The 104,601-nt window shown below is 34.3% G+C and overlaps 5 protein-coding genes across 13 annotated transcripts; 2 read left to right on the forward strand and 3 right to left on the reverse strand.

Moving 5' to 3' along the window:
* Window positions 1-5,485: 5,485 nt before the first annotated feature.
* Window positions 5,486-10,835, reverse strand: LOC122295636 (DNA polymerase epsilon subunit B). Of its 3 annotated transcripts, none has more exons than XM_043104714.1 (13): window positions 10,597-10,830; window positions 10,232-10,424; window positions 9,923-10,076; window positions 9,671-9,802; window positions 9,028-9,105; window positions 7,753-7,857; window positions 7,556-7,636; window positions 7,350-7,480; window positions 7,166-7,260; window positions 6,948-7,077; window positions 6,606-6,720; window positions 6,386-6,496; window positions 5,486-5,939 (listed from the first exon to the last, which is right to left on the reverse strand). In XM_043104714.1, the coding sequence occupies exons 1-13, from the start codon at window positions 10,760-10,762 to the stop codon at window positions 5,799-5,801; spliced, it is 1,632 nt and encodes a 543-aa protein (XP_042960648.1). In that variant the 5' UTR covers window positions 10,763-10,830; the 3' UTR covers window positions 5,486-5,798. The 3 variants fall into 3 exon arrangements, 2 of the variants coding, with proteins under 2 accessions (XP_042960648.1, XP_042960649.1); XM_043104715.1 differs by having other exon boundaries at window positions 6,978-7,077; window positions 10,597-10,825; XR_006238193.1 differs by lacking the exon at window positions 5,486-5,939 and having other exon boundaries at window positions 6,953-7,077; window positions 10,597-10,835.
* An 880-nt stretch (window positions 10,836-11,715) lies between these two features.
* LOC122296552 (glutamate decarboxylase-like) lies at window positions 11,716-16,239 on the reverse strand. Its single transcript, XM_043106334.1, has 6 exons — window positions 16,058-16,239; window positions 15,678-15,882; window positions 14,360-14,560; window positions 13,473-13,941; window positions 12,853-12,905; window positions 11,716-12,453 (listed from the first exon to the last, which is right to left on the reverse strand). The coding sequence occupies exons 1-6, from the start codon at window positions 16,141-16,143 to the stop codon at window positions 11,959-11,961; spliced, it is 1,509 nt and encodes a 502-aa protein (XP_042962268.1). The 5' UTR covers window positions 16,144-16,239; the 3' UTR covers window positions 11,716-11,958.
* A 27,705-nt stretch (window positions 16,240-43,944) lies between these two features.
* LOC122297233 lies at window positions 43,945-59,187 on the reverse strand. Of its 3 annotated transcripts, XM_043107222.1 has the most exons (9): window positions 58,994-59,181; window positions 56,859-57,428; window positions 56,320-56,770; window positions 50,266-50,326; window positions 49,037-49,158; window positions 48,196-48,286; window positions 44,794-44,841; window positions 44,276-44,350; window positions 43,945-44,183 (listed from the first exon to the last, which is right to left on the reverse strand). In XM_043107222.1, the coding sequence occupies exons 2-8, from the start codon at window positions 57,340-57,342 to the stop codon at window positions 44,300-44,302; spliced, it is 1,308 nt and encodes a 435-aa protein (XP_042963156.1). In that variant the 5' UTR covers window positions 57,343-57,428; window positions 58,994-59,181; the 3' UTR covers window positions 43,945-44,183; window positions 44,276-44,299. The 3 variants fall into 3 exon arrangements, with proteins under 3 accessions (XP_042963156.1, XP_042963158.1, XP_042963157.1); XM_043107224.1 differs by lacking the exons at window positions 43,945-44,183; window positions 44,276-44,350; window positions 44,794-44,841; window positions 48,196-48,286 and adding an exon at window positions 50,034-50,122 and having other exon boundaries at window positions 58,994-59,185; XM_043107223.1 differs by lacking the exons at window positions 43,945-44,183; window positions 44,276-44,350; window positions 44,794-44,841; window positions 48,196-48,286; window positions 49,037-49,158 and adding exons at window positions 49,232-49,784; window positions 50,034-50,122 and having other exon boundaries at window positions 58,994-59,187.
* A 20,138-nt stretch (window positions 59,188-79,325) lies between these two features.
* Window positions 79,326-94,400, forward strand: LOC122297455 (lysine-specific demethylase JMJ25-like). Of its 4 annotated transcripts, XR_006238786.1 has the most exons (14): window positions 79,328-80,650; window positions 80,741-80,856; window positions 81,448-81,547; window positions 81,656-81,797; window positions 82,378-82,441; window positions 82,525-83,251; window positions 83,573-83,902; window positions 84,854-85,375; window positions 86,066-86,138; window positions 86,259-86,344; window positions 90,977-91,096; window positions 92,108-92,169; window positions 94,034-94,095; window positions 94,232-94,400. XR_006238786.1 is itself a non-coding variant. In XM_043107508.1 (13 exons), exons 1-13 carry the CDS (start codon window positions 79,715-79,717, stop codon window positions 94,233-94,235), a joined length of 3,267 nt encoding a protein of 1,088 aa, XP_042963442.1. In that variant the 5' UTR covers window positions 79,327-79,714; the 3' UTR covers window positions 94,236-94,400. The 4 variants fall into 4 exon arrangements, 2 of the variants coding, with proteins under 2 accessions (XP_042963442.1, XP_042963441.1); XR_006238787.1 differs by lacking the exons at window positions 94,034-94,095; window positions 94,232-94,400 and adding an exon at window positions 87,467-89,064 and having other exon boundaries at window positions 79,326-80,650; window positions 92,108-92,150; XM_043107508.1 differs by lacking the exon at window positions 94,034-94,095 and having other exon boundaries at window positions 79,327-80,650; window positions 86,259-86,329.
* A 2,146-nt stretch (window positions 94,401-96,546) lies between these two features.
* Window positions 96,547-103,477, forward strand: LOC122297456 (cell division control protein 2 homolog). 2 transcript variants are annotated; one of them, XM_043107510.1, is made up of 9 exons: window positions 96,547-96,752; window positions 97,813-97,880; window positions 97,976-98,160; window positions 99,248-99,368; window positions 99,943-100,116; window positions 100,953-101,116; window positions 102,021-102,108; window positions 102,239-102,292; window positions 103,035-103,477. In XM_043107510.1, the coding sequence occupies exons 2-9, from the start codon at window positions 97,872-97,874 to the stop codon at window positions 103,110-103,112; spliced, it is 873 nt and encodes a 290-aa protein (XP_042963444.1). In that variant the 5' UTR covers window positions 96,547-96,752; window positions 97,813-97,871; the 3' UTR covers window positions 103,113-103,477. The 2 variants fall into 2 exon arrangements, with proteins under 2 accessions (XP_042963444.1, XP_042963443.1); XM_043107509.1 differs by having other exon boundaries at window positions 96,548-96,752; window positions 97,835-97,880.
* The last annotated feature ends 1,124 nt before the right edge of the window (window positions 103,478-104,601 follow it).

Consider the following 104,601-nt stretch of genomic DNA (forward strand, 5'->3'; position numbering starts at 1 on the left):
ACCTAAAACTGTTTAAACAAATTAAGTAAAACCATTTTAACATTGATACAAAACATTCGAATGTAATCATTATTAAACGTTCAAACAATACTTGAAAGCATTCGAACGATAACATCGAATATGAATTAAACGTTCGAACAGCATCTCATAACAAATTGTTTGATCGTATCATGGTCCGATCAAACGTTTTACTCAATACGTTCAAACATATTTTACCATTCGATCATCAAATTGTTTGTTTGAACGTTATCTCATGCCTATTTGGTCGAACAGACTGGTATCGATCAATTACTTATGAAGGACGCGTTCAACGTTCAAACATCACATTTGTATCGTTTGAACATGATTCTAGGACGAAATTCAATCATCCCAAAATAATGTTATGTTCAAATGCAATCGAACGGTTTTGTTCAAGTTCGTCCTAAAATATATTTTTTTTTGGACGAAATTGATATTTTCGTCTTAAAATACCTTTTGGGACACTATTATTGGAACAACCTTGGAATGATTTTTTTTCATTCTAAGTAATATTATGGGATGAAATCACAGTTTTTTGAGAAAAAATTTCATCCCAAAAAACCACTTCTTTTATAGTGATATATGCATGATTTGTGGAGAATAAAACATATTTGGACTTAAAAAATTCTCATCTAATACTTTTTTATTACAAAAATTTCTTCATTCCTTTTTCGGTAGGTTAAGAGTCTGTAAATGTATTTGGAGAAAATTATTTTAAGTTTTTTTTATTAAAAAGTGTTGAAATTTGTAAAAAATTGAAAACAAAGAGAGAAAAATAACGGCTTCCACTACTTGACCTCTTTAAATTTTCATAAAGAGGAAATATTTTAATGGGCTTATAGCTTTAGTACTACAGGATTGCTATTAAGTCTGAAGCTAATGTCTCATGATATATTATAAACCTTTTTTAAAAAAAAATTTAAATAACTTTTGAATAAATTAATAAAAAAATGTCAAAATTTAGGGGTTGCCCTCCCTTAAATATAAGAGTTTTGCTATATACAAGCAAAGTCGCGTACTAATTTGCGTACCAACACTGATTCATTCATACTTAAAATTTAAATTAACACTGTTTTCAATAAAATTTACTTTTTGACCAATCACATCAAATTGGTGTACAGATTAGTACATCATTATACTTGCAACTATATTTTTCCTAAATATAATGATCGAGACATACCAAAATACCAAAATGTAATTTGTCAGTTTTATCCTTTTATTTAAATATACATATTTACATATCAATATATATGTGTGTTTAAATAGAAGAAAAAAATAATAAATTATATATTAATATGTGGTGTAAATGATGATAACTAGAATTTCTCGTAAATAGTACTGTCTCGTGTGAACATGTCATGGAAGAACTTCCGCATAGGATAAAGTAATGGCCAATAGCAGTAAATTGGTGGGTCAAGATAGTGACAACTTCAAACAAATTGAAGCAAAGATCGTTTTGATTTATAGATCTTAATTGAGGCAACACCTTTCGAATGGGCGGCATCAGTCATGATAGTGATTATATATGCAATATTCTAAGTATGAAATGGAAAATTAACCCATCATCCAAACGTCCCCAAAGAAGAAGACAGTTTTTTTCAATATTCAGTGGGGGACATGAGTCTTCATTTGACCGTTGGCCTAACAAGTCTGCAAGTAGGAGAAATTGCTTGCTAAAAAAGTGAGAGAAGCCCCAACAGATCCCATCTCTCACCAACCATATGTCTTAAGGAAAAGCAGTACTGCCAAAGAGATTGCTAACTTCCAGTACTGCTAACTCAGCTGTTTGATTTCTTCATCTTTAAAAATGTCTCTCTCCAAACTTCTGACATTTGAGAGAAAGATCAACAATTGGCATATATCCTCTCATGACATTAGATCTACATCTGTGAACAGAAATTATCTTCTTTTCTATGCTTTTGGATAAATTCACACCAAGTCTATATCCTGGATTCTTGATCTCTAAAGTGATTTATATGGCATCACTAATGCATATACATATATATTCATATGAAGGTATACATAAACAACCTTTTTCCAGGTTATTGGTTCTAGTACAATAGTTTTGGTGATGTTTTACAAATCTGACCATTAAGATAGCAAAAAATAAGTGATGTAGCACAATCCTGACCGTCTAATGATCTAATTGGGGCGGCTATTTGACAGTTTGAAGGTATTTGGTGAGTGTAATGTGTCGAGTTTGATAGTTTAGGTTGTAAAACACAGTGAAATGTGTATTTTACAAAATCTTTTTTCTATTTTCAGAACATGATGGTGTAAGTAGCTGCAGGCCAGCCTGAGGAAGCCAAGCATGATCAGCAGTCATGTTGGTGGCCTTTCCAAAAATGTAAAGGCCATCACATTTGATACACGCATGTTCCTTAACTATAGATTATTATTTATTGCTTAACTGCATAATTTACAGAGTTCTTTCTTGACTGTTCACCAGCTTTACCTACTTTTCTGGCTATTAGATATTAATATTATATCTACCACAAGAGTACCTAGTTGTGTTAGTACAGGGAACCTAAGTTCTCTCACATTTCCATGTTTATATAAGAATATAGAATTATAGTATCCCTATGAAACCGTCTCAGCGGCCAACAAGGAAAACAAATTTCACAAACAGAACCAGCAAATTTAACCCAATAATAGGCAAGGAAAATGGTGAAGATTCAGCCCAAGTATCCTTGCCAGTAGATCACCAAAACACTCCCTATAATTGGAGTTTTACTCCATTTTGTTATAAATTTAGCAGGCGGGTTGTGAAGATAGATACATATTATTTGTGTATATGCAGTTGGAGAAAATGATGTTATGAACATCTACTGGTGGGAAGCTTGAATGCGCACAATCATGCCACCAGTAGAAATATTAAGTATATTACACTTGCACCTTACAAAATGAGCAGAGTTATCAAGCATATGTACACAGAGACAGACATATACTCAGAAGATTCCTGGCAACATTGATTAACCTATGACCAACAAGATAATTAAACTACATTAGCATACAAATGGCAGATATTTTCCACAAAGCCTGTGATTTTCTACTTTAAGTAGTGGCCAAATTCTGTTTTATGCCCTTATCAGTTCATGTCATCTGATTTGACTCATAATCACCTCACTTGGGATAAAACTTTTAAGGTTCCACTAATTCTAAACTTCTCAACTAGAACCACCGAAAGCCAACTTGTGAACCAGTTGAAAGAATTAGTACTTTTGATTCTGAGCCTGACCCAAAATGAGTATGCCTGCCTACCTACCAATGCATTAGTACTACAATCACCCTTCCTCTACTTTCCTCCTACCTACCAATGCATTTGTACTACAATCACCCTTCCTCTACTTTCCTACTTTTGTACACCTTATTTCAGTTGAATTTTCACTGCTTATTGTACTCAAATTGTCAAGGCCATCTCTTTCTTTCACCACCGATTTGACTCTTTCAGAATATAAAGTAAAAGTAAGTAAAATAAGAAACAGAATGAAACATGCTCATTGAGTGCAATTCACTTTTGGGCTTGCTGGTATTAGGTAGAAGACAGGGATGTAAGTGTCAATGTTTGGCAAGGATACATTCCTTTAAATGGATTTTTGTACTAACCTTGATGGAATATAGCACCTTTATATTGTGTTATAAAAACAGGGATGCCTTTGTAATGCATTCAGGATCCATCTCTTTCGCTTTAAACAGGGTAAAACTGAAATTAGCTGATAATGTTTTCGTAACTATATGTCACCATTAAGTTTGTGTTATATAAAGTACACTTGAGGGTGATGTCTAAGATGAGCTACTGCTGCTGTCATTATGTTAATGTTTTGATTGAACATAGGGCTCCCACTACCGTATTGGACGTGTAACTGAAGAAAACTTCAGCTTTATAGTATAATAAGTAGGATTTTCTATCAATAGCATGAGGAACAAATGCACTCAAAACCATTTCTTTCGGCCCAAGTGTAGATTGTTGCACTTAGCTCACAAAGTCTAAAATGATTGCAACATTTTGGCGTGTCCAAATTTGACTGATGGAGAGCTTATATCTTTATAACAACCCAATCTAGAGGGAATCATGGAGGAAAAGCATCAGGAATCTTAAACATTACTCAAGAATGCAGTAGCATTCATAAAAAGACCACTAAGATGATGACATAATCAACATCCAATTGCAGACTTACACGAGGAGCACAAAATTGTCGAATTCCACGCCACGGTGAATTCCACGAAGGTAGAAATTATTACACAACGCTGCGTGTAGATGAAGAAATACCTGCAAGTCAACTGTTTTGCCATCTCCATTTTTGTTTACATCAGTCAAACATCAATGATACTGAAAACAAAAAAGTGAGTGCTACCACTCACACGGGAGATTCCTTTTGCAATTGCTTGATGTAAAGATTGATACCTATAAAAATCCTAGCATGTTCTGCTTACAAGAAAATTGTGTAATTTCAAAACCATAGACACTGATGTTAATACATTTATTTGGCTTCTCCATCTATATGCATTTAACACGAGCTGTACTCAATTTCCTGCTAGGTTGTTAACACAAAGGAACCATCCTGATGTGTAAATAATGATAAAGAAGACTGAGTTTTTGTTTTACTTGCAACTCCGCCGATGAATTGTGCAGGCATATGGTTAAAATAATAATCAAAAGGCAAGTAGAATATCTAAAAGATCGGTATATTTTCAAACGTGACGTATAGTGAGACAGCAAAGCTACAGTAGTTGAAAAGAATTGAAAAATACACTTAACCAACTACAATGACAGATTCGAGAAAACTTTGTCGAAAGGTGCTGTACACACACAACAAACGCCGGTATATAATTAATTATATACGGAAATTTTGTTAATCTACTGAATACCTTAAAAGGGATAGGTAGGACCATATATGTCTGTGCCTGTCACCATTCATGCATCTCATTCAAGCACATCCCTCAAAAACAAAATGAAATAGGAAAAAAATAGCCATATGAGGAAGAAGGTTGTATTGAATACTGTTTCAAGTTCCCCCCTTTAGGCCTGAAGTAAAGAATTCAGTTAAAACTAGATAAATATATTATTAAAAGACTACAGGTGGCTTCTTTTCATTAGTGTAAAACCTTCAAGATGATAAACACTGTAATTGCAAGATGGTCATCCTCAATTTGATTTAAGATAAGGCATTCCGACAAGTGAAAACGAAAACAAAAGCAACACAGCATAAAGGCAAGCAGTTAAAAGATTCAATCATAGGTGACTGCATGAGATTTATTAATCTACTCAATAAATAAAGGAAAAATAGAGGGAAAACACTGCATAACAATACTGAACAAACAGGTTTTGAATTAAGTTAGTCAATCACCATGTTATCATCGTTTGAACCATTTTGTTAGTGATATATTAGATTATAGACATGCTTTTCTTTGGAACCATGTTGAGGGCATTATCTTTGGAGAGGAGACATAATGAATGCACAAAGAATGAATCATTTTGACAAACAGCATTTTACATAGCAACAATATTCTCTACACCAAAGTAAAATGTGCTTCCACTTTAAATTATCAATTGCCTACTCATCTGTACACCACAAATTTGTTGTGATTGATGGGCTAGTTTATAATTAAATATTAGAACAATTGAAGAATTGTAATCCTATTCCACCTAACACCGCATTGAACAGGGCAGTATTTCCAGCTTATTTCCAGCCTCATGCATTGAATCGAATTGGCCTGCTGAAGAATACTGTAGATTCAGATTCTTTCAAGGCTGACAACTAAGCAGTATTACCAAATGCCTATAGGGCTGACAATTCAACTTCCTGAGTGGAAGGACGATATGCCACAAAGGTGTAGTCATTTGAGAAGGAACCGGGATTAAAACAAGTGATTCCTGTGTATTTGAATGCCTTTTGCTCACTCCTGTCCCCTAAAATGATCTGTGTGAGAAGTCAAAAGAGTGAAACAAAGGTCAGATCTTTCCTGTCAAGACCTACATCTATGCAGTTCTGACAGCATCAGCCAGCAAGTTTGATGTCTCTCAAATTACTCAGTTTTACATACGAAGAATCAGTTTAAAAAGAACTCTGTTTTCATTCTTCCATATATTCTGACCATGTAATGAGTTTGAGTCAAGCAAACTGCCTCCAAGATCATAATTTGAAACTGTGAAATAGTTAGAAAATATCAGAAACCTAATCGACCGATTCCACCACTAGAATCAACTAGTTGTATTTCGTTTTAGCTGCATGATCTCCTCTTTAACATGTGACAATTTCTATTTGTTGTTCCAATAATGGGTAAAGGAATAATTCCCAACATCTATTAAGCATAGCAATAATAGACAAGGTACAAAACAACATTTGATATTAATTTTGAGTAGTACCGCATGAGGAGTCGGATAAAGATAAAGACAGTGGTCGTAGTTCCAGAGAATAGGTTGTACAGTAAGAGGGAGCGGACAGAGATGACTTTGATGAGTTATGGTAGCAACAAGCTGCAGCAGAAATTTATAAACCATCAGCATATTCAGCTACTATCAACTAGCATTTAAATCGGTAAACAATTATATGAAAGACATAAAGATATACAGCAGAAGAGATTACATGCTGAAAAGGATCGGTGGTTTCTTCCGTAGAAGGGGCCATTAGACATGAGCGACGCATTCTATACAGCAGATCCTGGCGGAAAAATACAATTTCTTGGGTATAGAATTTGATTCTGCACTCACACATGATAAATGAAGAGTCGTGAGGAACATTAAACAAGATATCAGTTGCTACATATCAAGAAAGAATGACAGACTTCAAATCCCAAGCAGCAATTATGATCTCATAATTAAGTTGTCTTGTTTCCATCATCAGATGGTCCTTGAATCAAAGAAAACAAATTACAATTATCATTGAATGCTGCATACATCAAGAGGATGTCTATAGGAGAATACTAACTCAACTTCATCAGTGATCAGGAAGGTTAACCTGCAAGGATTGCTAGAAAATATTGCATTTGGAATGTGCTTCTGAAGCTCTTCAGTTAAATACTTGGGTAAAGCACACCTGGGTAGAACTGTTGATGGACCTGAAAATGTCAAAAAGTTAGAATTTCCTCAAGCATGCCACTCATTGTAAGGGAAATTATGGGGTATGTGATGGTGAGTTTTGTACACCTGCATCATCAGGGCCTGGAATAAACAGAAACCGACTATGTTCTTTCAGCCGTGGATGAGCTCCAATCAATTGCCCTAGCTTGGCGAACTGTGATCTGCACGTCCAGGTTGCTCATTATTGATTTAACTCGCAATATTAATCAATTTTTATTTTTATTATCTATAGCAGTAAGCAATTCCTCACCTGAGACTTGAGAAAGAATGGAAGGAAAGGTTGCATGGGTGAGAACAAAAATTGCCCATGAATACAAATAAGGAAGGAACCACCTCCACACTCTCAAAACCGTCAAGGACAATCTCTAGTTTTCCCATAACCTTCTCCATAAAGAAATCATTATTGAGATTATGCCAAGCTAATCAGTAAAAGACAACTAAAAAAATAGGAATTACCTCTTCATTGTCAAGCCAAATGTCAGACAGAATGACAAACATGTCATTAATTGCTCTCTTTTCCAACTCTGCAAGTCTGAGCTATTGAAACTGTATAGGAAATGTTATGAACTAATAAATGTTGTCTGCTGGAGGAACTTCAAATTTTTGAATGTATTTTCAATTCTTATTTAAAGCTAAGGCATGATATAGGATACAGTCTCCTCTTTTGTTAGTATTCCACCGCCAAAGAAGTCATGTCCTGCAAGTAATTTGGACGACTTATCTCGGTCCTCCAATGGAGGAAATCCACACGTAATGACCTGACAATAGAGCCATTTTTAGTACATCTCAAGAACTCAAGACAATAGATACTTCTGGAGCTTTCAAAAATTAGCAAAATCAGTGGCTTACAGCAAGTCAGAAAATAAAAACCACACACTCGAGTTATGTTTGACAGCTGGAGGACAAGCTAGGAAATATGCTATGGAAAATGGGACTAAGGTCCAGGGAGACTTGGAGATCTCATGTTAGCAAGTCATTTGTGGGCCATCGAGGCCCCAAAGCAGAAAGTGGTTTTCAAAAAGAAGATTCACAGAAGAAATTTAAAAAGTAGCAAGTCTCTTCTCAGCAATTAGTTTTACAAACCTTGAGATAGCTAGATAATTTTGCACTATGGGATCATAATGTATCCCCTTAAGCTTATTACATGGGTAAATTTCATTTATCCTATAATTTCAGAGTTTGGCTAAACATTAGCAAGAGGAAAACAACTTTAGAGCATATAATAACCTTAAACTTGATTGATGAGTTGATTTATCCTATTAAAAAAACAAAAATAAAAACAAAATTCCAGGGATGAGGAATGACAAATTGGGGCATACAGTGTAGTGTTACCGTGTTTTAGATTATCTAAAGAGGACCAATAGTAGGACTCCCTCAGTCAGAACCTGATGAATTTCAGATGATCACTCTTGATTGCAGCCTGTTGAGCATGATTCGAAGATTCTAATCATGATAATCATTTTTCAGTCTGCTTTAGACATTCATTTATATTACTATGCCTGGAATCTTTAACATCATAGTAATAATGCTACATGATATAACATAGTTTTCTCATGTATTTCACACCGTAGTTTCCTTCATTAAATTTTTTTCAATATTATGAAGGCTCCAAATACCAGTCCAAAGCTTTGTCCACTGAACATGAGAATTTTTTAATTGAAGTTACAACATCATTCAATCACAAACTTTTCATTCTGCAAAATTCAAATGTGCCAATGGGCTGCTCCAAATGGTCATGGATGCAACAAAAGTATCTCTACAAAGGTGGTTGCCATAATACCAGTCGCTAATGAACAAATATTTGCAGAATAATATTTCAAATACTAGACAAAATCACAGGCATATACAAACCGAGAACTCCCAGTAGATGATACAAAATCTAAATATAATAAGGCAGGTCTCAAGCTGATGAATATTATCACACAAACCTGAAATACGCCCTCTAAGACCATCTCACCTTCTGCTACAACTATGGTATTCTCCAAGAAAAAACCTGTAGTTATCTTGTAGACATTGTCAAAGAAAAATGTTATATATTTCCATTTAGGCATAAGCTAACTCGTATATACAGTAAAGAAGTTGGAAAAAATCAATTCTTTCTATCAAATTCAACATGCATGATCTATGCCCTATGTCGTCTATGCCTCTGCACAAGATCAGCAAGATGATTCCATTCCTCAACTCTCAAGTAATTCAAGACTAATTACAAGAAAACCGCTACATGATTAGGAAAACAATCAGAACTACACTTTGTGCAAAAAGGATTTTCTGAAGTTCACTACATATGATCACGTATATTGACTAAAATTCTATTCGCGTCTTCTCCATGATTACAGTAGGCGGAACCAATATGGAACCAGACTAAAGAATTCACATAAGGATGATCTAACTGGAAGGCTCGTAAAATAAGACAGAGATATTGAGTTAAATCAACATTCAACAGAGACAATACAGAATTATCATCTGTATCCTATTACCTAGAAGTAGAACTCAATATTAATATAGAGCAGTAGACCAGTGAGCCCAGAAAAGTAAGTTAAAAGTACATGTTTCAAATCAAATCAAGGATATTGCATTAGATAAATTGATTTCGACGGAAGCAGTTAGGTCTTCCAAGTAAAAATGGCCATCCTCCAACTGCGATATGACACCCATGACCCATCTTCTCCCCGTTTGGCCAACTAGAGACTGAATTGGTGATATCTGTCAAAAAATTTATGCAGAAAGAGATGTCCTCTGTTAAAACAAAAACATCACGCGGAGACGAAAACTTGAATTCCAATTCTATACATTTTCAAGAAGTGGACCCAATAAAAACAGTACCTCACAGCTTCCAAAATGTGACATTTCCGTATCAAATGCGGGTTTGGAGAAATGCTGGTCGCGAGCAATCCTCTGGAACAGCAAGAGGAACCTGTCCTTGTACAACGCCGCCTTAGCAGAGGCCTCTCCATGTATAGGTAGGCCCCCCGTATGCCTGAGATCGGAACAACAGCAACCAAACAATAAAGTACGTAAATCGCCAAACCTACCATAACCCAATTCACCAAATTTCCCTTTTTTCCTTCCATTTTTTTTATCCCAAAAGAATTTTGAGCAAAAAAATTTGTAAATGAGTGACGGGTGACGAACTCGTAGAAAGTCTTCTTGATGGGATCGTATCGGAATTTGGGGACCAAGAAGGCATCAATTACGCGTATAGATGACGCCGAAGATCCACCGGTAACGCCGTCAATATCTGGACCGTCCTCTGCAGCGGCTTCAGCCTCCAGCAGAAGGCTAACCACTCGGTGAACCGGGTCCTTATCTATTATAGAAGATTTCACTGTTTTCGCCACATACCATTTATGGACGGAAAGAGTGTAAGAAGCAGAGAATGAACAATAATAGCTGAGAGAGAGAGAGAGAGAGAGAGAGAGAGAGAGAGAGAGAGAGAGAGAGAGAGAGAAGAAGAAGAAGAAGAAGAAGAAGAAGAAGATAAAAAATGAAGGAATTACGAGATTCGTGCTCAAGCTGGTCGAGGAGAAGGTCGAGGGCGTCGTCCTGGGCGCCTTGGAAACGGTTGACGAAGGAAAGGATCTCATCCAGAGCCTCCACTTTCAGAGTGTACCCCCTTATCTTGCATTTCCTCTCCACCTTCTTCCTTATCGTCGAACTGTTCATCTCTCTCTCTCTCTCTCTCTCTCTCTATCTGTGACTGTGAGATCAATGAGAAATTTGGCGGGATGCATGACTTTCTGGATGTTAAAAAATGGCGGGAAAAAGGATTGAACGCTTGCGGCTTTGACTGAAACATCAAATGTCAAAACCCTAACCAATACATAAAGCCCCGTTTAATTATAGATGAGATAAGATATTTTAAATAATAATAAATAAAATATTATTATAATATAATTTTTTAATATTAATTTTATATTGAGATTTAAAAGAATTAGATTGTTTATTATATTTTATATTAAAATTTAAAAAATATATAATAATGAATTAAGATGAGATGAGATTTTTAATTTTGACTAACCAAATAAGGCGAAAGTTTCACTTCTTCTTTTTCTTTTTTTTCTTCTTTTTCCATTTTATAAATAAAATAAAACATGATTCTTCTTTTTCTTTTTTTTCTTCTTTTTCCATTTTATAAATAAAATAAAACATGATTCTTCTTTTTCTTTTTTTTCTTCTTTTTCCATTTTATAAATAAAATAAAACATGATGTTGGGTGTGGTGTTGGGATAGTAAATTTTTATTTTTTATTTTTTTAAGTCGGAAATATTTGAAGGCAAGAATTTTCAAATCTATTCATTCATGTAGAATAAATCTCAATCCCGTGCACCGAACTCTTGAAATGTTTAGTGGCAAATTTTAAAATCCTACTTTATATATATATATATTATATATATATATATATAATATAATAAAAATAATTTTACAATTTGATATTATTTTATAAATTTATTTTTATAAAATTATTTTATGATTAAAATATTTCTCTTTTAATGATGTGGTATTAAAAGCTAACAATTTTTTTTCAATCCCAAAGAACCACTCAACTCTAAACACTAATCTTTGAAGAAAAGCCTTAGATGAGATTGAACTTTGCCTCCTCATCTTAGTAGTTCCAGTTCAAGAACATTTCAAACCAATCAAATATAAGTTATTAGTAGTTACAGTTCAAGAACCAGTCTGTATTTACATGAGCTGTGTATGAACATATTTCATTTGTGGAAACCATAGTGGCTCAAGAAGTAAAACAAAGTCGTGGACAAACCCAAATAAGAGATTATACATGTATATATCCTGTGCTTACTAAGAAAGCTAATGTGATGAATATTAGGAAGTAGCAGAAGAGATAGAGCTTCTGATGACTAACAAACTCCAGTCCTCTTGCCCTCCACTAGTCGCCGCCAGCAGGTGACTGTCTCCTCCTCAATCTCTGTCTCACTCTTTTTAATTCGTTTGGCGACTCCATCAGAGTCCCGTGTCTCGTCAACAATAGCTGTGATATGACCATCTTTGGTGGATTCAGTGCTGGGGAGTGTGTCAATCTTCCTCACAACTCTCTCAAGGTCTGCAACAAGTCTCTCAGCCAGGCTCCGGCTAAACTCTTCTCTAACCACTACACGAAGGACAGCAATGTGTTGGGCATCAGGGGCCATTGTGTAAGCTGGAACGATCCACCCATACCTTCTCAAATTCTCTGATATCTGAAACACGGTGTATTTGCTGCTGTCTTTCAGGGAGAAGGCTACCAGGGGAACTCCAACATCCTTGGAGACAATCTTGAATCGCCCCATTTTCTCTATTCCTTGTTTCAGCACTCTGGCATTCTCCATGCAGTTTTCCATAATGTTCTTGTAACCCTTTTAGAGAAGATCAAGGAAACAAAAAAAAAAAAAAAAACTTTAGGATGAGACATGGCACCTTATGATTCCTGACACAAAATATTTCCTGACCAAGTTCAAAGCAATCCAAACCATTTCCACACAACCTATTTCAAATATAGCATCGCATATCAGTTTACATCTAGAACAAGGAAAAATGGCTACCATAACTATATAACATACAAGTTATATACCAATAATGCTGAACTACTATTGCCATACATTATCTATAAAGTAGAATCTGTCTATTTATATAACAGATCATATGGCGTCCCACAAATTAGGAGAAAATGGAAAAGAAACCTCCAGCATGCTGAAACGAGACAAGAAAGATTTTTCAATCCTACAGTCTGAAATTTGAGAATGAGAGAAGATTACCTCAAAGCCCAACCGTATCAGCTGGTAATATTGACCGATTATTTGACTAGAGCCTGGCAGAATTGGAAATGTTAGAAAAGAAATCTTAATATGAAAAAATGAAAGAGGCCGAATGGTATACGGACTATCAATTCATTAGACCTGGTAGTGAAAATCACAAATCTATCAATCCTTTTCAATACAATGAATTTATTCAATTTCAATGGGATATTTAGTCCATTATTGTATACAAGCAACAGCTTAGATGGTTATTATGAATTTGTGCCGAGTTGGAACGCTGTCATCAACCTCTTTGGTGGCATTATAAGGCGGAGGGACTGGATGTATCCAAGTGTCAAAAACCAAAGAGCCATAATCACATCATCAACACCTAAAAATAATAAAAAAATGAAATCTACTGGTACTCTTGGTTTAACATTTGGGATCAAACCCATATAAGCAAGTGGTTTGATCTAACTACTTTTAGGATGTCCTTAAAATATTTGATAGATGTAATCCAGCATCCAAATTGATTGAAACACAAGTTTGATGAGCATATTTAATCAAAGGACTGGCCTATGCAGGCTACGCTTATGCACATCCATACAGATACTTGTATGCACCATGTGCATTGAGATTACCTTTGGAGAAGTTGAGGGTGAATGTGGGTTGATCAGATCCAAGATAGTTGATGTGAAAGATGAGCTCATCAGGTAAGTCCTCTTTACTCCTCCAAACAACCCAGCCAACACCAGGATAGACAAGGCCATACTTGTGACCGCTAACATTTATGCTCTTCACTAAAGGCAAACGAAAATCCCACTCAAGATCAGGGTAAAGGAATGGAGCTATAAACCCTCCGCTGGCAGCATCAACATGAATTGGGGTGTCCCACCCCGTGTCCTTGTTCTTTTTGGTAAGTAGTTCGTTGAGGAGTTTCACATTCTCGAACTCTCCCGTCAAGGTTGAACCTAGAATTGCTGCAACACATATGGTGTTCTCATCTACCATCTCAACTGCTTTCAGAGGATCCATCACATAATATCCCTCTGACAGTTTTACCTCCTTCAGCTCAACCTCAAAGTACCTAGCAAACTTCTCCCAGCAAACCTGTGGACCATATTTTGATGCAAATTAGGCATTGATGAAATAAAATCATCATTTTAGTGTTAGTAGCAGCAGTCTCATAAAGTTATCTCAGAAACATCTTGTTTCATTGCAAACATAGTTAACAATATAGCCATACGTAGCATGTAAATGTTAGAACATAGGCATGTAAGTAAAGTTCCACATCTTGAACCGCTGCAATCTGGCCAGTATGCTGCTAAATTACAATTTGACAAAGCTTGTATCTCAATACCGAGGACTCCAAGTGTATTTGGACCATGATCCAAAGCTCAGTCTTACATTCATGATAGAGATAGATTTAGATAAGAACAATGTACTTTGCTAAATAACAAGATCAGTAGAGACTGCATTTTAAATATATTAGATGCATGAAGTACTAAAACCACAATGAGATACCTACCTGCACATTAGCTCCAGTGACTATGTTGGGCCTATCATATGGCTTGCCCTCCAATTTTCTCTTCGCCTGCCACTTCCTTTTAAAAGCTAGACCCGCCAGCATCATTGCCTCTGATGACCCTACGGTAGCCACACCAACAGCAGTTTCAGTTGCCCCAACAGGAGCATTAAACAGGTGGGCTATCATATTTACGCACCGATTCTGCAGAGTGAGTTCATAGTCATCAGTGTTATGTACTTAACAGGAGCATGTATGGTAAAATGTATAGACCTCAAATTTTCAGAGTATAGAAGCTGTGGATTTCAAAAAGAGCTGGCATGTCCAACAAAGCACTCTACAATTCTTAAAACCAATGAAAAATCCAGTATATAAAACTCACAAAGAAAACATGCACATGCAATAGCTGTCATCTAAGATGATATTTGCCACAAATAAGTTATATTTTACAGCCCTCATGCGACGAGTCTGTCCAAGTTTATTAAAAAAAAAAATGGAGAAGCCCGTGTTAAATAAAAGAACACAATGCAAAACAACTATGTTGTATTGAAAAATATTAATTTTAAAATCAATTATTAGATAATATACAAAATTCATGACGTACAGGTAGCTCCCTAACTTGGGGAGCTTACTACATATAGGCCCTACAAAAGCCCCGGGCCTCATATAGACCCGGTCCAGGTAAGAATGATTACACAGTACGCATTTTGAAGCCAGGTCCATAAAACAATAAAAAGGGGAAGAAGACTAATAAAGAAACAGAAAATATTATAGATAAAGATTTAAGCTTATTCCTCTTAAAAGGAATTATGAGTAGGTATGATGTATCACTGCACTAGGAAAGATCTATGCTTATCTAACCAGATGGCTTAATTTTACCATGCTACCTTATAGATTAGATGAGATAATGACTTTCCTAAGTCATATTTAAGCTTATCCCTCCGATTGAAAAAGAGTGGGTCACTATTAAATAATTAATTTTTTAGATTTTATATTTACTCATTTTTCGTAATACGAGTAAGCGGGGCTTGTGAGCTCTATGTCAGTAAATATAAAAATATTTCTCCATTTTCAGAGATGATTTTTGGGATTCAGCAGTAATGGGAAACAGGATCCAGCTTAATTAGGAGTCAACCAGTAGTCATGCACTGAGATATTGATGAATGGAGATTCTTCTACTTGATAGGTAAACCAATTTTGAAAGATTCAAAGAATTAAACAAACAAAACAAAACAAAATCTAAGCAGAATAGTCCCTACACCATCTTAGTAATTCTCGTAGGGGATCTATTTTTGTTTATACAGAAAGCGAAGGAGAAAACCTGTAGCTCGGTGGTAACAGGGTACTCATCCATGTCAACGTAGTTCTTGTTAATGGAGGCCATGATTAGCTTATCACACTCAGGCTCCATCCAAGTGGTCACAAACGACGCCAAGTTCAGCTTCGGCGTCCCATCCAGCGCCAACTCGTCGTTTATGATCTGGTATGCCGCTTCGCTGGGTATGGACTTCTCTGGCATCTTGAACCTGCAACCACAACAACAAAAGATAACAAAAAGGAAAAATAATAAAAGGGTATACAGTTCTTCAGAAACCCATATTCCCGTTACTGGCACTAAATAAACAAACACACCGCCCTAGAAATTTTCGTTTCCTCCTAATAAATTCCCGACAAGCAAACAGAAAGAGCAGAGCAACTTACTTGGGAATGGGTGCACGCGCATATCTGGAAGCAAAAGTAGAGTGCAACTGCTCTTCGGCATCCGGGTTGGTGGTCGTGATCACCATTTCTTCACTTTCACAGACAGACAGACAGACACAGAGAGAGAGAGAGAGAGAGAGAGATTAATGCAGAAGACGAGGAGCGAGGGAATTCTTATATAGTAGTGGGGAATGGCTTCGGCTTTTGCTTGGCTTTGGCATTGGCATTTTATTGTAGTGGGTCGCGTGCACTGGATATTTTTGGGGCTGTACAGCTACGCAACGCTATCACTGTTATTCCATAGTGATTTTTGTATTTTCTTTCCGTATTTTATTGATGTAATATATAATTAATTATATCAATAAAATATATAAAAGAGTATATAAAAATAAATATATATAAAAATTTTATATTTTATATCTCTATATTTTCTTAATAAAAAATAATAAATAAAAAAATAAATCTAATCATTCAAACACTAATGTATCGAAATTTTTGAAAACTTTATAATTAAGAGTGATTGAACGAGAGTATCATTAAGATCAATTAAGCATGCTTAAACGAGAATAATACTAAAATTAAATTGCATAAAATTAATAATTATATGAGTGAATTTTTTATATAATATTTAATATGAATAATTCTATTTAACATCTCTACATATTCTAATTTTTGAGTTTTATTATATATAAATAAAATCGTATACTAATCTGTGTATCAATACTGATTCTTTTATATTTAAAATTTAAATTAATATTATCTTTGATAAAATTTATTTTTTGACCAACGTATTAGATTAATATATATATTAATACGTAGTTGTGCTTGTAATTAGATTTTTTCTAATTTATTTCTTCTTTTTCGTAATAAGTATATGATATATGAATAATAAGTAGAATAATTTAATTAGTTTAGAAAAAATAAAATTTAAAAAAAATTAAAATATATGTGAAATGTAATATGGGATGAAAAATAGGATTACTCGATTGTATATTTTATTTTTCTTTAATAAAATACTACAAAATGCACTTTTATGTCTCTTTTATACTATATTTATGGATACATGACATTTTTGCTTATAAGCTTCAGCTAGCGGTTGCTTGAAGGTTCAAGGATTGTTGATACTCTACCTATAATCTCTTTTCTATTCAATTTTAGTTCTTTTTTACTCAAAATATGTTAGTTTCAATTCACTCCTAAAAGATAATAGATATTATAGTCTTGAAACTACTCACTTTTTTAAAATAAATAAATAAATTTAAAATTCATATAAAAATATATTTTTTAAAATAATGATCCTATTTTTTTAAAAGAAAATAGAAAAAAAATACACATAACAAAAACTCTAAATAACATTACCCCTAAAAAAACCATAATATAAATGGGTAATTTTTATTTTTTTAAAAATTTTATATACACGAGATAATTAATTATATTATTTTTTTAATATAAAATAATTATTTTAATTAATTATATCAATAAAATATTTAAAAATTACATAAAAATAATTATATATCGCATAACTCTCTCTTTGTAGCAAGCTGGCAAGCACTTCTCACTTCTCACCGTATGGAGAGGGTTACAGAAACAATACCCAGCCACCTGTATCTCATTTGATTCGACACTTGTCCATGTTTTCCTATCACTCTGACAACCTTGAACACGTGTGCTTGAAAATTCACTATAATATGAATCATGCTAGAGCCACCACTGGTGGCCCCAGCGCACGCTAGGCTTAAAAGATTATTATTTTTTAATCATTTTTTTAAATTTTTTAATATTTTAAAAAATATAAAAATTTTATAATAATATTAAATATTTTTTTCTTAATCATTAAAGAAAAAAAAAATAAGAAGCCCAACAGTGACCCAGCGCGGTGGCTTAAGCATTTCCGTTATAATATAGCAATATAATTCTTTAATACAACAGTTGGCAATTAGATGACGCAAGAAAGGTCGTTTAGTTCTGTTTTAACAGAGTGTTTTCTCTTTTAATTGTTGTCAGGAGAAAAGGTGTAGAAATTTAGACAATATCTGTCACAAAGAAATTTATTGACAAAAAAGTTTCTGAACAGTTGCGTTAGTTGACTTATAGTCTGATTCTCCTGTATTAATAAGTCACAGTTATAACTTCGTTTATGAATAAATGTAATGAAACATTTCCTATCAAAAAAAAAAAGATGACGCAAGCATTTCTTAATAAGAAAATTGAGGTAACAAAGCTTATAGACAAATAAAATAGATTTATAATTATTTAAATAAATATAATATTAAATAATTAATAAATATTATGAAACTTATTTTATATATAAACATATTTTCACCTTTAAAATCCGGACACATTTTGTTCCAATTAGAATAAATTTATTCATATTTAAGTTGCGTTTAGATGTTAAGTTAAATTGAGTTGAGTTATGAATAATAATATTTAATAAATTCATTAAAATGAATTTAATTTTTTTATGAGAAGTTGAAAAGGAAATAAATCCTATCAATAATTAATTTGAAATGAATTAAATTAGATTCATCATCCAAACACCCCCTAATCTACCAGATGAGAGATGGATGTATAATGCTCTCTTTTAAAATTCAATCACTGAAAGGTATTAAAAATCTATCACAACCTAAATATGCATAATGACCCATAATCTAATTAAATAGGCTTTGCCTCTTAAAAAATATCATATCAATCTTCCCTTCAAAATATTTTTTCATTATATGGACTTTTTAAAACACACATGGAGTTATTAACATGTCATTAAAACTAATTTCATAATTATTATTCATAATGATATTACGTCTAGTGATTAAATAGGAGCACCAATTAAATGTATATAATCAGGGATTATCAAAAGAAAAAAAAAATTAATAGATAAGAAGAATAAGGACTTGTTTGGAAATATAAGTATTCTCAATATTTTCAAATCTTTTATTCCTAAATATCATTAAAATACAAAATATTTTTTAATTTCAAATCTTAACTTTTTCATCTAATCATTACATAATCATTACAATTTTCTCTAAATCTCAATTAAAATATAAAAATTTTAAATCATTTTAAAATGAGATAATTTGAGTTAAATATTTATTGAGTTTTGAAAAATGAGAGATAAAACGTTGAATAAAAAATATTATAACGTTAAAATAATGTTAAAATATAATTTTTTAATATAATTTTTATTTTAAAATGTAAAAATGTTGAATTATTTTTTATGTTTTATTTAGAAGTTTAAGAAAATTGTAATGATTAGTTTGAAAATGTTTGTGTTTGAACGATCTTTAAGAAAGAAATGAAATGATATGAGATAAAAATTATTTTTAAATAATTCCTAAGGAATCTTTTGGATTAAATTATACCAAATAATCTGTAAATAATAGTTAAATAATTTAGAAAAATTAATAATTAATAATTTATAAATATTAATAGAATTTTTATAAATAATAATAAAATAATTTGAGAGCATAGATCCTATCCCCTCATTTTTATTTTTTTTAACTATTAATATATTAAGCGGAGTGGGCTACACTACCACCTTAGTAGTACCACTTCTAATATCGCTAGTTACTTTTTTTTATTTTTTTATTTTTTAATATATTTAAATATTTTAAAAAATAAAAAATATATATTAATATATTTAAAAACATTTATTTAATTATTAAATAAATAATAATAATAATTTTTTCAAACGGTACATTTCTTGAAAGGTAAAGTAGCTTTTCCCGTATTAAACATAAAACACTGTTGATATAATGACCATTTTAATATTGGATTGGATGCTCTCCATGTCTTCTAGTCGCTTCAGAAGACGGGGAAAATATTGAGAATCACGTAAAGTTTGGACACGTTGACAATGATGTCTAACGGGTCCCATGCTTTTGATTGCTTCTTTTTTCTACCCACCCAGTTACGACCATTTTGACAATATTGTACAGGGAGAAGTTGCACGCCGACGCCGGTGACCGGTCCGATGTTTATCTCATTTTTATGTCTTTTTAATGATGCGCTGCCACGTACGTAAGAAATGCAGAAAATTCTATTATACACTTGCATACATGAAAAAAAAAATATTCACCCCTAGTCACGCGCTCTCTCTCTCTCTCTCTCTAAAATACTCTCTCCCTCTCTAAGAATATACCCATAGACTTCATTCGGGATGTATTTTCTTTTGGATAAAATACATCAGAAATAATTTATTTATTTGATTCTCCATCTTAACAAAACATGAAGATGTTCTTTTCAGTAAAATGACAAGCAGCGGCTTCGTGCCCTGAAACATCATGCAGCAGTAGTGATCGACAAGTCTCAGCTCATTAAATATTCATCAATAGTAATTATAAACATAAAAAGAAAAGCATTTTCTATTGAGATAAAAGCTTACAAAAGTGGATTCAAGAAAATAAAGAAGTTTGGTATAAAAATGAAAAATGAAAAATTGTAGGTGCTAGGTTATAGAGAGAGCTTGAGAGAGAGAGAGAGAGAGAAGGGGGGGGCTTGAGGAGAGAGACAACTTGAGACCAAGCGAGAATTTCAAATTCAATATGTTGATGTCATGTTTCGCGGCCCGAGCAACTCTACGGAGGCCCAAGTGTTTGATACTTAAAAGGAGAGAGAAGAGTGGGCTTCGACGGAGTCTGAAAACTCTTCGATGCTGAAATCAGTTGGGAGCTCTTTGAACTAAGGAGTATGTAGAAGGGATTAGAAAATCAAACATTTTCTCATGGGTGAGATCGGGATATTTATACTCAGATTGGGCTCTGTTGTTGAGAAAGGTCATGGGGCGTCAGGTCGTGTCCAGGTTAGATCTGCCACCTCCCTACCACTATGGTGTAGTGCAAGCTGAGTTCGTGTTGTCCCAAGGCTACGATGTTGCGTATCTGTGTCTCCTGACACGCATTAAATGTGGCAGCTGAGTGCACCCACAACCGAGCATACATAGCCGCCAGTATTCTGCACAGTCACATGTTTGTATACCCTTTTGTCAAGCATTGGTTCCCTACTAGGCCTTGGGTAATCATGGCCTACAATAGGCTTCTCGACCACCTTAGGCCCCAACCCGAGGGCCTTTTTGAAGGGCGAGCACGTTCTGGGGTGGGTCGAGTCCCTTCCACCGAGAGCCCCAGTGCCTTCCATCGAGCGGATCTTAACCTTGGGCTACCATAGGTCCCCCAATGTACTTTGGTCTGGGGTTACTAAAGGATTCTAGATTGGGCCACTGGGCGTGGGCCATTTTACCCTTACACGATCAATCTGTAATGTAGATTTTTGCTCTCTAAATTTTTGGCTTGCAAAATTATATACATATGTACTAACCTCTTGATGTAACTCAGTTGAAACTTATTGTAGTTTCTGATTGCAATTCTACAAGTAATATTTCGCTAATTGCTTCTGGTTTGAATATTTCTCATATTTTTCTGCTTACAAGAAGCATCAAAATAATTTTTATCAAAATGTTTCACATCTTATTGCAAGGGCATTGGGGAGAGAAAGAAATGAAGAAGAGGAGAGGAAATGGCTTCTTGGGTGAGGAAATCGATGCTGGGGAAAGAGAGAAAGGGAGGGAAATGGCTGCTGAGGAGATGAAATGGATACTGGGGATAGGAGTAAGGAGAAGGAATACTATGCAACAGAGAAGGGAGATAGATGAAATTTTTTTAGAGTTTTGTTACTCATAACCCTCACACACCACATACCTCACTTTTTTTTATTTTTTTATTTTTTTTTTTAAATTTTTTTGAATTTATTTTTTTAAACTAATTCAAATTTACTATTTATTATTCATATATCAAACATTTGATAACAGAAAAAAAAATTAAAAAAATTGAAAAAATAGTTGGTGTGTGACGTGTGGGCTTATAAATAGAATATTTCATTTTTTTTATCGTGCATGCAGGTTTAGATGAAGTTTCCTATACCTCCTACGTGGCAGCACGTCATTGGCAGGTGTAAAAATTGAGAGTTGCTGTCCGACCTTGAATTTTTTCCTTTTGTATATAAAATAATGTTTTAAATAAGGATATTTTTATAAAATAATATTAATTATATATCTCATTTAAAATATAGCTGTGTAAAGGAGAGCCACTAAAGGCCAAATGTGTTGTAAAATTAGAATTTACACCCTCTAATGAGATAGAGCCATGTCAGTTGTTATGATAGAAGTAACTATATATATAGGAATTAATCTATCCATCCCCCGGTTTTTAAAACGCACGCCGCACTCCTGACGTGGCAAACCCGGTCCGGAGGCAACATCACGGTTTAATCCGGGTGGGACGAAATTGAAACTCTCAGACGCATCGGGTGGGACGAAATTCATTCCAACTCTCAGACCTCACTCTTCCCTCCCTCTCACAATTCTCCCTCTTCCCTCTTCAGGACTCTCACGACGCCGGAGTGAAGAAAAAACCCTCAGACCCATAAAAGGAATACGGCCTCTCACGTCCGTCCTCCTCCCTCTTCCCTTTCAGGACTCTCACGACGCCGGAGTGACCAAAATCCTCAAACCCATAAACGGAAATTGGCCTCTCACGTTCGTCCTCCTCCCTCTTATCCTTCCCTCTGCCCTCTCACGACTCTCACGACGTCGGAGTGACCAAAACGCCGTTTCCCTCCCCCATCCGTCCTGCTCCCTCTCACTCGACTCTCCTTCTTCTCTCTCAACGAAAATAAATTGCAGACCCATCAACGAAAATAAATTGCAGACCCTTACTTTCTTACCCTTGCAATACAACAGCCGGTGGGTCTGGGAAGCAACCGAATACCACCGGATGATTGTGCGGCGAAAATAAATTGAAAGTTTTTTTCGTCGTACGGACAGAAACGCGCCGAGAGAGGAAGCGAACCCAGCCGGAGTTATGAAGCCAAACGTGCCGGAGAGATGAAGTCAAACGGTCCGAACTGATGCTCCCACACGGGCCGGAGAGAAGGTCAGGCCGGCGAAGGAAACCAGCCGGGGGCGTGGAGCAAAGCACGCGGGGAAGCTTTCGTGCGTCAGAAGTGAAGAAGAACGCGGGCCGGGGGGGGCAGAGCACCAAACGCTGACGTTTTAAAAAAAAAAAATGCCACGTTGGCTGGAGTGAGGGGGTTGGGTGAACAGTGGGTGGTTGTATAGTATAACTCATAGTGGATTAAATAGAAAACAATGTCTGAAGTATATCGCTCAACCTCTCTCCTCCATCGCCAAGCTCTCTCTCTCTCCTCAACTTCGCAGGCTAAAGCCACTCTCTCTCTCCTCAAGCGAGCCCGTTGGCCTCTCTCTCTATCCTCCAGCACAGCCTGTCAATCTCTCTCTTCTTTCCTCCTGCAATGCTTTCATTGCGTTAAAAGCCAACATGCTAAAACCTTTCCATTTTGTCTTTTAACAGTTAAAAATTTGATTATTTAATTGAAGAGTTAAATATCTTATATTTTCTTTCTTTTTACGTTAACATTCATCTGATGTTCATCAAATCCAAGCATTAGAAAAAAGTAAAAATCTGGGTTCTTTCTTTGCGAACCCAAACTCTAGAACATGAACGTGTTTGTTGAGGACAGTGAACAAACCAAAGTGGTTCATAATTTCTTTATCAACCACTTCCTTCTAAAATCTGGAACGTGAACGTTGGCTTCAATTCCTCTCAATTATTTGCTTGAGTTCACATATCTTCAATCAGTGTTTTAAGCGATATGTATCAATTATTTTTTGAGTTGAAAAGCATAAAGTTAGTAACTATGGAACCAAAGTGTGTTCGATTCAATTGGGTTTGGTATATTTTGTATTTTGGGTGATGAAATTGAGGGAAGGGAATGGAAGGAGTGAAGGAGAGAACGTGAACGTGTTTGTTGAGGAGAGAGAGGAAGAGTTTGGAACTTTGCTAAGATTAAGAAGAGAGATGAACGACTAGGGGGAAACAACGTTGGTGTTAGTGGGTCTACGGTAAACTCATAAAGCCACTTACATGTCTTTCTCTAATTGAAGGGTACGATTCTTAATTTTACGTCTCGTCCTATTTTATGATTTTCTCTGTGTAAAGAGCTATTAGAAGAGTTGTGCATATATTATTTTTCTAAAAAAATTGTGTATCAACAATATTCCATTTCTCATTGTGGTGCTCCGTCCTTCGTGAAAGACTAAGTGAGGTTTCATAGTGCCAAAGATGCTAGCCAATTGATCAACACTTCTGAGGAAATTTGGGAGTGTAGTAATCCAAAGAAAAGTACACATGTAAGATATTCAAGTTATGATATCGCAATAGAATTTAAACATAACATGTTGTGGTGACAATGTTAACAAGCATGTACCAAAATACTAAACTTTATAGAAAATAGGCTTCTCACCCTCCATTAACTTCAAATCATTACATCATCCCAAAATACATAAGGTTAGTCATCATAAGTGACAAACTAATTACAAATAAGCGATAGGCTTTAGTATTGTACATCCTATAGAAGGCATAAGATAGCTATGGTGGATATTGTTGCTAAAACGGGTCTCAATGTCCGTAATCAAGACACGGGAGAAATTGATTCTTATTCCTCAAGTGTCACGCCAAAATCTATACCTACATCAAAGTGTATGGCCTAGAGAACGAAATCATAGGTTGGTTAGGCAATTATGACAAGATTGCTAATGAGAGATAATACTACTAAATATGCTATGAAAACTTTTTATGTATATATTGTAAGAACACATATATGCATGGAGAGAAATCACCTTTGCTCTTACAGATACGTGCATCCTCAAAATCCTAACTAGGAATCACCCTCTCAATGAAAACATATATATATAGACATGATGAGTAATCACCCTCTAGGGACATTGCCATCTCTTTATGCAAAATTGATTAAAAAAAAATACATTAGAAATATTATGTCGAAGACTGATCCATCTCCATATAAATAGAAAACCTGTAAAAACCAGTATTCGACTTATTTCAGTCAAGTAATATTTTTCCACCACACAGGTGCTCATCACAGGGATATTTGCTCATAGGCATTCGTTCTCCACATAGGGACACACTCAGAGAAACTTATTGCAGTGAGGATGCTGCTCTACCCAACCAACAAACTTAAAGACACCAACACGTGATCTATTGGGGGGATCCCACATCCAGGCAATTAGGTAAGGCCAAACACTACATGATTCCACCCACCCCTCCATAAGGCATTCTCCTTTTCGTGTAATGCATGTGATGACACTTTGCAAAATAGTCCCTAGAAATTCTCCATCTTGTACTATGAATAGAGACTTATGCTAACCACTCACACACAAACACACACACACACACCGATATCAGGGTCCCCATACTGGGTCTCAACGTCATGTATATAAAATAGTTAAAACATTGAAAACAACAGATAAATATAGATAAAAACATAATGTTTAAATATTTATTCATACTTATAGAATGGAGAGAAGTTACATAAATAATGCAATTCCTCTTACACACAATATTCACCCTACATTACCCAGCGCTATGTTACTAACCTACCTTCCGACATCAAAAGTTCTCTCATTGTCTCCTTGCTCTTTACATTCAACAACAATCATCTTCTCGAGCTCCTTAGTGAATAAAGCCTCAAAAGTAAGATATTGTCTTACATCTAGATCCTTTAAATAGAGTGGAATTTTTAAATGTTCTTTTGGACGTATCTATGACTTTATGTATGCTTTGATAAGAGTCCATCACCCTTGCCTTGTTATAGTACAGAATGAAAAAGACAAGTGATCAAGGTATGGTCCGCACACTTTTATAGTCTGCGAACTCCCAATCCTTCCTTGAACAAGGGTTCTCCATATGGTGTTGATCCATACTTTTGAATCCTAATGACATTACTTACCATGTCTTCATCTTTTATTGTAGAGTCACTCAAGATGTGACCTTTCAACCAGAGTGTAGACTTAAACGTAGGGTGCTGACACTTTTCCAAGCTCTTCTGTATTATCTCGAAAAGTTCTCATGTCAGATTTAGGTAAGTCCTTGACCGTTGCTCCTCTTTGGTGAGTGATCCTATCTCACCTCTAGCGAGTAGCTCATATCTCGCTTAACCTCACCAGTCTCTTTAGCTACTTGTTCTCATCCTAACAATAAGCTATTTTTCTAGTTCGCTTGCCATGGTTGAGACACTCATCTTTACCTCACTCTAAGACATGTTAGTCAACCTTTCACAAGGTGCTTACTCGCTAGGGGTGGGAAAAAAAAAACTAGTGAACCGGTGAGTTCAAAACCGGTTCGGTCAGGTATCGATTCCATTTTTCTTAAAATTAATCGGAACCAATCCGAGTCCAAGTCCGAATCAGATTTCTCTTTTTCTAACATTAGACCAGACCAATTCATATGTATATCTATATATTTTAATTTTTTATATTATCTATGATTTTTATGTTTAATATATAATTATTTTATAAATAATTATATATTATATACTAAATTGCTAATTAATATAACATTAAATTAATATAACATTTTATATAACATAAAACTATAATCATAAACATGAATATTTGATCATATGTTATTAATATAAACTATATATATATATTAAGGATAAATAAATTTTATAGCATTATAAATTATAATATATATTATTTTTTATAAATACATTTATATACATTTGATCATATACACTCATATAAAAACTGTATGTAACCATCATATTATCACTAACAAGCCTATAACATGCACAATGCGCAAACGATTATTTACATAGAGTTTTATAGGTCCATATTTATTTAAATAATGATATCCTTACATCTACTTTATTATTATTTTATTACTTAACTATTTTTTTTCATTTGCTCTTTGAATTTGGATAAAAAATCTTATAACGTAATCTTCTTGTATAATCTAAAAGAAAATAAATTAAATCAACTAACGTAATCATGTAATTTACAATATTTATATCATATTAATTTAAACATGATTCCTCCGTCATTAATTTTTTAGAAAGACTTATCTCTAAATTTTTAAAAATATTTGTCATAATATTCCATTCAATTAAATACATATCGTAAAAAATAATTTAAAATTTTAAAATTTGTTTAACACATAACTTTATCGTATCTTCATTTTGAAATGATAGCTTTGTGATAATTATATTTTATCTAAATCTATTAAAATAAGCAGTAGAATATCGATTCATAACCAACACAAACCCAAACTAAAACAAATTCAAATGAAATCAAACTCAAATCTTAAGAGCATTCATTTTCTATCATGATTTAGAAGTAAGAGAGCATTGGCAATTAACGTTCATACTCGTACGTGGATTATGTTTTATTCGAAAGGTTAGATGGTAATTTTTGTATTTTGTAATAATTTAAGTACAAGTGTGTCACACTGAAAAGCTAGAAACAAGGAAATGGTTGTAACGTAATTGAGCAAGTAAATAGGTATGGTTTACCGAGGGAGACTACGGTACTGGCAAAAGCAAATCCAACTTGCTTTATGCTTTACAGGGGTAGGCAAACAAAATGATAATGATTTGATTTGATAATTAAAGTAGCAGTCTCACTTTAGAAAGGATAAAATCTGCAAGCTCAGTGCCGAGAGGGGAAAAAAGAATCAAAGATATTAACTTGAGGGAAAATATATGTGCGATAGACTCACTGAGAGGATAGAGAGATTGCGACAGAAATGGTGGCTGGACTGAGGCTATGACAGCGAGAGCCTCTGTGCAGAAAATAATTTAGGCTTCGTTAGAATAGAGAACAGTGGAGAAAAGAGAGGAATCGAGATGCTCTTAACGAGAGAAGATTAGAGTGCAATGGTGGTGACTGAGCCGAAACTTTCTTGGTTGTTATTAGGGTTTCAAACCAAGACACCAGAGTAGAGACAGAGAGGATGAAGGAATCTTCTAGATTTCAAAGACCATAAAATGAGATGCTTTTTATATTTAGGGTTATAAGGGTACAATTGTTTATTTGTTTATTAAGTACGACTTTCAGTAATTCAGTCTTTATGAACAGTTGTTGGACCGAGTCCTTAGTATAGTGGTCGTGGGCCAATTAATTAGCTAATGGGTCAGTTAGTTACCTATTATAATTTATTGTAATCTCTATTTAAACAGACAGTTAATCTACGTAATGATCATCAAATCAATTATCCAGAAACTCTATGGAGGCAGTGGCTCCTTGAAAGCCATAGATTTATCTTCTCAAATTCATCTTTAATTTTCTTATGTCAATGTGCATTTCAATGGTCTCAGAGCCGCGTTTCTACGCCATGGTCTAAGGTACCCGTCATACTCAGCTGGTTGAAGCCGTTTTTGCTTTGAAGTGAGAGACCGTTCACCTGCAAGAAGACCAAGAAACCCGATAGCAAATGCTGGATGAAGTTCTACAACAAATCAATAACCTTGATGCCAATTATGATCAATTGACTATAGTGGTTGGGAATCAGAATTCAGGTGAAGGCTCCTCAAGTTGACAAGTTAGTAACAATCCATTATTTGAAGGGGGAGGGGGTATTCATGCTAGATCCATTAGAATTGAATTTCCAAAGTTTGATGGTCATGAACCAATGGAATGGGTCCTTAAGGTAGAGCAATTTTTTGCATACTTTAGTATGCTTGAAGATAAAAAAATAAAAATAAAAAAAATAATAAAAAAAAAAACAGATTGCATTTTTTTACATGGAGGGAAATGCTTTATCATGGTACTACTGGTTAAGGGAGTCGAGGCTAGTCCAGAGGTGGGATGATTTTATGGAGGCACTAAAGGTGCAGTTTGGGCTTTTTACTTATAAGGATCCAATTAAGGCTTTTACTAAATTAAGGTAAACTAGAACTATAGAGGAGTACCAGACCCAGTTTGAGGCTTTATCTAATAGGATAAAGAGTCCTACTAAGGAGTTTAGAATCAGCAACTTTATTAGTAGTCTCAAGGATAAAAAAAAATCATGGTGACTATGTTCAAACCAAATACCCTCTCAGTCACCTTTGGTTTAGCCAAACTACAAGAAGAAGAGGTCAATCGAAGAAGTCAAGGTACAACTATTAGAAATTTACCAACTACTCCCATTTATAATCCAAAACCCATCTCTTCAGCACCTATCCTTAGACTTCCACCACCATTGTCCAAATCAAAACCAAGACCCCCACCAAATCCTAAATACCCACCCCACAAAAACACCTTTCACATTAAAAGAATTACCCCAGCTCAAATGGAAGAAAGAAGAGGTAGAGGGTTATACTATTATTGTGATGAAAAGTACTACCCAGTCCATAAATGTATTAGGCCTAAATTGTTTTTATTAGAGGGTTTAGAAATTGAGGAGGAAAGGGGGAAAGTGAAGGAACTTGATTGTTATTCAGGTTGAGGAAAGCCAAGTAAAAGGGAACTAAGTGGGAGTAAAAGAGAAAGAAGTAGGAGAACTATTGGGGATCTCTCTTTATGCATTAGTTGGATCTGTCTCCTCTAAGACTATGAGGATAAAGGGGAGAATAAACCAACAAAAAATTTTGATCTTGATTGACACAAGGAGTACACACAGTTTTGTGGACTCATATGTAGTAAGGAAATTACAACTACCAGTGGAAGGGAGCCAGCTGGCAGTAAGGATAGCTAATGGGGATAGTCTTCCTTGCCAAGGTTACAGTAGGGCAATTCCACTCCAAGTACAACACTTGTATTTTAAGGCTTATTTATATGTCTTAAATTTAGGGGGTTGTGATGGTGTTTTGGGGGTGGATTGGCTACAGAAGCTATGGACTATTTTGTGGAATTTCCCTAATCTTACTATGCAGTTTACTCTTAAGGGGGTAGAATCTAAATTACAAGGGATTCAACCTCCAAAAGAAGTATTGAAAGAAGAGGACCACAAAATGAAGCTGGGAAAAGGCACACTAAAAGGAGTCTGGATTCAGTTGTTAGAAGGAGAAGTTAAGTGTGTGGGGCAGGATGCAGAACCCAAGATAGAGCAAGTGTTAAAGAGGTTTGAAGCAAATTTTTTTTTTAACCCCATGACTTGCCTCCACCTAGGAATTATGACCATAGGATTCAGCTTCAAGAAGGATCTAAACTAGCAAGTTTAAGGCCCTACAGGTACCTATACTATTAGAAAACTGAGATTAAAAAGTTAGTTGTAGAAATGTTTAACAGTGAAATTATAAGGAGAAGCCAAAGTCCTTATTCTTCTCCTGTAGTAAGGAAAGCTGATGGGAGTTGAAAAATGTACGTAGATTATAGAGCATTAAACAAGGATACTATCAAAGATAAATATCCCATACCTAACATAGATGAGTTGTTGGACGAGCTCTATAGGGCTGAATTTTACTCTAAATTGGATCTACATTCTGGTTATCACCAAATCAGAATGCAGCCTGGAGATATATACAAAACAGCTTTCAAGGTCTATGAGGGTCACTACGAGTTCTTGGTGATGCCTTTCAGCCTCATCAATGCTCCTATTGAACCCAAGATTTTAAGTTTTGTGTAATTATATATCTACACATAGATTTTGATGATAACAAATGAATTCAAAGAATAAAGGAGTCTCAAACTCAAGTTGTCTACACAATGGAGTTAAGCACAACAAGAAAACAAGTATAAGTAAGAAGGGAATAAGTTCACATTAAAGTCATAGAGTAATGTTGTAAATCTCTTAAAAATTTAAAATTAGGATTAAGACTCAAAATTAATATTTTATCATAAAGCATTAAAATACATTTTTCACATGTGCATGAATATATTGAAAATTAAATTTCAAAATTTTGAAAGATGATTGATTGTCATCTTCCACATGTGCATACCTTGATTAAAGGTTTGAACTTTGAAAATATTAAAGATGATTGATTGTCATCTTTCACATGTGCATGTTTTATTTGAATATTTTCAAAAGTGATTGATACTTTTTTTGACTTATACAAAAAGTAGATGTTTTTGTTTGAAAATTTTGAAAAGTAAAGTGTGCTCCTTTTGTCATATGCAAAAGGTAAAAAGATTAAATTTTGAATTTTTTTGAAAAGTAAAGTGTGCTCCTTTTGTCATATGCAAAAAGTAAAAGATTATGTTTGAATTTTTTGAAAAGTAAAGTGTACTAATTTTGTCATATGTCAAAAGTAAAAGATTAGGTTTGAAGTATTTGAAAAATAAATGATGTTATTTTTGATAATTGAAAAAGAATAACTTTTTATTTGAATTTTTTGAAAAAGTGAATGATATTGTCTTTCACATGTGAATCTTTTCAAATTTGAATATGAAGTCTTATATGCCTATAAATAGATCATTTGAGAGTTTCACAATCACAACATCCAGAGTATACAACATTCATTCAAAATTTTCATTCTCTTTTCTCTAAACATTGAGCCTTAATCCTTATTCATTTTGAGAGATATAATTTTCGCTGTATTGTTCTTATTGATGAGTATTTTCTAATAACTTACCCACTATCAGCTCTTATATCAGTAAAAGTGTGTGTATAACCGTTGTGCGTGTAGAAAGTGTTCTACACAAGGAATAGTTAAATCACCACGTGTAAGGTGATTGCAAGTATCGAAGGTGTTCTACACGGATCCTTATAGCAGTGTTGTTCAAAAGTATAATAGGTTTCTATCTCTACCTGAAAGAGGTTGAATAGTGAATTTGGGAATTCTCAAGGGGTAGCTTGAGGCGATTACGTAGGCAGTGGGGCCGAATCTCGTTAACATACTGAGTTTGTTTCTCTTTTATCCTTACTCTTTATATTTATTGTTATTTCGTATTTTGTTTATATTTTATATTGTATATTTAATTTATAATTTTTTTTTAATACAACTCAATTCACCCCCCCTCTTGTGTTAGTCATCTGGGTAACAATTGGTATCAGAGCTAAAAGCTCTATTATAAGATTAACTATCTTTTGAGTTAAGATCTTATTGTTAACATTGCAGCTTTATTTGGTGAAAGTCAATCTAACAGTCGGCCTCCACTCTTTTGTGGAGACAATTACTCATTCTGAAAAGTTAGAATGAGAATATTCCTTCAGGCTCAAGATCGAGAAATCTGGAAATGTATTGTAAATAGACCTTATATTCCAACAAAAGTGGTTGATGGAGTAAAGGTAAAAAAGGAAGAAGAAGAGTTTGATCGTAAAGACAATAGACTTTATACTTTGAATTTAACTGCCATGAATTTATTATTTAATACTCTCAATGGAATGAATTTAATAGAATAATAACTTGCGCTACGGCAAAAAGATTTGAGATAACTTGAAAGTTACTTATGAATGAACTTCGCAAGTCAAGGAATCAAAAATTTATATTCTTACTCATGAATATGAAATGTTTAAGATGAATGATGATGAATCTATTTCTAGTATGCACACTCGTTTTACTAACATCATAAACAGCTTGACAGCTCTTGATAAAATTTATTCCAAGGTGGAGATAGTAAGAAAAATTCTCAACTCTCTATCAAAACGCTAGGAATTAAAAGTGACAACGATTCTTGAAGCTAGAAACCTCAAGAAGCTCGAAGTGAATTAACTCATCGGGTCACTTATCACCCATGAGTACACATTGAAAAGAGGAAACGAAGGAAGAAAGTCAAAGAAGAGCTTGACACTTAAAACTATTCCCCATGAAAGTGAAAGTGATGAAAACCAGAAAAATGAAGACAAAAATGAAAAAGTTGCTATGATAATAAGAAAAATTCAGAGGTTCTTAAAGAAAAATAAAACTCTTCCAAGGAAATCCTTCAAAAAGTTTTTCAAGAAAAATTCAGGTAAAAATGACACTTTAATTTGTTATAAATGCAATAAGTCTAGTCATATTAAGCCAGATTGTCCTCTGTTAAAAGATCGAAACAAGGATAAAAAAAGCAATGAAATCTACATGGGATGATGATTCAAGTAGTTCAGATAGTGAAGCAAGCAATGAAGAATCAGTAAATCTTTGTCTTATGGCTAAAGATGACATTGAGGTAACAAATCTTGATAATATTGAAAATCCTTCATATGAAAAATTGCAAAATATTTTAGAAGAGATATATTAGGAATTTGAAAAATTGGGTATCAAGTATACTGTTTTGAAAAAGAATTTTTTTTTTTAACAAACGAAATTGATATTTTAAGAAAAGAAAATATCGTTTTGAAAGATGAAAATCTTGAGTTGAAGAAGAAAAAAAATGATTTAGAAAATATTATTGAAAACTTTACAAATGGAAAAAGAAATTTTGAAAAACTTCTTGGTAGTCAAAGATGTATTTTTGATAAGGCAGGTTTGGGATATATGTCAAAACAAAAATACAAACCTTATAAAAATTTCTTTGATAATCCTTCTACATTAAAATCTAATATTCAAAATTCTTTTCATAAAAATAATTTTGTCAAAAAAAGATACTATTACAATTATTCAAGTTCTTCATATATGTCACATGTTATTTACAATTTTTGTAATAGAAATAGTTTTAATTATCATACTTATCTTATTAGAAGAAAGCATACAATGATTATTAGGGCCATATGGATACCTAAAAATCTTGTTTATTCTAATACTAATAAATAAATGACCTAAAGAATTTGGATACTAAGAAAAATCATTTTAATTGTTTTTCTAGGTATGCATGAAGTCCTCCATAAGCAAAAATAAATGGTTTTTAGATAGTGGATGTTCAAGACACATGACGGGAGACAAGACTAAGTTCTTTGATTTTAAATCTAAAAAAGAAAGACACGTAATATTTGGAGACAACTCGAAAGGGAAGATCGTGAGAATAGGTAAAATTGGTAATGAATCTTCTCTCATAATTGAAGGTGTTCTACTTGTTGAAGGTTTAAAACATAATATTTTAGGCATAAGTCAATTATGTGATAAAGAATTTACAATTACTTTCAAAATAGATAAGTGCATTATTTTAAATGATCATGATTGTAATATTTATTTTACTGCTTTTAGAAGCAACGATATTTATACAATCGATTTTGAAGAAATTACCTCATAAGATGTTATTTACTTTTCAGCTCAAAATGAAACTAGTTGGCTATGGCATAGAAGATTAGGTCATGCCAACATGGAACTTATTTCCAAACTTTCAAAAAATGATCTTGTGAGAGTTTTACCAAAAACAAATTTTCTTAAAGACAAAATTTGTGATGCATGTCAATTTGGTAAACAAACAAAAACTTTTTTTAAAACCAAAAAACATATTTCCACTATTAAACCATTGCAACTAATACACATAAATCTTTTTGGACCAAATAGAGTTACAAATCTAAGAGGAAAATATTATGCAATTGTTATTGTTGATGATTTCTCTAGATATACTTAGGTCATCTTTCTTACTCATAAAGATGAGACACATAATACTTTTACCAAGTTATGCAAGAGAATTCAAAATAAAAAGGATTATACTATTTCAAGTATCCGAAGTGATAGGGGAAAAGAGTTTGTTAACAAAAATATTGAAACTTTTTGTGATGAAAATGGTTTTGTGTATAATTTTTCTGCTCCTCGAACTCCTCGACAAAATGGGGTAGTAGAGAGGAAAAATAAATCTCTTCAAGAGATGGCAAGAACAATGTTCAATGAAAACAACTTGCCTAGTTATTTTTTGGTTGAAGCAGTAAGTACTATATGTTATATTATAAATAGAGTTATGCTAATGTATAAATTAGATAAAACCCCTTATGAGTTTTGAATGAGAAAAAGTCCAACATTGGTTACTTTCATGTATTTGGATGCAAATGTTTTATTTTGAATGACATGGAAAATTTAGGTAAGTTTGATGTAAAATCTGATGAAAGTATCTTTTTCGGATATTCTACTAATAGTAAAGCTTATAGAGTATTCGATAAAAATACTTTGACTGTACAATAATCTATGCATGTATTTGTTAAATCTAATTCTCTACTCTCCAAAATATATATTGATGAAGAAACATGAGGTATAAATAACACGGAAAGTCTCAATCTCAACAAAGAGAACACAATAGAGGAAGTTCAACATGGAGCCATCAGGAAAGATCATCAAAATTTAATACAAGATGCAACCAAACAGTGAAAATTTGTGAAAGATCATCCAGTGGAACAAATTTTGGGAGAACCTTCACAAGGTATAAGTACTTGATCATCTCTTAAAAATCTTTGTAATTATACTGCTTTTCTATCTCAGATTGAATCCAAAAATATTGATGAAGCACTTCTTGATGAATTATGGATTCTAGTTATGCAAGAAGAGTTGAATCAATTTGAAAGAAATGATATTTTGACACTTATTCCTAAACCCAAAAATCATACTATTATTGGAACAAAATAGTTTTTAGAAACAAGAAAGATGAGTTTAGAATCATTACTAGAAATAAGGCTCGACTTGTAACCCAAGGTTTTAATCAAGAAGAATGAATCGATTATAATGAGACATACACACCAATCGCAAGATTAGAAACTATTCGAATGCTACTTGCATATGCTTGTTATAAAGATTTCAAATTTTTTTCAAATGGATGTTAAAAGTGCTTTCTTAAATGGTTTTATAAATGAAGAGGTTGAGCAACCTCTAGGTTTTGACAATCATATTTCTCCAAATCATGTTTTCAAACTCGCAAAAGCACTATATGGACTTAAATAAACTCCTAGATCTTGGTACGAGAGACTTAGTGGTTTTTTGATTGAAAAAGATTTTTCAAGAGGAAAAATCGACACAACTCTTTTCATTAAATATGAAAATGATGATACTCTTTTGATTCTGATTTATGTTGATGATATAATATTCGGTGCTACTAATGAAAATATGTGTCAAGTTTTTGCTAAGACTATGTAGGAAGAATTTGAGATGAGCATGATGGGAGAACTTACATTCTTTCTCGGATTGCAAATTAAGCAAGCAAAAAGTGGGACATTCATCAATCAATCAAAATATATTAAGAAATTACTGAAAAAGTTTGTGATGGAATGTGCTAAAGAAATTGGAATACCAATGAGTCCATCAACTAAACTTGATAAAGATGAATCCGGTAAGCCAGTTTACTCGAAAATATATCGAGGTATGATTGGTAACTTATTATACTTAACAGCCAATAGACCAGATATTATGTTTAGTGTGTACTTATATGCACGCTTTTAATCATCTCCAAAAGAATCACATTTAATTGCAGTTAAGCGCATTCTTAGATATCTTAGTGGTACAATTAACCTAGGGTTATGGTACCCTAAGCACACGTCTTTCAATCTAATCAACTACATAGATGCAGATTATGCTGGCTATAAAATAGATCAAAAAAGTAATAGTGGAGCATGTCATTTCTTAAATCATACACTAGTTTTCTGGTTTAGTAAAAAATAAAATTCTGTTACACTATCTACTGCTGAGGCAGAATATGTTGTTGCGGGTAGTTGTTGTGCTCAAGTTCTCTATATGAAGCAACAACTTGAAGATTTTAAACTCATGTATAATCACATTCCAATCAAATGTGATAATACAAGTGTTATAAATCTTTCAAAGAACCCAATACAACATTCTAGAACTAAGCATATTGAAATAAGATATCATTTTCTTCGAAATCATGTGCAGAAAAATGATATAATAATAGAGTTCACAAACACACACGATCAGTTAGTAGATATTTTCACAAAACTTTTAACAGAAGATAGATTATATATGGTCAGCAGATAAATAGGTATGATGCATGCTAAGAATATTTCTGAAAAGATAGACCATAGTCAATAAAAATATAGAGAGATTTTTTAAATACTTTTACATAAACTTGAGATTCTTAGCCTCATGTTTGAGACACTCATTCTCTTTCTACAATATAATGTCATTTTTATCCATGGGAACCGGCAAGCGGAATGAAGAATCTAATAAAGATTTCAACTGTTTATTCTTCGGCCAAATTATTCCTTCCCTTGTGTGAGACTCTTGAACAATTCGTTGAAGTACAACAATTTGTTCTTTAAGTTTTTCAACTTTATGATTTCTGACTTGTAGCCGCTGAGAAAAAGAAACAATAGAGGAGGAGTAGCGAGTCTCAAGACTCACCAAGTTCTAGATAGTATCAGAATCTGACTTATTAGCCAAATTATTATTTTCTTGCTGCAACATGACACCAATGGCAGCTGCAGAAAGGACAGGAGGTTGATGTATAGAATACCTCATGGATGAATCCAGATGAATGTTAGAAGAATGTGCCATTGAGAAAAGAATTGAGAGCTTAAAGCGAGAATGTTGAAGGAATACAGATGAGTTATAGAGATGAGAAGAAAATTTGATGCAGATTGAATGAACTTTAAGACTAATTTTATAGATATAGCATAAAGAACAAGACAAGCTATCATCCAATCAAGGAGAAATGTGATTTTTTTTACCAATCGGTGAAAATGACATTTTTTTTTATAAACTTACAGCCTTCAATCTCGTTTGTTAACAATATCAGGTGATTTTTTCAAATCTCTAGCCACACTTGTCGGGTCACGGACGGATCCATTTTTTTCCAACTATCTACAGTTTCTATTAACGCACAGTTTTTTTCAATCAATTTACTTGCTGCGGATCCTTTTTAATGATGCCAAAAGGGGGAGAAGTGTTAGACTAGAACATTAACATTGTTTGAATTGCTAAACTTGTTATATATGTTTGAAATTATATTTATATTTTTGCTTGAAAAACTAACGCACATTCTCAGGAGGAACTTAAATATTAATATAGGTTTCAGGTTCTATCAAGTATTTGTCATCATCAAAAAATGAGAGATTGTTGAACCCAAGGTTTCAATATTTGTGTAATTATATATCTACACATGAATTTTTATGATAACAAATGAATTCAAATAATAAAGGAGTCTCAAGCTCAAGTTGTCTACACAATGGAGTCAAGCATATCAAGAAAACAAGCATGAGTAAGAAGGGAACAAGTTCACATTAAAGTCATAGAGTAATGTTGTAAATCTCTTAAAAATTCGAAATTAGGATTAAGGTTCAAAATTAATATTTTATCATAAAGCATTAAAATACATTTTTCACATGTGCATGAATATTTTGAAAGATGATTGATTGTCATCTTTCACATGTGCATGCCTTGATTAAATATTTGAACTTTAAAAATATTAAAAATGATTGATTGTCATTTTTCACATGTGCATGTTTTATTTGAATATTTTTAAAAGTGATTGATACTTTTTTTGAATTATATAAAAGGTAGATGTTTTTGTTTGAAAATTTTGAAAAGTAAAGTGTGCTCCTTTTGTCATATGCAAAAAGTAAAAAAATTATGTTTGAATTTTTTGAAAAGTAAAGTGTGCTCCTTTTGTCATATGCAAAAAGTAATGTTGTCAGAGCATACAACATTCATTCCAAACTTTCGTTTTCTCTTCTTTAAGCATTAAGCCCTAATCCTTATTCATTTTGAAAGATATAATTTTCACTGTATTGTTCTTATTGAGGAGTTTTTTTGATAACTTACCCACTATCAGCTCTTATATCAGTAAAAGGCTGTGTATAATTTTTGTGCATGTAGAAAGTGTTCTACACAGGGAATAGTTGAATCACCACGTGTAAACTGATTGCAAGTGTAGAGGATGTTCTACACGGATCCTTTGTAACGGTGTGGTTCAAATGTGTCATAGGTTTCTATCTCCACTTGAAAGAGGTTAAATAGTGAATTTGAGAATTTTCAAGGGGTAGCTTGAGGCGAGGACGTAGGCAGTGGGACCGAATCTCGTTAACATACTGAGTTTGCTTCTCTCTTACCCTTACTCTTTATATTTATTGATATTTCATATTTTGTTTATATTTTATATTGTATATTTGATTTATAATTGTTATTTTTTTAATACAACTCAATTCATCCCTCCTCTTGTGTTAATCATCTGAGCAACAGCTCCCTCAACTTTTTAGGATTTAATGAATGAGGTTTTTAGACCTTATTTATGAAAGTTTCTATTGGTATTTTTTTTTTTTTTATGATATTTTGGTTTATAGCAAGACATTACAGGACCATCTGCAACATCTAAGTATTGTGTTGGAGATTCTGCAATCTCACCATTTCTATGCTAAGGCATCTAAGTGCACATTTAGGAGCAGGGAGGTGAAATATTTGGGGCACCTTATTTCTAAAGAAGGGGTGATGGCAAATCCACAAAATCTAGCAACTAGCAGGAATGAGCAATTCCCACTAACCTAAAAGCCTTAAGACGTTTTTTAAGTCTAACATGTTATTATCGTAAGTTTTTGCAGGTTATGGCATGAAAGCAACACTACTCACGGCATTGCTCAAGAAGAATGCATTCAACTGAACTGACAAGGAAATCTAGGCCTTTAAGCAGCTCAAGGAAGCCATGACAAATCCACCAATTCTTAAGGTACCAAATTTTACTAAGTAGTTCATTATTGAGTGTGATACTTCGGGGAAAGGGTTAGTTGTTGTATTTATGTAAGAGGGGCAGCCCATAACTTATCTGAGTCAAGCTCTTAAGGAGAATAACCTGACCCTATCTACTTATGAGAAAGAGTTGTTGGCATTGGTTATGGTAGTGAGAAAATGGAGGCATTATTTATTAGGACAATTTTTCGAACTCCTCACTAACCAGCAGGCTTTGAAGCATTTATTGGAGTAGGGGATAGGAACCCTAGCCAAGCAAAAGTGGGTTTCTAAGTTGTTAGGATATGATTTCAAGGTGGAGTATAAAATTGGAAAAACTAACACTGTTGCAAATGCATTATCCAGATTACCATCCATAAACAACCCAAACAGTTCCTCAACCCACCCAAACCTCAACCAATCCATACCAAGCCCAAACACTACCTCAAGCCAACCAAATCCCACAAAGTCCAACCAAACCAACCATACAAGCCATAAGCATGTTACCAGCCAAGTGGATAGAAGAATTAAAGAGAACTCACCCCCAAGACCCCCAGTTGCAAGAGCTGTTACACAACTATCATCAACGGGCTTGGACCTTTCCCATTACCAACTCCAAAATGATCTCATTTTTTACAAAGGGAGACTTCATTTAGGAACTTTGGTACCCTTCCAGCAGCATATCCTGCAACAATATCACAACAATCCATTAGGGGGCCACTCATGAGTATTCAAAACTTATTCAGAGTTAAAAAGAAAAAAGAAAAAAAAAAGAATTTTACTAGCCTGGTATGCGAAAGGATGTAAGGACCTTCATCAGAGAATGCAACACTTGTCAGAGGAATAAGGTTGAAACCCTTCACCCTGCAAGTTTACTTCAACCCCTTCCCATTCTCAAGAAAAATTGGGTGGATATCAATATGGATTTTGTTGAGGGATTACCACCATTAGAAGGGTATATAGTAGTGATAGTAGTGGTGGATAGGTTGAGCAAGTTCTCCAATTTACTACCCCTACACCACCCATATATTGCTCTGAATGTGGCTAGGATATTCATAGAAAATGAATTTAAGTTACATAGACTTTCCCAAACTATAGTCAATGATAGGGACTCGGTATTTACAAGCCGATTTTGGGCAGAACTATTCAGATTGTGTGGAATAGAATTGTTACTGAGCTCAGCTTACCACCCTCAGACTGAGGTGGTTAACAAAAACCTTGAGTGCTATCTACGGTGTTTTACAAGTGACAGACTAAAAGATTGGAAGAAATGGCTAACCCTAGCTGAGTTCACTTATAAGACATCAACACACTGTTCTACCCAACTGAGCCTCTTTGAGATAGTTTATGGGTTTCCCCCACCACGATTATTACCTTACAAACCTGGTGCAATTAGAGTACATGTAGTGGAAGAGGAGTTAATAAATCAAGATTTCATCAATAAATTAGTTAAAGAAAATATTTAGGATGCATAACTAAGGATGAAACAGCATACAAATACTAAATGAACAGACAGAGAATACCAAGAAGGAGATTGGGTATACCTACGCCTGAGACCTTACTAACAGATTCAGTAGCACTCCAGTGAAATCTCAAGTTGTCCCCAAGGTACTTTGGGCTGTATTGCATCCTCTGCCATGTAGAGAAGGTTGCGTATCACTTGGATTTACCTTGAGAAGCCCAGATCCAAACTTGGAACCAATGTTCAAGCCCACTCTCAATTGCTTAGATGACACCAGAGGGGGCTCTAATGCCAAAACCTAAGACCATCCTGGAGAGAAGGTTGAAGAAAAGAAGACGGAGAGCTGGCGTCAAGGTTCTCACTCATTGGAAGGGCTCCACCATAGAAGATTCAACTTGGGAAGACCCCGATAATCTGAAGAAAAGGTTTCCAAATCTTGTGGGCAAGATCTTTTGAAGAGAAGGGCACTATTAGGGTTTCAGACCAAGACACGAGAGTAGAGGCAAAGAGGATGAAGAAAGCTTTTGGAATTTGAAGACCATAAAATGAGATGCCTTTTATATTTAGGGTTATAAGGGTACAATTGTCTATTTGTTTATTAAGTAAGACATTTCAGTAATTTAGTCTTTATGAACGATTGTTGGACCAAGTCCTTAGCATAGTGGTCGTGGACCAAGTGGGCTAGTTAATTAGCTAATGGGTCAGTTAGTGATCTATTACATTTTATTGTAATCTTTATTTAAACAGGTAGTTAATCTATGTAATGATCATCAGATTAATTATCTAGAAACTTTATGGAGGCAATGGCTCCTCAAAAGCCATAGATTTTACTTTTCAAATTCATCTTCAATTTTCTTGTGTCAAGGTGCATTACAGTTGCTCGAATGGTTTTCCAACTCTCTCGGTAGATGAAATAAATTACTCCCGTAGTTGAAAATTGACAAAGGAGAGAGATAGAGCCAACGCCATCAATTTCTTGATAATTCTCCATCCATTGTCTTGCAAAATCTATGAAAATCTGTCTCAATGATTGTTGACTTACATGGGATTCACCCACTCCAACTAAAAACTTCTCATCAAAGTATGTTGTTCTATGTTTCACACCATATATGAAGCCAATATTTGGATGGAACGTAAGTTCTGGTGGCTTCTTAAAACGGCGAGAACGAAATGATGATCAAGAGAATTTTATCAACATAGCTTCTAGATAGTTTTGCTGTGGGCTATTTCAAAAGCCCAAAAAGGGGTCCATTTTGTATCAGTAAAGCATAAAACATTGCAAGGAAGAAAACATTGCAATGCTTCGAATTTTGGTCGAAATGTCGTTGACTTCAAGTCTTGGCCGAAACATTGCAATAAAGTAAACACAATTTTTCATAGGCACAAGATATGGTTGAAACACAGTTCAAATTTCAAAGTAAACACAATTTTTCATAGGCACAAGATATGGTTGAAACACAGTTCAAATTTCCAAATAAGACATTTTTTCCTCTTGACCATTTTTCCAATTTGAATGCTTTATTTGAGTGAAACCAATTTTAAGCCGATTTATGCGGAGAAAATGTCAAGTATGCAAGTTTGAACTCCACTTTTGTATAATTAATAGATATATATGTAACCAAGCATATTATCACTAACATACATAATCAAATACTATATCAATATATGATTCTATCATATATATATAAATATATATATACTAACACTAATACTAATACTATTAATAATCCACTATATATAAATAATTATATAAATTATATTATATTAGTAGTTATACTAATACTATATCACTATATGATACTATAGTAGTAGTAATTATACCATATTATCACTAACATATAATATTAGTAGATAACTATGTACATATTATTATAGGAATTTACTATACATCAGCCACTATTTATTTTCACACCACACACTTATAGTTTTTTATAAGGTGTAGGGATGCTTTTCATAGGATATATGGATATTTTTTATAAGGTGTGTGGTATGGAGTGGTGAATAATAACTGATGAGAAATTTTTTTTATTATTATATCATTATATCACTATATAATATATATATATATAGTATTAGTATACTAACTAATACTATATATAATTGGCCATAATGGGTGTGGATTACTAATAGTATACTTCGTAAGTAATCCGCTATATATATAAATAACTATATATTATCATTATAGTCTATAGTATTAGTAGTTATATTAATATTATATTATTATAGACTATAATACAATTATAATATATCATTATATTATCACTATAATATATGTATATATATAATATACTGAAAAAACTATATCAAAACTAGTAAAACTGAAAGTATCGATACAATATCAATTATTCAAATCTTAAAATCAATATATATTAATTTAATTCTAAAATATATCTAAAATTGGACTGAGCCAAACCAATTACACCCCTATTGCTCACTTAGATATCGGACTTATACCCTATTATATATGTCAATATGTAATTTAATATATAAAGATAAATAATACGTTAATAATTGAAAATTAATATTCTTATTCTTATTCATATTAAAGAATAAGTTTATGTTAAGAAAAAATAAACAATAAAATTAAAATTTCATGTTATATTAATTATATAATGTGTAACATACAGCATAAGATTTAAAAAAATATATAATATAAAAGATTATATCTTATATATTCTAAGCGGCAATAACCATGCAGGAGTTGTTTAACTCTTTTCTGCCCATTTTGCCGCTGCTTTTTGTATTTATTCCCTCTGTTTCTCTAGTCTGATCTCTGACAATTTTGACCCTGCTTTTATATTTATTTTCCTTTTCTGCCCCTTTTGCCATTCTAGGTTTTCAAACCTTGAAAACCAATACCGAACTGATATTGAACCAGTTAAGTTAACCTTTTCAACGCAGTTCATTCATTGTGTGCACGCTAACTAGTCTCTTCTCTCTGCCTCGTCAATTTTACCCAGACGAGGATTCCCATCTGTAATTATGGAAATAGAGATTAGAATTTTGAATTTAAAACGAGAGTTTAAAATATTATTTTTAATATTATTATTATTTTGAAATTAAATTAAATTGTTTATTATATTTTGTGTAAAATTTTGAAAAAGTTGTAATGATGAAATGAAATTTTTGAATTTGAGATGAGAATTCTCATCTACCAAACCTGTCCAAATTCCAGACATAACACCAAGAATATTTCTTATTCTGCTGAGCATTTATAAATACAACAAGTTGAGATACCGCAAAGCGTGGAATAGGTAAAGATCAAAACTAGACTTGGGCAAGAAATAGTTACTCCAAAAAGGAAATAATAATAATAATAATAAAATAAGAGCAAAAAAGGAATTTAAAGTTCTACATTGGCACTTGCACAGCGTGGAGATGTACTGTTCTTTCAGTATGTTTACACGTATACAAACACTGGAGAGAACAAAAAAAAAAAACCATTACCACATATGCAAGACTCAAATTTTATTTATCATGAACAGAATAAATTAACCTGGCAGACTTACACAATTTTCAGTTCCCAGCAGTTTCTAATGGCATGACTCTAGTTTTCTCTTTTTAGCAGCTAGGCAAGATCTCAGCTATGCACAAATCAACATAATGTTTAGGCAAGGATAAACACAGGAGAGACATTATCTGCTAAATAAACAGAATAAAAAATGCATAGGTAGCATTGTGTTTGTGTACACGGTACAGTTTGGACAAAAAATTATAAGCATGAACCAAGAAATGTGATTAAATCCACAGAATATATGCACCCATGCACTGTCACATACATGGCATCAAAATGGGGTCGTAAGGGAGACTTGATTAGTGATTGGGTTCATTTATTTGAGGAAATTAAAGGAAAAGCAGAGAACTTTCCTAAACAATCATCTCCAAATTTTTTAACTACCCTTTTTGTGCATTTTAGATTTAAAGGATAAATCATTGAGAAAGTAAATGCAAGAGATATCAAGACTACCTTTATGCATAACATTCCATTAGAAGGAAAATTAGGACCAACAAAACTGGGATTTCATACCTTCTCAATATACTTCAAATGCAGTAGAACCAGTTTTGTTTCCACCTCCTGATAAGGAAAAACGAGTATCAAAATTTAATTAAAGGCCATATATCGATGCGGGGAGGGAGAGAGAGAGAGAGAGAGAGATGCCCCGCGTCTATAAAATTCGAATCCTGAAGATTTTTCCATGGCATTGAGCTGGTCGCTATTACAAGCTACAGGAATTTCTTTGTGGCCAAGTTTGTTTAAAAATTTTGCACGTCTCTGATATCCAAATTTTTGGGCCCATTTTATGACGATACTGGACTCATCTAAACAAGTTTTTAAGGATTTGTTTGTACCTCTAGCTACTGGGTTATTTGGGTCTCCTCAAAAACAATGAGCGAAAACTTGGGCCTCCTATACAAACTTTTCAAATTATATAAAGAAAAAATCTGTATTAGCTATTAGCATAGATGATAGCACTAAGCATATTCTAGAAGAACCGTAGAGAAGCATTTCTGTTATTCTCTCCAATTCTTGTAACTGTCTTTTATTTCTTTTTTATTCCATATTCTCTTGTAAGACTGTATATATAAACACGTGAAATGCAATAGAAAAGTACTGTGAAAATTCAGCAAATATGGAACTCTGATATAGTATCAAGAGCCTTTCGACCACTAGTCACTTTGTCTTCATGGCCCTTATTCCGATTCCCCATCCCACCACTTCCCTTGCTTCGTCCTTTTCTAGTATTGTTTCCACAAAATTAACCACAGATAATTACCTTCCATGGAAGGTACAAATTTTATTTTATTTTTGATAGGTAAGAGAAAATATTATTGATATGAATGAAAAAGGCATGAGCCATGTACACCGGAAGTGTACAGAAAAACACCTAAATACATTCTAGCTATGCTGAATCAAAGACAAAAAATCATGAGCATTATCCCCATTTAGTACAATAGCCGAAAACCAAGATAGTAGAGTATGCAGAAAAAAATTCTTCAGCTCCACTCTTGTTCGTTCCTTATCCTCAAAACACCGGGCATTCCTCTCTAACCAAAGACACCACATGATACATAACAGAATCATCTTCCACGCCGCAGCCACATGATGACAACCTTGCAACTTCCTCCAACAACCCAACAGGTCCACAACCCTCAGGGGCATCACCCAAGGAACATCAATCTTTCGAAAGATCTCATCCCACAACCCCCTAGCTACCTCACAATGCAATAGCAGGTGATCCACAGATTCACCATTCTCTTTGCACATATAGCACCAATCTACCATGACACAACCCCTCTTCCTCAAATTATCCGTAGTCAAGATCTTCCCAAGAACAGCACTCCATATGAAAAAGGCAACTTTGGAAGGCACCCGGGACCTCCATATATTTTTCCAGGGAAACGGAATATGATCCCATGGAAGGTACAAATCACTGCCTATTTGAGAGGTCAAGACCTCTACAAGTATGTTGATGGTTCCCTTCCTTGCCCACCTCAATTCTTGTCCACCTCTTGTCTTTTTCTCGGTTATAGCTCTTCTCATAAAGATTACAAATGCTTAGAGCTAACTACAAACAGACTTTATGTGTCTAGAGATGTGCTATTTCATGAAAAATCTTTTCCTCTATCCAAATCGCAGCCCAAACCCGTGTCCTCCTCCCTTCTCATCCAACCCAACTCTAAGGCCCACTTACCCATCCTCCCTTCATCCCACATTCGACTCCTTTTCCTTATCCACCTAAGTCGTCTTTCTCCTCCCGATCCCCTGTATCTTTTCATTCTAATTCATCTTCTTCAAACAATTCCTCTTCTCCCCCTATTCTCGTTCCACCCAGATCTCCTATCATAACTAGAGCTCAAAATAACTCCTCCCGTCCCTTTGTTCGTATCGATGGCACGATCCCCTACCCCACTCGACAATGTCTCACAGTCACAACCACCATCCCCGAAACCCCTTCCAGCTTTTCTGTTGCCTCCAAAATACCCAAATGGCGTATGCCATGAACGAAGAGGATAAAGCCTCATCCAGAACCACACATGGACTTTAGTTCCACCTGATGGTGCTTCTAACATTCTGGGTTGCAGGTGGATCTACCGAACCAAATTTCTTGCAAATGACACCATTGACTGCCGGAAAGCACGACTGGTAGCTAAGGTCTACCATCAACAGGCTGGAATCAACTACAACGACACCTTCAATCCAGTCGTAAAAGCACCCACCATCCAGTTGATCATCTCCATAGCAGTGTCTTGTGGGTGGCCCTTGCAACAAATCGACATTCAAAATGCCTTCCTTCATGGCTCTCTCTCTGACACAGTGTTCATGCAGCAACCACAAGGCTTCATTGATCCGGTCCATCCCAACAATGTGTGCAAACTACAGAAAGCCATCTATGGCCTTAAACAGGCACCACAAGTGTGGTTTGCCCAGCTCAGCTCGTGGCTTCTAGGGTATGATTTCGTAGCCTCCAAAGCTGATCCATCTCTGTTTATTTTGTCCAATGGTGCTATGCGAATCTATCTTACGTTGATGACATTGTCATAACATCCTCCCTTACCTCTGCCATTGACACACTCATCAGTGACTTGAGTAAAGCTTTTCCAATCAAAGACTTGGAACCCTTGTTTTATTTTCTTAGTTTGGAAATAGACTATACACGAGATGATCTTTTGCTCTTACAGAGAAAGTACATCAAAGACCTTATCACTCGCAGCAACATGTTGCATGTAAAACCAATGCCGTCTATCACTCCCGAACCAAACACTTGGATCTTGACATTCACTTTGTAAGGGATCGTGTTGCAGCCAAAACACTTATTATTTCCTTCATTAGCTCCAAAGACCAGCTTGCAGATGCTCTTACAAAACTAATAGTTGCTGATAAATTTGTTCAATTTCAACAAGTCTCAATGTCGTTGATATTCCCTTGGACTCGAGGGGGCGTATTAGCATAGATGATAGCACTAAGCATGTTCTAGAAGAACCGTAGAGAAGCATTTCTGTTATTCTCTCCAATTCTTGTAACTGTCTTTTATTCCTTTTTGATTCCATATTCTCTTGTAAGACTGTGTATATAAACACGTGAAATGCAATAGAAAAGTACTGTGAAAATTCAGCAAATATGGAACTCTGATATTAGCTCTCTAGAACAACAGAGAACGGTATCCTAGCCCACCGAATGCATTGCTCAAATTATAAAGCAACATAAAACATTCAGCATTCGTTTAAGCTAATAGAAACAAACTAATGCTGGAACCCACAGTAACTTGCCATTGGTTGTTTCGGTTACAAACAAGTTTCAAGACCTACGACTACCACATTAACATGCAAAATGACACTAAGCAAGTATAAATTTATAATGGTCTGAATCAAAAGAAAATCATTCGGGAGAGTTTTTGGTGATGAGCTAGAATACAAGACATGTTATTACCTGCGGAACAGCACAGTCGGAATGGCTTGGGTCCCAACGAACAGCGCACGAACAATCCCAGTCAGCAGTTTGGACTTCAGAAAGTGGAGCCCTGTAACATAATATCTCGCTAAAAGTTTCTCTAACGTAAACTAGAGTACAAAATGCAGGCAGAGACTATTTAGCAGATCATGTACACGGACAACAGGGAAGAGAAAGATCATGCACATGCCAGATTACATGAGATGAAAAAGCATAATGTAAGAGAAAAATCTACGCAGTAGACAAGACATATAAATAAGGAGCAATAATGCACGTGAAGTTTGTTTTAGGATAAGAAAATAACATTGCTCACAACAATAGCACATACCTGTGTCTTATATGTTCCATAGGGACCTTAATTACTAAATGTTCTACTGTTCTGGGTCTTACTTTGTCAATCTCTTTGTTTTTTTTTTTAATTAAAAAAAGTTTGCAAAGACTGTTCTCTAGAACATCAATTCCTTCGATTATAATTGGTCCACTGAACATTAATGGCGTGCCCATAAACGAGGTGCTCTACCTCTATAGCCCTTGTGCCTTGCAAAGCATTTTTTTTTCACCACATTTTGAGATTAAATAAAATTTCATTTACTTGTAAAAAAGTACATATAAGCTATTCTTAGGTATCATGATTTGTTATTCCCACCTCATAAAGACGACTATATATTCCCCAAAACCAAGAAAAGCTATTTGCATGCATATGCACAATGCACAACCAAAAAGACATAATAACTATTCCAAATCTTAGATGTGCTATTCCCCATGCCAAAAGATTAATCAGCAAATATGCGAAAAGAAAAAATGGTATGTGTGCTTTTACCTGCGCCACTTTCCGCACATAGCCCCTTTAGCGCATTCCCGTGAGTCAGCATATAGGACTTCACGACATTGAAGCCAATTACTGATAGATTTCGGCTCGGTAAACTTGACAGAAAGTTTCACCTAACAAAGATAATTTGAAAATCGAGGAGAATGAGACTCAAATTTTTTTTAAGTACTTCTTGTAAAAAGAGTTTTACAATTTTTGCTTGTTCTCTAGTTTTTTTTTTTTATCCAAAAAGATAATTAATTTTAAAATAAAGTTAGAATACTCAAGAACAGGGTGTATAGTATACAAAGTTTTTCCTAAGAGTTACAATCTAAAAAATTAAAAAAATACTAAGAAAAGAAGAAGAAGAAATGACAGATACATCTGACCGACTGACTGACTGTTCAATAACCGCAAGAATAGACTACAGTGAGGTGAGTATAATATCAAGGGCGGCAGGCTATTCCTCCTTTCGCTTCTGATTGCGCACATGAGCAACAGAGTAGCATTATAAGCTATACTGCTCTTATGATGACTGAACGTCCCCTCCCTTTCCAACATAAATGCAACTCAACTTTTATGCTTTACAGATGTGAATATGATGCACACCCCCTTATGTCATATCCATACCAGATATGTATTTAACATTCAATTAAAGCATTTGTGCTTTCTGGGAAGCAACACACTCTAGTCCCAATCCTGGATTTCATACACAATCTTAAGTTCTAGCATTGAATTGAACTCCCTGCTCATTTCCCCCCTACCAAAAAAAAAAAAATGAGAAATGATAGAGTTATTATTTTTACAACTATACAATAAAATAATATTATTTTAATTTTTTTTTTACTTTTTCTTTTGATTTGATGTTTAAATTTAAAAAAAAATGTTATTATATTTAGAATTGTCAATAAATTGTGAATAGGTTGTAAGCTTATCACTTCATACGAAAGCACAAAAGCAACGCTACACACAGCCAAGATGCAATTTAGGAGGAGGAGGAGAAAAAAACCTCCAAGTAATGTCCTCATAAGTCATACCACGCATGAACCTAGCAATCAACACTGGGTTCCCCCAATTATAGAAGATAGCAGTACAAGTCTACAAATAAAACAAAACAACATATATTGGCAAGTTTTCAAGACCTAAACATTTTTCAAAAACTTAGCTAAGTTGAAAACTCTATTTCATTAAAAAGAAAAAAAGAAAACTCTACTTCATAGGTTGGAGCAGAGCTTGCTTACATCAGTGTCAAAAGTTTCAGATGGATCCATTTCAGAAGGTTCACCAATGCAATTGAAATCACTGCACAAAAAATATCAATGTTAAAATAAGAATACTGGTAGGACATAATTAACTAAAGCATACGTAATGTGAACATCGACAAGGCATATGTATGGCAAATCCTAAATGGACAAGAAAGAATACCTGTAGACACATAAAATACACACACAAAGGGTAATCATAATTGTTGAATTTGGCTTGATTTCCTGCTGAAAATGTGTTTTTTGGGGCTTGGCTTGACTGTGGCTCGACCGTGGCTCGAGCTAAGGTTCCGCTCGACAGTCCGCTCGAGCGAACTCATCCAGAGAGTTCCGCTCGACCTCCGCTCGACTGTGCGCTCAAGCGAAATCTTCCAGAGAGTTCCGCTCGACCTCCACTCGACAGTCCGCTCGAGTGAACTCATCCAGAGAGTTCCGCTCGACCTCCGCTCGACTGTCCGCTCGAGCGAGAATGTAACCCTAACATGCACTCGACACTTCGCTCGACGTCCGCTCGAGCGAATGTTCTGAATTAGCGCCTTGTCCTATAAATACATCATTTTCTCTTCATTTTGAGGTGTGTTCAGCAGCCAAGAAAGAGAAAGTTTTGAGAATCCTTTTGTATACAATCCTAAGAGTCCATTGAGTGTATTGGAGCTTTAGGATTGAGGATTTTGTGATCAATACACTTGTACTCCATCTTTTGTTCATAGTGAAATCATTGAAACCGACCCCGACAGTGGATGTAGGCTCACATTGAGCTGAACCACTTAAATCTTGGTGTTCTTTGTGTGATTGTTGTTTATTTTGTTGCTTCCGCTATTATTTACTTCAACTTAGCCTTTGTTTGTTCGGTCCATTCCCAACAAACTGGTATCAGAGCGTCAAGCTCTTTGCAAAATCTTGAGGAATGGCTATGGCAAAGTTTGAAATGGAGAAATTCGACGGTCAAAACAGCTTTAGCTTATGGCGCATCAAGATGAAAGCTTTGTTACGACAACAAGGCTTGTCGAAAGCTTTGGAAGGGAAGGTATCCGAGGATTCTCCTGCACCATCAAGAGAAGAAGATGAGAAGGCACATAGTGTCATTTTGTTGTCACTATCGGATGGAGTTTTGAGGGAGGTTGCCGATGAGGAGACCGCTTTCAATCTTTGGTCCAAGCTTGAGAGCTTGTATATGAAAAAGTCGCTCACCAACCATTTGTATTTGAAGCAACGGTTATACACACTCAAAATGAAGGAAGATACTCCTATCTCTGAACACTTAGATGAATTTAATAAGATTATCATGGATTTGAGGAATATCGATATTAAGCTTGATGATGAGAATCAAGCATTAATTGTGTTGTGTTCGTTGCCGGTATCATTTAAAAATTTTGTAAACTCGATGTTGTATGGTAGAGACACCATCTCTTTGGTAGATGTAAAATCTGCTTTGAACTCTAAGGAGTTGAGAACAAAATTGGGTGTACAAGGCACGGATAATCAAGCCAGTGGTTTGTTTGTTAAGGGTTCATCTAGCAGGGGTAGATCACCTGAGAGAAGTTCAGAGAAGAACAGGAGTAAATCCAGGGGCAGTTCACAGTTGAAATTTAACAAGAAAAATGTTAAATGTTATTACTACCATAAATTTGGTCATTACAAAAATGGGTGTTCTAAATTGAAAAATAGAGAGGAAGGCACTAGTTCCTCTAATGCTGTTAGCGTTGCTGATGAAAAGTCTAACGGCGTAAATATTGTTCTAGCAATTAGTGGCTCAAATAGTCGCTATGGTGACAAGTGGGTCATGGACTCAGCTTGTACCTTTCATATGTGTCCCAAGAGGGACTAGTTCACTACCTATGAGTTAGTCAACGGTGGCTCCGTTTTGATGGGAAATGATATGGCGTGTAAAATTATTGGGATTGGTTCAGTTAGGATTAAGATGTTTGATGGGATTGTCAGGACATTGTCTAATGTTCGACACATCCCAAATTTGAAGAAAAATCTTATTTCCTTGGGCACTCTTGATTCTTTAGGTTTCCGGTACACCGGTGAAGGTGGAGCTATTAAAGTCAGTAAGGGCTCCATAATTGCAATGAGAGGAGATATGACAGATGGTCTTTATTTCCTTCAGGGCAGTACATTGACAGGTACAACTACAGTGTCTGTTTCAGATAATTCAGACTCAGACAACACCTGTCTATGGCACATGCGTTTGGGTCACATGAGTGAAAAGGGGATGTCTATCCTGAGTAAGCAGGATTTGTTGTGCAATCAGAAGATAGGAAAACTTGAATTCTGTGAACATTGTGTGTTTGGAAAACAGTGCAGGGTTCAGTTTACTATAGGAGTTCACAGAACTAAAAGTACTGTGGACTATATTCATTCTGATCTTTGGGGTCCATCTTCAGTTCCATCGAAAGGTGGAGCCCAGTATTTGCTTACCTTTATTGATGATTACTCAAGGAAGGTTTGGACTTATTTTCTGAAACATAAGAGCAATGTATTTGCTAACTTTAAACAATGGAAGGTTTTGATTGAAAATCAGACAGGCAAGAAGGTTAAGCGACTCCGAACCGACAATGGTATGGAATTTTGCGGAGGTGATTTTGATTAATTCTGCAAAAATGAAGGCATAGTGAGGCACCGCACAGTGAGACATACTCCACAACAAAATAGAGTAGCTGAGCGGATGAATAGGACTCTCTTGGAGAGAGCCCGTAGTATACTTTCAAACGCCGGCTTGTCTAAAGATTTTTGGGCTGAAGCAGTCAATACAGCTTGCTATTTGGTTAACCGCTCTCCAGCCACAGTTATTGGTTTAAAAACTCCAAATGAGGTATGGTCAGGTACTCCCTCTAATTATTCAAATTTAAAAGTTTTTGGCTGTCCTGCATATTTCCATGTTAATGATGGAAAACTTGAGCCAAGGGCAAAGAAGGGCATATTCATTGGATATGCTAGTGGGGTGAAAGGATTCAGGTTATGGTGTACTGATCCCAAATCACCTAAGTTTGTAATTAGTAGGGATGTAGTATTTGATAAACAATCCATGCTTAATCCGAGGAAGGAGTTTACTGTGTCTACAGGTGAAGAGCAGAGTAATGGCAAGAAGGTGGAGTCACAAGTTGAGGCTTCAAAAGGGATGCCAGACGACACCCAAGATCATGTCACTTCAGATGAGCATGATCCTGATTTTGATGATGGCGCACAGGGTGAGCAAGATTACAGTATTGCTACTGGTAGACAAAGGAGGCAAATCAAGCCACCTCAAAGATATGCTCATGCAGATATGGTGATGTATGCACTTACTACAACAAAGGACATAGATGGTCAAGAGCCTTCCAGTTATTCAGAAGCTGTCAAAAGTAAGGAGTGTGCACAATGGTGCGGAGCAATGACTGAGGAGATTGAGTCTCTTCACAAGAACCAAACTTGGGATTTGGTTAAGTTGCCTAAGAAGACGAAGACTGTTGGTTGCAAATGGGTTTTCAAAAGGAAAGAGGGAATCCAAGATATTGCAAATGCAAGGTACAAGGCACGCTTGATTGCAAAAGGCTATAGTCAGAGAGAAGGCATCGACTTCAACGAAGTTTTCTCTCCAGTTGTGAAACACAGTTCAATCAGGGTGTTGCTTGCCATAGTGGCAGCACATGACTTAGAGCTTCAGCAACTTGATGTTAAAACAGCGTTCCTGCATGGTGACCTGGAGGAGACCATTTACATGTATCAGCCGGAGGGGTTCATTGTTCAAGACAAAGAAGATCATGTGTGCAGATTGAAGAAGTCATTGTATGGTTTAAAACAGTCTCCGAGGCAATGATATAAACGCTTTGACTCTTTTATGATAGATCATGGTTATGTGAGGAGTAGCCATGATTGTTGCGTTTATTATAGGCAATTATCTAATGGGTCTTTCATCTATTTGCTACTTTATGTTGATGATATGCTTATTGCTGCTAAAAGCATATCTGACATTAGTTTGCTGAAAACCCAACTTAGAAATGAGTTTGAAATGAAAGACTTAGGTGCTGCAAAGAAGATTTTGGGGATGGAGATCCACAGAGATAGGAAAGCTAGAAAGTTGTATTTGTCCCAGGGAAAGTACATTGAGAAGGTTCTTCGAAGGTTTGAAATGTTTGATTCTAAACTAGTAAGTACACCACTTGCTACACATTTTAAACTTTCAGCATCCCTATCTCCCCAGTCAGATGAGGAGGAACGCTTCATGGCTAGTGTTCCTTATTCCAGTACAGTTGGCAGTATTATGTATGCAATGGTTTGTACTCGTTCGAATATTTCACAGGCAGTGAGTGTTGTTAGCAGGTACATGGCTAACCTAGGTAGAGCTCATTGGCAAGCTGTGAAATGAATACTCAGGTATCTGAAAGGTACTTCGTACCTTGGTTTAATATTTGACAGAGAAACTGACTACAATTCAAGGGTGGTTGGTTATGTTGATTCTGATTATGCTGGAGACTTGGATAAGAGAAGATCATTAATAGGGTATGTTTTCACTTTGTGTGGCTCTGCTATTAGTTGGAAAGCAACACTACAATCTACTGTTGCTTTATCAACTACAGAAGCAGAGTATATGGCAGCAGCTGAGGCTGTTAAGGAGGCCATTTGGTTGAAAGGTTTGATCAGTGATTTGGGATTACAGCAGGATGCAATTTCAGTATTTTGTGACAGCCAAAGTGCAATACATTTGACCAAAAATCAAATGTATTATGAGAGGACAAAGCATATTGATGTCAAGTATCATTTCCTTCGGGAAGTTGTTACAAAGGGCGTGTTAGAAATTCAGAAGATTGCTACTACTAAGAATCCAGCAGATATGAGGACAAAGCCAATTCCAATATACAAGTTCAAACTTTGCTTGGACTTGATTGGTGTTCGGGGTATGTGATTCCCTTAGGGGACTTGGTGGAGGGGTTTCGGTTTCTTGGTTAATGGTTTTTTGTTTAGGCTTGACGGAATTCAAGCCAAGGTGGAGATTTGTTGAGTTTGGCTTGATTTCCTGCTGAAAATGTGTTTTTTGGGACTTGGCTTAACTGTGGCTCAACCGTGGCTCGAGCTAAGGTTTCGCTCGAGCTCCACTCGACAGTACGCTCGAGCGAACTCATCCAGAGAGTTCCGCTCAACCTCCACTCGACTGTGCGCTCGAGCGAAATCTTCCAGAGAGTTCCGCTCGACAGTCCGCTCGAGCGAACTCATCCAGAGAGTTCCGCTCGACCTCCGCTCGACTGTCCGCTCGAGCGAGAATGTAACCCTAACGTGCGCTCGACACTTCGCTCGACGTCCGCTTGAGCGAATGTTCTGAATTAGCATCTTGTCCTATAAATACATCATTTTCTCTTCATTTTGAGGTGTGTTCAGCAGCCAAAAAAGAGAGAGTTTTGAGAATCCTTTTGTATACAATCCTAAGAGTCCATTGAGTGTATTGGAGCTTTAGGATTAAGGATTTTGTGATCAATACTCTTATACTCTATCTTTTGTTCATAGTAAAATCATTGAAACCAACCTCAACAGTGGACGTAGGCTCACATTGAACTGAACCACTTAAATCTTGGTGTTCTTTGTGTGATTGTTGTTTATTTTATTACTTCCGTTATTATTTACTTCAACTTAGCCTTTGTTTGTTCGGTCCATTCCCAACAATAATCAATAACACTGTGAAGCCCCACCAGGACATTATGGAATATAGAACGATATTCTATAATACTTATTACGTAAAAGCTAAAAAATAACAGTACTAGCTGCAATTCTGAAATAACAAATGAAGTCATCAAACAAAATAGACTAAGTAGATGATAATCCTCATAAAAACAGAACTGCAAAAAGTATCATCATCTTCTTACACCGGAAAAGGTCAACAAAAGCAAAAGCAAAATATAAAATAAAAACAGTGTACAAAGGACAATATATAATTATTCAGCTCTTATGATCTGAATAAACATAAAAATGGAAATAAATTGCCAAGAAACAAAACAGACACAAATATCAACAGCTAAGAGTTTAACGATGAGCACTAAGGGTAATAATATGACGTACTTGGATTGATCCGACCAGTTAGGAACTTTTGCCTGAAAGGCTTCACCAATTCGAACTTTAGATCTGTAAGGCTCTGGGTATTTCAACATGATCGCTATCGGACCCAGTCGAAATCTGGATGCACCCTCGTTGCAGTTCGCTTTTGAACAAGAATAGCAAAACCACTCATCAATTGGCAACATCTTCATCTCAGATTTGCAGCAACATATATGGAATGCTTCTTCACAACGATCACAAATTAACATATTCAATACATTATCTGAACGACCACACTGCTTGCAAGGCTGAGTATAGCCACTATCATTATCAATTCCAAGAATTTCTAGGGAAGCACAACTTCTTTTTGGGCAAACACTTTCCAGCAATCCATGACTCCTTAGCGTAGAGATGCATAGATCATCGAGAAAGGACTCTTCATTTGTAACCGTCGAACCCTGATTCTTACGGCAATCTGTAATGTTATTAACCTCATTAGTTTTGATAACAAAACCTATCCGAATATCCAGTTCCCATAAAGGGGTCAGATACAAGAAGCTTACCAAAGCTAACAGACTTGGAGTCAAGATTCACATCTGGTTTGTTAGAGAATTTAATTTCTGAAGAAGGATGCGTGCAAAAATTTTCAAAATGGAGAACTGAAGCATTGGCAGCATGAAACTCTCCAGCCAGATTCTCTGCTGAGACAGTAGGAGTTCCAGTTCCATCACCAATTGCATCCTCAGCTTGAGTGCCTGAAGGACCATTCTTATCTTCAAATACAGATATTTTATCAACTTCCGCCTTGAGAGGAAAAATTACCACAGAACTTTTCAGGAGCTTCCCTTGCTTGCAAATGAAATTTGACCTAGGCACTGTGTTCACAGTCAATAGCTCCGAACCACCCTGAGGGAAATTATTATTATTTATACAAGATTGCCTAGTTTCAGCATTCACCCACTCAAATGTTAAGTCTCGTTGTCCATGATTAGTGTTAAAAGATAAAGCTGCTTCAATTGAACTTGGGACAGAGCTCTGCAATAACATTTCCACGCTGGCAGTCACGCAATGCTCTTTTATCTCTTTTTAGTGTTTTGAAATTAAACCACTATTTCGCCAATCATTCACCTTGTCTGACAAAGAAACCACAATAGGAGAAATTACATAGAACATTATTAGAACCCAGCCGTCTACTTTGATAGGGAAATCCGACCAATGGTAAGCAGCTAAAATAGGGCAAGACAAAAACCGAAAAGGAAAGGCACAGGAACGCACCCACATAGTTACACAAAAACAAAGAAACAAAAGAGGGTTCAAAATTAAGCTTATGGAATCAATGGAATTGATAAACATAGGGTTTATTGTAAGATCATTACACAAGTTTTCTCATTTTTGTAATTTGAAGACTCAGTTTTTAAATTTTGCAAAATTGATATCTAAACTTAAAAAAACTAGTAATTAGATGCCCCATTAACTAACTGCAGGTACCTAAACTTCAAGAAACACACAATATACCACGTGTCATAATCTTCCCATTAGTTTTCTAACTGAAAGTTGAGGAAGTATTGATTATGAGTTTCTTGAAGTTGAGGTATCATTTTTGCAAAAATTGAAAATTGATGCCTCGAATTGTGAAACGTGAAAACTCATGTTCTGATTTTGCAATTAATCCATAAACAAATCTAGCGACAAGTACGGGCCAATGTTCAGTAGAAAAGTTTGAAATTTTGCTCTTCTAAAGGGAAATTATACTTTGTTCAGCTGAGTTTGATCGGCCAGCCTTTGGTTTAAAAACCGAGAAGGTATGATTGTACTTGCTTCTGGTTCATGAGTTTGTGTTCAGATTATGATGAGGTTCTTTTTCTTTCCATGTGTGTAACAGATGTGATCTCAAGTGGGTAAAGTACATCTTTTACAATAGAGGTTGACAAATCAAACTCAATACAAACCACGAATGGGTAAAGTGCAGCTACCCTCGGAGATGTATGCATGCATGTGCATCAGAAGAATACAATATTGTCTTTAAGATAAACATTTATTAGCAAAATCTTCTCATGCTTTGGTCGATTTTAATTTTAAGATATTGTCTTCAGTTTATTGAGGGTTCTTACTAGCCAGAAGTGTTGTGTGAAACAAATAAAGAGCCCTACGGGCTGTAAAAACAAAAGTATTACATTAACTGATTACTGAACTGTCAAGATTCTCTTAATTCTACTGCTTAATTCTCCGATCGCACTTTCTCATGGATTTCAATAGCTCTAGACATCATAATATCTTTTCATTAAAGCTTCAGATTCAATATGATTTTTGCCGTGCCTCCCACTACCCACTCATCAAATATTGGTTTGAACTCTTTCCTGTAACGCAATTTCCCCTAAAACACGATTTCCGCCCCGCAAGCATACGTGTTTGTACTTCGTAGACTGGAAAATAGTTCTTCGATTTATTTCTCAAAATCAAGCACTGAATTTTGCTGCCGAGAAAGCAAAGAAAAAAAAAAGACTGAATCATGAAACATCACGCCTCCTTCAGCATCTTACTAACACAACATAAATTTATCAACCATGTCTAGATATAAATCAAACTACTTATATATAACATTCGCGTAAAGAGAAAAAAAATAAGGAGCGACAATAAACACGTTAAGAAAGCCAAAAAAACTAACGTTAAAAACCCAGAGATCAGGACTGAGACGTACCGGAAGTAATTGAAGTGGTTGGAAGACTGGAACTATGCGTGGCACTCGAATAAATCTCTCCGTCTTGTGCTCTTTTGTGTGCGTGGAAATGGGGGAAGAGAGGGGGGTGTTTTGGGCGGTTACGCTTTGCGCCTTTTGAACTTGGTGTGCTTTTTCAAATCAAGCGGCCAAAACTTTGAAATAAGAAATAAATGGCGCCCTCTGTTTTCTTTTGGACCAGCGAATATTGCACCTTCCACACTATGAAATGCCAATTATTTAATATTTCATCAAATAATCCAAATTGAATCGTGCTACATCCACCGAACGATTTAGTATGGAAACTTACGGAATAAGCTAGATTTATTTATTTTTTTTATATTTTTTTAAAAATAAAAAAATTCATAACATTATTAAAAAATATATAATTAATCACTAAATAAAAAAATAAAATAAAAAATAAAATCATTCAGGGTATACTTTGGGTCTCAAATTGAGGGCCAAAAGCATTTGTTAGTAAGATTTATTATTAAAAATTTAATTTTCTATGTAAGTCTTATAATTATTTAATTTTAAAAAAAATTAAGCGTTTATGCACATCTTGATTATAAATATCGTTTCACTTCTATAAAATATACAAAATTAAATTTATTCGTCTAATTGAGTTAATATATTATGTAAGAATGAGGGTATGTTTTGGGTTGCATTAGAAGTTTTAAAAATTTTTTAATGAAAAAGTTAGTTCTCATTTAGTTAGGCAAATGAGATGAACTGAAAAAAGAAATATTATATTAATAGTAGCCAAAATTGAAAATAATTTGAGTTAAGATGAGAGGGTAAAGTAGCTTTTTCTTTTGAGAAATGAGAGAGAATGTTGAATAAAAATATTATAAAATTAGAATACTGTTAAAATATTATTTTTGTTTTGATATTTAAAAAATTGAATTATTTTTTGTGTTTTTTTTATAAGTTGGAAAAGTTATAATAATTTGATAATAATTAGATAACAAATTAAAATTGAAAAATACGTATTTGTATTTAAATAGTGTTTGAATATTAAAATGAGATGAGATCAGAGGAATTAGATGGATTGTATGCATCTATAAAACCAAACGGGGCCTTAAAGTGTGTGTGTGTGTTGCATAATTATTTTTTTAAAATAAATTGAGTCTATAATTAAAAAATAATTTTGTTATATGAGTTTCATATCTATGTATATTTATTTATTTTAAAAGAATGTGCACAGCTTCTTTTTAAGAACAATTATATTTTTAAGTTGATATGTAGAACGCATCTAATAAAATGTTTATATATTATAATTCGATGTAAAAAAATAAATTTTAAAATTTAAATTTTATAAATTAAATTTTTCTATTTAAGTTATATGGATGGTATGTTCTACATACTTACTTGAGTTTTAATCACTATAATAATATTTTTAAAACATATTTTTAAAAATTTTAGAAATTAAAATTTACAATTTTATTTTTCAATTATACAATACAACCCTATTATCTTATTAGAAAAATCTTGATTTTATCAAGACTACTCTCTATTTATGTTATAAAATAGTTGTGATAGAATTTAGCTGATATTTTTTTTTAGTACTTTTTAGAGATTGTTTAGATGGTGAGATAAGATAATATGGTTTAAAATAAAAATTGAATAAAATATTATTTTTTTAATATTATTCTTATTTCAAAATTTGAAAATTTGAATTATTTATTATATTTTTTTATAAAAAATTATAATAATAAAATGAAATAAAAATAAAGTACATATATTACTGGCATAACTTAGGCGACGGTTTCCTAATTCTTTTTTATTAAGTCTGTGAGCATCTTTTCCAATGGACTACAAATGTTTTGTATTTTCCAATGGACAAAATATACTATGGATATAAAATATATTTCATATATATTTGAAATATACAAAACAAATAATTCATTTAACTTATCCATGAAACCTAATCATAAATGAGTAATAGAGTGCTATTAGCGCAACTCAACATGATTTGTGGGATTCAATAGAGTGATAAAGAGTCTCAAAACTACCGAAGAGATAAGGATGATAAATCCCATAAATTATACTATATTGATGAAGAGACGTTGATGGGTGAAGGAGTCTTAATGGCAACAAGTTCAACCCAAAATAGTAGTTCAATAAGATAAGGAAACTCCAACAAAATAGGATGAGTATCTCTCGGATGCAACTAAATTCAGTTCAATCTCAATGGTGTTTAAGATCAGAACTGATGTAGAGCACATCCGATCTTGGATATCTCGGATTTTATGCAATCTTGCAGGATTTTATACCATCTGTTATGCATTTTTTCTAGTAATTTGTTATTTTGCTTTCATGTTTAAATAGACATTGTATTCATATGTATTTAGTAAGCTCAGTGTCAAGTGTTCACATTTAATAAAAAAGCAGTAATTTTTTTTTCAAATCTTTACTTTGTTATTTTACTCTTTTGTTTTTTCAAGAACCTCATAACATACGATTTGCACTAGCTAACCCTGGGTGAAAAGAAGCAATGGATGAAAAACTTAGGGCACTGCACAAAAATCAGACTTGGAAACTTGTTCTACGCACCTCGGACATGCATATTATTGGTTCTAAATTGGTGTTCAAGCCAAAACCCAAACCGGATGGTTCATTAGATAGACTCAAAGCTCGATTTGTAACAAAGGGGTATCATCAAGTTGACAGATTGGACCACGCCGAGACCTTCTCTCCTGTCATCAAACTTGGAACCATCTGAATGGTCCTCACTATAGCTCCTGTTCAAAAACTGGCTCATACGTCAACTCGACATAAAAAAATGTTTTACTTCACGATTTAATTTCAGAAGACATATACATGTAACAACCTCCAGGAATGGCTGACCCCCAATATCCAAAACATGTTTACAAGCTTCAAAAAGCTTTCTATGGACTCAAAAAAGCACCTCGTGCTTGGTTTGTGACTCACTTTAAAAATTATTTCAAGAATGACTCCTAAATATAAGAGTTGTCAAATAGTAATAGGAAAGTCCTTAAGTCATTTCCTCAATGAATGATTAGTTTAAGATGCAAATTCATTCACTATTGAAAATAAAATAAAATTATTAATTAAGGCTATCTATAATGATATTCACAATGAGAATTAATTTTTTTTTTAGACATTATCAAAAATGCCCTCATTTCCTTTTGCATGAGATGGTGAATAAGTGCTAAAAATATGCAAAATAAAGTGTTAAACATGAGTGGAGAATGGGAAATATTTAGCTAGCATGTAATAACTTTCGCTCTAATGCACATTGACGCTACTTTAATCACTTCTATATATTAAATGGATTCGTGAATGTGCATTGATTAAATTATGATTATCATCGCTTAAGAATCTAAACCACATTTATCAATGTCATTGTTGCCCAGATGACTAACACAAGAGGGGGGGTGAATTGAGTTGTATTAAAAAAATAACAATTATAAATCAAATATATAATATAAAATATAAACAAAATATGAAATAACAATAAATATAAAGAGTAAGGGTAAGAGAGAAGCAAACTCAGTATGTTAACGAGGTTCGGCCCCACTGCCTACGTCCTCGCCTCAAGCTACCCCTTGAAAATTCCCAAATTCACTATTCAACCTCCTTTAGGTGGAGATAGAAACCTATTACACATTTGAACAACACCGCTATAAAGGATTCGTGTAGAACACCTTCTACACTGGCAATCACCTTACACGTGGTGATTCAACAATTCCCCGTGTAGAATACTTTCTACACGCACAAGGGTTATACACACCATTTTTCTGATACAAAAGCTGATAGTGGGTAGGTTATCAGAAAACACTCCTCAATGAGTGAAATAAGAATAATACAGCACAAACTATATCTCTCAAAATGAATAAGGATTAAGGCTCAATGCTTAGAGAAGAGAGAATGAAAGTTTTGAATGAATGTTGTATGCTCTGGATGTTGTGAATGTGAAACTCTCAAATGATCTATTTATAGGCATATGAGACTTCATATTCAAATTTTAAAAAATTCACATGTCAAAGACAACATCATTCACTTTTTCAAAAAATTCAAATAAAAGGTTCTTCATTTTCAATTATCAAAGACAACATCATTCATTTTTCAAAAACTTCAAACCTAATCTTTTACTTTTGGCATATGACAAAAGGAGCACACTTTCCTTTTTCAAAAATTCAAACCTAATCTTTTACTTTTTGCATATGACAAAAAGAGCACACTTTACTTTTCAAAATTTTCAAACAAAATCATCTACCTTTTGTATAAGTCTAAAAAAGCATCAATCACTTTTAAAAATATTCAAATAAAACATGCACATGTGAAAGATGACAATCAATCATCTTTAATATTTTCAAAGTTAATTTTCAAAATATTTATGCACATGTAAAAAATGTATTTTAATGCTTTATGATAAAAAATTAATTTTTGAGCATTAATCCTAATTTCGAATTTTGAAGAGATTTACAACATTACTCTATAATTTTAATGTGAACTTATTTCCTTCTTGCTCATGCTTGTTTCCTTGATGTGCTTGACTCCATTGTGTAGACAACTTGAGTTTGAGACTTCTTTATTCTTTGAATTCATTTGTTATCATCAAAATCCATGTGTAAATATATAATTACACAAAACTTGAAATCTTGGGTTCAACAGTCATCTAATCCAATCTTTCCAAACAATAAAAGGAAGTTCACAAAGTTTACGTTCTAAGGGACATTTTATCAAACACCATGTGTGCCAACCAAAAAATCACCATTTTCCATTCAATAGAGTTCAACCTAACCCAAAAAAAATTACACTACTTAGACTAATCAACTCTAATGAAGATAATCCAACGTAAAGGTCTAAACAATCCCAAACAACCAACGTAAATCAAGCAAGAGAGGACGTGAAGATGACTGGAAATTATTAGAAAAAAAAACACATGCTACCAAAAATAAATTCAAATGTAATAACTATTGAAGGTATTCAGCTGAACTGAAAACAAACTGAATGAGAACAATTTAATGTAGGTGAAATGTAAATAAAAGCTTGAATCAAACACAAATAAAACATGGAAAAGAGAAAGTGGGTGTTTGGAGTCTGATGAATTCTCCAAAAAAACCATTGAATGAAGGCTCACTCCTTCCATTTTCTCTCACTTTTCTGGTAACCAAAACATTGTCTTTCTATGACTTGGACCAACAGAGTTCAAAAATAGAGCTGGCCTGAAGTGTGTTGGCAAGCTGAAGCCTGTGCAGCGTGATTCCAAATAAAATTTCTCGTGACTCTCCTACAGCGTATTGTCAATCCTAATAGAGCAAAATTGCTCTTTTCCTTTCATTTTTTCAAGACCCAATACAAGTCTTAAATTGCATCTGTGTTTTGCAAGCTGGAGCTGGCATGAAGTGATTCCTGTTTGAAGCAGGAGCTGAACGTGAAGGAACTATTGTTCCGCAATTTGCTTTTGACGCAGGCTACTTTGAATTGAAAGTGATATAGCTTCCGTTTGGATTGAAGAGAGGCTGTGGGGTTCACTTGAAGACAATTTCATGATTTACATGTTATGCTTTTAGGAGAAAAAGAGTCAAGCGGGTCCCCACTTTGAAGATAAGCATGCATGTAGTCAACTGCTCTTTGCCTTTACATGTGATTTATTACATGTAGTGCTTTAGTTGAGGAAGAGTCAAACGGCGGGTCCCCACTTTGAAGATAAGCATGCATCCCTTTTCACACAAAAAGTTGTGTTGTATGCCAATAAAACTATCCACGTTGAGAGTTGCTTGACCGCATGTTTGAGAGAATTTGTATTTTTGTTTAATGCTTCGGTGTGGTGAGTAGCAGGGGCTGAAGCATGAGATAGTGCAACGTGTTTTCCATGCGTGAAGTCTTGAAAATTTCTACATGGCTCACCTGCATATTAGCACCACAATTAACATCCTTAATTTCATGTAATAAATTAGAAATTAAGATCATAAAATTAGACTGTTATTAATTGAGTTATAATTGATTTATTGAGACCTAATCCATTCAATTACTATTAAGAAAAGTGTGATTGACTCGAATTTAAGTGCAAAATAATCACAATATTATAACTCAATCACACCCCCAACTAGTATTTTGCTAGTCTCTTAGCAAAATAGCAAAATAAAATTTAACAAAATAGTGTAATCGGACAATCTTTAGGTCATAAGCACACCAACCAACCACTTAAATTCTCAATCACAGAGATGTCACTTCTCATAAATTCAAATCAATGTAGCAGATTCAACGGACTACTCAGTGTCTCTTCCTTATTGGATTGAGGCAAAACTCTTGGAGACACATGTCCTTCACCACATCTTTCAAAAACAAATTTTTGTGTGTACTACTGAACGTCCTAAAGATTTTCCACTTGAAAATTGATCATTATTGGTCCTCACTACTCCAAAGTTGAAGGGTCTAGCAATTTCAATCCAATTCTGTTTAAAAGTCGTTCCACATTTCTTCCAACTCCCAAAGTTTGGGCAACTATTTCTAGCCCTATACTCAGGACAATGAGTTGCCCTTACTATTGCAATTTTTTTTTTTAAGGTAAGCATTCGCACAATGGGAAATCAAACTCAAGATCGTGCACCTAACGCACACATTCCTAAGTTCGCCCTTACTACTGATGCGAGCCTATGGTAGCCTTTTTTTTTAATATATATATGTATATATAAGCACAATTCAGTAGTCCTATAGTGTACTTCTCTCTATTCTAGTCAAGTGGTATTGAATAGGAACAAATATGAGGTGTGAAGTAAAAGAATGGTTATCTCCTAATTGTTTTGCCCTCCATCCACACAAAATTAATTCTGGAGTAGTTATCAGTATACTTCCAAACTTAGGTATCAGAGAAGTTTTATCACTATTCATAATTCATTAGTGTCAAAGCTATGTGCTTATGAAGGAAAAATTGTCTATCATGCATTAACAAAGTTCAATAACAATCACTACCAAACTATGAATCAACACTTTACCCATTCAGACTAAACAAATAACAACACATAATTTCAAATTCCAATTCACTCCCCCCAACTAAATAATGCAGTGTCGTCAATGCTAATAGGAAAAGAAAGAAAAACAACATAAATGCAAGCAACAATGCAAAAATTTAAACAAGGAAAATAAAATAAAACATCAAAATGAAAAAAAATAAAAATAAAAATACAATAATTAAAAAAAGAAACAACAGAAGATATGGCATTCAGGGGTCACAAGGCTTTTGAACAAAACGAGTTTCAACACTTGGGTCATAAGTGGAAATAAAAGGCTTAAGGCGCTGACCATTAACAATGAATGATGTGTTAGTCTTAGGATTTTGAATTTCAATTGTCCCATGAGAATGAATTTTTGTTATGACATATGGACCAATCCATCGGGATTTCAGTTTACCAGGAAAACTATACAAATGAGAGTTATAAATAAGAACTTCCTGGCCAAGTGTGAAATGTTTGGGATGGATCTGTTTATCATGCAAAATTTTCATGCGCTTCTTTGCCAGTTGAGCATTGTCATAAGTATTTCGGTGGGTTTCATCCAATTCATTGATCTGCAATTTTCTCAACCCTGAATCTTCATCAAGTGACAAGTTAACATGTTTTATGACACACAAAGTTTGATGTTGAATGTCAATAGATAAATGACAAGTTTTACCATAAACTAATCGATAAGGAGACATTCCTATATTAGTTTTAAAAGCTATCCTATAGGCCCACAAAGTATCAAGAAGGTTAATCGACCCATCTTTCCTATTAGGATTTACTGTTTTCTCCATAATAATTTTTATTTCTCTATTTGCCAATTCAGCTTGTTCATTTGTTTAGGGATGATAGGTGGTGAAAACCCGATGTGTGTTACCATATTTCTTTATAAGTGTAGAAAATGGTTTGTTGCAAAAATGAGAGCCCCCGTTAATAATGATGACCTTAGGCATGCCATATCGAGCAAACAAAGATTGTAAAAATTTTAGCACAACATAATGGTCATTAGTTTTACAAGCGATGGCCTCAACCCACTTTGAAACATAGTCCACAGTCAATAAAATATAAGTGTTTCCAAAAGAAATCGGAAAAGGTCTCATCAAGTCTATTCACTAACAATCAAAGATTTCTAAAGTAAGAATAGGGGAAAGGGGTATCATGTTTCTTTTGCTAATGCATCCTAACTTTTGACAAGGCTCACACACTTTATAAAAATTGTAAGCGTCCTTAAACATGGAAGACCAATAAAAACCACTTTGTAAAATTTTTGCCACTGTTTTCTTCGCTTAAAAATGACCACCACATGCACCTATATGATAAAATCTCAACACTGAAGAAAACTCATCATTGGTCTTTGAATCAATTGGTCCGAACAATATTTGAAAAGATAAGGATCATCAAAGTATAAATATTTTACCTTAGATAGAAATCGACGCTTATCTTGGGTGGATCATTCAGAAGGCATTCATTCAGTCACCAGATAATTGACTATGTCAACAGACCAAGGAGCTCTATAGATCACAAAGAGCTGTTCATCTAGGAAACTATCATCAAGAGGAAGGTTGACATTTGAAGAGGAGAATGATGGCAATCTAGAGAGGTGGTCAGCTACCATATTTTCAACTACTTTATTGTCCTTAATGTTGATTTTGAACTCTTGAAGTAGTAAAATACAACGGATTAAGCATGGTTTGGCATCTTTCTTAGCCAAAAAAATATTTCAAAGTAGAGTGGTCAGTGAAAATAGTAACAAGGGAACCAAGAATGTAAGCCCGAAATTTATCAAGTGCAAAAACCACTATAAGTAGTTCTTTTCCAGTAGTGGTGTAATTTTTCTGAATATCATTCAAAACTCTATTGACATAATAAATCACAGAATGTCTATTACCCAAATGTTGACCCAACACAGCACCCAACGCGTAATCACTTGCATAAGTCATCATTTTAAAGGGAATGTCCTACTGTGGGGGTTGCATAATGGGGGCGGTGGTAAGCGAATCTTTAAGGGTGTCAAAAGCTCTTTAGCACTCATTAGTCCAAACAAATTAAACATCATTTTGTAAAAGAGTGCACAAATGTTTTGTAATAGAACTGAACTCTTGAATAAACCGCCTATAAAAGCCAACATGGTCAAGACAAGAACAAATATCTTTAACTATCCTAGGGATAGGAATTTTAGAGACCAATTCAATTTTTACCTTGTCGACCTTTATACCCTTCGAGGAAACAATATGTCACAAAACAATGTCGTAAGTAACCATACATTGGCATTTCTTCCAATTAAGTAAAAGATTTTTTTCCTTACATCTCTAAAGAACATGTGGCAAATTATGTAAATAATTTTTAAAATATTTCCCAAAAACAAAGAAGTCATCCATGAATATTTCACAAATATCTTCAATCATGTCAGAAAAAATACTCATCATGCATCTCTGGAAAGTTGCTGGGGCATTACATAAACCAACAGGCATTCTGGTTAAAGCAAATGTGCCAAAAGGATAGGTAAAAGTGGTTTTCTCCTAATCCTCAGGCTTTACAACAATTTGATAATAACAAAAATATCCATCCAAGAAACAATAATATGTATTACCAGCCACTCTTTTTAAAAATTGATCCAAGAATGATAAAAGAAAATGATCATTCCTACTAGCTGAATTAAGTTTTCTATAATCAATGCACATTCTCCAGCCAATAACCATTGTAGTTGGAATCAACTCATTTTTATCATTTTTAACAATAGTCAAACCAGATATTTTTTGTACCACTTGAGTTGGGCTTACTCACTTATTGACTGAGATGGGATAGATGATACACACTGCAAACAATTTGAGCACTTTATTTTTTGACAACCTCCTTCATGGTGAGGTTGAGCCTATGTTGAGCATCTCTAACTGGTCGAGCATCGTCTTCCAGGTGAATATTATGAGTGCAGATAGTAGCATCGATTCCTTTGATGTTGGCTATAGTCCCCCCAATTGCGCCTCGATGCTTCCTTAACATTTCAATCAGAAGGCCTTTCTCTTCCTGATTTAATTTTGAAGAGATCGCCACAGGGAAAATGCCTTATTCAGGGCCAAGAAACGCATATTTTAAATTATCAGGAAGTGGTTTCAGTTTCAACTAGGGAACTTCTTCACCTGAAGATTTAAATATGTCTGCTGGAGGTAGAACCTCAAATTGGGGTTACCATCTTGCACTTGTGGCTCGTACCTTTAGTGTCGAAGAAAAATCTACAACACAATCTAACATCAAAAAAATTTTCATTAGCATGGTCAGTTTCCTCATTAAGTAAAATCTCAAAAATTTGAAAAATATACTCATCATCTGACAAGGGGAGGGTTGAGCAAATGATTTCTGTTGGTGTCAAACCCTCCACATCATCCAAGTCACTTGTGTCGTCAAAGTAGTCTGGCATTTTGCATGCATTGAAAACATTTAACTCATGTGCCTTGTTCCCAAAAGTGAGCTTTAGGATGTCACTTCTATAATTAATCAAGGCATTTGAAGTAACTAGAAATGGTCTCCCAAGTATGACAGGAGCTTGAGAACAACATTTGAACTGATGCATATCCAAAATCACGAAGTCAACTGGGTAGTAAAACCTGTCGACTTGCACAAGCACATCTTCCACAACTCTTGACTTTTTAATTGATCTATCGAGCTAACTGGAGCATCATTATGGTTGCCTTCAATTCTCCCAAACCAAGTTTCTCATAGAGTGAGTATGGTAACAAATTCATACTACTGCCCAAATCCAACAAGGCTCTAACAATTCAGGATTCACCAATCATGATGGAAATTGTAGGGGAGCCCGAATCTCTATACTTTGGAGGGGTTTCACGCTGAATTATTGCACTAACTTATTCTGTTAGAAATGCCTTTTTCTTTACATTCAACTGCCTTTTTACTGTGCACAGTTCCTTCAAGAACTTGGCATAGAGGGAATTTGCCGAATGGCCTCCAACAACGGAATGTTGATTTTTACTTGCTTGAACACCTCCAAAATTTCCTTTTGTTGTCTACTCTTGATAGTCGACAATAATCTCTGAGGGTATGGTATTGCAGGCACATATTCCTTCTTCAATTCCTCAATTTCCTAACCCATAGGCTCATTCTCTTTTGGTTGGTTCCCATTTGAGTCAACTTGTGCCTTGGGTGGTTCCGTTACATTTTCTAAGACCTTGGTACGTTGTTTAGAATCACAATCATCTTTAACTGATGACCTTGGTTTGGTTTGTTCGAGAATATCTGGTCACTCAATTTGCTTACCACTCCTAAGTGTGATCACCGCTTTCACTGGTTTAAGGTCTTCATTTTCAACTGAATGCAATTGTGATTGCTTGTACACTTATGGGTTGGGTTGAGCTTGAGTCGGAAATTTACCCTTATCCAAGGTGTTCAGAGTAGGCGTTATTTTGCTAAGGGTGCCACTGATTTCATTGATAGCCTGAGAATTCTGAGCGTTGGTTGAATTTTGGCTTGCTATAAATTGCTGAAATGTGGCAGCCATTTGAGCAACTGTATCATCCAGTGACTTCTTAGGAGGCTAGAAAGGCTACTGATACTGAGTCATGGAAAACTGTTGAAAGTTACTCTAAGGGAGTGCAACTGTTTGACTTGATTGTCCTTGGTCATTTCTCCATGAGAAATTAGGGTGGTTCTGCCATGCTAGAGTGTAGGTGTTTGACATTAGTGGGGTCTGAGGTCAACTCACCCAATTTTTACCTTGAGACTATTCTGCATCACCATTCTGATATATTGGTAAAGCGGGGCACTCCAAAGTTTTATGACTAGTATGGACACAAAGAGCACACACTTCCTGAACCTTATTCACTACTTTCTCTTTCGACAATTCCATGACTTCCAACCTTTTACTAATAGCAGCTAACCGTGCTTGAACATCAATATCATATTTTAATTGATACCTCTCTCCACCACCTATTGCTCTCAATGGTTGAGTTGCACTTGGTTTTCTATCGACCCTTTCCACTATTGAGCATTCTCAGCCAAATAATTAAGGAAACCGAGAGCATCTTCAGGCTCCTTATCGAAAAATTCCCCAGTGCACATGGCGTGAACAAATTACTTCGACTCAGGGGTCAAAGCAATGTAGAAGTAATTCACTAATCTCCATGACTCGAACTCATGATGAGGACACATGTTGACCAACTCTTTGAACCTTTCCCAGCTTGAATGAAAGGTCTCATCCGCTCTCTACATGAATTAACCGATTTGTTCCTACAAAGATTGAGTTCTTTGTAAGGGAAAATACTTGTGTAAGAACTCTTTTTCTATGTCGGACCAACTAGCAATGGAGTTGGGCCTAAGAGAATTAAACCACGCCTTAGCTTTGTCTTTTAATGAAAAAAGGAAAAAGGCACAATCTGATCATCTCATCAATGATGACCCTATGCATGAATGTAGTGCAAACAAGTTCAAAATCAGTTAAATGCTGATATGGATTTTTAGATTCCATCCCATAAAATTGGGGTATCACAGATATCATGCCATGTTTGATATTAAAATTTTGTGCATGCTCAAGCAAGATGATGCAAGATGGTTGTGTAGTTCGTGTCGGCTGTAGATAATCCTTAAGTGTCTTAGGAGCTTGTTCAGCCATGTTATCAAAGAAGGAATTTTCTAAATCAGTCTCTGAGTCAGAATCAAAACCAGAATCCAACTCAATACTTGGCACACTACTACTTGAACTATGATTCATGCGATATAGCCTTCTTGTGTCGTCTCTAGCCCACGACATCAAACATAAGTGCTACTAGTATGTAATGTTTTTTTAACAACTAGAAAAGAAAAAAAATAAAGCAAAATCAAAATTAAGGAAATAAGCTAACAAAAGTATAATAAACGAATTTGAATTAAACTCGTCGTTCCCCAGAACCGGCGCTGAAAACTTGATTCACTTTAAAAATTGTTTTACGAATTACTTCCAAGTATAAGAGTTGTCAAGTAGTAATTGGAAAGTCCCTAAGTCATTTCCTCAAGGAACGATTAGTTTAAAATGCAAATTCATTCACTATCGAAAATAAAATAAAATTATTTACTAAGACTATCTACAATGATATTCACAATGAGAATTGATTTTTTTTTTAGACATTATCAAAAATGCTCTCATTTCCTTTTGTATGATATGGTGAATGAGTGCTAAAAATAAGTAAGAAAAATGAATAAAATAAAGTGTTAAACACGAGTAGAAAATATGAAATATTTAACTAGCATGTAATAATTTTTGCTCTAATGCACCTTGACGCTACTTCAATCGCTTCCATACATTAAATGGATTTGTGAACGTGAATTGATTAAATTATTATTATTATCACTTAAGAAGTTAAACCACATTCATCAATGTCATCTAATTTAATGTTTCCAAGCAATAAAAGGAAATTCACGAAATTTACGTTCTAAATGACATTTTATCAAATACCATGTGTGCCAACCAAAAAGTCACTATTTTCTATTCAATAGAGTTCAATCTAACCTAGAAAAAATTACACTATTTAGACCATCAACTCCAATGAAGATAATCCAACGTAAAGGTCTAAACAATCCTAAGCAGCCAAAGTAAATCAAGAAAGAGTGGGTGTGAAAATGACTGGAAAAAAAATCACATACTACCGAAAATAAATTCAAACGTAATAACTACTGAAGGTATTCGGCTGACCTGAAAACAAACTGAATGAGAACAATTTAATGTAGGTGAAATGTAAATAAAAACTTGAATCAAACACAAAACAAAGGAACTGTGAAAACTAAAATCATGGAAAAGAGAAAGTGGGTCTTCGGAGTCTGATGAATTCTAAAAAAAAACCACCGAATGAAGGCTCCCTCCTTCTATTTTCTCTCACTTTTCTGGTAACCAAAATATTGTCTTTCTATAACTTGGACCAACAGAGTTCAAAAATGGAGCTGGTGTGAAGTGTGTTGGCAAGTTGAAGCCTGTGCAGCGTGATTCCAAATAAAATTTCTCGTGACTCTTGTGTCACGTCTTATCAATCCCAATAGAGCAAAACTATTCTTTGCCTTTCATTTTTCAAGACCCAAAGAGACTTAATACAAGTCTAAAATTACATCTGTATTCTGCAGGCTAGAGTTGGTGTGAAGTAATTCCCATTTGACGCAGAAGCTAAACGTGAAGGAGTTGCCGTTCCACAATTTGCTTTTGACGCAGGCTACTTTGAATTGAAAGTGATGTAGCTTCTGTTTGGGTTGAAGAGAGGTCATGGGGTCCACTTGAAGACAATTTTGTGATTTACATGTTATACTTTTAGGAGAAGAAGAGTCAAACGGGTCCCCACTTTGAAGATAAGCATGCATCCCTTTTCCCACAAAAGCTGTGCTGCATGCCAATAAAACTGTCCACGTTGAGGGATGTTTGACCGCATGTTTGAGAGAATTTGTGTTTTTGTTTAGTACTTCGGTGTGTTGAGTAGCAGAGGCTGAAGCATGAGATAGTGCAACGTGCTTTCCGTGCGTGAAGTCTTGGAAATTTTTGCATGGCTCACCTGCATATTTGCATCACAATTAATATCCTCAATTTCATGTAATACATTAGAAATTAAGATCATAAAATTAGGCTGTTATCAATTGAGTTAGAATTGATTTATTGCTGCCTAACACATTCAATTACTAGTAAGAGAAGTGTGATTGACTCAAATTTAAGTGCAAAATAATCATAATATTATGGCTCAATCAGTTTGATCAATTTAATACTTTTCTTCTAAAATATGGACTTTTTTTAGTTTAGTAGACTCGTCTTTATTCATTTATCATTCTAACATTGGCACACTAATTCTTCTTCTTTATGTCGATGACATGCTCCTAGCAGATTCTTCTACAGCTCTAGTTTTAACCGTTTTAACCTTTATTCAACTCTTGAGCTTTGAATTTGAAATGAAGGACTTGGGACCAATCCATCATTTCCTTGGTACGAGATCTCTCAAACTTCAGATGGTCTTCACCTGTCCGAAACACACTATGCACTTAACGTCCTTGAATAAGCCAACATGGTCGATTGTAAGCCTATGAGCACACTCTTAAAGCAAAAACAAAGACCTCATCTAACGATACTTTGCTGGAAGATCCAAGTTACTTTTGAGGAATTGGATGCTTACAATGTTAATTATGTATCACAATTCATAATTAACATTTTGCTGGAAGCTCCAAGTTACCTAACTCCCACGCGACTCGACCTTTCTTACAATGTTAATTATGTATCACAATTTATGCATGCTCCCACACTAAAAATGGTTCACCGTATCTTAAGATATATCAAAGGCACAATTGACATAGGATTACACTTTACTTCCAATACAACACTTGATCTTTGCACTTTTTCAAATGCAAATTGGGCAGGGTGTCTCATTACAAGGTGATATACCATTGGTTACTACACATTTCTTGGAATAAATCTCATCTCTTAGTGTGTAAAAAAATAGCACACCATCTCTTGATCCAGCACCGAAGTGGAGTATCAAGCCATGGCAAACACAGTAGTTGAATTCATGTGGATAACATTTATCCTCAAAGACCTTCACATTCCATTAGCTTATACTCTGACTCTCTACTGTGACAACATAAGTGTTCTCCGTATAACAATAAATCCGATATTTCATGCTCGTAGCGAACACATCGAGTTGGATTACCATTTTGTGCATGAACAAGTTGCACTTGGACTTCTCATCACTAAATACATCTCCATAATGAATCAAGTAGCAGACCTCTTCACCAATCCAATGTCGAAGGCTACACTTAGTAACTTTTGAACCAAACTTTGCCTCCAACCCCAGCACAGTTTGAGGGAGTGTATTAGCACAACCCAGCAGCTCGGCATGATTTATGGGATTTGATTGAGTGATAAGGAGTCCCCAAATTGCTGAAGAGATAAGGATGATAAATCCCATAAATCATGCTATATTGATGTTGAAGGGCGAAGGAGTCTCAATGGCAACAAATTCAACCCAAAATGGTAGTTCAACAAGATAAGGAAACTCCAGCAAATGAGGATGAGCATATCTCATATTCAACTAAATTCAGTTCAATCTCAATAGTGTTTAAAATTAGAATTGATGCAGAGCACATCATATCTTGGATATCTTGAATTTTATGCAATCTCACAGGATCTTATACCATTTGTTATGCATTTTTTCATGTAATTTGTTATTTTGCTTTCATGTTTAAATAGACATTGTATTCCTCTGTATTTAGTAAGCTCAATGTCAAGTGTTCGCGTTTAATAAAAAAAGTAGTATTTTTTTTCAACTCTTTACTCTGTTATTTTCAATTTCTCTTCTTGTGCCAGCATCATGCATTATTTTTTAAAAAAGTGAGTAAATATGATATCTATATAAAAAATTTAATTTGTTAATAATAAACCCCACGTTTAAAAAAAGCAAAAAAAACTGTGCAACGCTTGCACAACTCATAACCGTACCTAGAATTACACAAATCTAGAACCTCAAAGCATTATAACTCCAATTTTGCTCCAACACACTAGATTTCTTTATTCTAAAAATATATCTAACAAAACTAAATACAACATATATATAATTACTTATTAATATGCTCTAATAAAATCATCAAATAATTATGATGTTTTAAGGATAATTAATTTTACATTACTCGAATTAGTTGCTTCACGAGTATTCTCTTTCATTCCCTTCACACACATCAAGGCAACAGTTTCTCAACTAGATCGAACTCTCTACCTACTCTTGGTGGATGTTTGGAAGATATTTGGAAGATTATATGAGATGATAATTTTGTGAACAACAGTAAAATAGTTTGAATTAAGATATTTTATTGGATTTAAAAAAATAAAAAATAAAAAGTTGAATAAAAATATTATAAAATCAAAATATTGTTATAATAAACTTGAAAAAGTATATTAATTTTTATATTTTATTTAGAAATTTATAAAGTAATGATTAGGCACAATGATTAATAATGAAAAGTTAGAGAGGAATATATAGAGTTCCATCTCCGTTTTCTCTTGAACAATAGAGGTAGAGTTTGTTATTGAAAAAAAAGGGGAACTTGTAAGACTTCCTTGTAACAGGGTAAGCCTTGAAGGGATGGAATAATTGGAAGATAAATGGAGGAGATTAAGGTTTGCAGAAGAGGAGTCAAATGTTTTGAAGATTGAAAGGGAAGGTTTGACAAAAACAAAGATGAATGAAGAACGTATCTTCTGCATTAGTGAATGGCAAGCTAGGTGAAAGTTTTCAACCAACAAGAGGTTTTGGACAAGGTGATTTATTGTCACCTTATTTGTTTATACTATGTGCATAATGTATTTTTTAACAATTAATTAAATAATATGTAAATAAATAATAGAATAAGATGTGGGCAGGATACTATTGTATTTTTATTGATAATTGTTTTTTTTTTTATAAATTTGGAGTAAGAAAAACTTTGCATACAAAAAGTAGTGAATTTTTTTTTTCCATACAATTAGGGAATTTATGTTTGATTTATTTTATTTACGAGTAAAAGATTTAATAAATTAATTATTCAATCATTACAACAAATTTCAAACATTTATGGGTCTCATACATTTTTCAATTTCACATAAATATATCTAAACTTATTTTAATATCTAAACACATTTTAACTCATCTTAGGTGGGCCTCATAGAATGTACTCCACTATCTTAACTCACTACCATTTATAAAGAACTTAGTTCAACTTAACATTCAAATGCAGTCTTAACTTATTTGTTTTTGGCCCCGTTTGGAACTTGGTGTTCAATTCAGTCTAATTTTAAGTTGAGTTTAATATTCAAACATACAATTCTTAAATCACTAAACTTATCTCAACTCAAAATTACGTGGAGCTCATAATATTTTTCAATACAACAACTCTTTACACTCTATACCCACGACCTTTTTCAACTTCTTATAAATACATCTAAACTCATATTAACATCCAAAAACATCTAAATTTATCTTAGTTGTATATTACAAAACTCACTCCATCATCTCAACTCATTACTGTTATTAAAGAATTCAACTTATTTCAACATCCAAATAGGACCTTCAACTTATTCCTTTGGTACCTCAAAGCCTAGTTCATTTTGGATTGAGATTATTTAGATTTGAAAAATGCTTTCCTATTTTTTTTCTTTATGTTCACATTTATTAGGTTGCTTATTTTAAGTAATTATCGTTTAGGTTGTTTTTTTATATTCTATTATTGATAACGAAATCGTTTAAATCTCTTGTACAAACGAACGTGACTAAAAATAATAGGATGTGGGATATAGACTAGTATTACCCTTTAGAATTAAATCGATGCGACAATGGCTAAACATACACAAGAAGTATTGAAGCTCATTCTCACTTACTGAGGAAAAACATTCATTATATATCATTGCCAAAGGTTTTTTAGGTTTGCATTAAAAAAAAAAAATCACTCTTGTTAGAGCACTTTTAGGCTCTGTTTGGAATTTAGATTTAATTGAGATTAATTCAGTTTAGTTTAATTTTAAATTGAGTCTAATATCTAAATACCTAACTCTCAAATTATTAAACTCATCTTAACTCAAAATTTTTTTACGTAGGACTTACAATCTTTTTCAACTTTTTATAAATACATTTAAATTCATTTTAACGTTCAAATATATCTAAATTCATTTTACGCGAACTCTGAAAAACTTACTTCAATATCTTAATTCATTACTATTCATAAAAAACTCAATTCAACTCAACATATAAACTAGACCACTTACTCAAGTTTCTTATTTTCATTCAAAACCACATCCTATCATGCCAACCATAACTATATTAACACCACATCAAGTCTAAATTTCTAATCAAATCACACCATAGTTGTGCTTGAGAATATAATTGTTATTAGATTTTCACAACTATTTATAAACAATTTATTATTATTTAATTTTATTTTACTACTATTTTATTATATTTTATTGCTATTTACAAATGATCTGAAATACTCTTAACATCTAAATGAAATTTATATATCACGTATCACGTAAATTTTACTATAATTGAATTTATTCATTATCTTTTAACCATCTTTGTTTCATCACTGATGTAATGTCAAATTATTCATAAACAAAATAAACTATTGTTTAGTCATTCAATGATGAAAAATGCTAAATGTACTGAAGAAAAATAATTAAAAATAATATATTGAGGTATTAGAGAGAATAATAATTAAAAAGATGACGTATAGCATTATTAACTACCATGATATTCCATCATAAAAGAAAATAGAAACACTAAACTTAAGACTTAAAATAAAAACCACGCAAATTAAAAAATGGAATTTAAAATAAAACCAAGATATAAATAAAAAAATATATCAAAAACTAAAAAGGAAACCAAAAAACATGAACTTAGAAAAAAAATAAATTATAAGTTTTTGGATAAAGTTTTAATTTTAAGTTTATATCGCAATAAATTATGTTATATACAGTCATATTTATGTATTTCTTGTAGATTTGATATAATTGGTCAAAATAATTATTTTAGAAATAAAAAAATGATAAGTTTTTTTAAAAAAAATAGACTTCATTCATGAAAACAAGTTAAATATATGATTTGATACAATTGCAAGCCAACAACTACTCATAATTGGAATTTTCCTAATACATAAATTCATTTTTAACTAATATGATTTTAATTTTTATAATTCTCTATAGATAACCGTACGAGAGATAATACTCTATCTAAAATAGAGATTTCGTCCTCACCTTCTAAAGGAGGAGAGGGCTTCCAAACCTCATCCATTAGAGGGGGAGATGACTTTTATTCTATAGATAAAATATCTAAATAGACTATTTCTTTTTTTATTTTTACTAAAATAAAAATAAATAATAAAAAAATAGATGTGAAAATAAAAAAGTAGAGTTTGAAAAATTATAAATTCATATTTTTAATATTGTAAAAAAATAATATAACTAATTATATTAATAAAATATATAAAAAAATATGTAAAAGTAGCATGACATAACATTTTTGTATCCACAATACCATGTCGTTGTAACTTGTGCGGTTAGGCTGCATTTGATTATCAAATTTATATCAACTCATCTCAATTTATTTTATTTAATTATTATAATTTTTTTAATTTTGAATACAAAATATAATAAATAATTTAATTTTTATAAATTTTAAAATAATAATAATATTAAAAAATAATATTATTATAATTTTTAATATAAAATATAATAAACAATTTAATTTTTTTAAAATTTAAAATAATAATAATATTAAAAAATAATATTTTATTTAATTTTTATCTCAATTTCTCTTTTAACTTAACTCACCGTCCAAACCAAATGGAACGAACGCGTGGCGTTTAAGTTTTCCTGTTAATTTTTTCCTCTTCTATTTTTTGGAAGCATCTGCTCAGCGTGCGATGAAACTCGAGATGGTGGGAGAGTTCTTTGCTCAGGAGAACCGAAAAGCGAACAAATTCAAAACTGTAATCGAAATCTCGACGGGACCAATGCTTGGGATTTTTTGGGAGCCTGAGTGAGCATCAGTAACGAGGCGAACAGTACCCTAATGAATAGCCCTAATTGAGGTAGAGCTGGGTGCGATTTGACATTCTTCGCGCCACACATTCAAAACTCAAAAATTTCCCTCACCCACCACAGTTTCCCAGTAAAACTCCCTCCGGAAATAAATATACTCTACTTTGATCGGAAAAACACTCTGTCCATTTTCTTCGTTTATTGTTTGCTGGGTCTGTGATGGCACGCGGAAGAAAGCCGGCGAGAAGGGAGGTGGAGGAAAAATATGATGCTGAGGGGAAAGGGAGAGTTAATGCAGTTGAGCCTGTGGAGGAGGAGGAGGACAAGAAGCGTGGTAGGATTGAAGAGATTAGGGAGCAGGGAGAGGAGGATGCTGGGGTTTCGGGGGAGGAGACCGAGAAAGGCGGTGATTCTGCCAATGGAGGTGGGGTTTCTATGGAAAGTAGGCAGAGAACTCGTGGGGTGAGAAAGGTGAGTTATGCAGAAGTTTTGAGCGAAGAGGATAGTGACGTTTTAGTTAAGAAGCGTCGGAGTAGAAGGAAGTTGTCTGCTGGAGGAAATTCTGGTGTTAAGAAGAATAAGAAAGTTGGGGAAAAAAATGGGTTGGTATCGGAGCACCAAATTGTTGGCGTTGCTGAGGAGAGGATACTGGAAAGTCCAATGAAGAAGCGGGGTAGAAAGAGAAGGGATTTATCCACTGGACGAAATAGTCATGTTCAGAAGAATGATAAAGTTGGGGAAAAGAATGGGTTCAGCACAGAGGAAGGAATTGCTCAGGATGCAGATAAGGAAATGATTCTGGGAAGGACTCAAAAGAAGCGTGGGAGGAAGAGGAGGAATTTATCGTCTGAGAAAGGCGGTGGAGAAAGTTGTGGTGCTCAGCAGAAGGAGAAAGTTGAGGAGAACGGCTTCGATCCCGAGCAAGGAAATGCTGGCGATGCAGATAAGGAGGGGATACCAGAAAGGCCAAAGAAGAAGCGTGGCAGAGTTGGAGTTGCGAAGAGGGATACGAAATGCGCAGTTATGGAAAACAAGAAGAACGATGGGGCAGAGAGGAAATATTCTTCTGGAAGGACCTCTGGGACAGGTTATTCATTGAGGGCTACAAACGTTCCAAACCGAGAGATTGATAAAATAAATAAACATAATCCAAAGGTGATAATCTGTTTCCCTTCTCTTTGCTTTGTTGTGTGTTTCTTTTAGTTAGTTTCGTGGATTGTGTTTGACTCAGTTTGTATTCAACAGTGGATTGAAGAGATGTCCTTAATGTGCCATCAATGTCAGAGGAATGATAAAGGCCGGGTTGTTCGGTGCACAAGTTGTAAGAGAAAACGATATTGTATCCCTTGCCTGGATAGATGGTAAAAGTTTTTTTCTTTTTTGCTTAACTAGTTTGTTGATTATTTATTCAATTTAACGGACCACTTCTAAGTTGAAACTCTTGTCTTTCTTTTAATGGTTCTCATCTCTTATTCCATGGGTCAATTCTAGCTTGTTAATTAGGTATGGAGCTTTTGTGATCGAACTATTTCACAATCCGTGCGCTTAAGTTGTGTTAGATTTGGCTATTGAAATTGAAGTTTTGGATTATTCCTCATTAGAAAATAATTTGGCTTCAATCTCAAAATTAGCCATTCCATGGTAAATCACATATTTTCAGAGGACATGGAACATACGAAGGATGCATTGTGAAGCTTCAAAATGTTGGGTATCTGTCAAATCCTTTTTTTTTTTTTTGATAAGTCCCTTTTTCTTTTTAACAGGCGTCACTTCTAAACTTGTGTAATTTTAAGTTCTATGATTTGAAACCCGGGGATCTGAGGCTCGATAATAAGATCTAATGAAATTAATAGAGTATTTCAAGCAGGAAATTAATATATTTTGAATCCAAAGACAAGCTCCTGCTTGTTTACTGCCCTTGTTATATTACTATATTTGTTTGTGTTCTGTAGGTATCCAAATATGGAGAAGAAAGCTGTTGCCGAGGCTTGTCCAGTATGCCGTGGAAATTGCAATTGCAAAGCATGCTTGCGTTTGGACGTACCTGTTAAAGTTAGTTTCTCCTTTCCTCACATCTCATGAGATGGTGGTATTTTCTGTTGACTTCCTTTGTTTGGTTATGAATTGAAAGTTTGACAGATTATATATGTCTTGGTGCAGAATTTGAAGAACCTAGAATTAATTGTGAGTGAAGATGAGAAATTTGAGCACTGTCAGTACTCCCTACAAATACTTGTTCCAATTTTGAAACGGCTTAATGAAGAACAGACGATTGAGAAGGAAATGGAGGCCAAAAGACAAGGTATTTTCTTTCAATTCTTGTCAAATAATTTTAGAAACACATCTATCATGCTATTTATTTGATTTATTTTTGTTTGGACTGGAAGATGTCTCATAAATGTGGAAATTGCTAATTTTTCTGGTAAAACAAATTTTTTGGCTTGCATCCTCATTGAATGCTAAAAGCTACCCCTCCTTGACATGGTGATGGGTCAATCTTAATATTGATTATTCTTTATGGTTGCTTGTTTATACTCGTGATTTCTAATAGGATAAGGATAGGCTTACTACTTCCTTCCACCACTTCACTATGCCCTTTATTTTTATTATTGTTTTCTTTTATTTAATGGTTAAAGAAGTGACTATGAGTAAAGTTGTGTATATTTTTTTAACTTTTTTCTTAATGATTTAGGATGTTAAAAAAATACTTAAAAGAAAATAATAAGAAAAATAAAAATCTCAAATACACTATGGAGTAGTAAATGGGTGGGTAGGAGGTAGTAAACCTATAATTATCCTTCCTAATATGTGGCTTCAATTTAATCCTTTGGTCTGGCTGATAAAAAGAAAGTAATCTTTTGATCTGATTATGGATTTGGTAGGTTTATCACTTCCACAGTTAGAGATAAAACAAGCAGATTGCCCTATTGACGAGCGTATGTACTGGTAAGTTCTTTTCTTGAAATGCTTTCTGTTTGTAATTGTTCCATAGTTTTATGAAGGTCTTGATGTTACCTATTGTTTTGCAGCAACAACTGCAAAACTTCCATATATGATTTTCACAGAAGCTGTCCTAGATGTTCGTTTGATCTTTGCCTTATCTGTTGCCGAGAGATTCGTGATGGAAATCTGCTGGGAGGTGAGAAAGAAGTGATTGTGCAGTATATTAACCGGGGGCTTGACTATTTGCATGGTGGAGAGGGAGAAGAAGTGGAATTACCTACTGAGACTAGGCTTCTGGATCATATAAAGTCAAAATTTGAGTGGAAAGCAAAAGAAGATGGCAGCATCCCTTGCCCCCCAGAAGACATGGGTGGTTGTGGTCATGGCACTCTAGAATTGAGATGTATGTTCTCCGAAAATCCCATTGCAGAGTTGGTGAAAAATGCAGAAGAAATAGCCGGAACTTACAAACTTATGGATGTGGCTGCAACTCCTTTACAACGGTGTTTGTGTTTCAATTCTGTGGGTGAAATTGACTTGAGCAATGATAGGTTGCGGAAAGTGGCTTCTCGAGAAGATTCTGACGACAACTATTTGTATTGCCCAAGGGCCCAAGATATACATGGGGATTTGAAGCATTTCCAGTGGCATTGGAGCAGAGCCGAACCTGTGATTGTGAGCAATGTGCTTGAATCTGCATCTGGTTTAAGTTGGGAACCTGAGGTCATGTGGCGTGCAGTCCGTCAAATGAAACATGCTAAGCATGGTAGGCAGTTGGAAGTAAAGGCTATTGATTGCTTGGATTGGTGTGAGGTTAGTCCATTATGATCCTTTTAATGAAATCTTATTTTTGGGTGTTGAATTGCTCATTGTTATCTACATTCTTGTACTTTCAATCTGTAATTGAATTTTCAAGTCCAACTTCTGGTGGTTCCTTGTTCACTCAGGTAATTGTTATTACCAAATTTTGTATTATTATTCATAGTTTCTTTGAACTTTTCCCTTGTATTTAGGAGGTTTTTGGTTTATTTGTTAATACATCCTCACTTGTCTGCATCAATTTAACATGATATGTAGAAATTGTTTCTTCCTAGAATTTTGCTTTATGATACTAATATGTGTGATGAATTGCAGAGCGATATCAATATCCACCAGTTCTTTACTGGGTATAGGCTTGGTCGTCCTGATTGGCTTTGGTGGCCCCAAATACTAAAACTGAAAGATTGGCCTCCATCTAATTTATTTGAGGAAAAATTGCCACGCCATGGTGCTGAGTTTCTCTGTTGCTTACCCTTTAAGGAATATACACATCCTCGTAAAGGCCTTTTAAATATCGCAGCCAACTTGCCTGAGAAATCTCTGAAGCCAGATATGGGCCCCAAGACTTATATTGCTTATGGATTTCCTCAGGAGCTTGGCCGTGGGGACTCTGTCACTAAGCTTCATTGTGACATGTCTGATGCGGTATGTTTGGAACTTCTACCATTTAGTTTATTTTGTTAGGCAACCTTCTCTTTGGTTGGGGGTTGCATGGAACTGTTTGTTTTTTCTTAATCTAGGTTAAAGGAGATCCATGTTAAGGGCCATTTGGTTTTTGTAAGTTTTGGGTATTTTCTGAAACTGAATGGCTGTGAATTACTGACCATTCAGTGCTCTAGTTGACTAAATTCCAGGCCATGATTTTCTTGCAATCTCTTGAATCAATCATGTTATATATTTCGATCTGGAGTTGGGTTTTAAGTTAGACACTTACATCATGGTTTGATATAATGGGCATCTACTACTTGGAGTCCAAACATAGTTTTGAATAAAATAGTTGGCTTTGATTTGTGTTTCTCCAATTGTTATAGTAGCTACAATGCCACCTCTCCTTAGCAACACTGGTGCCCTGTTCAAGTATTTAGGGTCTAGTCTAAGCTTTTAGGTTTTAATCTACTTAGTGGCATAAGTTAATTGTAATCTGTTTAACCCACCCGGTCACTGCCTTCCTTCTACATCTCATTCTATAAAATATCGGTGTATTTGTTAGCTTTTTTAAGCTGCTCATTTAATTTAGAAATTCATGTTAACATATCAATAGAAGGGGAAAAACAGGAGGCATAGGCGCTATTTTGCTTTAGACATGCAATGCACTGGATGTAATTAAAGTGCATGGATGGCAAGGCAGATGGTATTTCGATGATATTCTTTGATAACATGTTTCGCTCTGCAGAGAAACCCCTTTGTTCTTTTCTAGAAAGATTAAATTACTTACATAAAAATGTGTCATTGTGTCTGATTGCTTTTGCATATTTTGGTTTAGCATTTTCTTGAAAAAGTTATTTTGTTGCCCATATGAGGGATAGAAATAGAAGATCAATATGACTTTTTTGGTTTGATGTTCTAATGTCATCTACTCTTAATACATTTTTTCAGGTAAATGTTTTGACACATACTACCAAAGTGAAATTTGAATCTAAGACTCTAAAGACTGTAGAGGAGTTGAAAAGGAAACACTTTGAGCAAGACCAAAAGGAAATCTTTGGGGATTTTCAGCCTATGGATGAAAAGGTTGAGAGTAACATTTCTGGTGGTGTGTCTTGTCCAGTTACTGCTAATGATAAAGAATTTAGTGGTGTACTTGGGAATGAAGACAAAGAGTTAACCATTAAAGAACCAGCTGATCCTATTATTCGACTTGCTGGTGATTCAACTATGAATTGGACAGAATTTTCAAGTGGACCAGAGATGGGAAAGACTGAAGAGGCCATCTTGGATCAAATTTACAATGCTGTGAGTGGTCCTACAATTTCTGGAAATGATATGGACAGGTTAGAAGCTTCTGAGGGTGGTGCCCTTTGGGACATTTTCCGGAGACAAGATGTCCCGAAACTGCAGGAATATCTTAAGAAGCATTTCAGGGAATTCAGGCACACCCATTGTTGTCCAGTGCCACTGGTAATTTGGCATTTAAATGTTTTTCTTTTGATAGGTGCTGTAAATGTTAGTTATATCTTTATCCTAATTTTTCTTATCAATTTTATGTATAATTATTATCGTTATACGTTCTTTAAATATTGGGAGAGCTAAATTATTATAAATAGTATCTTTGTTTGGTTGATCATTGTGATGTTGCTTGGTTGCATTAATGAAAAGGAACTTATGTTACCTTGTTGCTTGTAATAGTTGAAATAATCCTACCAAATGGATTTACTGTAAGCTGTAAGCTTGTGACGAGGTTGCATTAGGACATAAGAATTGGTGGTTTGAATACAGTCATTATTGTAAATGATAAGAAATGATATTACTTTTCAATGTGTCTATCATTTTGTAGAGAAAAATCTTGAGTCCGTTGAAATTCCCATTGATTTGTATCAAGGAGAACCAATGAAAAACTGATTAACAAATTGGCATATGGGTCTGACCAACTCTGCAATAAATAAGTCGTTGAATGGAAATATTGCATCAAATGCTTGAGTATGATAACTTGTGTGATTGCTTGTCTTTCAGTTAGTTAACTTAGTTATCCATTGGCAAGTATTTGCATATATACATATGTGCGCACACAGAGACAAATGGACATTTCATGTGTATATACATGTATATATCTATGTACCCATTTAAAATTGACACATATTGGTTCTACAGGTTGTTCACCCTATACATGATCAGACCTTTTATTTGACTGTGGATCACAAAAGAAAGCTCAAGGAGGAATATGGTTGGTTTGTTAGATATTTGTGGAATTATTTGCACTGAACACTGCAATCCTTCTTTTTTGTTTTTTCAAAATTTAGTCTAATTCTTGATAGTAATTTTATTAGTTTACGTTATCATACAGGAATTGAACCATGGACATTTGTCCAAAATCTTGGAGATGCTGTCTTTATCCCTGCTGGCTGTCCTCATCAAGTAAGAAACTTAGAGGTAAAGTGAGTTTCTCTTAAAGGACTTTTTCCGTCATATTTTGGTTTATAAAGAATTAGATGTAAATTTAAAGTACCTATCGATCACTATTACTAATTCATAATTATTCTTCCGAAGGTGCGGTGCACGGGACCGGGGTTTATTCTGCAAGGGTGGGTCCAAAGGGCCCTGCCTTGGAGAGGTTCCCCGACATTAAAAAAAAAAAAAAAATCATAATTATTTTGCTACATTTACTTCAAAATAAACCTTTTATCCCACTCATATTCTAAGCTGACTACCAAAAAGGTGTCCGTTTAAATAAGAAGATTTTGGAAGCACATCAATTGGGAGGGAAACAATATGGAATATTCCTCCAATATATGGCTGACATGTTAATTAAGTTGTATGCCTCATGTTCTCAAATTTAAAGCTAAGAATTGCTTCCTTGAATTAATATTTTCATGCTTATATGCCTCTTGTAAACTACAAAACTGATGATGTTTAATAGTTGATTATTTGCATGAATATAAGCATAACATCATATCCAATTGTACACATAACATGTGCTTTTTGAAACCCATGTAGCATAAGCATTGAATTGAAAGCGCTGTTTCATGGGGTTTTGGATTTTGACTGCTGCATTTGTCTGGTGACATGTAGGGTGGTTAACACTTGTCTTTTTAATATGAGTTTTTTGTTCAATTTTATCCTTATGACTTGGTGTTTACCTAATAAATTAAAATTGTCCTGTGCAGCAGCTGTAAATTGAGAAATAGTTTTTATGCACTGAACCCCAGACTGGATTAAAGTCATTGCTAATTAACACTAGTCAGACTTAGCTTAGCTGAAGTTTAACTTAGTCATTAATTCATTGATTCATTAATAATATAAATTGCATATGTCATTCAAAAAAGACTTCCCAAATCATTTCCATGTTTCTTTAGGCTGGAAAAATCCAAGGGGGTCAAAGGAATTTCAAGGTTGACATGTTGAAATATGAGGAATGTAGACAGAATTAGACAGCAGTGGACCTCTTATCACTTCCTAGATACCCCAAATTTCATACTAGATTGCAAGTTTAAGGCACTGTAAAATGACTTTAAGTGATGGAACAAACATGTTTTTGGTAATGTGGTGCAACAGAAGTGCTCTCTCTTGGAGGAATTGCAGAGGCTGGAGGGTGATGAGGAGGCAGGAAGTTCTTCTCCGCAGATGAGAGAATCCGCAAAGTCAGGTGGTCACAGAACTAGAAGGGGTAACTTCAAGGGAAGAGATCTCTAGGGGACTGAAAAAAGTTTGAAAAATGTAGATATTCCAAGATTGAAAGGGTAACTTTAAAGTCTAGTATTCCAAGACTTCCATACAAATGCCAGGCCTGAAAAAAGTTTTAGTGCTACATTCATGACTCATTCCCAAAAGGCTGGAGGCAATGGATATGAAAGACTATTGCCCTATTAGTCTTGTGAATGGAGTGTTGAACCGATTGGGTATGGTGATGGAAAAGCCAATTTGAAGCCTGAAAACGCCTTTGTCAAAGTTAGATTCTAGACCCAATATTAATTGCTAATGAATGCTTGCATGGTAGATTCAAGTCTAAAGAACTTCAGTTAATTTGTAAGTTGGACATGGAGAAAGCTTATGACCATGTCAATTGGAATTCTTGTTCTATTTGCTTGAGGGAGTTGGCTTTCTTGGCAATGTATTGTATCTCTACACTTTGCTTTTCTATCTTGCTGATTGGATCCCTTGGTTTTTTCAACAACTCTTGTGGCTTGAAATAGGGGGATTTGCTTTGAATTTTTCATTATTGTCATGGAAACTTTCAACAAGATGATTTCATGCCTAGTGGATGGTGGCTTTCTCCTAGGCTTCTCAGTGAGATGGCAATTCTCTTAGGATCTCTCACCTCTTATTTGCTGATGATACCTTCATCTTTTACAAGGCCAACCGAAGTCAAACTTAATCTTTGAGGCCACTTTTTGTTTCGATGTGGCTTTTGGTCTGAAAGTGAATTTATTTTAGTCTGATACAATCCCAATGGGAAATGTTCCTAATGTGGTGAGCTTGGCTAGTTTCTGGGATGCAAGGTATCTTCCTAATCCATGAAGTACCTTGGGCTACCTTTGGGTGCTACTTTCAAGACTACAAGTATTTGGGATGTTGTGATCGAAATTGTGGTGTAGATTGGCTGTTTGGAAGAGGTTATACCTATCCAAAAAGGGTTGGCTTACTCTAATCAAAGCATTCTCTCAACAATTGTATGTGGGCTAATTTATTGAGGGGGTGTTTGCAACTTGGTCATGTTCAACCAATCTCTGTTTGGAAAGTGGTTGTGGCGATACCACCAAGGGAGGCTTTATAGAAGGTTGTCATAGACTTGAAATTGAGTGAAGCATGGGATGGGTTTGTGGAAGCACATAAGAAGATGGTAAGCCTACTCTAGAACACTTGTATTGAATTTGGCGATGGCTTTCAAATCAAATTTTAGCATTAAGTATGGTGTGGTGACCAAAGCCTCAAAGTTAAAATTTCCAGCATTATTTTATATTGCATGGGAGAAGGAAGCTTCAATAGCTAAGTTCTCGGAATTCTGAAGAGGCTCTCCTCAATGGAATGCTAATTTTATTAGAGTAGAACAAGATTGAGAATTGGATGGTGTCACTACAATTGTACCATATTGTACTCCACAAGAGTGATGATTGGCACTATTGACAAGATAACATGAGGCGCCTCCAGGAAAGGTAGATTCACTGCTAGTCTTTTTATTAAGTCCCAAATAGGCAAGGCACAAATGCCATTTGGTAGAGGAATATATGGAAGACCTAAGCTCCTTTGAAAGTAGGTTTTTTTATTTTTCATTTATTTTAATGTGGAATATCTTCTTGGGAAAGATCCTTACCATAGACAACTTATGGAAGCGACATATCATGGTGATGGATTGGTGTTGCATGTGCAAGAACGGTAAATCGGTGGATCATTTGCTTCTACACTATGGCTCGTACATGCATGTGTTGGTGTAGGGGGAAGAGAAATGATAGAAGCTTTGAAGTTCGCCATTGCACAATGGATGAGTTATGAGCTTTCTTTTTTAAAACCTTCCTCTTGTGGGTGGTGGCAATAGATTTTAATGGGCTTGGTGTCCATGATTTTCTTATTTTGGCTGTAAATCCTAGCTAGGTATTTCACTTGTACACGTCCTGTATGGGAAATAAAAATTCTTGATTTATCATTTCCTATAAAAAAAAAGTAATGGTAATTTTGGAATAAATATGTGCATCTAACCAAAACATGAGTTAAATAACAGGCCAGTTAAAACCCAATGAACAAAGCCATCTTGAAAATTCATGTTTTGAAGCACTAAAGTGTTGGCCTAATCTTGTCTAGGTGTTTGTTTATGCTTTAGATGGAAAATTAATTAATTATGAAACGGGATTGTGCCCTAGTATGCATGAAGTATTCAAGAGATAGCAATCAAAATGAAAGGATGCTAGAATATCCTGAATTTTAGAAATAGAAAGAGCAACAGCACCGTAGCCCCTTAACGGTATGGTGCATCAAGAACAGAGTGGATTTGTTCATAAAATTTCTGATTAGAGCTTAAAAAGAGTGTAAAGAACATAAGATTTTTAGCTCCAAACAAAAATTTTCTCATTCTTCAAAACCACTTTATTTTTATTTTTTTCCCTCTATAGATGCCATAATTTGCACAATATGATCGTCTTGCCCAAAGGTGCACACCCATGGTTGCTAAATTGCCGTTTCCAACATGTTAGCAGCTACACCACTCACCAAGGCATTACCCAACCAATCTCAAAGAGTTCAAAGATCATGTAAAAAAAGGAGATCCACCAGTTCTCTACTTTTTCTATACATGCAACAATGATTAATAACTAAAATGTCCCATTTCGTCACATATCCATGTTAAGATTGTCCCCCAAGCTGCTGTACATGTGAAGAAAGCCACTTTTGGTGGAGCCTTTGGACCATATGCTATCATTTTTTGGCTCCTATGATGTTAGCAAGTGTGTCTCTTCTCTCTATATCGTTTTCTCAATTGTTTCTCTTGTTTCTTCTAGGTTGTAAACAACTAGGTTTAATGTTTAAAGCTGGATGCTCTGTTTTTTAATTAGAATTTGCAAATAACTTATAAAAAAAAAAATTGCAATTCTTACCAAAAACTTACTGAAATCTTAAGATTTTCCTTCTTCTGCGCTTGACCATGTTACGTAATCCGTTAAATCTTTGGGCACAAAAGGCAGCATTTAACGTCTCATATTTCCAGAGCACTACAATTTTTCCAAATAATGGTAATAAACTTGTAAAGAAAACAAGCATAGAAGAAATTACAATTGTGGGGTATTATGTCTTCACTATGTAGTGAATTAATTTGTTGAAAGTAGACTAGAAAAAAAGGCTATGATGGAAGAAATTATAGTTTATGGTGTGTATTGTGCCTTCTTTATGAAGTGTACCATTCTTTCTTTTTAAGTTGTATGATTCTGTCAATGCACGCACGTTAAAATGGATTTGTTTACTATAAATCACTATTTTCTTGCTCTTTTTGTGATATATGAAACTGATTTCTATTGATGGATATGTTTCCAAATCTAAAATTTATGATCTTGAATTTAACCATTTTACTTTTCTGTTTAGTCATGCATAAAGGTTGCACTGGACTTCGTCTCACCTGAAAATGTTGCTGAGTGCATCCGTTTGACAGAGGAATTCCGTACATTACCCCATAATCATAGGGCTAAGGAGGACAAGTTGGAGGTATGTAATTGCATTTATCTTTATGATGTAATTGTATTTTAACCCCTAGGGGCCGGCCCAAGTGGTAAACGCCTTGGGTTTGGAGGTATGCTCTCTCCAAGTTTAAGGTTCGAATCCCACTGCGTGCAAAGAATCTCAAGGGGAATTGGGCTGGGGGATTTTTTTCTTGAATTACCTGAGGTGCATTTACACGAAACTCTTTGTTGAGGGCTTGTATAGCCCCGGGATTAGTCGGGACTTTTTTCTTGGACACCCAATGCCAATAAAAAAAAAATATATTTACATGCGATTTGAATTAGTAGCGACCTGTCTCATGTTTTGCTTTGTGCAATGCTTCAAAGGGCAAAGCTTTTCATTTGTAGTGATATATATGATCAGAAAGCTCAATCTTGTAGTTCTTATTTTTTGCTCTTCAGAATTTTCTGTAGCTGTAACAGTATAACTCGCCAATTGCTGGTGAATGTGAGCATTCTTTGTAGTGGTATCTTGGTGAAGCATGTTACATATTTTTCTGATAATTAATACTGCATGATCTTTGTTGCTATCACAATTTTCCCATCCTGTTACCTCTCGTCCCCCCTTCCCTCATTGTGGTCAAACTTTGGATGGATTGGATTGGAAAACATCATTTTCTTCTCCAAGACATCACTGCTGTTCTACCTGCACAATTTACAGAAAAACACTTGAGTCCTCAGTGTAAGGCATACCTATCTTATTGCTGTGAACTAGTACTTGATAAATTGTAGCAGAATTGCAGCATTCCCATTAAGATGCCTGTTCTGATAGATTTTGATTTGGTTCTGCATTAACTTCAATTTAATGTGATGAGCAAGCACTGAGATTATTATTTTTTAAGTTACCAAAACAAAATCCTGGTGCGTGATCAGTAGCATAGTTGGGTTTGTGAAAAAACCTTGTGATATGCATATGATAATTGGATGATGTTAAATGGTTTTAAAAATTGATGTACACATCTTGTTTGTAAGGTTTTTGCTGCTCTGCTTGAAACAGGTGAAGAAAATGGCCGTTCATGCTCTTAGCAAGATTGTCAAAAGTTTGGAGCAGAAATCCAGGTTAGTCATTTATTGTAGATTTATGTGAAAGTTTTATTTGTGTGTGCCTACTACTAGTTATGCTTCAACCTGTAGGCATTTGTTTTAACTAAGTCTTAATGTTTGAGGACAAGGAGTACAAATGAACATCACCCATATTAGTAGCCCCTAATGAACATCGTCCAAGAGGGAGAAATTAAAAACCTATCCAATATACACCATGCCCTATTGGGACAAAACATGCCTCCCCAAAGCAAAGTAAGTCACTATAACTTTCCCAACCCCTTGTTTCCCACAAGAACAATACTCCACCCGTAGAACTCCATAAAATACAACATCAAAGGTTTAAAAAGCAAGATGGTCATATATTTAGATATAAACTTAATTTATTAGGTATTATGCAACGTGACAATCAAGTACTAGACTAATTACATAGCAGTTTATATAATTTTCTAGTGCTTTTCTAAATATATATTGTGATATTTGATAGTGATGATAAAATTAAAGGGTATTGTTAAAATAAAATCTACTAAAATGGTGATGGACAAAAAACTCAAGAATTGTAGGTGTTGAAGTTTATGCTAACATAAACAATTAAATTTCATTCCATCTATAAAGTCTACTTGGGCTGTTATTTTGGCTTCAAAGCATATACATCACATAGGATGCCATGGTAGGTAAGTGATCTTCAATATCAGGTATTGAGATGAGATTTCTTTCTTCTTCTACTTTTTATTATTTATTTATTTATTATTTTTTTGTGGAAAATTACAAAGGCGTGTTTTAAACTTACGAAGTGTAAAAAAATTGTACTTTTGGAAACATGTTTTGTGGTCAAATATATTATTAATATATTTCTTCTCACCAGTTTAAATCTTTGGAATAAGTGATGATTTTACATAATATCAAAACAAATGTCTTGATTTCAAATTCAAACTCTTCACTTCACTCCAATGATTAAGGTCTTCTAACTCACTCTACGAGTTGGGCTTATTTATTGAGGGAGAGTGATCTACACAGGAGGAAGTTTTAAGATATATTATAAATATAATAATTTATCTTTTTTTATTAGTTTAAGTTTTTGGGATAAATGGTAATTTTACATTTTGCTTAGTGAAGCATGTCGACCTTTAATGCAATTTTTTATTGGCATTGGGTGTCTAGATCAAAGTTTCAAATAATCAAATAATCTTGGGAGTGCAAAAGCTTTCAACAAGTGTTTCTTATCTTGGGTAATTTAAGGGGAAATTGCCTCAATTCGATGACCCTCAAAATTGTTTGCACGAGTGTTCAAACTTTAGGATTTGTAGGAAATATACCACCAGAACCAAGACTCTTACCACTTAAGCTGACTCGTAGGCAGTTTGTTTAATGTATTGTTTTCATCTATTGTTGAAGTGAAGGAATCATTCATACCCAGCCCTCAAAAGTTATACCGAAGATGGTTTAACGATTATGATAAATGGATCATTGTCATTAAATGAATTTTAGCATGGGCAGGGAAATGTTTCTAAAGGGTTTGCAGGTAGTTTTGTGGTGAATGGACATGTCATAGTTCATTCTTTATTCTCGTGCTCACTATCATATCAGGAAAAAAAAAAAATTGTTGTACTCACTATCTATCATGTTTGGGTAACTAAGTATGCACTGTCTTGGGTGCCCATTTGGATAGTGAAAGTCTTTCATTTCATTTCATCACATTAATATAATTTTTCCAAATTTTCACAAAAAATATAATAAATAATTCAACCTTTTCAAATCCCAAAAATAATATTCTAACAAATTTTATTTAACTTTAAACTTTTATCTCAACTCACTATCCAAACAGCACTTTATTGTATTTTACAGCAGTCTACATTTTCTCTGTGGATGCACAAATTTTCAGGTAGCTTGTGAACTCTCTACATCATTTCAAATAAACAAAACTAAGTTCAAATATTGTCACGGGTAATCTTACTGTGAACAACTTAACAAGTAGAATGTTTATCTTTTTCCTTGAGGTCCTTCCTGACCCTTTTATTCTATTTACAATTGCAGATACATGCTGAAATAATTAGTTATGTTTTGAATATATGATTTTCAGGTGACTAGAGTTTCTGCCTCAGAAGATTCATAGAAGGTTTTCAGCGGTGAAGATTTTTGTATGTTGAAGATGAAGTTTTGATGCTTTGTAAATACAACTAGATCATGCATAGAACTCAGTATAATATAATCTGTGTTTTGGTATATATGAGTCGCATGCTTTTTGTGAAGGCTTTGCCCTATTATCTTCCACTCAATTCTTTTAGTCTCTCTCTTGCCTATGATGATCATATGAAAATGTCATGCTATAAGATGTACATCAAAGAATGTGATTGTTTGCAGGTTTGCTTGTTTTATAGGGGTTTGGAGTTATCATACAATGACTTGAATATCATGTATTGGAATTGATCAGACCAATCATAACAGGTCGAAATTGGTCGGAACATTTTTCATCAGATTCTTCATTAGATTTGGTCGGAAACCGGATGATCTAAAATATGAGATTTTGGGTTTGGTTGTTAGTGCATAACAACAGGTTGTGTGTGTTTGTGAATTTTATTTGAGAATTTTTTGTGAATCAAACGTTTTTCTGTTTGAAATGTTGTAGCCAAAAAAGGAAAACGATTTTGTAGCCTAGTCCGAACCATCCCAACAAACAACAGATCTACAAGATGTAATCAATTATAAAAAATTCTTCCATCATCTCTCTGTGTAATTCTGTTCTTCCTTTGTTTGGATTCTCTCATTTTGTATCTAGAATAAGGCCTCAAGTGGTTAAATGGTGAAGAAGACACAAGTCGTCAAACAAATAACCGGGATGATTTGGACTAGGCCGAAGTCTCAACCATGAAATTGATCTGTTTCTCAAAATCGGTTCATACACTTTGTTTTTTAACATTTATTTTTTATTTTTAAATTTGTTTTGTTTTGAACTATATCTAACATTACTCTTCAACTAAAAAGAGACTTTGGGATTCAGGTTGTTCAAGGAAAAAGGGTGTGAAATAAATTTTATTATCTTCTCTTATCTATGTGTGGTTTGGATAATGAGTTGAGAAAAAAGTTAAAAAAATGTTGTTAAAATATTATTTTTTAATATTATTATTATTTTAAGATTTGAAAAAGTTGAATTATTTATTATATTTTATAAAAATTTAAAAAAGTTATAATGAAGAGAGAAAACAGTTCTTGTTTTCAAATGAGGTTTTAATCATTATATTTTTTTTTTAAATTTTCAAACAAAATATTATAAATAATTCATCTATTTTAAATCTCAAAATAAAAAAAATATTTTATTTGATTTCATATCTTCTTATTTCATTTCAAATCAATATCCCAATCAGGTCTAAAAACCTTAAAGAAGGAGAAAAAGGGGAAGGCAGCAATTCAAAAAGAGAGGTGTAAGAAAGTTAGAGACTTTTGGCTTCAATGTCTTGAAGGGAAAAGGGTCCGAGAGGGCAGCTTCGTCTTCTTGTCCATTCTCGAATATAATTTATAGCTTAGAAAGGCTATTAGTGCTTCTAAAACCAAGACTTTAGTGAATTTCATTAAAGTAAAGTTATATAGAATATGCAAGTACCATATAATCGTTCTGAAAAAAATAGAGTTCATTATTAAAAAATTAATTAATTTTTATAAAGATTTTATATTTATTAATTTTTTTTAAAGTGATTGCACAACGCTTGTATAATCAAGATTGCAACTGTATGTAGCATAACTCTTCTTATTCAAAAATTTTATATACAGTTACTTTTACATACTCCTTATGTACTCTACTAATGTGATTGATTGTGATATTTTTTTAATATAAAATAACGGATTTTACAAATCATATTAGTAGAATATGCAAAGAGTATGTAAAAGTGACTGTATATAACAAAACTCATATTTACAAATAATGAATGTTCAGTGCATCCGTGATTTATAAATATAAAAGGAATGATCATCAGATTATGATATTGTTTGTCGAGAAATGATATTTGCAGTTGTGAGTCAAGCAGTGCATAATTATTTTTAAAAAATAAATAAATACGAGATCCATATGAAAAGAAAATTAACTTTTTAATAATAGATATTATTTTTTTTCAAAACGAATATACGATATTTGCACACTTCATGATTGTATATAACATTACTTATATTTGGATTTTAAATTTATTTTAATATATTTCAAATTAATTATTTATGAAATTCATTACTTTTTAATTTTTTTATAAAAATTTAAATATATTTTAACCTATTATATACATTCAAATACATATATTAACTTATTTTATATATTTAAATATATCTCAATTAAATTTCAAAATATTATTATTTATAGATAAACTCAAATCACGTGACTGAGTAGCCAAACGCAGCAAAGAAAATAGGGGAGGAAATATAGAAAAGAAAAAGGTAAGAGGAGCAGGTGGGGGGGACTGGCATCCTGTTCGCTCATCGCTCTTCCAGTATTTTGGCATTTGGCTTTTAAAGTCACAACGGAGTCGTCTCTTAGTGGCTCTGCGATTCTCTCAGCGGCTTCGACCTGAAAATCCTAAAAGAGAGCGCCCAACTCTACCAGATCCAACTTTCCTCTACCGGTACTTCGCTGCTCTCCTAATTTCCCCTGTACATTTTACTTGTTGAACTGACTTCACCACTATCTTATTATTCTTTACCTTCCTCTCCTTGTGCCTCGCTGTTCTCCAATTTCTTTTCTCAGATACGCGAATCCGTTGAATTTTTCTTCGATTATGTACATTTTACTCACGGAACTGAACATCAACACTTTCCTGTTATTTCTTACTTCGTCTTTACTGCAGTTTTTTGCGACGATAACTTTATTTTTATTTTTATTTTTAAGATGGCTATGCGATATTTGAAATGTGCGTCATTATGTGAAAATGAGGCGTAATTATTTGCTTTTGGATTTGAAAGATTTGTTGTTCTTCATGGCAGTTCTGTTGACAACTGAATTTTGGCGCCGAAATTGATTGACTGGCGGCTATGTAGTTATTTTCCATGATTTACAAGGATTCAGGATTTTTCACTCACATGTTCTGCCGTATGACTGCGATAATATTTACAAGTTCAATTTAGAATCAAAATGCACTTTCTAGTAATTAGGTTTGAAATTTCTATAGTGGAACTGAGTACATACTGACAGCAGATGGATTGGTAGGTGAATATAGAAGAGAAGAGTGACCGGAAGAGAGAGCGCCAGCAACACAATTTTTATATCTTTATCCAAAAAAGAAAAATGAAATATGTGAAATTACATTCCTTTTGTGGCAGAATGCTGATTGGACTCGGAAATGAAATCCGTATTACAGGACCAACCTACTTAATAATGTGAACCTAGTGCTGTATTGGTGAAGTTCTAGAACTTTTTGTGGCTTGACCAGGAAAGTTATTGAGGGGGATCCAATACCATTTCTAGAGCCGAGCACATAGCTGATAGATTGTGTTCTCTCACTTTCTGGCCTAATGCTATGCACGTGTATTATATATGTCTGCATGTTCTGTTTCTCTTGAGATAATCTTTGATGTTATAATTATACCTAATTTAATAGTCCAGGTGCACGCAAACTGGCCTGGACACCCATGGATATTAAAAAAATAAAATAAATTATAACTAATTTAATAACTTCACTGAATTAGTTATATCTCCTTGGGATTGTAGCGTCAACTTGAGCGGAGGGCTGCTTTACCCAGGCTGAATGGACCAGGTTAGTGAAAGTGTTTCTCAAATTTTAGTTTATTATCTTGTGAGTTATTTTGTTTTTAATTTGCGTGATAGTTATGATGTCTCTGTATGTGACAGTATGAGAAGGTTGAGAAGATTGGGGAAGGAACCTATGGTGTGGTATATAAGGCACGTAACCGTAAGACAAATCAGACTCTAGCTTTAAAGAAGATTCGCTTGGAGCAGGAAGACGAGGGAGTACCAAGCACGGCAATACGGGAAATCTCCCTCTTGAAAGAAATGCAGCATGGGAACATTGTCAAGTATTCCTCAGATTTATGCCGCTTCCTGATGTTGTTAATTTAGAAGCATTCATATGACATAAGGATGAGAGTGTTGGGAACATGAATTTTAAGTGCATTCTGTCACTAGCTACCATGTGGTTTTTTCCTTGCTAATCATAATCTAGGTTTTAATTGCCCTTCTATGCCATCAAGAGCACTGCCACTGCTGCTTCTCTGATTTTTAAGGGAGAAACTGCTTTAGTCATTCCTCTCAAGGCACTCTGGTTTGTTTCTTCCAGGAGAAATCCTTTACCATTTTCATGTGGTTGATTGCTTGTTAAACTGATGGACGAATGCATGTACAGTTACAAGGCTCATGTATAGGTAGACTCTTTTTTTCCTCTTCATTTTTCTTTTTGGATGTGTGCTAGAAGATAAGTATTCTAGTTTGAGAATGTTAGTTCTCATAATATTCTCTAGCTTAACAAGGACAATGGCATTAGTGTCGGTGTCTAGCTGGTGTATGAGTTATGATTGTTTGGCACGGCCACTTCAAGACAAAGTGAGTGCCATTTTGTTTTTCTAAAGATTATTAAAAGAGTGGCATGCAGTATAAATTTTAACCAATGAGCTTATAAAAAAAAAAATTTAACCAATGGAAATATTCATGTGTAATGCTCAGCCTCTATTATTTACCCTTTGAAGTTGGATGTTTATTTTGTCCATTCATAGTTGCCTGTAATTATTGATGGAGGGAAGGGTGGTTAGGTTTCTAGCAACTTGGAGGGGCCTTCATGGTAACTCACAAATTGTAGCAATTTGGAAGATGATCCCGAGTCCCTGACTTGTCTTAGTGGTGCCTATGGTTGGAGAAGAATGCAAGAAGCTTTGAATATTGCGAGCGGTCAATGGACAATCTTAGAATATTTTTCTTTAATACTTTATTCCATTGGCTAATTGCAATAGACTTTAATGGTATGAATATTCATGATTTCCTTGTAACCTAGTCAATTATGCATTGGTGTTGCTCTTGTATGTCCCGTGTACTTGGGCTATGTCTACTTTTTACCATCAATAAAATTATTATTTACCAACAAAAACATTTTTGATAGATTTTTGTTGACAGGTTACAGGACGTGGTGCACAGTGAGAAGCGCTTGTATCTGGTTTTTGAGTACCTTGACTTGGATTTGAAGAAGCACATGGATTCATCTCCAGAATTTGCAAATGATCTACGTCAAATAAAAGTAGGTGACTTCTGCTAGTTGGAGTTTTCACACTCCATGTGACAATATTTTTTTTAATTTTATTTTTTAACCTTAAAAAATTTTGAGCAAAAAAGTTATAGTTCACTTTATAGTTACTTGATCAGCAAACCAAGGTATGTCATGTTCGGGGCAGGCCATTTCTTGGTGTAGTGCCTTGTGGCATTAATGATGAGGTTAGGGTGATGGTAGACAAAGATGCTAATGTTTGTTTTTCTAAATGCTTCTGAACAATTTTTTTTTTTTTTTTTTTTCATCTCTACTAAATTCTATTAATTGTAGGCCACCAGTTTGCAAGCCTTGTTTGTATTATTTATTACCTTTGTTTCACTCTCTTTACTTGGTGAGCATATTTAGAGTTCTTTCTAACCTATATGATGTGCATATTTCGCTTCTAATTTTTTACATCTACTTAATTTTTCTAGCATTTTTGATGTGATTTATCAAATTTTATGTCTGTGTCAGCTTGATTCTTGTTATTAAATTCGGTGACAATGATGTAATGAGAGCATATCCTATGGAAATCCTCAATTGGTGACATTTCCCATTTTTGCAGATGTTTCTTCATCAAATTCTCCGTGGCATTGCTTACTGTCATTCCCATAGAGTTCTTCATCGAGATCTGAAACCCCAGAATTTGCTAATAGATCGCCGCAGCAATTCGCTAAAGCTTGCAGACTTTGGGCTGGCCAGAGCATTTGGTATTCCTGTCAGGACATTTACACACGAGGTATAATTATGCTCTGGGTTCAACTTTACTTATCTTCTTCTGTTTTTCTAGTAAAGTGTATCCTGATGTTGAATGTAGCAATTTATCAAAATTTTCTTTGTTCGTGGCCGAAATTTGACCACTATGATTACTTCACATGCGCCTCATATGATATTATAATAATAATAAGAATGATAATGTAAAGCAAATGGTCTTTAGATCAAATGGCATCTCCTTCTCCATTAAGTTGTAAATGTTGACATCAAGGGTTCAAAACTTCAATCCCAAAGGATTGTGAGTTTTTTTTAACATATCCAAAAAGAAAAAAGATCAAACAAAATGTGAAGAAAAGGTGCATTTTCATGCTGAGAATGATCTGGTTTCTGTTGTCTTGCAGTTTATGAGTTTTTTCCTCTCTCGTACTCTCTCTTCACAAGCCCTTTTGAAAAATGAAGCCTGATATGGTGGTGGATTTGCTACCTATTTTTTTGAAGTCGTTAATTGGTAATTGCTTCAGGAAAACTATCCAAGGCATCTGTTGAAACTAACCAATAAAAATCTGTTATTCATGATTTGTCTTTTTTACTTTTTATTTTTTATTTTTATGAGCAATTATTCTTGATTTTTCAAATTGTCTGTGGCGAGTCCCTTTATGGACAGTAGAATCTTTGGAAAATATATGGTGCAAAAAATTTAATTTGTTGTTGGATTTTGTCAATTTAGAGTCAAAATGATATGGGGAATCTGGTAGTGTATCATATGTTCTTAGAATTCTTTGTTGTCTCCTTGCAGCATGAAATTTTCAAACAGTCAATTATTTCTGTACCTGGTTGATGATTTTTGGTGGCTCTTTTTAGGTGGTGACTCTCTGGTACAGAGCTCCAGAAATATTGCTTGGATCCCGCCATTACTCTACCCCTGTTGATGTGTGGTCAGTCGGTTGTATATTTGCTGAGATGGTTAATCAACGGGCATTATTTCCTGGGGACTCTGAGATTGATGAGCTGTTTAAGATTTTCAGGTGAATGGCTTCCCAACCACATTTTTTAACTATTAATTTTCCTGGAGAATTTAGTCGCAGTCATATCTTTGGCAGATGATTCTAGAATGTGCTATGAGTGAATAATTTGATATGCATCTAAAAAGATTATTCCTAGTCTGAAATAGATGAATGTGTGCTCATATAAATTTTCATTAGGTACATATGAGAAGAAGGATGAGATTTTCATTGGGATTATTGTAGTACTTGAACTCACTGTACTTTTGAATCTCTTTTATACATATGAACTTTTTAAATTTTTCCTGATCTTACTGGATCGAATAATATGGTTTTCACATTTCGTGGCCTTCTACTAAATGTTGGTTTTGTTTGTCTAAATAATGTTGGAAACTAAGCCAGTTGATTTTTTTTTTTTGGAAATAAAATTTCCCAATGTTTCAAAAGTATATGACATGCTTCTATTGTTTAAGTTTAAAATTTTATTTGGGGGAAAAACTTGAAAGATCCCTCTCTTAATGTGTGCTTTTGAAGAGACCAAATATCATATATAGATGCCAAGTGACTGGTTGGATGACCTTGAATAAATAATATAAGAAATGAATTAGTGCCCCCCCTCTCCAAAAAAAGAAAAAGAAAAAACACAGCACATACAAACACACATCTGAGTCAGGCAAAAAACCAATGTGAAAAGTAAAAGAAGTTGGCTTTGTCCAGTTGTTCCGTCACTGGGGTCATTCTTATCTATTGTTTGTCGAAGAAGTATTTTCACATTGATGGGATCGCTCATTTTGTGCATTTAGAGAAAGTCTGGATTTTATTCTCTGTTAGTTAACGTATCAAATGGTTGCGAAGGGTCATTACATGACTTCTCTTTCAAATAAGCTGGTAAAGTATTTTATTCATATATGTTTGTTCTTATATGAAGAGTCTTGGGTACCCCAAAAGATGATACATGGCCTGGAGTGACTTCTTTGCCTGATTATAAATCTGCTTTTCCCAAATGGCCTCCCAAGGTAACTATAACTTTATCTGACATGCTATGTTCCATAAATTTCCGTTACCATGAGTGATTAAAAAAATCAATTACAATTTCTGGAGTGCACACTTTCTCGACAATTTAAAAGGTGCCTGTCTACGGTGCAGGATCTGGCAACTGTGGTTCCAAGTCTTGATTCAACTGGAGTTGATCTTCTTTCTGTAAGTACATTTGACACACGCATTTAGGTTCGGTTTGGTTGATTAAAATTCTCATCTCATCATTACAACTTTTCCAAATCCCCATACAAAATATAATAAATAATTCAACTTTTTCTTAACTTTTTCAAATCCCAAAACAATAATAATATTAAAATATAATATTTTAATATTTCATCTTAAAACTCAAAATTCTCATCTTACTACCAAACCATACCTTAGTTACTATGGCGACCATTGGATCCCCATTTGGTTACACATATGATATGTTTCTTTAAAATTGAATAAAATATTGTTATAATATAATTTTTTTTAATGTTAGTGTTATTTTAGGATTTAAAAAAATTGAATTGTTTATTATATTTTGTGTGAGAATTTGTGAAAATTGTAATTATGGAATGAGATGAGATGTTTTGGGTAAACAAACAAGGCGGTCTTTTAGTCAACTACCTGCAAACACTCCGATGGTTTTATTCGCCCGGATCATTTCTGGTTTTTCGGAAAACGAAATCTTAGTTATAACTGTGTGAGCATGGAAACGAGATCATAATTACATTTCATTTAGTTGTTTTATCTGCTATTGCTCTGTTTATCAACGAACCAAATCACTAGTCGCTAGAGGACCTTTTTCTTACCTTGTCCACTATTTTGTGGCTTGAGCTCATCACCATTCTAGGCAATTACAAATGGATCAAATGGCAGCTATATTTTCCTACTGCTTAATCATTTCATTATCGTGTTCCAGAAAATGCTCTGCTTAGATCCCAGCAGAAGAATTACGGCCAGGAGCGCTCTCGAGCATGAATACTTCAAAGATCTCTGAATTACACCCCCATGATTAATCTCTGTAACTATCCTCGTGGCAGAGAAGTGTCTATAGTAATGTGTAGCAAATGCGTCGCTTTTGATTGTGTGAGAAATGTGTGCTGCTTTTGATGCAATTTATCTTTTTTTTTTTTCCTTTTTCAATATCTTCGGATTGAATTTGGATTACTCCGATTTGGTTTTTGACAGAGATATTGGAACCAACTATACTATGCTCATTTTTTTTTTTCTCTCTTCATGCCCTAAAGATGTTACAGGCAGTTTGTTACCCCCAATTCGCTTGTATTTAAAACAGACTATATTTCTCCGAGAAAGGATCTTTTCGTGTGGAATTGGAAAATTGGATTTACCTTGTATTTCCTATATGTACACTCTCACCAGATTTCCGTGATTATAAGTTCATTTCATATAGGGACAGACCGGAATAGGGCTAGGTTATATATATATTCTAATTCTAATTCTAATTTTGTTGGAGGAAGAGGAAAGTGGATCAAGATGGTTTCTTTTTTATTTCTGATACATTTGCAGAGGGAGGTTTCGAACCAAAGACTTCCATTTTGGAGACTTGGGTGTTATGCCAATCAGGTGATGGGCTTGGTTTGATCAAGATGTTTTCAAACGTGGAGGAAGAGGAAAGTGGATCAAGATGTTCTCTTTTTAATTTTTGATACATTTGGGGAGGGGGTTTCGAACTGAAGACTTTTATTTTGGAGACTTGGGTGTTATGCCAATCAGGCGATAGGCTTGGCTGAATCAAGATGTTTTCAAACGTATGGGTCATAAGTAGGAAAGAGAAGCATTAAACGGAACTTGTCATATTTTTTGAACATTGAATGTTGTATAGTTGAAGTCAAAATGGTGGTGCGGCAAGCGAACAAGTATCACGTGGAGCCCATTTTTATATACGCAAATTGTCACCAATATATACGGAATTTAGGATGGGATTCTGCGGTACGGCGTTATCTGGGATTGTGCAATTAGCAATACGGCATTATCATCCAACAATCCTTTCTTTTATTATTATTTAATGGGATAAACTAAAGTATGGTACCACAAAGCGACGAGGATGATAACAATTGATGTCACCAATAATGTACATATGTCAAAAATTAAATTCTTTAGGGTTATCTTTCATTCCTTAATTATTTTGATGATAGGATCCTAACACATTAGTATCTACCATTTTTAACTTAAAATATTTATTACCTTAATTTTTCATTTTTGTATTATTTATAAAATAGTTATAATTCATGAACAACTATTTAGTACAATTAATATACTTAATAAATATAGTATCTATTCTGATCATCTTTCTATTTATTGCTACTTATTATATTCTTAAATAAACGAGAACTGTTATAAATATAAAAAAATTATATAAAGTAAAACTCATTAGTTGATGTGATTTTATGAAATCTGTTAGATCTATTTTATAATAAAAGTAATTTTACAATCTGACGTACGACATCAAACCACATCAATTTGTG

This window comes from Carya illinoinensis, chromosome 15 (genome assembly GCF_018687715.1).
Source record: "Carya illinoinensis cultivar Pawnee chromosome 15, C.illinoinensisPawnee_v1, whole genome shotgun sequence".
NCBI lineage: Eukaryota > Viridiplantae > Streptophyta > Magnoliopsida > Fagales > Juglandaceae > Carya > Carya illinoinensis.

What these genes read in the sequence shown, in the direction of transcription:
- LOC122295636 (XM_043104714.1), bottom strand. Translation starts at nt 10,762, where the DNA reads ATGAACAGTTCGACGATAAGGAAGAAGGTGGAGAGGAAATGCAAGATA. An exon ending in CATTCTTTCTCAAGTCTCAG is followed by an intron (nt 7,261 to 7,349) that starts GTGAGGAATTGC and finishes CTGGACGTGCAG; the next exon opens with ATCACAGTTCGCCAAGCTAG. An exon ending in CCACCGATCCTTTTCAGCAT is followed by an intron (nt 6,497 to 6,605) that starts GTAATCTCTTCT and finishes TTTCTGCTGCAG; the next exon opens with CTTGTTGCTACCATAACTCA.
- LOC122296552 (XM_043106334.1), bottom strand. Translation starts at nt 16,143, where the DNA reads ATGGTGATCACGACCACCAACCCGGATGCCGAAGAGCAGTTGCACTCT. An exon ending in GCGCGTGCACCCATTCCCAA is followed by an intron (nt 15,883 to 16,057) that starts GTAAGTTGCTCT and finishes TTGTGGTTGCAG; the next exon opens with GTTCAAGATGCCAGAGAAGT. An exon ending in TCACTGGAGCTAATGTGCAG is followed by an intron (nt 13,942 to 14,359) that starts GTAGGTATCTCA and finishes TATGGTCCACAG; the next exon opens with GTTTGCTGGGAGAAGTTTGC.
- LOC122297233 (XM_043107222.1), bottom strand. Translation starts at nt 57,342, where the DNA reads ATGTTATTGCAGAGCTCTGTCCCAAGTTCAATTGAAGCAGCTTTATCT. An exon ending in CTCCAAGTCTGTTAGCTTTG is followed by an intron (nt 56,771 to 56,858) that starts GTAAGCTTCTTG and finishes ATAACATTACAG; the next exon opens with ATTGCCGTAAGAATCAGGGT. An exon ending in ATTTGAAGTATATTGAGAAG is followed by an intron (nt 44,351 to 44,793) that starts GTATGAAATCCC and finishes ATTTGTGCATAG; the next exon opens with CTGAGATCTTGCCTAGCTGC.
- LOC122297455 (XM_043107507.1), top strand. Translation starts at nt 79,715, where the DNA reads ATGGCACGCGGAAGAAAGCCGGCGAGAAGGGAGGTGGAGGAAAAATAT. An exon ending in AATGGAGGCCAAAAGACAAG is followed by an intron (nt 81,798 to 82,377) that starts GTATTTTCTTTC and finishes TGGATTTGGTAG; the next exon opens with GTTTATCACTTCCACAGTTA. An exon ending in ATTGTGACATGTCTGATGCG is followed by an intron (nt 83,903 to 84,853) that starts GTATGTTTGGAA and finishes ACATTTTTTCAG; the next exon opens with GTAAATGTTTTGACACATAC.
- LOC122297456 (XM_043107510.1), top strand. An exon ending in ATGATCTACGTCAAATAAAA is followed by an intron (nt 99,369 to 99,942) that starts GTAGGTGACTTC and finishes CCATTTTTGCAG; the next exon opens with ATGTTTCTTCATCAAATTCT. An exon ending in TTCCCAAATGGCCTCCCAAG is followed by an intron (nt 102,109 to 102,238) that starts GTAACTATAACT and finishes TCTACGGTGCAG; the next exon opens with GATCTGGCAACTGTGGTTCC.